This window comes from Coregonus lavaretus (genome assembly GCF_964263955.1).
Source record: "Coregonus lavaretus genome assembly, chromosome: 25".
In the NCBI taxonomy this organism is placed as follows: Eukaryota; Metazoa; Chordata; class Actinopteri; order Salmoniformes; family Salmonidae; genus Coregonus; species Coregonus lavaretus.
This window is the reverse complement of record NC_140012.1, coordinates 29933422-30055317: the sequence shown is the minus strand read 5'-3', so window position 1 is coordinate 30055317 and position 121896 is coordinate 29933422. Positions and strand designations below refer to the sequence as shown.

The 121896-nt window shown below is 44.4% G+C and overlaps 5 protein-coding genes across 6 annotated transcripts; 3 read left to right on the top strand and 2 right to left on the bottom strand.

Annotated features, from left to right (window-relative positions):
- Nucleotides 1–678: 678 nt before the first annotated feature.
- urb2 (URB2 ribosome biogenesis homolog) lies at nucleotides 679–31481 on the bottom strand. Its single transcript, XM_084142113.1, has 10 exons — nucleotides 31405–31481; nucleotides 30507–30646; nucleotides 30214–30390; nucleotides 26727–30066; nucleotides 24498–24658; nucleotides 24070–24180; nucleotides 22912–23154; nucleotides 5432–5528; nucleotides 2332–2471; nucleotides 679–1284 (listed from the first exon to the last, which is right to left on the bottom strand). Exons 2-10 carry the CDS (start codon nucleotides 30630–30632, stop codon nucleotides 1087–1089), a joined length of 4593 nt encoding a protein of 1530 aa, XP_083998239.1. The 5' UTR covers nucleotides 30633–30646; nucleotides 31405–31481; the 3' UTR covers nucleotides 679–1086.
- Nucleotides 31482–31896: 415 nt separating this feature from the next.
- Nucleotides 31897–39214, top strand: abcb10 (ATP-binding cassette, sub-family B (MDR/TAP), member 10). Its single transcript, XM_084142038.1, has 13 exons — nucleotides 31897–32852; nucleotides 33086–33286; nucleotides 33438–33640; nucleotides 34166–34300; nucleotides 34472–34618; nucleotides 34849–34984; nucleotides 35148–35243; nucleotides 35396–35605; nucleotides 35716–35795; nucleotides 35908–36088; nucleotides 36300–36343; nucleotides 36431–36465; nucleotides 36634–39214. The coding sequence occupies exons 1-13, from the start codon at nucleotides 32408–32410 to the stop codon at nucleotides 36884–36886; spliced, it is 2166 nt and encodes a 721-aa protein (XP_083998164.1). The 5' UTR covers nucleotides 31897–32407; the 3' UTR covers nucleotides 36887–39214.
- Nucleotides 39215–53732: 14518 nt separating this feature from the next.
- Nucleotides 53733–55721, top strand: acta1b (actin alpha 1, skeletal muscle b). The gene is made up of 6 exons (XM_084141880.1): nucleotides 53733–53863; nucleotides 54026–54350; nucleotides 54435–54596; nucleotides 54733–54924; nucleotides 55023–55204; nucleotides 55353–55721. The coding sequence occupies exons 1-6, from the start codon at nucleotides 53735–53737 to the stop codon at nucleotides 55494–55496; spliced, it is 1134 nt and encodes a 377-aa protein (XP_083998006.1). The 5' UTR covers nucleotides 53733–53734; the 3' UTR covers nucleotides 55497–55721.
- A 1316-nt stretch (nucleotides 55722–57037) lies between these two features.
- On the top strand, nucleotides 57038–62438 carry ccsapb (centriole, cilia and spindle-associated protein b; the record flags this gene model as incomplete). The annotated part of the gene is given in 4 exon segments (XM_084142007.1): nucleotides 57038–57103; nucleotides 57107–57227; nucleotides 59455–59811; nucleotides 61934–62438. Coding segments are annotated over 4 exon segments (837 nt in total). The 3' UTR covers nucleotides 62227–62438.
- A 4520-nt stretch (nucleotides 62439–66958) lies between these two features.
- rab4a (RAB4a, member RAS oncogene family) lies at nucleotides 66959–73986 on the bottom strand. 2 transcript variants are annotated; one of them, XM_084141679.1, is made up of 8 exons: nucleotides 73941–73986; nucleotides 72835–72915; nucleotides 72263–72377; nucleotides 71736–71798; nucleotides 71233–71387; nucleotides 70522–70617; nucleotides 70197–70341; nucleotides 66959–69041 (listed from the first exon to the last, which is right to left on the bottom strand). In XM_084141679.1, exons 1-7 carry the CDS (start codon nucleotides 73969–73971, stop codon nucleotides 70226–70228), a joined length of 657 nt encoding a protein of 218 aa, XP_083997805.1. In that variant the 5' UTR covers nucleotides 73972–73986; the 3' UTR covers nucleotides 66959–69041; nucleotides 70197–70225. The 2 variants fall into 2 exon arrangements, with proteins under 2 accessions (XP_083997805.1, XP_083997806.1); XM_084141680.1 differs by lacking the exon at nucleotides 73941–73986 and adding an exon at nucleotides 73399–73503 and having other exon boundaries at nucleotides 66960–69041.
- Between the last annotated feature and the right edge of the window lie 47910 nt (nucleotides 73987–121896).

Genomic DNA, 121896 nt, shown 5'->3' with positions numbered 1-121896 from the left:
ATCATTATTTGGGGATGCTTTTCTGCAAAGGGGACAGGACGACTGCACCGTATTGAGGGGAGGATGGATGGGGCCATGTATCGCGAGATCTTGGCCAACAACCTCCTTCCCTCAGTAAGAGCATTGAAGATGGGTCGTGGCTGGGTCTTCCAGCATGACAACGACCCGAAACACACAGCCAGGGCAACTAAGGAGTGGCTCCGTAACAAGCATCTCAAGGTCCTGGAGTGGCCTAGCCAATCTCCAGACCTGAACCCAATAGAACATCTTTGGAGGGAGCTGAAAGTCCGTATTTCCCAGCGACAGCCCCGAAACCTGAAGGATCTGGAGAAGGTCTGTATGGAGGAGTGGGCCAAAATCCCTGCTGCAGTGTGTGCAAACCTGGTCAAGACCTACAGGAAACGTACGATCTCTGTAATTGCAAACAAAGGTTTCTGTACCAAATATTAAGTTCTGCTTTTCTGATGTATCAAATACTTATGTCATGCAATAAAATGCAAATTAATTACTTAAAAATCATACAATGTGATTTTCTGGATTTTTGTTTTAGATTCCATCTCTCACAGTTTATGTGTACATATGATAAAAATTACAGACCTCTACGTGCTTTGTAAGTAGGAAAACCTGCAAAATCGGCAGTGTATCAAATACTTGTTCTCCCCACTGTATGTAAATTACATATCTGCATTTCATTTTTACGAAATTTGAATTATTTTCAAAAAAAACATGTTTTCACTTTGTCATTATGGGGTATTGTGTGTAGATGGGTGAAAAAAATAATCATTTTAATCAATTTTGAATTGAGGCTGTAACAATTTTTAATAAGTCAAGGGGTATGAATACTTTAAGGCACTGTTAATCAAATCTCGAAAATTGGACAGTCTAAAGTTACAGTACATTAGCCATCAATACAAGAAAGACCAAACAAGGTATTCAAATAAACACACTTGAGACATGATTTGTTGTCAATTACTTTTTTTCCCCCCTTCTCACTACTAAACAAACATACAAACATAATTTACATGTTTAAACAGTTGTTTTGTAAAGAAAAGGTATTTCTGGAAAGCAAGCTGGTAGAGGAGTGTGTCAGGCAGTGTATTTCTCCTCTCCTTGCCGCTGGGTTTTATGGTAATGAGTATAACTGCCATGGAGCTCGTTGAACACCTCTCTGACACCCATCTGGAGGGTGGTGTTCAAAAACTTCACGTCCTGCTCAACACAGAGGTCCAGGATCCTGTAAACTCCCTCTGTCAGGTGTGTCTTGATGTCTGGTTGTAGAGTAACCTTGAGGGCGTGGAAAGGAGAAGAAGGGAGGCGAGGGTTTCAATTTGACTGAGAGTGAGGCTGGGCAAGGGGTATTAAAATGGACTCAGAAACGTCATATTGTTGGTGTGAGGAGTGAGATGGCTGATCAGTGTTTTGCCTCTTTCTTACACCTTTATTTGTGAACGCAGCTGCGGCAGTTCTGAAAGCCTGGTAGGAACATAATGTACTGCCAGCTGGAAACTAGACAGTGCCTCAACAAAACCTCTCAGAGAGATGCCAAGGCACATACTGAGGTGTGTTTCTTGGCTTAGTTTACCTGGAAAGAACCATGGTAGTGTTGAACTATTGCTTTAACCAATCCTTTGTTTAATCCTTACTAAAAGAGTTTCCCATGGACTCTTACATTACAAATCAATCCTCATGCATCTTAGAGTTTGCTAAATGACATGTTAGTCATTTAGCAGACGCTCTTATCCAGAGCGACTTACAGTAGTGAGGGCATACATTTTCTTCCCTTTCTCTGCCTGTTCCATGGAAAATGCTGACACATGAGTCATTTAACGTGAATGCAGTCTCGTAGACCCTAGGAACAAATGTGGGTTTGAGACAGTACCAGATATGCTCAGGCGGCATCACATAATGAGACAGACAGAAAAAGAGTCTACAGTAAGTACAGTCCTTTAGAGGACAAGTTGGCGCAGGGAGGGACACAAGATTATGGCGGAAATGAAATGTTGACTTCTCTTTCCTTCAAATCTGAGAAGTCCAGAGGACTTGCCTTAGCAGCTCTAAATGCAATACCAAGCATGGTGTAACTCCACAATAACAAACAGCAATGGATCAAATTAAAATCCTGGTATTCAATTTGCAGATAGGGAATTTCCTTCAGATGTAAGGGCTTGTGAGGGATGAGAAAGGAGAGAAGGGAGATTTGGAGGCCATTTAAGTGAAACATTATGTTTTCAACCTGCAAAAGAATAATAAAATAGCCTAATCGCCTTTTAAAACTGTGAGCGAAAGTCGCGGCCATCTTCCTTGATGATGAGAAAAAAACAGAGTTCTTACCTTCTGTAGCTCGCTGACGTACTGTGCTACCATGAAGGAGGAGAGGATAGTGAAGCCCTCGGCTGTGGTGGCGATGTGGGAGTACATGCGTTCCACTAGACGAGCACACTTCAAAAGCACCTCCGCATCGGTCTCAGGGGCTGGGGAATAGAAGAGGAAAGCTTTTTGAAAACTAGACCATGCCAAACGCTGAGGGCTAAACATTTATTTCAGCCAGAACTCCAGAAGTGGGACAACTTCAAAAAATTGTGACTTTTGAGTGATGCAACACAGTGTGTGTTCAGAGTGCACTGTTCAGAGTGCACTGAAACAGACGTGGGCTGGTTATTGCTGATGAAAGCACAGCATTTGAATCAAATCCCAAGGGTGCGGCTGAGAATGAATATATTGTGAATGCATTGTGACAGAGCAGTACAATAAGAATAGGGTTTTGTATAAGCTGAGACTTCCATCATGATAGCTAAGAGCAGAATATGAAGCAACAAAAGCCATTTAACCATTCTAATTGTGTATAGACTAATGTTTATGCTCACAGTCTGCATAAAACAAACAGTTTAGCCCATTAGAGAACACAAAGGCAGTCTTATGTTGTTCCTTTTATAAACAGGAAAACATAATGTATCACTGAATATGCTGATCACATAGCTGAATACAGCTCCTCAACACTGATTCAACTCATGAGGGATGCATTTAGCAGTACATGATTTTAAAAGGTGTCCATCCACGAGCTTGGCTGGGACTCCAGCTGTGCACTGTGCTTTTCATGTCTCCTTCGAAAGTTCTGTCATCCTCAATGGGAATTTTTGATTTCCCTCATGTTGTTTTTGATCCAGTCCACAGGGACAGCAGGGCATACAACCAGCAACAGAAATGTAACATTACTGAAGGAGAAAGCATTCTTCTTCTTTCTCTCTTTCCACTGGGTGAGCTCCATTGATTAAAATAGGCCCAGTTTCATGTGGAGTCTCCTTGGGAATGTGGAGCGGGCACGACCACCTTTTACATAGTATAACATGATACGACTCACCTATAACATACTTCAATGCCCTGAAATACTCTTGCCCGATTAACAGGACTGGTTAGCCTGGTGACAGCATGCTGGAGTCGTTTGACACTGACAGCACATACAGTGGGGGAAAAAAGTATTTAGTCAGCCACCAATTGTGCAAGTTCTCCCACTTAAAAAGATGAGAGAGGCCTGTAATTTTCATCATAGGTACACGTCAACTATGACAGACAAAATGAGAAAAAAAAATCCAGAAAATCACATTGTAGGACTTTTAATGAATTTATTTGCAAATTATGGTGGAAAATAAGTATTTGGTCAATAACAAAAGTTTCTCAATACTTTGTTATATACCCTTTGTTGGCAATGACACAGGTCAAACGTTTTCACAAGGTTTTCACACACTGTTGCTGGTATTTTGGCCCATTCCTCCATGCAGATCTCCTCTAGAGCAGTGATGTTTTGGGGCTGTCGCTGGGGAACACAGACTTTCAACTCCCTCCAAAGATTTTCTATGGGGTTGAGATCTGGAGACTGGCTAGGCCACTCCAGGACCTTGAAATGCTTCTTACGAAGCCACTCCTTCGTTGCCCGGGCGGTGTGTTTGGGATCATTGTCATGCTGAAAGACCCAGACACGTTTCATCTTCAATGCCCTTGCTGATGGAAGGAGGTTTTCACTCAAAATCTCACGATACATGGCCCCATTCATTCTTTCCTTTACACGGATCAGTCGTCCTGGTCCCTTTGCAGAAAAACAGCCCCAAAGCATGATGTTTCCACCCCCATGCTTCACAGTAGGTATAGTGTTCTTTGGATGCAACTCAGCATTCTTTGTCCTCCAAACACGACGAGTTGAGTTTGTACCAAAAAGTTATATTTTGGTTTCATCTGACCATATGACATTCTCCCAATCCTCTTCTGGATCATCCAAATGCACTCTAGCAAACTTCAGATGGGCCTGGACATGTACTGGCTTAAGCAGGGGGACACATCTGGCACTGCAGGATTTGAGTCCCTGGCGGCATAGTGTGTTACTGATGGTAGGCTTTGTTACTTTGGTCCCAGCTCTCTGTAGGTCATTCACTAGGTCCCCCCGTGTGGTTCTGGAATTTTTCTCACCGTTCTTGTGTTCATTTTGACTCCACGGGGTGAGATCTTGCGTGGAGCCCCAGATCGAGGGAGATTATCAGTGGTCTTGTATGTCTTCCATTTCCTAATAATTGCTCCCACAGTTGATTTCTTCAAACCAAGCTGCTTACCTATTGCAGATTCAGTCTTCCCAGCCTGGTGCAGGTCTACAATTTTGTTTCTGGTGTCCTTTGACAGCTCTTTGGTCTTGGCCATAGTGGAGTTTGGAGTGTGACTGTTTGAGGTTGTGGACAGGTGTCTTTTATACTGATAACAAGTTCAAACAGGTGCCATTAATACAGGTAACGAGTGGAGGACAGAGGAGCCTACAATGTGATTTTCTGGATTTGTTTTTCTCAATTTGTCTGTCATAGTTGACGTGTACCTATGATGAAAATTACAGGCCTCTCTCATCTTTTTAAGTGGGAGAACTTGCACAATTGGTGGCTGACTAAATACTTTCTTTCCCCACTGTATATACAGAGGACTCCCTTGGGAGGACCCCAGGCTAAATATCATGTCAACTTCTAAAACAACAGGCAGTGTCAAATGTCAAGGAGTGTGATGATTAAATGCTGGAAAATACATTTAGTACACATGACGATGGGTGGTTGCTCTTTAAATGGGAACCAGCAGGAAAATAGAAACTGCTGAATAACTTTTTCGAAGCACACTTCCTGTAAATGCCAAAAGAGCGTTGTACTAGTAACCGAAAGGTCGCTGGTTCTAATCCCCGAGCCGACTAGGTGAAAAATCTGTCGATGTGCCCTTGAGCAAGGCACTTAACCCTAATTGCTCCTGTAAGTCGCTCTGGATAAGAGCGTCTGCTAAATGACCAATTTATTTTTATTTATTATTCCTATCACTTGAGGTTATGAGTTAATGGGTGAATACTTACCCATCCACCACTTCATACGGTAATGTGAGTGAATAAATGATTGAATGCATGAAATGATGGCCTTACCTCTCTCGGCCTCGCCCTTCTGTCTCCCCTCATGCATGATGGAGACCACCAGGCGGTAGAAACAGTTGAGGAAGGACGGCGCCGCTTTCAGCATCACCTGGGCACATACCAAAATAGGGCCACGTTACAAAAAGTTAAACTTTGACAACATTGCATTTGCGAGACATTTAGATTTGATTAGCCACGTGTCATCAGTCTCCAAACAAGAGAGAAAGAGAAAAAAAAACAGGCCCACAATTCTCAGGCTCGGGCGCTGCGATGTTCCTATGAGTCATCAGTCAGCGAGGTAATCGTTTCCATGCACCCTCCAGTGTTCACGCCAAAGACGTGCCCCTCTCCAGAGCACATCTGCCTCCACTTAAGCGCCCCTCTGGCACAGACCAACAGCCCTTTCCAGAAATTGATTCTGAAGTTTGTCTCTGAGAAGAGAAACTGCTTCATTGCCTACAGCGGGGGAAATAAACAGCTTCATTGCCTACAGCGGGAGGCAGTGGGATGTTTTCCCTGGTTACCACCCTCAAAATATGTTCAATGTCAGGTTGTAATGGGCTAACTTAGGTGCTGGCCTGGATCCAAGGTTGACTGAGCATAATAGTCAAGGCGAATTGGGAAGGGGTAAGCTAGTCACTCCCTTGGGTGCTTGTGTGAAAGTCTGAATCAAGCCAGGGAAATATTCTGGTTGTGTTCCTCTGCTCAGACGTTGCTGACGCATTCCAGATCTTACAACGTCTGGATAGGTATTTTATGTATCAGCTAACATATGTTATAGTAATCTGATGCATGCAACGTCTGAGCAGGGAAACACAACCTTCATATGAATCATATTAAGGTAAACCTGTGTGGTAGGTGTTGTTATGCAAGTATAAGACTTCCCCGGGAACACATTTACATTTACATTTTTGTCATTTAGCAGACGCTCTTGTCCAGAGCGATTTACAGTTTTGTGAATGCATATATTTTTCATACACCTACATATTGTGTCAAAAGCCTTCAGGAGACGCATAATTACAGGGAGAAGGGGAATTATTTTGAGGGGATTGACACTGAAAAACCATGCAGCATAGTTGTTGTCAAAGTACTTGTCACGGAATCAGCCGAGGCTGCCCCTCCTCCTTGCTCGGGCAGGCTTCGGCGTTCGTCGTCCCCGGAGTACTAGCTGCCACCGATCTATGTTTCGGTGTTTGTCTAGTTTGTCCTGATTGTTTTCACCTGTTTCCCATTATGTTACATTGTATTCCCTTTATAACCCCCTGTCTCTCATTGGTTATTGTGTGTGATTATTTTCCGTGATGTCGGCAGTGTTCGGGTGTATGCGTATTTTGTTCCTCCCTGTTTGGAGGTTTTGCTTGCATTTTGATTACTGTGCTAGTAAAGTTTGTCTGCCAGTAGCTCGGTGTCCTGCGCTTGACTTCGCTCACAGCATACACGTCGCCCTGACAGAATCACACACCACTCATGGAGTCAGCAGGAGCGGCGGTGCCAGCTGGATCAATGGAGGAACGCGTCGAACACCAAGCGGCCATGATCCAGGCTCTCGGCACCGCCATGGAACGGGTGGTGAGCACTATTGAGCGATGGGAAAGAGGGGGTCTGCCTACGCCTCCTCCAACGATACCACCACCATCGGCGATGCCCATCGCTTCACCTCCGGGGTCCAGTGGGATTCGACTCTCGCTCCCGAAGGGCTTATGATGGCACAGCGGCCGGGTGTCAGGGTTTCCTGCTCCAGGTTGAACTCTACCTAGCAACCATCCACCCGGTGCCCTCGGGATACGAGAGCGTGTCCGCCCTCATCTCCTGTCTGTCCGGCAAGGCGCTGGAGTGGGCCAACGCTGAGTGGGGGGGGAATAGACGCCGCTACTGTCAACTATGCGGAGGTCACCCGCCGCTTCAGGGCAGTATTCGATCATCCACCAGAGGGTAAAGCGGCGGGTGAGCGTCTATTCCACCTTAGACAGGGAAGGAGGAGCGCACAGGAGTTCGCACTGGACTTCCGGACGCTGGCTGCCAACGCGGGATGGAATGAGAGGGCCCTCATCGACCACTACAGATGTAGCCTGAGGGAGGATGTGCGTCGGGAATTGGCCTGCAGGGACACCAACCTCAGCTTCGACCAACTGGTGGACATGTCCATTCGCCTGGATACCCTGTTGGCTACCCGCGGACGTCCGGATTCAGGGCCGTCCATTCCATCCCCCAGCACTTCCGAGCCGACCCCTATGGAGCTCGGAGGTGCTGGTGCTAGGGAGACCAGGAGAGAGACCAGGAGGGAGGCCGTCCCCTGCACCTACTGTGGCCGCAGAGGACACACTGCTGGTCGGTGCTGGGGAGGGTCTCCTAGGAATCGAGGCAGTAGGCAGCGCACTGATGAGTCATTCCAGGTGAGTAGGCACCCAACTCACCCAGAGCTCTCTGTTGCGCATATGTGTATTAAAGTTGTGTTTCCCGAGGTTTCTCCTCACTCCCAGCATAAGGCGCTAGTAGATTCAGGCGCAGCTGGGAATGTTATTGATCGCTAATTCACCTATAAGTTAGGGATTCCTATTGTACCTGTTGATGTGCCCTTCCCCATCCATGCCCTAGATAGCCGCCCTTTGGGGTCAGGATTGATTAGGGAAGTCACAGCGCCTCTCAGGATGAAAACGCAGGAGGGCCATGAGGAGATACTACGTTTGTATTTGATTGATTCTCCTGCGTTTCCCGTGGTGTTGGGGCTTCCCTGGTTAACATCTCATGACCCCAACATTTCATGGCAACAGAGGGCTCTCAAGGGATGGTCTGATCAGTGTTTCGGGCGGTGTGTAGGTGTTTCCGTAGGGGCAACGACGGTGGAAAGCCCGAACCAAGTTCCCACCATGCACATTCCACCTGAGTATGCCGATTTGGCACTCGCCTTCTGTAAAAAGAAGGCGACTCAATTACCACCTCATCGACAGGGGGATTGTGCGATAGACCTCCAAGTAGGCGCTGCACTTCCGCGTAGTCATGTGTATCCTCTGTCTCAGGAGGAGACGGCGGCTATGGAGACATACGTCACCGAATCTCTGAGACAGGGATACATATGGCCGTCCACTTCCCCTGCGTCCTCAAGTTTCTTTTTTGTGAAGAAGGATGGGGGTTTACGTCCGTGTATTGATTACCGTGGTCTCAATCAGATCACAATCAAATACAGCTATCCTCTCCCTCTGATTGCTAGTATGACGGAGTCATTACACGGGGCGCGATTCTTCACAAAATTGGATCTCAGGAGCGCGTACAACCTGGTGCGCATTAGGGAGGGAGATGAGTGGAAGACAGCATTCAGTACCACCTCGGGTCTCTATGAGTACCTCGTCATGCCATACGGTTTAATGAATGCTCCTTCAGTCTTCCAATCATTTGTGGACGAGATTTTCCGGGACTTGCATGGACAGGGTGTAGTGGTGTATATTGATGACATTCTAATTTACTCCGCTACACGAGCCGAGCATGTGTCCCTGGTGCGTTGAGTGCTTGGTAGACTGTTAGAGCATGACCTGTATGCGAAGGCGGAGAAATGTCTGTTCTTCCAGGAGTCCATCTCCTTCCTGAGACATCGGTTGTCCGCGTCAGCGGTGGAGATGGAGATTGCCATTTACGCACGGCAGAAACGCGGTCAGACTCCCACCACGGTGAAGGAAGTGCAGCGGTTCTTGGGTTTTGCCAATTACTACCGGAGGTTTATCCAGGGCTTTGGACAGGTAGCAGCTCCCATTACCTCCCTGCTAAAGGGGGGTCCGGTGCGTCTGCAGTGGTCGGCTGAGGCGGACAGGGCGTTTAGACATCTGAAGGACCTGTTTACCTCGGTTCCGGTGCTGGCACATCCGGATCCCTCTTTGGCGTTCCAAGTTGAGGTGGATGCGTCCGAGGCTGGGATCGGTGCTGTGCCGTCTCAGCGCTCGGGTACGCCACCAAAACTCTGCCCCTGTGCTTTCTATTCTAAGAAGCTCAGTCCGGCGGAGCGCAATTATGACGTGGGGGACAGGGAGCTGTTGGCTGTGGTTCAAGCACTGAAGGTGTGGAGGCATTGGCTTGAGGGGGCTAAACACCCTTTTCTCATTCTGACTGACCATCGTAACCTGGAGTACTTCCGGGCAGCGAGGAGGCTGAACCCTCGCCAGGCGAGGTGGGCTATGTTTTTCTCCCGATTTGTATTTAAGCTCACCTATAGACCAGGGTCACAGAACGCTAAGGCAGAAGCCCTGTCCCGACTATATGACACAGAGGAGAGGTCCATTGAGCCCACTCCCATACTCCCGGAGTCTTGTCTGGTGGCGTGGGAGGTTGATGCGGACATCGAGCGGGCGTTACGTACCGATCCTACTCCCCACAGTGTCCAGAGGGTCGGAAGTACGTGCCGCTCGAGGTTCGCGATCGATTTATATATTGGGCTCACGTCACCCTCCTCTGGTCATCCTGGTATTGGTCGGACAGTGCACTGCCTTAGTGGGAAGTACTGGTGGCCCACTTTAGCTAAGGACGTGAGGGTTTATGTTTCCTCCTGCTCGGTGTGCGCCCAGTGTAAGGCGCCTAGACACCTGCCCAGAGGGAAGTTACAACCCCTACCCGTTCCACAACGGCCGTGGTCTCACCTAACGGTGGATTTTGTCACGGACCTTCCCCCCCTCCCAGGGGAACACGACGATCTTGGTCGTTGTGGATCGGTTTTCGAAGGCCTGCCGTCTCATTCCTATGCCAGGTCTCCCTACTGCCCTACAAACTGCTGACGCCCTGTTCACACACGTCTTCCGGCACTACGGGGTGCCTGAGGATATAGTGTCTGATCGGGGTCCCCAGTTCACCTCTAGAGTCTGGAGGGCGTTTATGGAACGTCTGGGGGTCTCGATTAGCCTTACCTCAGGTTTTCACCCCGAGAGTAATGGGCAGGTGGAGAGAGTGAACCAGGATGTGGGTAGGTTTCTGAGGTCCTATTGCCAGGACCGGCAGGAGGAGTGGTCAGGATATATTCCCTGGGCAGAGATAGCCCAAAACTCACTCCGCCACTCCTCCACTAACCTTACGCCTTTCCAGTGTGTGCTAGGTTATCAGCCGGTCCTGGCACCTTGGCATCAGAGCCAGATCGAAGCCCCTGCGGTGGACAAGTGGTTTCGGCGCTCAGAAGAAACCTGGAATGCTGTGCATGTCCATCTGCAGCGGGCTATCAGGCGGCAAAAGGCGAGCGCCGATCGCCACCGCAGTGAGGCTCCGGTGTATGCACTGGGAGATCGGGTCTGGCTCTCGACCCGAAACCTGCCCCTTCGCCTGCCCTGCCGGAAGCTGGGTCGGCAGTTTGTGGGGCCATTTAAAGTCCTGAGGAGATTGAACTAGGTATGCTATAGGTTACAACTGTCCATTAATTACAGCATTAACCCCTCGTTCCATGTGTCTCTCCTCAGGCCGGTGGTGGCTGGTCCACTCCAGGAGAGTAAGGTACGAGAGGCTCCTCCGCCCCCGTTGGACATCGAGGGGGCTCCGGTGTACTCAGTCCGTTCCATCTTGGATTTGAGGCGTCGGATGGGGGCCTGCAGTATCTCGTGGAGTGGGAGGGGTACGGTCCGGAGGAACGGTGCTGGGTCCCTAGGAGGGACATCCTAGATCCCTCCATGTTGAGGCACTTCCACCGGAGTCATCCGACTCGCCCTGCTCCGCATCCTCCTGGCCGTCCCCGACGCCGGGGTCGGCGCACGGCTGGTGCCGCGCGTCAAGGGGGGGGTACTGTCACGGAATCAGCCGAGACCGTCCCTGGAGTACTAGCTGCCACCGATCTATGTTTCGGTGTTTGTCCTGATTGTTTTCACCTGTTTCCCATTATGTTACATTGTATTCCCTTTATAACCCTCTGTCTCTCATTGGTTATTGTGTGTGATTGTTTTCTGTGAGGTCGGCAGTGTTCGGGTGTATGTGTATTTTGTTCCTCCCTGTTTGGAGGTTTTGCTTGCATTTTGATTACTGTGCTAGTAAAGTTTGTCTGCCAGTAGCTCGGTGTCCTGCGCTTGACTTCGCTCACAGCATACACGTCACCCTGACAGTATTGCAAATAGAATAATGTTATTGTGAATTTGGAGGTGAAATGTATGATTCAAATTCTGGTACATTTGCATTTTATTTTTTAACATTTTAGTCATTTAGCAGACGCTCTTATCCAGAGCGACTTACAGTTAGTGAGTGCATACATTTTTCATACTGGCTACAGGAGGCACAGCGAGAATTGTTATTATGAACCCGAGTTACCAGACTAAATCTTTCTACGGGTCAGTCCATAGATAGGTGGACACTGATATCACAATATGATTTCCTGGGTAAATGACAAAACACTAGCAACGGTCATCGAAATTGTTATAAACAATTCTAATAAATGTAACAGTTGGACAATGGGCAAAGATTTTTAAATTTTTTTTGTATAATCCATCAGATATTGACTGAACTATAGCACAGAACATTTTTTACTGGCATGGACAAATAATGGAGTTCAGGGATTTTTGTGGGAATTCAGGTATTATATTTATTGTAAAATGTAACATTTTTCGCTTAGAATGTACTCCTATATTTTCTTATTGTATCAGTTATTTTTTTTGTGTGTGTGTTAAAATAAAGACAATTATACAGTATGTGCCACATTTGCATAAATACACCAGGTGTATTTACATAAACTCAGCAAAAAAAGAAACGCCCTCTCACTGTCAACTGCGTTTATTTTCAGCAAACTTAACGTGTAAATATTTGTATGAACATAAGATTCAACAACTGAGACACAAACTGAACAACTTCCACAGACATGTGACTAACAGAAATTGAATAATGTGTCCCTGAACAAAGGGGGGTAAAAAAAAAAAAAAGTAACATTCAGTATCTGGTGTGGCAACCAGCTGCATTAAGTACTGCAGTGCATCTCCTCCTCATGGACTGCACCAGATTTGCCAGTTCTTGCTGTGAGATGTTACCCCACTCTTCCACCATGGCACCTGCAAGTTCCCAGACATTTCTGTGGGGAATGGCCCTAGCCCTCACCCTCCGATCCAACAGGTCCCAGACGTGCTCAATGGGATTGAGATCCGGGCTCTTCGCTGGCCATGGCAGAACACTGACATTCCTGTCTTGCAGGAAATCACACACAGAACGAGCAGTATGGCTGATGGCATTGTCATGCTGGAGGGTCATGTCAGGATGAGCCTGCAGGAAGGATACTACATGAGGGAGGAGGATGTCTTCCCTGTAACGCACAGCGTTGAGATTGCCTGCAATGACAACAAGCTCAGTCCGATGATGCTGTGACACACCGCCCCAGACCATGACGGACCCTCCACCTCCAAATCGATCCCGCTCCAGAGTACAGGCCTCAGTGTAACGCTCATTCCTTCGACGATAAACGCGAATCTGACCATCACCCCTGGTGAGACAAAACCACGACTCGTCAGTGAAGAGCACTTTTTGCCAGTCCTGTCTGGTCCAGCGATGGTGGGTTTGTGCCGATAGTCGACGTTGTTGCCGGTGATGTCTGGTGAGGACCTGCCTTACAACAGGCCTACAAGCCCTCAGTCCAGCCTCTCTCAGCCTATTGCGGACCGTCTGAGCACTGATGGAGGGATTGTGCGTTCCTGGTGTAACTCGGGCAGTTGTTGTTGCCATCCTGTACCTGTCCCGCAGGTGTGATGTTTGGATGTACCAATCCTGTGCAGGTGTTGTTACACGTGGTCTGCCACTGCGAGGACGATCAGCTGTCCGTCCTGTCTCCCTGTAGCGCTGTCTTAGGCGTCTCACAGTACAGACATTGCAAAGTATTGCCCTGGCCACATCTGCAGTCCTCATGCCTCCTTGCAGCATGCCTAAGGCACGTTCACGCAGATGAGCAGGGACCATGGGCATCTTTCTTTCGGTGTTTTTCAGAGTCAGTAGAAAGGCCTCTAGTGTCCTAAGTTTTTATAACTGCGACCTTAATTGCTGGTTAAGGTCGCAGTTATAAAATTACAGGTTCATGTTAATTTATTTTTTATTTTATTTTTCTCTGGGGGAATGGATCAGCTTAATATTGCAGATAGATTGTATCTTCTATCAATGTAATTGTCTGCATCACTTCCAATCCCCCATGTTTTTTTTATATATTTTTTTTATATATATACTCCCCTTTATTACTTTTCAACCCCACCATCCTTTCCCTACTTGGAGTAAATTAGTGAACAACAATGCCCAATTCTCATTGCTTCTACAGATTGTGAATTAAAAATAAACATTTTTGCTAAAAGTATTATTATATTATTGATTGATTGATTGACTATGACTTTTCAGATCACCCAGTAATGCCATCTGCAAGGTTAGTTCCAGGTAAATATTGCAATCCTTTAGCCATTCCTGGACCTGTGTCCAAAAACAAGCTACAAATGGACTTAATTGTTTATGGTTCATTGAACAAGCATGGGAAACAGTGTTTAAACCCTTTACAATGAAGATCTGTGAAGTTATTTGGATTTTTACAAATTATCTTTGAAAGACAGTGTCCTGAAAAAGGGACATTTCTTTTTTTGCTGAGTTTATATGATAAAATTAACATAAAACTGTGGAGCAGTGTTGTAACCACCAAACACTTGTCCGTCTACCCTACCTGTATTCACCTGTGCCGTCTAGACTACCTCATTAATTACTGTTGTCACATTCTCTTGCATAATTCAGCAAGAGTCAATAGCAGGATACCCTCGGATTGAAAATCAACACGGGGGGCCAGTGTATGCACTCACTAATTGTAAGTCGCTCTGGATAAGAGCGTCTGCTAAATGTAAATGTAGATTACAGCCATCTTTACAGGTACATTATTAATTTCAAATTCTATGTTCATACAACGTACCCATAGGCTGCCACTCAAAAGAAAAATAACAGTAAGAATAATACATTCCGTATAAAACAGGAAAAGAAAACAAACAAACGTCCTATCCCATTCCCCCAACCCCACGTCTCCATTCAGAGGGTGAATGTCCAAAACAAAAGAGTGCCTTGTGAACGGGGTATTGTAGTAGGTGCCAGGCGCACCGGTTTGATTGTGTCAAGAACTGCAACGCTGCTGGGTTTTTCACGCTCAACAGTTTCCTGTGTGTATCAAGAATGGTCCACCACCCAAAGGACATCCAGCCAACTTGACACAACTGTGGGAAGCATTGGAGTCCACATGGGCCAGCATCCCTGTGGACACCTTGTAGAGTCCATGCCCGAATTTAGGCTGTTCCGAGGGCAAAAGGGTTTATTAGGTACACCCATCTAGTACCAGGTTGGACCCCCCTTGGCCTCTAGAGCAGCATGAATTCTTCAGGGCATGGAAACATTGCTCAATTGGTATCAAGGGACCTAACATGTGCCAGGAAAACATTCCCCACACCACACCACCACCAGCCTGTACCGTTGACACCAGGCAGGATGGGGCCATGGATTCATGCTGCTTACGCTAAATCTTGACTTTGCCATCAGTATGATGCAACAGGAACCGGGATTTAGGCTGTTTTTCCACTCCCCAATTGTCCAGTGTTGGTGATCGCATGCCCAATGGAGCCGCTTCTCGTTTTTAGCTGATAGGAGTGGAGCCCAATGTGGTCGTCTGCTGCAATAGCCCATCCGTGACAAGGACAAACGGCGTTGTGCGTTCCAAGATGCCGTTCTGCACACCACTGTTGTACTGCGTCGTTATTTGTGTTGGGCTGTAGCTGAGATTATTCTTTACAGAGTCAAGTATATTTGTCCAGGCCTCAATTGTTCCTTGACTAGCACCAGTAATTCTCGCTGTCCATAATTCTAATGTTTTAACTTCTAATATTAACTGTATCCACTGGTGAATTGGGAGAGAGTGAGGTGATTGCCAACTAAGAGCCAACATCATCTTTTGCGGCAGTGCTGTCTGCCAGCAGTAATCATCTCTGATTGATTGAGAGATTCAAGGAGCTATCATCGTTAAGTAACATAATAGATGCAATGCATTGAATATTTACATTCATGCACTTCTAAATGAATTTTGTAACTTTGCCCCAGAAGCATTTAACTGCAAGGTACTCCCACATCATATGAAGGAATGTGCCTACCTGATTTAGGGGACACGTCAACAGTTGGGAGTTGGGGCCCAATTTCACCGTAAAACATTTCCTTGGTGTTAAATACAGTCTGTGAACAAACTTAAAATGTATCAATTGATGGTTCAGATTACGTGATGCCAAGGTCAATTTTTTTATTTATAAATCCAATCATTGGATGGTTCGGTAGTTGCGTTTCCCAAGCTACTCCATAAGCCAGCATTGCTGACAAATTGTAAATCTAGAAAAAAGGAGTTGCCTGGTAACATATACACACACACATATACAGTTGAAGTCGGAAGTTTACATACACTTAGGTTGGAGTCATTAAAACTTGTTTTTCAACCACTCCACAAATTTCTTGTTAACAAACTATAGTTTTGGCAAGTCGGTTAGGACATCTACTTTGTGCATGACAAGTAATTTTTCCAACACTTGTTTACAGACAGATTATTTCACTTATAATTCACTGTATCACAATTCCAGTGGATCAGAAGTTTACAAACACTAAGTTGACTGTGCCTTTAAACAGCTTGGAAAATTCCAGAAAAGTATGTCATGGCTTTAGAAGCTTCTGATAGGCTAATTGACATAATTTGTGTCAGTTGGAGGTGTATCTGTGGATGTATTTCAAGGCTGCAGGAGGGACTGGTGCACTTCATAAAATAGATGGCATCATGAGGAAGGAAAATTGTGTGGATATATTGAAGCAACATCTCAAGACATCAGTCAGGAGGTTAAAGCTTGGTCGCAAATGGGTCTTCCAAATGGACAATGACCCCAAGCATACTTCCAAAGTTGTGGCAAAATGGCTTAAGGACAACAAAGTCAAGGTATTGGAGTGGCCATCACAAAGCCCTGACCTCAATCCTATAGAACATTTGCGCGCAAGGAGGTCTACAAACCTGACTCAGTTACACCAGCTCTGTCAGGAGGAATGGGCCAAAATTCACCCAACTTATTGTGGAAGGCTACCCGGAACATTTGACCCAAATTAAACAATTTAAAGGCAATGCTACCAAATACTAATTGAGTGTATGTAAACGTCTGACCCACTGGGAATGTGATGAAAGAAATAACAGCTGAAATAAATTATTCTGACATTTCACATTCTTAAAATAAAGTGGTGATCCTAACTGACCTAAGACAGGGCATTTTTACTAGGATTAAATGTCAGAAATAGTGAAAAACTGAGTTTTAATGTATTTGGCTAAGGTGTATGTAAACTTCCAACTTCAACTGTACACACATCTTTCAAATCTTGGAATGTTCTCAAACCATTACTGTCCATGACATCAGCAAGGGTACAGATTCCACATTTGGACTGTTGGGGGGGAATGCAAAAGGCCGCCCTCCAGATCGCAAGGTATTATTGTGAGATATTGGAGTATGGCATGCCATTTTGATTCCCAGTTACATTGTTTTTCAATTTTGCACCAAATACAGTGCATTCGGAAAGTATTCAGACCCCTTTACTTTTTCCACATTTTGTTATGTTACAGCCTTATTCTAAAATGGATTAAATAGTTTTTTTCCTCCCCTCATCAATCTACACACAATACCCGATAATGACGAAGCAAAAAACGGTTTTTAGACATTTTTGCAGATCTAAAAAAAACAAAATAAATGAAATATCACAAAGGGTATTAAGACCCTTTACTCAGTACTTTGTTGAAGCCACTTACTTCGGGACAAGTCACTGAATGTCCTTGAGTTGCCCAGCCAGAGCCCAGACTTGAAAAATAGCTGTGCAGCAACGCTTCCCCATCCAACCTGACAGAGCTTGAGAGGATATGCGGAGAAGAATGGGAGAAACTCTCCAAATACAGGTGTGCCAACCTTGTAGCGTCATACCCAAGAAGACTCAAGGCTGTAATCGCTGCCAAAGGTGCTTCAACAAAGTACTGCGTAAAGGGTCTGAATACTTATGTAAATGTCATATTCGTTTATCTAAAAAACTGTTTTTGCTTTGTCATTATGAGGTATTGTGTGTAGATTGATGAGGGAAAAAAACAATTTTATCGATTTTAGAATAAGGCTGTAACATAACAAAATGTGGAAAAAGTCAAGGGTTCTGAATACTTTCCGAAGGCACTGTAGGTACAGACATTACAGAGATAGAGACTAAAAAAGATACCAGATAAGTATGAGGGGTGAGTTTAAGTACAATTCTTACAAGCTTGTTTGGATGGTAGCTTATTCTTTAGATGTTTGGGGCTGCTGGTGAACCATGATGTGCAGGCATAATCAAAGTGACACTCAGGTGTCAATTGCTAGGTTTCCATCCATTTGACGACAGATTTTCATGTCAATATTCTAACATGACAGGGAAGATTTTAATTTACTGGATATTTGAGAAATGTAATGGACATCCATATGCTTTCAGATCCAACCTGGCGCACCTAGCGCCATCAATAAATGAGGGATGTTGGCCAAATGAGCCACATTTACGTGTCCTTCAAAACAGCCTATAACAAATTACAAAAACACTACTCCTTGTGTTTCAATTGGTAACATAAGCAAAAGTATTGTTTAGGCTACTTTCCTAAAACAATAATTGTCCACCTCACAGTTCAGCTGTCAGAGATTTGACCATTAAATGTATCAGGGCATTGCATGCAAAGGCCTATAGGCTTAGGTGTCCAATGTATGACATTCATATTTTCTTTATAATAAATAAATAAATAAATATATAAAAGGAAGAGAAGCTTAAGCCTAACCCCAGAGAGATAGATATGCCGGTGGCATGCTACCACACCGACATGCATTTCTTTATGTCAGATGGCTACTGCGTCTGCTATACAGATAGACGTACAGATTTTCGATCTGAATATTTTGTATAAAGATAAGCATTATATTGTTAGATTATAGTTTTAACTCTGGTAGGCCTGAAAGTCTTCCTCACCTTAAGTTCAACTGTTGGAGTCAGTTGGAGCGCCGGGTCGCACTGCCTTCATATCATAGGCCTGCAGTAGCTAAAGCTTAATAATAGCCACACCACACCAAACCTTCACAAACGTTTCTAAACTTTATTAGGGTAATATCAAAATTAAGTCATTATTTTTAGGGAATATATGAGCAAAAGAGCAAATGTCAACCAGGGGAAAAACACAATACCCTCCCCTGTGCCCCCCCCAAAAAACACACAACCTTCGGCAAAGCAAAACAAAAGTTTGACAACCCTCCCCTATTTTGGACCACCCCTCCCCCCAGTAAATTAAGATATGTCCCTAATAAAATTACACCTATCTAAAACATACTTTACATTGTTTGCAAGTTCAAAACATAATATCATTATAATCCAAGTGTTCATTTTCGGAAGTTGCTTTCATTCCAGCGCATCTAATTTGTAAACATTTCAATTGTATTAAATTATAACTTTTTTCAATTCCACAAAAAATGAACACCCATCAAAATAAAGTTATCTTTCTTCTTTTTCTTGTGATGAAAGTGTTGAGATAGTACGTAAAATCCCAGACGAAGCTTTAGCGTTCTTATAGATTCAACGGAAAGACAACGTATTCCATTAAGACCATTTCAGCAATTACCGGAGTATGTTTGGCAGGTCACTACACACGTTTCCGCGGTTGTAACGTTAACGGGGAAGAAACGACAGGAACAAGCAAGAATATGAAAGTCGCAGGAGTAAAATTAAAGCAATCAATCAAACGCGATTTAAGTGACAAGTGGATTTTGCACTCCTCGAACACAGGAAATAGATGGCTGAAAAAGACAGATCCTCAGGTGGACGGGGCATGTGCGTTGCTAAAAACACTTGGCATGCCAAGTTGCCAAACTTTTCGCTTGCCAGGAGAGAAACTAATATTCCCATTGCTGCAGTGCACATCTGCACTAGCATACGACCGTGGGATCTATCTACATGTCTAAGCCTTGCATTCAAATAGTTTATGACACAATAAAGGAAGTGCTGTTTTATCCGACATGAACAGCAAATGAAACAAATCAGGCAGTCGGTGCATGGACATTTTAAAGTATTCAGGCTTTCGATTACCGAGAAGCCAGGCTTGAGTTTTTGGCATAGGGGAAGGAGGGAGATGGAGCAATCCCCAGCACTGACAATGATTCATACTCACACCCTGAGGGTGTCTGGATAAAAGGGAAAAATCACAAGGCCATATTTGTGAATATGAAACTAATCCACAACGAGAGATTACAAGAGCACAAAACAGGGCCACTTGTGTTGTACATGTGATGCAAACCCCAGGCAAAAGGAACCATCCGCAGTAATTTAAAGAACTTAAGTAAAAATACTTTAAAGTACTACTTAAGTAGCAGTGGAGGCTCCTCAGATGAAGGGGCGGACCATCCTCCTCAGTGAATTACATAAAAATAGTAAAACATTAAAAAAGTTATATTTTTTAGATAAAACTATACTAAATATGTTCACGTCACCAAATAATTGATTAAATCACACTGTTTTGCAATGAAGGACTACAGTAGCCTCAACAGCACTCTGTAGGGTAGCACCATGGTGTAGCCAGAGGACAGCAAGCTTCCGTCCTCCTCTGGGTACATTGACTTCAATACAAAACCTAGGAGGCTCATGGTTCTCACCCCCTTCCATAGACTTACACAGTAATTATGACAACTTCCAGAGGACGAACGGAAAAGGTGAGAGTAGGAGAGCGCTTAGATGCGAGAAGGAATACAACGTGGCTGCTATGAAAGTGAACTGTGTTTACGTGTGATCAGGGGTGTATTCATTCCGCTGATTCTGTTGAAAAGCGTTTCTTAAAATGGAAGCAAACTGAATGAAACGGGGTCACATACCTGAATTTACCCAATAGAAACTCTCGTTTGCAACGGTTGGACTGATGATTACACCCTAGATCAGCAAGATGCAGGCAAGAGTGTGCAAGGCGGTACTGAATGTGTCACTGTCTGTCCATGTGTCACTGTGTCACCTCAAAAGATTCTCGACCTGTGTGCACCTACGCTGTAAACTTTAATTCACAGGCTTGGTTGTAGCAACCTCATGATGGGTATAGGGAAAATTCGAGTACCATGTAGTAGCCTAAACCTATCGATGTTACATTGAACTGGGTGAATGGAATATGAATGACAGTCATCCAATATGCTGTAATAGAAATAAGGCCATGCTCATGAAAAATTAAATAAAATCGTCCTCCCTCATCTTAAAACGGCACTGACCACCACTGTTAAGTAGTTTTTTTGGGTATCTGTACTTTACCATTTATATTTTTGACAACTTTTACTTCACTACATATAGAAAATAATGTACTTTTTACTCCATACATAATCCCTGACACCCAAAAGTATGCTTAGCAGGACAGGAAAATGGTCCAATTCACACACCTATCAAGTGAACATTCCTGGTCATCCCTACTCCCTCTGATCTGGCGAACTCACTAAACACAAATGCTTCGTTTGTAAATTATGTCTGAGTGTTGGAGTGTGCTCCTGGCTATCTGTAAATAAAAAAAAACAGAAAACTCTGCCGTCCGGTTGGTTTAATATACAGTGGGGAGAACAAGTATTTGATACACTGCCGATTTTGCAGGTTGTCCTACTTAGAAAGCATGTAGAGGTCTGTAATTTTTATCATAGGTACACTTCAACTGTGAGAGACGGAATCTAAAACAAAAATCCAGAAAATCACATTGTATTATTTTTAAGTAAATAATTTGCATTTCATTGCATGACATAAGTATTTGATACATCAGAAAAGCAGAACTTAATATTTGGTACAGAAACCTTTGTTTGCAATTACAGAGATCATACGTTTCCTGTAGGTCTTGACCAGGTTTGCACACACTGCAGCAGGGATTTTGGCCCACTCCTCCATACAGACCTTCTCCAGATCCTTCAGGTTTCGGGGCTGTCGCTGGGCGATACGGACTTTCAGCTCCCTGCAAAGATTTTCTATTGGGTTCAGGTCTGGAGACTGGCTAGGCCACTCCAGGACCGTGAGATGCTTCTTACGGAGCCACTCCTTAGTTGCCCTGGCTGTGTGTTTCGGGTCGTTGTCATACTGGAAGACCCAGCCACGACCCATCTTCAATGCTCTTACTGAGGGAAGGAGGTTGTTGGCCAAGATCTCGCGATACATGGCCCCATCCATCCTCCCCTCAATACGGTGCAGTCGTCCTGTCCCCTTTGCAAAAAAGCATCCCCAAAGAATGATGTTTCCACCTCCATGCTTCACGGTTGGGATGGTGTTCTTGGTTGTACTCATCCTTCTTCTTCCTCCAAACACGGCGAGTGGAGTTTAGACCAAAAAGCTCTATTTTTGTCTCATCAGACCACATGACCTTCTCCCATTCCTCCTCTGGATCATCCAGATGGTCATTAGCAAACTTCAGACGGGCCTGGACATGCGCTGGCTTGAGCAGGGGGACCTTGCGTGCGCTGCAGGATTTTAATCCATGGCGGTGTAGTGTGTTACTAATGGTTTTCTTTGAGACTCTGGTCCCAGCTCTCTTCAGGTCATTGACCAGGTCCTGCCGTGTAGTTCTGGGCTGATCCCTCACCTTCCTCATGATCATTGATGCCCCACGAGGTGAGATCTTGCATTGAGCCCCAGACTGAGGGTGATTGACCATCATCTTGAACTTCTTCCATTTTCTAATAATTGCGCCAACAGTTGTTGCCTTCTCACCAAGCTGCTTGCCTATTGTCCTGTAGCCCATCCCAGCCTTGTGCAGGTCTACAATTTTATCCCTGATGTCCTTACACAGCTCTCTGGTCTTGGCCATTGTGGAGAGGTTGGAGTCTGTTTGATTGAGTGTGTGGACAGGTGTCTTTTATACAGTAACGAGTACAGTAACGAGTTCAAACAGGTGCAGTTAATACAGGTAATGAGTGGAGAACAGGAGGGCTTCTTAAAGAAAAACTAACAGGTCTGTGAGAGCCGGAATTCTTACTGGTTGGTATGTGATCAAATACTTATGTCATGCAATAAAATGCAAATTAATTACTTAAAAATCATACAATGTGATTTTCTGGATTTTTGTTTTAGATTCTGTCTCTCACAGTTGAAGTGTACCAATGATAAAAATTACAGACCTCTACATGCTTTGTAAGTAGGAAAACCTGCAAAATCGGCAGTGTATCAAATACTTGTTCTCCCCACTGTAAGTAATTTGAAATTATTTATACTTTTACTTTTGATCCTTAAGCATATTTTAGAAATTACATTTACAGTACTTTTGATACTTAAGTATATTTAAAACCAAATACTTTTAGACTTTTACTCAAGTAGTATTTTACTGGGTGACTTTCAATTTTACTTGAGTCGGTTTCTATTAATGTATCTTTACTTTTACCCAAGTATGACAATTGGGTACATTTTCCACCACTGACCATCCGTTTGCCCAAGGTTGAAGTAAAAACATAAAAGATGCATGAAGTGACATTTATCAAACACAGGCCACTAACCTGCGGGTGACACTGGATTACTGCAAACAGAGCCTCGTGAATGGCCTCAAAGGTAGCGTGGTAGACTTCCATGGTCAGGTGTTCAAGGGGGACAAACTGCAGGGCCCCCAGCACCATGGTCACATGGTGGGGGTTGGAGAGCATCCCCTCCCCCTGACGGAGCATGGCTGTCAGAGTGTCCAACACTGGCACAGTCAGAGCAGCGGTCAGGGTTGTCTCCTTGCCAGCCTCCTTCACTAGAAACTGAGAGAGAGCAGAGAGGACCATGGGAGTTGAACCAGAGATGAAGCTAATGAGGAATATGGATTTAAGATGAAGGACAGAAAGAGAGGATAGCAAGGAGAAAAGTACTACATCCTGTGTGGGTTCTCAAAATGTCATGTCTCAATGGTATACTTTGGTTGTTGAAAACAATAAATAAGTTAATGTGTCTAATAAGTGATGAAAGTTTATATTTAGATTTGGCGATAGGGCTAAGTAACCCAGAGAGAGAACAGAGAAAAAATGAAATACCGGTAGACCAATTGAGGTATGAGGCAACATTCCTGTTTGTAAGAACACAGTGAGGGATTGTAGTTGTGTGTTGTAACACCTAACGTTCTTTCTGCAGAGTTGCAATGAGGTGCGAGGGGGCCATATTGATAAATGAAACCAGATTCAGCTTTATTAAATGGGACAGGTAGTCACTCTTCCTGCTGCACACTATGACTGTGACAGCAACAGGGAGGGAGAGACACTTACCGCTGCAGGCCAAAATTGGCTTTCCCCAGCTAAACCAATACTTCCCCCCATATCAGATCCAAGACACAGGAGACAGTGCAGCGGAGGAGAAGCGTGACATGCTTTGTAACGGACAGCCAGACTGTGGTTCTAATTACAGTGCTCTCTGCAATGCCCAAAGGGGGTTTCTACGTTAGATAGGAAACACATTTACCCTTCAAGTCGATGTTAAGTCTATGCCAAAGCCAATCCAATGCTTTGCTTTGTCCCTCTTGACGCATGGATGCCAGTTTTAAGTGAAAAGGACACATTGTACCTTCACCATAACTGGATTTTGAGTGATTCTAGCTCAAATAATATTTTGTAGTGGCATCAATTGATTTGGATAAATGATCCTCAATAAAGTGCAGCACATCAAATGTCACAGTGAATACTTACTACTAAGGCAGAAATGATCTGAGGTGCAATGAGCCAGAATGCCTTTAAGCAGGTTTCTGGAAGCAGGCAGCTGGCAAGCAACTTCGTTATCGTCACAGTTGAAAGGACTTCCTGCAAAATACAGTGTGCTTTTTGTAGTGTGTCAACAAAAGCCCACAGAAACATTTTTTAGGGAAAATCTCTGTAGAGAACTGAGAAGAGGGAAAATTGAGGGAATCCTGTCCTGAAGTATTTATTAGGAAAAATATATGGCTAGGTTTTGAAGGTGGCGTTAACTAGTAGCCCATATAGGAAATGTTATCCAGACTTCAGTGTTTAAGTATTCAGGACACCAAATACAGTAGCTTCTAACTCAGATAGCATAATTTTATAGTAGCTAGTAATATCACAACTCTTACAGTAACACTTACATTAAATATAACACTTACCCTATGACAGCCGCTCCTGATCTTGGAGGTATCCAGTCCGTCTCTGAGCAGCAGCAGGAGAAGGTGGAACTGTTCTGGGGTACTCCTGACCAGCAGCTGGTCCAGAAGCTCCTTTACGGGCTCCTCCAGGGACCGCACCTCTGATACTGACAGCCATGGGGCTGACATATTAGAGTTATGGTTAACATTAAATAATAGCCATATACTTTTTATGAAGTACAGTGGCTTGCGAAAGTATTCACCCCCCTTGGCATTTTTTCTATTTTGTTGCCTTACAACCTGGAATTAAAATTGATTTTTGGGGGGTTTGTATCATTTGATTTACACAACATGCCTACCACTTTGAAGATCCAAATATTTTTTGGGTGAAACAAACAAGAAATAAGAAAAAATAAAAAAATAAAACTTGAGCGTGCATAACTATTCACCCCCCCAAAGTCAATACTTTGTAGAGCCACCTTCTGTAGCAATTACAGCTGCAAGTCTCTTGGGGTATGTCTCTATAAGCTTGGCACATCTAGCCACTGGGATTTTTGCCCATTCTTCATGGCAAAACTGCTCCAGCTCCTTCAAGTTGGATGGGTTCCACTGGTGTACAGCAATCTTTAAGTCATACAACAGATTCTCAATTGGATTGAGGTCTGGGCTTTGACTAGGCCATTCCAAGACATTTAAAATGTTTCCCCTTAAACAACTTGAGTGTTGCTTTAGCAGTATGCTTAGGGTCATTGTCCTGCTGGAAGGTGAACGTCTGTCTCAGTCTCAAACTCTGGAAGACTGAAACAGGTTTCCCTCAAGAATTTCCCTGTATTTAGCGCCATCCATCATTCCTTCAATTCTGACCAGTTTCCCAGTCCCTGCCGATGAAAAACATCCCCACAGCATGATGCTGCTACCACCATGCTTCACTATGGGGATGGTGTTCTCGGGGTGATGAAAGGTGTTGGGTTTGCACCAGACATAGCGTTTTCCTTGATGGCCAAAAAGCTCAATTTTAGTCTCATCTGACCAGAGTACCTTCTTCCATATGTTTGGGGAGTCTCCCACATGCCTTTTGGCGAACACCAAACGTGTTTGCTTATTTTTTTCTTTAAGCAATGGCTTTTTTCTGGCCACTCTTCCATAAAGCCCAGCTCTGTGGAGTGTACGGCTTAAAGTGGTCCTATGGACAGACACTCCAATCTCTGCTGTGGAGCTTTGCAGCTCCTTCAGGGTTATCTTTGGTCTCTTTGTTGCCTCTCTGATTAATGCCCTCCTTACCTGGTCCGTGAGTTTTGGTGGGCGGCCATCTCTTGGCAGGTTTGTTGTGGTGCCATATTCTTTCAATTTTTTAATAATGGATGTAATGGTGCTCCGTGGGATGTACAAAGTTTCGGATATGTTTTTATAACACAACCCTGATCTGTCTTTTTTCTCCACAACTTTGTCCATGACCTGTTTGGAGAGCTCCTTGGTCTTCATGGTGCCTCTTGCTTGGTGGTGCCCCTTGCTTAGTGGTGTTGCAGACTCTGGGGCCTTTCAGAACAGGTGTATATATACTGAGATCATGTGACAGATCATGTGACACTTAGATTGCACACAGGTGGACTTTATTTAACTAATTATGTGACTTCTGAAGGTAATTGGTTGCACCAGATCTTATTTAGGGGCTTCATAGCAAAGTGAGTGAATACATATGCTTTTCCATTATTATTATTTTTGAATTTTTTTTAAACAAAGTTATTTTTTTAATTTCACTTCACCAATTTGGACTATTTTGTGTATGTCCATTACATGAAATCCAAATAAAAATCCATTTAAATTACAGGTTGTAATGCAACAAAATAGGAAAAACGCCAAGGGAGATGAATACTTTTGCAAGGCACGGTATCTATCCATAAAGCTATCATTATAATTATCCATTACTGGGGAATTGCGATATTCTACGTTTTCTAAATGAACAATTATTTGTTATAATATTTTTTTATAATAATTTGTATTATTATTTTGTGTTCAAGAGAAATTCTGTGCAAATTCTTAATGTCTGTCTGTTTTAGTCATCCATGTCTGTCAGCGATGGTACAGACATTTACTTTGACATTTACTTGCGGGCTATTTTACAGATATTATGAGCAGCAGGAAATCACACAACGCACATACAGGTGAGCATCTCAGAATACACTGTAACAAGTCTGACAAAAAAATATGAAACAAACATGCATCGTTGTGAAATAAGAGAGCGCACTGTACCTGCAAGCAGTTTATGGACATTCTGCAGGATTGCCACAAAGAGCTCCTCCTGACCTGGTGCTTTGGTCATCTCTACAGCAGCGTAGTACGCTGAGAGGAAGTGGAGCGATGAGACAAGGAAGTCCATGGGGCGCTGGGATGGGCACAGCTCTCTGAGGATCTGCTGGCTGAAGCTCCTGTACATGCCCATGTGGCTTAGACTCTCCTGGGTGATGCCCTCGCTAGGCTCATCTTGTGGGCAAGCACAGGCCAGCTCGCTCCTCACCATCCCGGTCACCACATCCACAGAGAAGGCCTGGCCTAGGAGACTGCCTGTCTGAGCCCTCAGGCTGGCCTGGATGGCAGGGCCCATGACAGCAGTGGTCTTCCCCAGCAATTGACTCAGGGTCTCATCTAGCTGCTTGGTTTTCCTGAGGCTGGATGTCATGGCCTGGCACAGTGTGTTCATAGACGCAAGCAGAAGCTGTACGGAGAACAGGCCCCCTGTTTCAATGTTTCCTGGGAGAGAAGACAAAGCCATAACAGCCACCTCGCTATTGACCAAGTAGGTGGTGAATTTCTCCAGGTTAAGGCGGACACTGCTCTTTCTGTGGATTATCAATAGGATCAGGGACTGGATGAAATCCTGGACGGTTTTTAGGAAAGTCAGCCAAGCGGAGCTGTCCACAGTTTGAAAGAGGCCCTTATTGCTGTGTGAAAAGAGAGCTGTCAAAGCTGCCTCCAAGAGGCTACTCCCATGCACGATCTTTAAAACATGATGGGAATTATTCCCTGCCAGAAGCAACCCCATGAGACTGAAGAGCTGATTCAGCAGATGTATTGTTACTGCAGGCTTCACATCATTATGTAGCTGTGTGTCTGTGACCATGAGGAATATGAGCAAAAAGAGCCCTGAAAAGTCTTCAGAGGACATTCCATCTGGGTTAAGATCATTGGTGACTTGAAGTAAGCTTAAAAGGTTATCGGCTTGACTTTGAGATAGGGTTATAGAGGCTCCGGTCGTACTAGAGCTCAGTATGTGTTGGGCTATGGACTCCAGTCTCTTCAAAGCAGAAAGGGCTTCACTGACATCACCGTCTGACTGAGTTACTGCACTTCCTTTGTCTCCAGCTGTTGAAAAGCTTACTTCACCCAACTTAATGAGTGCTGGACAGACCGAGGCCATGTCTGGGGTGCTGCTGAGAATCCCCACAATCCTTTGAGTGACACATCTGACCACAGCAGAGTAAATAGTGGGTAATTCGACAAGAACAAGGCTCTCAAGCAGATGTTTGGAAATGAGAGAGACAGACAGCCTCTCAGTGGTGTCATCTGGTGTCTTCTGAAGTAGGGAGCTGAGGAGAAGGTCAGCTATATGACACACTTTTTCCTCAGTGAGGTATGGCGAGATCATTGGTAGGTTTGTGGTAACGAGGTACCAATGTGCCACTGGGTACGTGCTGCCATCCACACTACTGACCTGACGGTCCCATAGCTGGTCACTCTGCTGGCAGAGTTGAGGATCTTCTCTCCCCACAATGTACTGGGCTGCTCTGCGGAGGACATCTGAAGCTCTAGTCTGTGCCAAAAGCTCGTTGCTTAGGAGAACTTTCTTCATTTGTTGGAGAGTGAGCAGTTTTTGAAGGAGGTGGGTCATGTGGCTACAGTGCTGGCCGATGGGAGAGGCCTGATCTTCACCTGTCACCATCACACCAGAGAGGAGAATACCTATGTCGTCTAGTATGTTAGCGCTAGCTGGGTCCGCTGGAGATGTGTATTTCGTACAGTGAATCTGAAAGAGGGTGTCCACCTCCACCCAAGTGTACTTCAGCAGGAGGCCTGCATCTTGGACTTTCTGACACCCAGGGCATTCTGGGGCCTGGCCTTGAGCCAGCTGCAGCACTGGCTTCACCACCTGGAGCATCTTTTCCATCATAGCCTGGGTTTGCCTCACAACAGGAACTGGTGTGCTGTTGTCCAAAGTTTTCAGACTGAACAACACAGAGTATAAGAGCACACTCAGGGAGAACAGCTTCAGGGACATGTCTCTATTTCCCTCCAGATCCGGGAGTACATAGCTTGTTAAGTTCTCTAAAATGAGGCAGCATATTTCCAGACTCTGGCTGGTGGGGTTGTCCAGCAGGCATGTGCTGAGCGTTGTATGCACTGCCTCAGGGAGAACGGGCTGTCGGAGCTCATCCATTGCTGGGCGGCAGATGACAGCTAGAAGCTCCTCGAAGAGCCTTGGGAGCTGCCTCAGCTTGGCATAGATCTGGAGAACAGAGGAGATGAGGGCCTCGCGTGCCTTCCTAACCCGTGGCTCTGTGCAGTCAGAGTCAATCCATCCTGCCGACAGCAGCTCGTCCAGGTCTGGCTCTATGATCAGGTGGTTGAGACTGAGCAGGGCTTTTAGACAGCGGTACCATGCTGATATGCTGGGCTGGGCATTGTCGAACAACAGCCTCACCACCTTCCTGTAGAAAATCAACTGAACCTCCTCGTACTTTATCCTGTCAGCCGCAACATTGTAAATGTCTGCCGTCAAGCATAAATTCAAGAGGTTCTCCAAAGCCAGCAGAGCTAAGCTCCAGTTTTCACCATCAAACGGGTCTTTGAGAGTCACCTCGTTTGTGAAATCCAAGGCAGTGATTACCTTTGTCAACATGTGAAAGCAGAGTACTTTATTATCTCCTCCTTTACAGAAGGCGTCCAGAGAGAACTTGAAGAGCAGCGGGAGGGAACTCGACCTGACCGCATAATGGAGATCAGTGTCACAGTAACCTTGTGCACAAAGCTTTGTGAGTATCGAGTTGACTGGGGAGAGTAGGCTCTTCCCCGCTGCCCCTTTTTTCATCCCTGGCTCCTCCTTTGAGAGGAGCTCCTCCTTATAGGCCTGGAGGTGGTCTGGCAGGAAGAGGGCAGACTGCAGGATGGTGTCCACTTTACCACGGATGTCCCGACTCAGGTGCTGGCGGACACGGGGGTCATCCTCGGCCGTCCAGGCCCTGGAGGTCAGTAGGTGTCTCAGCAGGAGGAGGTGCTGGAGCAGGTGTGTTGTGACTTGGGCAAACACGCGGTTGGCGTTGGCCTGCTGCCTCTGGACCGTGAAGTAGCTACTCAGGGTAAGGAGAAGGACCTCGAACACCTGGGGTGTCAGGGGGTCTGCGGTTTGCTGCTGACTGAGCTTGAAGCAGGCCAGGGCACACAGCTTGGCCAGCAGCTCCACCAGTAGCTCGTACTTAGTGGTGAATGTGACAGAGAGGACTGAGGAGGAAAGGATGCCCTGACAGCAGCTCAACACGGTGGAGAGAGACACTGAGGAGGTCCCTGAGGCAAACTCCTGAATCCTTTCAATTATAACCTGGAAAGAAAAATGAACTGTCAGAAATCAATACATTCAATAAAACACGTACCATCAATGTCCTTATCTTGAAAAGCATCAAACTAACTTAAGCTGCTAAAAGTGTAGCGATTACATACTGATCATCGGCACTTATGACCCACTTACTTGCGCTACTGCCAAACGAAGGCTGATGGTTTTTCCTTGGCTGAACACATTGTGTAACTTTTTGCTGTGCAAAATATCATCAAGGTAGGTCCACAAGCCTTCCACCACCTCCTGTGGCAACTCCACTTTCTTACTGTAAAAGCCTGTCAATGCATGACTTGTCCAATCAAAGAGTACCTGTAAGGTGAGATAGGACACAGCACTTCAAATAAAACAAATAAGGTTTACAGAGAAATTAGGATAAACATGCTGGTATATTTCACCTAATATCTGATGACGGGCAGATGTGTTACCTGTTCTTTGTTAGGAAGTAAGCACTGTGATGAAATCCATGCAAAACGGGCAAGCTTCAGTTTGTCCACCCAGGTTGTCTTGGGGTTTTTGAGCTTCAAGTGAATCCCAGAGTACATGGCAGCCATATCTGAAGCCTGGCCTGTGGAGAGATTGACCTGAGTCAATACAGTTCTGAGACTGAAGGATTTATCTTATTTGGCCAGAAGAGGGTTAAAGTTAACCCTCTCCTTAAAGTTAAACTCTGACCGCTTAGAATAATGGAGCTAGCTAGTGAATGGACTTGAAATCGCAAGTATCCTCATGGTTGTGAAATAAAATAAAATAACATTGTATGTCACATGCGCCAAATACAACAGGTGTAGGTAGACCTTACCGTGAAATGCTAAATGTACTATGCCTGGAGTACACTGATCAAACAAACGTGTAATCAGATTTTGTTTTATAGCAAGTAGTTAATAGCATTGACATAGGCCTACTAACGTTACATGATGAACTAGTACTATACTAGTACAGATATACACATCTTTGGTACTAGCTTAAGTTAACTACTAGCTCGCTAAGGTTGTTTCTGCAATGCTGACATCTGTCAAAAATGACCTGTCGTCGAAAGAAGTAAATAAATACAAGTGAAAGTCATTCATATTTAGTGGATCATGAGGTAGTAACAAAATTGAAGGAAAGCTAGAAATAACAAACGAGAATCACATGAACGTACTCGATCAACCGCTAGCATGCAGGGATAAGCTAAATCAAGTTAAGCTAATCATGGGTCTTCCCGCTGTGCATTTAACTAAGAAAACATGAGGAAATGTCTGAACAACTCAAACGCTGCTCATTTTAATAAAATTCAAAATTATAAAACGATTTTGTTAGCAAATTGTGTTAGATGTTACTTACTGTTTTAACACCAACACGTGTGCCGGTGTGTTTTCACAGACAAACGTTAACCTTTACCCTATGAACTCCACTGTCTCCAGACAAAAACAATCGAGTGCTGATGATTGCACACAGTCTATGTTGCTCACGTACAGCAGACAGGAGAACATCTTTGCTTACAGAGTTGATACTGATCCAAGAAAACAAATTATTCCATTATGTCCATATACATTTGAGAAATTACCATATTTAAAGTCACTTAAAAGTGGGACATTCTGAGAAATATTTAATTTTCACATGCCAGTGCAAGGTTGAAAAAATAAAATAAAGAGGGAAATTATAGATAAATGAGTTTATATAATTTACATAAATAATTTGGTTACATTTTCCACTATTAATAATATATGTTTCTGTGGAAAATAGAAACACCTGCTTGATAAGATAATGACATCGATGAATCGAGTTCTCTTAGCCATGTCTTTCAAAGTTTTTATTATATCATCGGCCATTGATTTTTGTCGAGGACTTCAACAAGAAGCAGCTAGGTTGTTTGCCGGGGTCACCTTTTCCATTGAAGAGAGCTGTCTTTCTTTTCGTGGAGTTTTGTGTACTTCTGACAGTCGGTAACCGTTAGGCTGCCTTGTCGCCTGCAGATTGTGTAGACATGCCACTCCTATCGACAGACATATTGTTGTGACAGGGCGCTCCCAGCGCGATAAAGATAACTTCGCCTAAATGTGGCTGTCACGAACAGATAATGAAGAATAACCGCCAGGAACCCACAATGTAACAGCCATTATCCTTTGTCTGTAGTGTTGGCTGGACACGAAGCAGGACGTTGACCTTACTAAATGTGTTCTCATGTTGAATTTCGCTGGCCTCCTCGTATTTGAAATGTAGCATGCTCGTTCGCACTTTCTCACTATGTTTTTGTAATTTGGTAGTTAACTGGTTAGACAACGCACTTTAGTTTTCGTTTTTCTTGCTTTTATGTGTCTGAGTCGCTCGCTAGCTGTCTTGCATAATGGGACTGTTGCTGTTGCAATTGTCAAAATGTCCAGGCGTAAATATTTTGAAGCGCAAGGTTCACTCCCGTGTACATATACTATTTTGGTTAGAATGCCAGACGTCCAGGGGACAACGAAAGGGGCGAGAGGTGAGTGTGAGAAGGTTCGAACCTGTGGCACACTCTTCGCTTTTACGCCTGAGGAGATGCAACTCTCTCGTCCCCTGTGTTCCACTTAGACAGGGAACCATACCTCGCCATTTGTTGAGGAGCTCATCATGGACAACCACGGTAAACTTTGCCAACTACAGCTCCTCAACAGACTCAAAACAAGCAACACAACAAGAAGTTGCCAGCAAAGATCTGCAATCAACGGAAACAAAACAAAACCCAACTCGGTTACCCACTGAGGATGTCAAAAGGATATTACAACTTGCCCACCCTGAGCGCTTGCGACTGTCCGGTAGGCCATGTCATTTAAGGTCACCACAGGGACAACTTCGAAAATGACAAACATGACACTGAAATATCTGTGTAATCACTAACTTGTGCCAGTGTAGGGTTGAGTAAATTACATAGTTTATTCCTTACTTAGGCCCTATTCGTTGTCATGAAAGTTTCAATTTTTTAAACAATAATACAGTAACGTTACTTGTTTTGATTCTTATATTTTGTTATCTATGCCATCCTCCTCAGCGGCTGTGGGCTTCCTGATGGTCTCCAGTGCTGTCACCATGTCGGCGCCCTTCTTCCTGGGCCAGGTCATTGACACCATCTACACCAGCTCCTCAGAGGACTTCAGTGCCTCCCTCCGCTCTCTGTGTATCATGCTCTCAGGGGTATTCCTTTGTGGGGGCGCCGCCAATGCTGCCCGTGTCTACCTCATGCAAATCTCAGGTGAGCGTCACCGTTTGCTTTCAGTGCATGCAGAGTGGGTGTACATATTAAACAGATGGCCATCTCTGAATTTTTTTTGTGATGACTGTTGTGATTTCAATGCCATACAGAGGAACTAATAAAACATTTTAAACATCTGTGACTCTTGCAGGGCAACAGATTGTGAGAAATCTACGTGTATCCCTATTCTCCTCCATTCTGAGGCAGGAGGTGGGTTTCTTTGATAAGACCCGTACCGGGGAGCTCATTAACCGCCTATCTGCGGACACAGCGATCATCGGCCGCTCCGTCACAGACAACCTTTCAGATGGGCTCCGCGCTGTTGCCCAGGCAACAGCTGGGGTCAGCATGATGGTGAGAAACAGCCCTCTGCCCACATGTTTGTAAAGGGTGTGTTAGAGTGTTAAAGTCCATTCTACTCTGTACTGGGGTCAGTTCTAAGATTTTGAGTCACATGGGAATGCAAGTTAGTGTATTCAGAGGTGAAACTGGCTTGACTTGAGGAAGAAGATGTGATTTTTCATCCTTTCATGTATAGCTTTCCTTAGCTGTTCTGGTTCATTGTTCTGGTTTGACCAAAGTTCTTCCTGTTACAACAACGACATTTCGAATTTATCGAGTTTCCTCCTTGATTACTGTATATTCCTAGGATGTCATTTCTAAAACTGATGACGTGTAGCAAAATATCCATAACTCATTTATCATAGTAAATATGGTACAGTTGAATACATTCATGATAAATATGTTCACACCCTCTCCGGTCATTAGCGGCTTTACAGGTTCAAAAGCCCTTTATAAAAAGGTAATAGTGCAGGCTTAAAAGACTTGAGCTGAATTGCCTCTTCCCATTTTCTGGCTTCTCCCTCTCTCTGCCAACAGTTTTACGTGTCACCCAGTTTAGCAGCCTTTGTGCTGATGATCGTGCCTCCTATGGCTGGCCTGGCTGTCATATATGGGAGATACCTGCGCTCCATATCCAAACGCACACAGGACTCTCTGGCCGAGGCCACACAGGTAAGACAAGGCCCATTCTAACTGCACATCATTAGTCATTACTGAAGCAGTGTTTTTTTCGCCATAGATTATTCTCCAAGCAGAGTAAAAAGACCTCAGGTCTTTTAATCTTAAAATGTCAATTGAAACCAATTGATCAGACTGATACTCCGTTGTGTTGTCCTCTTGTAGTTGGCAGAAGAGCGTATCAGCAACATGAGGACAGTTCGGGCATTTGGTAAGGAGCTGACAGAGGTGGCCAAGTATATGGAGAAGGCCAACTATGTTCTCCACCTGGCCAAACAGGAAGCCGTTTTGCGGGCCGGGTTCTTTGGCGCGGTGAGCATTCAACAATTCAATGTTGCCCAATATTCCCTAAAGAGAAATGGCGTGGTTGGTTGACATTTTCTCAATCAACGTCAGTTGAATGTACTCAAGCCCTTTTGGTCTTTTGAAAGACTGGAACCACAGAGTTGTGCGATCTGTGGTGGAAGCTTCTGCTTTTATGACCTGTGTGTTTCTTCGGGGGTCATTGGGTTGTAACTGGTTTTGTATGAGTCTTTTTTTAGACTGGACTCAGTGGCAACATCATCATCCTGTCAGTGCTGTATAAGGGAGGGCTATTGATGGCCAGTGAACACATGACTGTGGGAGAGCTCTCTTCCTTCCTCATGTACGCCTTCTGGGTGGGCATTAGCATTGCAGGTAGGGTGTATGTAATTCTCATTGCCTATGCATTCTGAGGAAAACCCCCGCTCATTAATCAATGAACAAATCACACTGTTAGAATTTCAATTTTAATAAGAAACTGATTCTCTCTTCCCTAGTCTGGCTGAGCATCTGTTTAAATGTCTGTTTCGTTGAACAGGTATGAGCTCGTTCTACTCTGAACTGATGAAGGGCTTTGGAGCAGGGGCACGGCTTTGGGAGCTACTGGACAGGAAGCCCGAGTTCCCCCTCAATGGTCAGCATCATGCCCCTCCATTCTTGACCACACTGAGAAAGCATTGTGCAAAACACCTTAATTACAGCACACATCACACTTGTCTAGTAGTCCTCTGCATCTAAACTGACATGTAAACTTACATGTCCATGTTCCTCCTCATTTCTCTGTAGAGGGTATTGTGCTGAGGCCGGAGCAGCTGAAGGGTCAACTGGAGTTTCAGAATGTCTCCTTTGCCTACCCAACCCGCAAAGACGCCCCCATCTTCCAGGACCTGAGTCTGTCCGTGCCTGCTGGCACCGTCATGGCCGTGGTAGGCCCCAGCGGATCGGGCAAATCCACCCTGGTCTCCCTGCTGCTCAGGCTCTACGACCCAGATGCAGGTGAGGACTACAGCTCGGAGGTCATCTCTTACAGCAGCTTCATGTCACTGTTAATGAAATGGAAGAAACATACAGTCTTCTGATTTAGAGATCCCTTTTTTGCTGTATAGGTGTGATCACTATCGACGGGCATGATGTGAGAGATTTGAATCCTTATTGGCTGAGGAGTCACATTGGAACTGTTAGTCAGGTAATTGGTCACAATTACATTATTATTAGTTGGCCACATGTTCCCATTGTGGCTAAGCTTTGCTTTGACATGTGGTCTAACCCTGTACTATTCTCCTTCTGTGGGTCTGCAGGAGCCTGTGCTCTTCTCCTGTTCCATTGCTGAGAACATTGCCTATGGAGCGCCAGACTCTGGCACGGTCACAGTTCAGGAAATCCACCGGGCTGCACAGATCGCCAACGCTTATGAGTTTGTCCGAGGTTTCCCAAAAGGCTTTGACACTGTGGTGGGAGAGAAGGGTGTTCTACTGTCAGGTGAGACGAATGCATGCACATCAGGAATGTCCTTTGATTTTGTGATGTGATTACATAGTTGATAGGTGTTCATAAAAAAATTGTAATGGTGTTGGACTTCACTGGGCATTCTCAAACCTGAATGATCTGACTACAGAGTTATTTTTCATAACTAGAAACCAAGCTTCTTTAACAGCTGTAATGTCATTACTTATTTTGCTTTAACCAACAGGTGGTCAGAAACAGAGAATTGCTATTGCAAGGGCTCTGCTTAAGGTAATTTTAATTACACCCGATTACATGCATCAACAATTGTAAGTTTTAGTCATATGGGCAAATGTTATAATGTATGCTTTCCCTCAGAACCCCAAGATACTTCTACTTGATGAGGCTACAAGGTAAGACATTGTGCATGGTCTAATCACATTTTACATTAGTCACTCTTCCTCCATTTTAGACAGTTAAGCAAGGTCAATCAGCTGGGTGATGCAGGGTCAAACAACCCTATAACTCATGGACCTCTATTCACTTTCTTTCACCCTCTTCTCCATTCCCCTTTTCCTCAGTGCCCTGGATGCAGAGAATGAGTTCCTGGTCCAGGAGGCTCTAGAGCGGCTCATGGATGGGCGCACAGTGCTGATTATCGCCCACCGCCTCTCCACCATCCAGAACGCTGACGCCGTGGCGGTGCTGGACCAGCGGCGCGTGGTGGAGTGTGGTCAGCACGCACAGCTCCTGGGCAACCGCCAAGGCCTCTTCAGGAAGCTGATGGAGAAACAAGCCTTCCTTCAAGAGGGGCAAAAGCAAGCATTGCGTTGATAAGAGCGGTGGGGTGGGGTGGGGGGGGGCCTTAAATGTAAGGGAACTGCCTTTAGCTGTGTGGTGACGTGCTAATCACGCTGCGCTCTGCTACACTCCTCAGTCTGTCAGTGGTGTGTGTGAATCAGATTAAGCTATTTGGAAGGGAGCATTTGAATATCAACTGGAACATGACTGATTTGACGTGTTTAATTTTAATATTGCAGAGACATCTCGTAGCGCTGATGGGGATTCATTTTGAGATGGCCAGTAGGGTTGGATTTTCTTCTTTAGGACACCCAACGAGGATCCTTCTTAAAGCTGCAATATGTAACTTTTTGGGCAACCTGACCAAATTCACAGAAATGTGTTATAGGTCTGTCACTCATTGAAAGCAAGTCTAAGAAGCGGTAAATCTGTTCTATGTGTACTATTTCTATGCTTCCCGTTAAGTTTTGTTTATGCATCTTTTACTTTCGGTTTTGTACAACAGCTGAAAATCTGATATTTTTGGTTGTGAAAAATATATTTCACAGCGGTTTAGATGGTACAATGGTTCTCTAAACTGTACTTGCTAGTTTTGTTACAAACTGAAATTAGGCAAACTATTAGTTTCAGCAACCTGGAAATGGAGGAGGGATCTTTGCATAGTGCATCTTTAAGAGGTTAGTGTATGCTGAAAATATGGACACAAACTTTGAAGTACGGCCTGTCACGTAAATATGATAAATTAGTGTCACTATGCTTTTTCAAGAAAGCAAAAGCTGTCTTTTATATAGAGGCATTCAGTTAATGTTCGATTGAACGTTAGAATGGGTAAAACGACTTGGAGCGTTGGTTCCAGTATCTCAGAAATTGCCGGCCTCCTGGGCTTTTCACGCACAACAGTGTCTAGGGTTTACAGAGAATGGTGAGACAAACAAAAACATCCAGTCAGCGGCAGTCCTGTGGGCGAAAACAGCTCGTTGATGAGAGGTCGAAGGAGAATGGCAAGAATCGTGCAAACTAACAGGCGGGCCACAAACAGGCAAATAACAGCGCCGTACAATAGTTTTGTCCAGAACGGCATCTGTGAACGCACAACTCATCGGTCCTTGTCACGGGTGGGCTATTGCAGCAGACGACCAAACCGGGTTCCACTCCTATCAGCTTAAAACAAAAGCAGCTCCAGTGGTCATGTGTTCACCAACACTGGACAATTGAGTGAAAAAACATTGCCTGGTCCAACGAATCCCGGTTCCTGTTGCATCATGGCAGAGTCAGGATTTAGCGTAAGCAGCGTGAGTCCATGGCCCCATCCTGCCTGGTGTCAACGGTAGAGGATGATGGCGGTGGTTTGGGAAATGTTAGGTCACTTGATATCAATTGTGAAAAGTTTCCATGCCCTGAAGAATTCAGACTGTTCTGGAGGCAAAGGGGTGTACCTAAAAAAACTTGCAACAGTGCATTTATTTGTTACAAGTTATCCAAAATGTGAAGCTAGCATTGTCAATTACGTAGGCTTATTTCAAAGACATTGGCAAGCATACAGAGCATTGATATACAAGCTACATTGACAAATGTGGACGATAATCAAATATCTTACATTCCAGTTGATAAAGCAAACAAACCACCACTGATCGGTTATGAAAATTATGTGCATATCCATGCAAATGTTCTGCTATTTCACCTGTTTGACCATTGGCTATTGTTTCATTGATGGAATGTATGCTGGATATTTGATTTACATAAGATGCAATCACAGAATTAATCTTCAAAGGTGCTTTTGGGTCTTCCTTTGGTACCAATATGGGGTACATTTCTAAACAATCTAACATTCAGTAGGTAGAATTTGACCAAATCTATGTAAACTTGACAGTATGACTGAAAGAAAGACCTAGCTTGCAGACTTTTTAGTATTTGGAGTTCAGCACAATCAGCAGTCCTTTATACTAATGGGATATGTAGATATTTAAGTGTGTGGCACAGTATCAAATAATGTTTATTTTATTATCTGATTAATTTCTCGCTTACCTTTGACACTGGATGGACTGTGCCTGGATTGTACTGCAAAGAAACATTAACTTCATGCTGTTTCGTGCCATTTTTCTCCTCACATTTGAATCTTGGATTCAGTAGTCACCCTTGTGCAATAGAAAGGCAAGAACAAGAATGGTAGGGAGATTTGAATTAACATTGAGCTTCAACCAATGCCATTCTGATGTTTTTGTTTGTAAGTCCTATATAAATGTTCTCTACCGAAGGCTCCTGGGTAAAATCAGTATGTTGTAATAATGTATTCAAATATATTTTAATGATTTTGTCTGCTAAATTATTAGGACTTTGTGAAAAATAAAAATCTTATTGATATTCTGTGATTTCTTTTTCAAATATAAACCTACTAATACAGAGCCTTACTATACAGGAGAAGTTACATTACATGTAAAATGTTGTGTTCTATATTATCTCATACTCAGTCATATTTTCTCAGAAAATATTTATTCTAACCTAATCTCTCGTGGACAGATGAAACGGCCAGAAAAAAGAGGAAATTACTAACTTTCACAAGAATTTTACTTCTGGGTAACCGAGATGACCTTTTAACAAAAGAGGGTGCTATTAACCTATTGCCTTTTTTTCTCTCTGTGTGTGTTTAGAAAAGTTATACAGTTGAAGTCGGAAGTTTACATACACTTAGGTTGGAGTCATTAAAAATCCACTCCACAAATGTCTTGTTAACAAACTATAGTTTTGGCAAGTCGGTTAGGACATCTACTTTGTGTATGACAAGTAATTTTTCCAACAATTGTTTACAGACAGATTATTTCACTTATAATTCACTGTATCACAATTCCAGTGGGTCAGAAGTTTACATACACTAAGTTGACTGTGCCTTTAAACAGCTTGGAAAATTCCAGAAAATGATGTCATGGCTTTAGAAGCTTCTGATAGGCTAATTGACATCATTTGAGTCAATTGGAGGTGTACCTGTGGATGTATTTCAGGGCCTACCTTCAAACTCAGTGCCTCTTTGCTTGACATCATGGGAAAATGAAAAGAAATCAGCCAAGACCTCAGAAAACAAAATTGTAGACCTCCACAAGTCTGGTTCATCCTTGGGAGCAATTTCAAAACGCCTGAAGGTACCACGTTCATCTGTACAAACAATAGTACGCAAGTATATATTTTTACTAGGATTAAATGTCAGGAATTGTGAAAAACTGAGTTTAAATGTATTTGGCTAAGGTTTATGTAAACTTTCGACTTCAACTGTATCCACTGAACACATTTCTAAATGTTCAAACCAGACAAATCTGGACCATCCAAATCAATTCCTTGGATTTTTGCCTCATCCATTCTATTCATACACCTCTTTCAGTGATCAAATAGATCAGCTCAGAGCCCATGACATGCACTGGCGTTGCGTACCGGACACCCTCGCAGCCCCCGCAAGGCGGTAACCCTTTTACATTTACATTTAAGTCATTTAGCAGACGCTCTTATCCAGAGCAACTTATAGGAGCAATTAGGGTTAAGTGCCTTGCTTAAGGGCACATCGACAGATTTTTCACCTAGTCGGCTCGGGGATTAGAACCAGCGACCTTTCAGTTACTGGCACAACGCTCTTACCCACTAAGCTACCTGCCGCCCCGGACCAAAGCAATTGGAACTTAAACTGTTACAGTGAATGTATGGAAGGATGTGGGTTTGAGAGTGAAAAGAAACACAGATTTGTTAAAAACAAATTATGAAAATAAAGAGTAAAGCGGAGTGGTTTGTAATATGGCAGATCATATGAAGAGGGTGGACTTGAAGGGAAAGGTTGAGAGAAGGGGGAAGTCCTTGAGCTTTTCATTTCAATATGTACAAGGAAACAAAGTATTTGTTTCTTGGGCTTCAATAATGTGACTGATCAAAGTGCCTCAGGCCCAGTGGCGACCCGTCCTACATATATTTGTTTTTGTTGCCTGTTTTGCATGTTATTTTGGCATTAATATATGTCATATCAGTTTGCAAACAACATTTAAAAAATAATCATTGAGTTAATAAAGCCGCATACAAACATGGTCTCTTTTTTTGCTTTCTTGAGTAAGGCAGCTCCAAAATGCAGGTGTCTCAGCCTAGCGCAGTGCTTTCTGTGGTGGTGGGGCAGCCAGCGGAAAATACAGAGCATAGGGGTTGGTAATGTTCTCTAGTTGCGCCGTGATTGGCTCGGTGTTCTGTCACTCATGGGGACACACTACATCGCCGCAAAATCTACAGGAGAGCTCGAAAATTCAAGTCCCTTGGGTGCTGCCATAGAGTTACATTAGAAGTGCCCATCCAAGAAGGCTCAAGGTCATTGGCCACAGATAAAATGATGTCAAATCACGTTATATCTACCGTAGCTTTGATTGGACTGATCATGTCAACATCATACTTTCATGATCTTAGCTAACAAGCTAGACAAGCAGTCATCATCATGAATCAAGTCGACAATCTACTGGCAAATTATTTTCAATCCTTGTCATATGAAGAGAAATTATAGATAAAACGTATGGGTGCTCATCGGCCATTGGACATAAAGTTACACAAGTTGGAAATCGCAAATTCAACAATGAGTGGTTTGGAAGGAATCAGTGGCTAACTGCAAGGGTTGCAAAGCAATCACTAGCCTGCTATTCAGTGGAGAGAGTGTGTGGTCCAATTCTGGGTTTAAGTGTCTCTTTTCCAAGTTTAAAAGGATAAACATTCACATGCAACACCATGGGACAGAAAAGGTTGAGTACATTGGCCATGCTGTCAATTCAGCGTGACGTCTGCCGCGTTCAAAACAACTGGAAACTCAGAACTGGGAAATCTCAGACGTCAGTGAGTTCAAGACAACTGGGAACTCTGAGAAAAAAAAGTTTTGAACGGTCATCCAACTCGGAATTCCAAGTCGGTGAACTCAGGCCTCTTTCTAGAGCTCCGACCTGAAGATCACGGATGTCATGAGTCGACCTTGTTTTTTTTTTTCCTCCAGAGTTCCCAGTTGTCTTGAAAGCAGCATAAATCCAGAGAATGCCAGACTTTGATGACAAAGTTTGCCCACAAGAAGGACCGCCGCACCACCTTCCTGTTCAAGTGAGCACAACAAGGTTAGTCCAAAAATGTATTGTATGCTGCTACATAAATGATGTAATATGCCAGGGAGATACAGATACTGTAGCTAAGAAAGTAATACTAAGTGTATGTTGTGTAGTACGCTGTTAGTAGCCCATGTGCCTCACCCCAATAATTTGGTCCCTTTCCCCCCTCATAACTTAGCCTACTGTTCTGACTTAGTGGTGCACATGTAGCCTATAGCCTGTTTTAGAGAAATTTAATCTTCAAATATTTTAAGAGCTTTCATTGTCTGCTTATATGCCCCATTTATTTATCCTGCGGTTCTGACTTGGTCTACAGGGAGAATACTGTAAGAACGGCCCATGTTCTGAATTCTATACATTTCAAAAGTGCTAAACAAATTGTATTGACTACGTACGTCCTAGCTCGCTCATTAATGTCTTAATCGAAATTACAGATTGCCTCTTATCCACTTGTCGTCCCCGTATGCCATAGTTTGTACATCTCAATTGTCAGTAGAAACCCCATTTGTTTAAGCAAGTCAGCCATGTTTTTTAAAAAGGCAGTAAATGAGGCTGAATTAACTTTTGCTGCCAGACAAGGCTCCGCTGATAGCCAGGTGTAGTGGTGGTAAGGATTCATGCCATGGTGCTGAAAAGACAGCTCTGCTGTTGGGACAGCTTTATGTAGGCCCTAACAGATTGTGGGCACCGTTATAGTGCAATTAATGTATTGTTTAGTGTTGTGGCATACATCTAAACAAAAACGAGTATGCCCCACCAAGATTTACATGCTAAAATCGCCACTGCTCAGGCCTTGAAAAATAAATAATTGAACTGATGGAAAGTAAGTGGATTTCGGTGAAGAAATGCCGTGGTCAAGGCTACGATGGCGCCAGTGCAGAGTGGAGCAGACTCAGGTGTTCAAAAGCCTATAGGAAGCTCTGGGACAGGTTCATCGTAGATGCAAACAGATTGGCAGATGCGATCCCCCCTTTACTAGTGAAGCCCTCCCTTCACTAGTAAAGGTCTTTAAATCACCACATAGAAAAGGACTCAGGAAAATAGATGAGACAGACTACTCTTTTGAATTCATTAGATTTATTTGATATGGTTAATAACATTAATACGTATTATATTTATTGGCGGCTCCCCTCTTAGGATCTTCTTAAGTGCTGCTTGGTGTGTGTGCGCGCCACCTTGTGATTGAGGCTGCTGAGCTTTGCTGCCTGAGTGGTGATCTTCATCAAGTCTGTGGCCTGCAACCAATCAAGAGACCTGGAGAGTGAGGGGGCAGAAGGTACTTGACAGGTTAGAAACTGAGATAATTCCCTCCACTTTTGATATTTACCCATATATACAGTGCTATGAAAAAGTATTTGCCCCCTTTCTAATTCTCTCTACTTTTGCATATTTGTGATACTGAATGTTTTCAGATCGTCAACCAAAACCTAATATTAGATAAAGGGAACATAAGTGAACAAATAACACAACAATTACATATTTATTTCATAAACACCCAATTCTCCTGTGTGAAAAAGTAATTGCCCCCTTACTCAATAACTAGTTGTGCCACCTTTAGCTGCAATGACTCCAACCAAATGCTTCCTGTAGTTGTTGATCAGTCTCTCACGTCACTGTGGAGGAAATTTGGCCCACTCTTCCATGCAGAACTGCTTTAACTCAGTGACGTGTGGGTTTTCAAGCATGAACTGCTCGTTTCAAGTCCTGCCACAACATCTCAATTGGGATTAGGTCTGGACTTTGACTAGGCCATTCCAAAACTTCAAATGTGTTGCTTTTTAGCAATTTTCATGTAGACTTGATTGTGTGTTTTGGATCATTGTCTTGCTGCGCTTCAGCTTCAGCTCACAGACGGATGGTCTGACATTCTCCTGTAGAATTCTCTGATACAGAGCAGAATTCATGGTTCCTTCTATTAAGGAAAGTCGTTGCTTGACCATCACCATGCTTGACCTTTGGTATGACGTTCTTACTGTGGAATGCAGTGTTGGGTTTTCGCCAGGCATAATGGGACCCATCTCGTCCAAAGAGTTGACGCAAGTTTGCCAAAAAGCACCTGGATGATCATCAAGACTCTTGGGAGAACGTTCTATGGACAGATGATTCAAAAGTATAACTTTTTGGACAACATGGTTCCAGTAATGCCTGGCGAAAACCAAACTCTGCATTCCACAGTAAGAACATCATACCAAAGGTCAAGCATGGTGGTGGTGTGATAGTTTGGGGATGCTACATGAAAATTGCTAAAAAGCAACACATTTGAAGTTTTGGAATGGCCTAGTCAAAGTCCAGACCTAATCCCAATTGAGATGTTGTGGCAGGACTTGAAACGAGCGGTTCATGCTTGAAAACCCACACGTCACTGAGTTAAAGAAGTTCTGCATGGAAGAGTGGGCCAAAATTCCTCCACAGCGATGTGAGAGACTGATCAACAACTACAGGAAGCATTTGGTTGGAGTCATTGCAGCTAAAGGTGGCACAACCAGTTATTGAATGTAAGGGGGCAATTACATTTTCACACAGGGGAATTGGGTGTTGCATAACTTTGTTTATGAAATAAATATGTATTTGTTGTGTTATTTGTTCACTTATGTTCCCTTTATCTAATATTAGGTTTTGGTTGAAGATCTGATAACATTCAGTATCACAAATATGCAAAAGTAGAGAAAATGAATAAGGGGGCAAATACTTTTTCATAGCACTGTGTATATATATACACACACATTACACTTATTATCTTCCCTCGTAATAAAAAAAAAGATAGTTACTTTACTCTAAAGTTGTGAGATACAGAGCAAGATATACAGAGAGAGAGATACAGGGTGGCAGGTAGCCTAGCAGATAAGAGTGTTGGGCCAGTAACCGAAAGGTCCTTGGTTTAAATCCCTGAACCGATTAGGTGAAAAAAATGAAAATTAAGTGTTATTGGTCCTAAGTGTTGAGAAGAGAGGGGTAGAGGAGGAGGGAGACAACCATTTAAAGACAGGATAAGGTAGGATGAAGAAGTACTCACCTTGGTCAGTGAGCAGAGGCAGCAGGTCTGTGGAGTAGCTGAACTCTAGGAAGGCAGTGTGAGGGCCACCTTCACAGGCTGAAGGGTCATGGAGAGGTCCTGGACAAACTCAGCTGTCAGGCTCTCCTCCACCAGGGTCATGTTGGCAGTGACCTCATCAGGGAGGAACAAACATACTGACATCATCCTGCATCTGAACAATCTGCATGTAGAGAGTGAGGGAAAGAGAAAGAGGCAGGGAGAAAATAGAAGGGGAGAGATCAGATCAATTGGAAAATAAGTTGATGAACAATAAGAATAACTTTTTATACCAGGCTGTGTACTTACTGTGCAGCCCAGTTCTGAGTTGACACCCAATTTCACTGGTTAATGGTCCATCATGGCAATGTGGGTGAGCGCCTCCCCATCTGGCTGAAAGTCCTCCATCCCTCTCTTTGAACTGAGTTATCCATCTACACACACAAGCAAATAAGAGCTGATAGTCTAAAGGTGACAACTACAGGAGATGAAATAAGGACTTGAACCCCAGCCCTCTAGTCCCTTTGAAGTAGGCAACACCCAGAGCAACCAAGCCAGCACTTCTTCACAGACTTTGTCAGGATGGCGGTTTTCGATCTTTCCGCAAGGTGGAGCCAACTCTCCATGTTTTGTAAATGGTCATGTGCTTTCAAATTGGTCCTGATATTCTTCCACTAACGAAAACAGTCACTGCTCAAATGAGTCTCCTTTTCCAAAACCGCATCAGATATACTTGAATACACAAGCCATGTCCGTGTAATTTTTTCCCAGTTTTTCATAGTTGTCACTAAATCGGCGAGGGACTGGGTAACACTGATCTGTTATGGCCCTTTTTGACAGACTCTGGCCACAATTCTGCATCATCACTTAAACACACTCATGTTCTGTAGTAGGTACATGTACTGGTCTCTTTGTGACTCTGGAAGAGCAAGCATCATGAAGTGCTTTGAGAGGCTAGTTAAGGATCATATCACCTCTACCTGACACCCTAGACCCACTTCAATTTGCTTACCGCCCCAATAGATCCAGAGACGATGCAATCGCACTGCCCTATCCCATCTGGACAAGAGGAATACCTATGTAAGAATGCTGTTCATTGACTATAGCGCAGCATTCAACACCATAGTACCCGCCAAGCTCATCATTATGCTTGTGGCCCTGAACCCCGCCTTGTGCAACTGGGTCCTGGACTTCCTGACGGGCCGCCCCCCCAGGTGGTGAAGGTAGGAAACACCTCCACGGCGCTGCCGATCCTCAACACAGGGGCCCCACAAGGGTTCCGTGCACAGCCCCATCCTGTACTCCCTGTTTAACCATGACTGCGTGGCCATGCACGCCTCCAACTCAATCATCAAGTTTGCAGACGACAACAGTAGTAGGCCTGATTACCAACAATTATGAAACCCTGGGAGTTAGGTGCCATGAAAATAACCTCTCACTCAACAAAACAGCTGATCATGGACTTCAGGAAACAGCAGAGGGAGCATGCCCCTATTCACATCGACGGGACCATAGTGGAGAAGGTGGAAAGCTTCAAGTTCCTCTGTGTACACGTCACTGACGATCTCAAATGGTCCACCCACACAGATAGTGTGGAGAAGAAGGCGCAACAGAGCCTCTTCAACCAGGAGGCTGAAGAAATTTGGCTTGGCACCTAAAACCCTCAAACTTTTGCAGATGCACAGTTGAGAGCATCCTGTCGGGCTGTATCACCGCCTGGGACGGCAACTGCACCGCTCGCAACCGCAGGGCTCTCCAGATGGTGGTGCGGTCTGCCCAACGCATCACTGGGGGCAAACTACCAGCCCTCCAAGACACTTACAGCACCTGATGTCGCAGGAAGGCCAAAAAGATCAAGGACAACAACCACCTGAGCCACTGCCTGTTCACCCCGCTATCATCCAGAAGGCGAGATCAGTACAGGTGCATCAAAGCTGGGACCGAAAAACAGCTTCTATCTCAAGGCCATCATACTGTTAAATAGCCTTCACTAGCACATTAGAGGCTGCTGCCTATATACATAGATTAGTCACTTTAATAATGTTTACATATCTTGCATTACTCATCTCATGTATATACTGTATTTTAAAACTATTCTACTGTCTCTTATTCTATGCCGCTCAGATATTGCTCGTCCATATTATATTTTATTTATATATTCTTAATTCCATTGCTTTACTTAGATTTGGGTGTATTGGGTATATGTTGTGAAATTGTTGGATATTACTGCACTGTTGGAGCTAGAAACACAAGCATTTCGCTACACCCGCAATAACACAATAATACACGTGTATGTGACCAATAACATTTGATGTCTCACGTGAGCATTGCTCCGCACTTCTGCGCGCCTGAACCACTCATCCACCGCAGGAGCTTCAGTCTGGCCACGGAGCCAGGGCCGGCTGATAACCTAGGACACACTGGAAGGGAGTAAGCCCGGTGGAGGAGTGACATAATGAATTCAGTGGCTCCTCAGGAACCTCCCCAGCTCCTGGTTCATCCTCTCCACCTGCCCGTTGGACTGAAGCCGGTACCCTGAAGTGAGGCTGACCGTGACCCCCAGTTTCTCCATGAAAGCCTCCCATACCCGTGGCGTGAATTGGGGGACACGGTCGGAGACGATGTCCTCTGGAAGGCCATAGTGCCGGAAGACATTTACATTTTCGTAATTTACCTTATGATCGCCAGTGGGAACATTCATTGTTTTTTTGGGGGGGGTAAGGGGGGGGTAGAAGGATTACTTTATCCTATCCTGCTGGAACTGCCTCAGTGACCTGGAGAGCAGTAGGGAGACCAGAGAGAGGGATAAGACAGGTTTTAGAGAATCTATCCACAACCACCAAAATGGTGGTGAAACCGTCAGAGGGGACATCAGTGACAAAAATCAATGGATAGATGAGACCAGGGACGTTGAGGCACGGGAAGGTGTTTCCCTGCAGGTGCGTGCCGGGGGACTTAGTTTGGGCACACACAGACAGGAGTTGACGTGGCGAACAACGTCCTGCGCCAAAGTGGGCCACCAATACTTTTCGGAGAGAGATTGAATAGTACGGGTGATCCCAGGATGTCCAGCGATGACAGCTGTGTGTGCCCAGGTCAACAGCCGCTCCCTCATACCCGTGGGAACGTAGATGCGCTCAGGAGGACAGGTATTAGGTGAGGGTTCCCTGGCGAATGTCCACATTTACGTCCCAGACCACAGGGGATACGACTCGAGTGCAGGTCCTCCGGCATTCGGGTGACCAGTCCGTGATTATCATCCTCAACCATGAGATGGTGGGGTTATGGCGTTGGAGCCATGGGAGGCCGATGATGATATTGTGCGCTGGTGCACTAATGATGAAGGGAATGTTCTCCTGATGAATGGACTCCACGGTGAGGGTGAGTGGTGTGTTGATGTGTGTGATGGTTCCGGATCCTAGAGGCCGATTAGCCAAGGCTTGAACCGGAAACAGAGACGAGAGCGGGTATGAGGTGATGTTCAGAGAGGAGGCAAGGGTCTAGTCAGTAAAGTTCCCTGCGGCACCGGAATCCACTAGCGCTGTAGAAACGGTACATGAGGGACAGCCAGCTAGTGTGAGCGACACTAAAAAGGGTTTGACAGAAAATTATATAGAGGTGATACTCACACCTGCCCCAGGAGGTTTAGGATCACGTGACCGTCCCTCTGCTCTCGTGGATCCCGAGTCTGGACGTACCGGACACTGCTGAAGCCCCCCTTTACCACAATAGAGAGAGCCCCAGCGGTCTCCGTCTGTTGCGAAGAGGCGTGTGATCCCTACCTCCATAGGTTCAGGCTCTGATACAGAGTGTTCACTGAGGGAGGGAGAGAAGTGATGTGGGTACAGACACTCCCAAAGAATATTGTGGTGGGACGTAGTAGGTGTCCCTGTTCGTCGATCATCTGGGAGATGTCCTGATTTCCGGCTGCTTCCATTTGTTGAGGCAGTATTCCGTAACGAAGGTGCTGGGAGTCGGGAAGCAAGTGCAGTTGGTAAGTTTAATACAACAGAGAACATGGAACAATACAACAAAGGAGTGGCGTCTTGACATGAAACACAGAAACAATACTGCCTGGGGAATGAACCTACGGGAGTGCCAGATAAAGGGGAGGTAATAAGTGAGGTAACGGAGTCCAGGTGTGCCTCATGATGAAGTGCAGGTGCGTGTAATGATTGAAGCCAGGTGTGCGTAATGATGGTTGCCAGGACCGGTGGTTAGTAAACGGGCAACGTCGAACGCAGGAGGGGAGGAGCGGGAGTAAACGTGACACCAGCTATGTAACCTTTAACATTGATTTATCCTGCAATAGATGTCGTTCAATTGTTAACATACATTTTTGTCTTCTTCTAATGCCTCAAGGGGAAAGTAATCTAAAAGTAACTGAATGTAATCAGATTACATTACTGAGTTTGGGTAATCCAAAAGTTACGTTACTGATTACAATTTTGGACAGGTAACTAGTAACGGACTACATTAAGAAAGTAACCTACCCAATCCTGGACAGGTGTGTGCCTTTCCAAATCATGTCCAATCAATTGAATTTACCACAGGTGGACTCCAATCAAGTTGTAGAAACATCTCAAGGATGATCAATGGAAACAGAATGCACCTGAGCATTTTTATAAATTAGCAAACATTTCTAAAAACCTGTTTTAACTTTGTCATTATGGGGTATTGTGTGTAGATTGAGGCAGATGTTTTTTGGGGGGGATCAGTGATGGAGTGCTGCATCAGATGATCTGGCTTCCACAATCACCCGACCTCAACCCAATTGAGATGGTTTGGGATGAGTTGGACCACAGAGTGAAGGAAATGCAGCCAACAAGTGCTCAGCAGCCAACAAGTGCTCAGCACTCTGTGAAGCATTTATTTGGGGTGCAATCTGAGGTGCAGTTAATTGCCTATTTCTGAGGCTGGTAACTCTAATATCCTCTGCAGCAGAGGTAACTCTGGGTCTTCCTTTCCTGTGGCGGTCCTCATGAGAGCCAGTTTCATCATAGCGCTTGATGGTTTTTGCAACTGCACGAAGAAACTTGCAAAGTTCTTGACATTTTCCGGATTGACTGACCTTCATGTTTTAAAGTAATGATGGACTGTCGTTTCTCTTTGCTTATTTAAGCTGTTCTTGCCATAATATGGACTTGGTCTTTTACCAAATAGGGCTTTCTTCTGTATACCCCCCCTACCTTCTCACAACACAACTGATTGGCTCAAATGCATTAAGAAGGAAATAAATTCCATAAATTAACTTTTAAGAAGGCACACCTGTTAATTGAAATGCATTCCTCATGAAGCTGGTTGAGAGAATGCCAAGAGTGTGCAAAGCTGTCATCAAGGCAAAGGGTGGCTATTTGAAGAATCTCAAATATAAAATATATTTTGATTTGTTTAACATGTTTTTGGTTACTACATGATTCCATATGTGTTATTTCATAGTTTCGATGTCTTCACTATTATTCTACAATGTAGAAAATAGTAAAAATAAAGAAAAACCCATTGAATGAGTAGGTGTGTCTAAACTTTTGACTGGTACTGTATATGTCGGGAAATACATTTTTGATCTATTATGAATTATTATTTGATTGTATGTATTCATTAACTTTTTTTGAGGTCATTTTTTTTATCAACAGTGTGACCTCATTAACCTGGGCACAGTGCTCATGGCATGCAGGTTCCGGTAGGCTATACAGGACAGTTATAGTTTTTGTTAATAAACATTTATCCATCAGCTAAAGCAAAGCTATATGCTACATGCCCTGGCACCACACAAAGCCTATCATCGATTTGAGAGGCAGCTGCACAGACATGTCACAATTTCAGCACCATGGACACCAATCAGTGGTCTAAACTTGGTGAGTGGCTGTCTGGCTGACATATTCGATTTTGTTTTATTTTAGGGAGGGTGACTAGAAGAGGCCTCTGAACCTCATTAAAGCTAGAATCCTTAATTGAAACAATAACAAAGTGGGCAACCTGCCTCTGTTTTGGTAAAACTCTGAGGGATGGGCTTGGAGAAATGTAACCACTCAAATTCATAGACAGTGCTATGGATGCAAGGACTGACCATCCATGATATCAAAAGTATAGTTTTAACCATGTTTTGAGGCTGTTTGTTTACGTTTACATTGTTTACTAACATTGGAGTAAAACAAGCTTATATTTTGGGTTCTGATGGGGTACTCATGAGGTGATCGGATTGAATCCCAGCCCTAGTCTATCCTTGTCCTATTACACTCTTAGAAAAAAGGCTGTAAAAGGTATCTATTGCTTGCTTCATATATGCCACCCCTAAAGGTTCTAGGCTATTCAAGAAAAGGGTTAATTGGGGTTCTATATAGAACCTTTAAGCGTGCCATAATATATGATAATATATAACCAAAAAGGGTTCTAAGAGTGTAGGGTTCTCCAGCCCAGGCTGGAGTGGTCCTCTGAGCGGCTAAGCTGTATATTTTCCCTTGGTGACAGGGGGAGGCGTAGTGGCAGTTGTCCCTCTTACTGCCTCCCCTCCTACCAAACTGACACATGCCTGACAGTGGAGTGGCAGCAGCTGGGATCACAGACCCTTTCAAACCAAACGAGCCTCAGATGAAGACCTACTAAAATAAATGCTTTATGTACTGTATTTTGTACAACACAATACATTAGATCGAGCTCATGGAAGTACTGTGATTTACACTGAATTTCAATGGAAAAGATTGCTGTGCAGCTTTTCATTTTCATTGAACACAGCATTATAAGGTTGGATATGAGGTTCTTGGATAGCTTATTATGTCATATGTTCAGGATACACAGCTGAATGTTTGAGACATGGTCGTCATGCCAACACTGAGTTAACCCTGGGCTCCTGTGGTCTCTGTCAACAAATTATTTGTCTTGGGTGTTGCTGTGAGCAGATGACCTGGCCACTACGTCTTGAAATGTCTCAAGTATATGAGAAGTAGAAAGTCACATTCTCAATGTATTTGACCTACTGGAACTTTTTTTAACAACCCTAATTTTAGGTATAGCCTAAGTGACAATACCAACAATGAATAACCTACTAGGCTAGCTGTTATCAGCTGTTTCAGAGAATATGTCGGGTGCTGGCCATATGGTGATTGAAAAGAGGACAGGCTATGGCTGCACAATGATGTAGGCTAATAATAATAATGAAATCTTTATTTGGTCTCGTCACAAAATTAACGTTTCAAAATGTTAACTTAGCATGCAATTAGCAAATAGCACCATGTAAATAGTTGTGTTAAACGCAGCCTATGCAATGCCTGAATCAATGCGGCATCTGTTATTGTTTGGATAACCTACGGCTATTCCACAGTAGGTATGCACCGGGTTCTAGAGCTCTAAACTGAGCAAAACCCAAAGACCCAAGCAGCAACGATTACAGAGCACAATGGCATTACAGACCAACCCATTGTTAACACGGCTGTGCAATTGCAATTCCAAGCTCAAAGAAACATTACAATGTTTGTAATCAACCTGCAGTAGTATGACAGAACAATCATTTAAACTACCTTCTTTCCTTCGTGTTGTCATTCATATATGGCTATAAAGTTGCGGTCCTCGATAAGGGCTTTCCAACCGCGATCCTGTTTGCAGTTGTAGTTTGCTATGCCACGAGGGTGTCTTACAAATCACTGGCTCTCCATATACGGCCCTGGCGCCGTGGCTTGGAATCAGCACCACAGTCCCATACATGGAGAGCCCTGCTCACTTCGAAACCGGGGAGCCCTGTAGCCTGCCTGAAAAGTTCCCCCGTCACACCGAAGAACCTAATATGGATGACGGCTGGGAAAATGTCCAATGGAATACGTAGACATTCTCAATGGTGGGTAAGGGAAATAGGCCGCACGCGGTGAGTATATAAGGTTGGAAGTGCCACTATAGCTCGATCCAACAGCAGTTGCTTTCCGCGTTCTGAGCTTCATCTGAGACAGACACCACCAAAGGTAAGGAACATGGAATCAACCCAAACCTCAAAGACTGGATCTAATATTCATGGACTGATCTCAAAGGATATACCCTTATTTTTTATTTTACATTGCGGGGCCAATTAATATTACAAAATATACATATAGTGATGTCACAGGCTCTTCACCTGAAGGAATTGCGCATTCCAATTACGCATGGAATCATTGTATAGGCTACAGAAACAATTTTAAAATGGGGAAGGGTAGAACAAAGATAAAATACAAATTTTCCTTTCTGTCAGATTACTTGGTAAACCCTTGGCCTTGTTTGTAGACTTTATTGAAACAAACAACTGGCCAAATAGCCTAGGCTTGGTTACCTAATGATTTAACAGCCCATTGACATTGTGTTATTGAAATAAATTGGAGTGGTTTCATGGAGTTGAGAAACAATGCATCATAATTGGAGAGATCATTTCACTCATACAACAAATGAGTGTATAACGTGTATACGATGAGAACATTTCCAGTAGGCTATTCAGCAGGCGACAATATCAATGCGTAATTCTAACCAAATGTAGACACAACTCAAATGACTTGTGCCTAAACTCAATTCAACATAACACGTTTCTGAGCAAATGTAATGATTTTCTCACTCAACAAGGCCTGTGTCTTAAGCTGTCATCTGTGGCTTGTACAATATATAATTTGTTAGACAACGTTTAGGTGCGCATCGTGCGTTATGTTGTCCTGATGTGTTGCTCAGCTCCGGCGTGTGTGCATGCGCCCTGCAGAAATATGACAGTTATTTTTGTATGTGAATTATTAAGAACCCAAGATGTGTGACGACGACGAGACTACCGCTCTTGTGTGCGACAACGGCTCTGGCCTTGTGAAGGCTGGCTTCGCCGGTGATGACGCCCCCAGGGCTGTCTTCCCCTCCATCGTTGGTCGCCCTCGTCACCAGGTATGATCGGCTCTCCGAAGACGCCTGCAACAGGCCCATATTACGCAATTTGCCCCGTAAATTCTTTATTATCCATTATCTATCTATGCGTTCCCACGTAATGTTTTGACTGCAATTAGGCTATGCCACCATATAGGCCAAAGAGTCTCGTCTTTCTTCCAGGGTGTCATGGTCGGTATGGGTCAGAAGGACTCCTACGTAGGAGATGAAGCTCAGAGCAAGAGAGGAATCCTCACTCTTAAGTACCCCATCGAGCACGGTATCATCACTAACTGGGACGATATGGAGAAGATCTGGCACCACACCTTCTACAACGAGCTGCGTGTGGCCCCCGAGGAGCACCCCACCCTGCTCACTGAGGCCCCCCTGAACCCCAAGGCTAACCGTGAAAAGATGACCCAGATCATGTTTGAGACCTTCAATGTCCCCGCCATGTATGTTGCCATCCAGGCTGTGCTGTCCCTGTACGCCTCCGGTCGTACCACTGGTAAGGAATGTAGCGTGTGGCCTACAATGTGTCTATACAATGAGTTCAGTCAACTGAATATTGACGTTTTCGTTTGTGTTAAAGGTATCGTGCTGGACTCCGGTGATGGTGTGACCCACAACGTGCCCATCTATGAAGGTTATGCTCTTCCCCACGCCATCATGCGTCTGGATCTGGCTGGTCGCGATCTGACTGACTACCTCATGAAGATCCTCACTGAGCGTGGCTACTCTTTCGTCACAACTGGTGAGATTTCGTTTGCATTGTTTTACGCACCAGCAGAATGACATGCTTAATCTGTAAAAAGCGCTAAAACGCTCAAGATGTACGTAATTGCAATGATTTGATCCATGTTCTGAGCAAAAATACTTGTTCATTACAGCCGAGCGTGAGATCGTGCGTGACATCAAGGAGAAGCTGTGCTATGTGGCTCTGGACTTCGAGAACGAGATGGCCACCGCCGCCTCCTCCTCCTCCCTGGAGAAGAGCTATGAGCTTCCCGATGGTCAGGTCATCACCATCGGTAACGAGCGTTTCCGTTGCCCAGAGACCCTCTTCCAGCCTTCCTTCATTGGTATGTAATCATCATATAACGAGTAAGGCTAATTTATATGCCTATTATGTTGGTCAAAATAGAGACGTGCTGTTTCTAATACGGTATAATCTGAACAGGTATGGAGTCTGCCGGTATTCACGAGACCGCCTACAACAGCATCATGAAGTGCGACATTGACATCCGTAAGGACCTGTATGCCAACAATGTCCTGTCCGGTGGTACCACAATGTACCCTGGTATTGCTGACCGTATGCAAAAGGAGATCACCGCCCTGGCTCCCAGCACCATGAAAATCAAGGTAATTATATGACAACCCAATAACAATATTCTTATTTATACCTTCCAGTTTTTGTAAAAAAAAAAAAAAAAAAAAGAAACATTTAGATCTCAACAATTAAATAAAATATGTCATGGTTTTTACTCATAGTCAACTTCTTTCTCTATAGATCATTGCCCCACCTGAGCGTAAATACTCCGTCTGGATCGGTGGCTCCATCCTGGCTTCCCTGTCCACTTTCCAGGCCATGTGGATCAGCAAGCAGGAATACGATGAGGCAGGCCCCAGCATTGTCCACCGCAAGTGCTTCTAAATGTATCATCTCCTGCGTCTGTTTGCTCTGGATCCCCAAGAGGAACAACACAATGTTCTCACTGGACTGTTTTTGTAACAATTTTATTTTGTAACCGTGTGTTATCTGGAAAGAAAATCTGCAAATGTGAACCAGCATCAATAAGAACGAGACATTACATGTTATTATTCAACATGTGAATGTAAATGTACATAAATACTAAGTTATTAAAGTCCATTATTTTGTATTTTCATATGTCTGTTTTATAATCATCAAGCCGCAATATGTAGGCCTATGTAGTAAAGCACATAACATGATCATCACGCAATAAACCAATAGACCTAGTCCAATACTCGTGGACACTCGAATGCATGGTATGTTTAGGATTTCCATGCTGAATATGGTATGGCACTGTAGGATAATGTTAGAGATAATAGATAATGTTAGAGATAATGGGCTATAATAAATGCAAAGGAATTATCGATCAAAGTAGTCAAACATTGTCATCAAATTACACAAATGCAGGATTATAATAGGCTACTGCTATAGTGCAACCTGATTTGCTTCGAGTCTACTACAAGAGATTTGACCCTTGATTTGGCTTGGCGAGAGTGAAAGGTGACTGACTGTCAGGCATGACTTCGCTGGAATGTGCCATGCTTGCTCCTTCACGTCTACTTTAAACATCACAACAACACAGATTTGACTTTTGATACCAATCTCATATTCCAAGGACAGACTGTGGAAGCCTTGTTTAGAATGTATTGCATGGGCAAATAATTGACCACCACCTTAGTGCAAATCTCTCTCACACATTTCAACATCTCCAAAGCGCCTTCCCCATCCCTCTTGAAAAGATGGGTAGAACTACCCCCGATTTTGACCAAACATTCCCCTAGCTAGTCTAGCACACTGAGTCTAGGGTAATAGCAGCTGTTCACCAGGACCTTGTTAGAGCAGGGCTGGAGCATTCTTCTGACATCAATTTTAACAAACAGATTCCTGTATTCTAGCCATCTACACTGAGTGTACAAAACATTAGGAACACCTGCTCTTTCCATGACATAGACTGACCAGGTGAATCTAGGTGAAAGCTATAATCCCTTATTGATGTCATCTGTTAAATCCACTTCAATCAGTGTAGATGAAGGGGAGGAGACAGGTTAAAGAAGGATTTTTAAGCCTTGAGTTGAGATATGGGTTGTGTATGTGTGCCATTCAGAGTGTTAATGGCAAGACAGAATATTTAAGTGCCTCTGAACGGGGTATGGTAGTAGGTGCCAGGCTCACCGGTTTGAGTGCGTCAAGAACTGCAATGCTGATGGGTCCACCACCTAAAGGACATCCAGCCAACTTGACACAACTGTGGGAAGCATTGGAGTCAACATGGGCCAAGCATTGGAGTGAACATGGGCCAGCATCCCTGTGGAACGCTTTCGACACCTTGTAGCTTCCATGTTCTGAGGGCAAAAGGGGGTGCAACTCAATATTAGGAAGGAGTTCCTAATGTTTTGTACACAAAGTGTATTTAAAAGATGATCTAATCGGATTCATTTTGTACTATGTTTCATTTGGTCGGTGTATTCTCACCCTATTATCATCTATTCGAACACCTGTTGGAAGAAAATTGACTTTTAAATGCATCTCAACTACGGGCGGGCCTAAAACGTAGCCTGACTATGATTACTGCACACGAAACACCATCTGTTGTGTTTTGCTTCCGTAAAATCCGAGCCAGTAAATCTATATGCTGTAAATATAAGACTTTATAATTTTCAAACCTACGATTTGCAATACATTTTCAGACACACATTCTCTAGTTCTGTGCAGAATAAAATCGGATATAGGCTACACTGTGCATAATCTGGTTCTCTTGCACATTTTGCATTCGTTGCAGTAGACATTAGGTTACATAGTCGTTTGATTTTCTTACATAGTGTATTCTGACAATAGAATCTGGAGATTGATATGCTATCACTTAAATAGCAGGCCTATGCGCAGCTTAATCTTACAATAATATATAATATGTCATAACAGTTTAATAATCAACTAATAATCAATCGACACTACAAATCCAAGTATAACTTATCAAATAATGAAAGACAAGCATTGTAATTTAGAATTCCGTAAAGTGAGTGTGGAAAAAGTGAAACAAATATTGTTGTCTATCAACAATGACAAGCCACCGGGGTCTGACAACTTGAATGAAAAATTACTGAGGATAATAGCGGACGATTTTGCCACTCCTATTTGCCATATCTTCAATCTAAACCTACTAGAAAGTGTGTGCCCTCAGGCCTGGAGGGAAGCAAAAGTTATTCCACTACCCAGGAATAGTAAAGCCCCCTTCACTGGCTCAAATAGCCGACCAATCAGCCTGTTACCACCCCTTAGTAAACTTTAGGAAAAAACGGTGTTTGACCAGATACAATGCTATTTTAATGTAAACACGTTGACAACAGATCTTCAGCACGCTTATAGGGAAGGACATTGAACAAGCACAGCACTTACACAAATGACTGATGATTGGCTGAGAGAAATTGATGATAAAAAGATTGTGGGAGCTGTTTTGTTAGACTTCAGTGCTGCTTTCAACATTATCATCATAGTCTGTTGATGGAAAAACGTATGTGTTATGGCTTTACACCCCCTGCTATAATGTGGATAAATAGTTACCTGTCTAACAGAACACAGAGGATCTTCTTTAATGGAAGCCTCTCCAACATAATCCAGGTAGAATCAGGAATTCCCCAGGGCAACTGTCTAGCCCCCTTACTTTTTTTAATCTTTACTAATGTCATGCCACTGGCTTTGAGTAAAGCCAGTGTGTCTATATATGCGGATAACTCAACACTATACACGTCAGCTACTACAGCGAGTGAAATCACTGCAACACTGAGCTGCAGTTAGTTTCAGAATGGGTGGCAAGGAATAAGTTAGTCCTAAATATTTCTAAAACAAAAGCATTGTATTTGGGACAAATAATTCACTAAACCCTAAACCTCAACTAAAGCAAGTTAAGGTGACTAAACTGCTTGGAGTAACCCTGGATTGTAAACTGTCAGGGTCAAAACATGTTGATACAACAGTAGCTAAAATGGGGAGAAGTCTGTCCATAATAAAGCGCTGCTCTGCCTTTTTAACAACACTGTCAACAAGGCAGGTCCTACAGGCCCTAGCTTTGTCGCACCTGGACTACTGTTCATATGTGTGGTCAGGTGCCACAAAGAGAGACCTCGGAAAATTAAAATAGCCTCAGAACAGGGCAGCACGGCTGGCCCTTAAATGTACACGGAGAGCTAACATTAATAGTATGCATGTAAATCTCTCATGGCTCAAAGTGGAGGAGAGATTGACTTCGTCACTACTTGTTTTTGTAAGAAGTGTTGACATGCTGAATGCACTGGTGTCTGTTTAAACTACTAGCACACAGCTCGGACACCCATGCATACCCCTACAACATTATAATATGCCATTTAGCAGACGCTTTTATCCAAAGCGACTTACAGTCATGCGTGCATACATTTTTTTTTTGTGTACGGGTGGTCCCGGGGATCGAACCCACTACCTTGGCGTTACAAGCGCCGTGCTCTACCAGCTGAGCTACAGAGGAATAACTAAAGCAATTCAATTACAACGAGCGTTATTACTAATTGGCTATAGCTTCAAATAAGGATGAATGACAAAACCACAATTTTCTCCTACACTGAAAATATTACGGCATAGAAGAGTTGTTTGAAGAACGCCCTCTGTATGACGACGCATTAACCCGTGTGTCACCTATGCGACACACCCTCACAGCTGTTCAGCTATTAGTGTCTTTTCACTAGAGTTTGTACTACAGCCCCTATGTTTTGGTTTAAATGCCTGGCGCGGGATGAGTATAGGCTACTAAAGTATGGTATTGCTCGCTACTATGTAACAGTTTTACAATGTAACAGAGCAGAAATTGATTCAATCACATTTTCTTTTTGAAAAAGGTCTAACAAACTGAAATTAAGAATGTTTACAAAGAGGATGCGAACGGAGCATATGAAAAGATTCAAGGACACGAAATGGGAAACCTACGCCAAGTGTTATGAGGAGATGGTAAAGTTAAGACTGACGAGAAGGCTTTTGGAACAAACACATAATCCGTGGTTTTGGAACTGTGACAGTGACTCGGAATCCAGCAGGTCCACTTCTCAAAATAATAAAGTTGAGCCATTGGTACTAAAAGAAGTATCACAACTAGAACGTGAGAGAAAGATTCCACCTAAAGAACCATTGGAACAGAAGATCCCCATTTCAGAAGAACTGCACGAAGTTGCACCTCCAGAGACCTCTCCACCCATTGGGAAAGCAATTTTAAGGTAAATGTTTCATGTTTACAGTTTATTATCAATCAGTAAGAATATAAATATTAAAATGTTTGTTTCATTATGCATTTCTACTCACTAATTTTCTTACATTGTCTTACACAATTTCACCAATTTATTTTAGATGTTTAAAACAATGTTTATGCAGATAGTAATTATCTGTTAGCTAAATCTTGTATGACATCATTTCTCAAGAGTACTGAGACTCACAGCCGGCCCGCTCATTAGGCAGGATTAGGCGGCCGCCTATGGCGGCAGATTGAGGAGGGAGGCATTTTCTCAGCTAAACTGACCAAGAGGCACCTCCAACAACAACACATTAAACCTCACATAATTCTGCCCAAAAACAATGACAATTTCTTTCAACTAGTGGCATATGGGCTTTTTAGGTGAGCGCTGATGCCGCCCTTCAATAAGCAGTGCCCACTTTGTCAAATGCAGGGGGTGCAAAATATTTTTATTGTCTGTTCCCAGCATGCCCCTCCAGGGTGCTGTTGGAGAGACACATCTCTGCAGCACTCCACCAACATTCCATCAAAAAAAAAATCTTACAAAAATCCTGTAGCAGATATAGATGGTAGAAATACTATGTGGCCTTTTCTGTAGCCTACAGGCTAGAGATAATGACAATGTAATGAGACAAACCATTTTTACATCATGCAGGTTTCTCAGATCAAATAGCCTAACCTAAAAGGCGCACAAGCAAATAAAAAATGAGCTGTCATGTTAACAAACAACTTATCCTAAAAACAGGACAGGTCAAAGTAAAATGGACAATATGGAATGGACAATCACAACTGTTGTCCAGGAGTTTCACCCCATTGTCATGATCAGTGGTTTCAAGTTTGTATCCCTCCATTTTTGACAAGCTGATCATAGCGAAAAATAAAATAATTCTGTATTTCTGGCTGTGTAAAGTAAACACATTGCAAACAGGCTAACAATAACTCCTGATATAGTTGGGTAGCTGATATTCAGAGTTTAAATAGCCAAATTGATTAGTCACAGGAATCAGGACTAATAAAGCCAATACAATAGCCTGTTTTACAAAAGGTGGCCCTACCACATGGATGGCCATTCATAAAATTCCATTGTGGGCCGACATTGCAGGCTACACCCCAGTAAGCATGAGCCAATGTCTTTTGGAAGTCTTTTTCTGGTCCTGTACGGACTTGTTTTACAAACGGTAGGCTTACCACATAGAAGGGCATTCATAAAATTCCATTTCAGGCACCTCAGTAAGCACGGACCAACGCTGACGCCTTTAGGGCGTCTTTTTTTGGTGCAGTTCTGGACCAGCATTGATTTGGCCCAAACATAGACATCTATAAATGACTTATTTTCAACTTTCATTCAGAACCAAAAATGAGACTGATTTCAACATCTGTAAAATACATATTTTCAACATCTGTAAAATACTTATTTTGAAAATCAGGAAAATAAGTATTTTCAACTTTCAATCAGAACCGAAAATGAACCTGATTTCAATGTCCGGAAAATAAGTATTTTTCAACATCCGGAAAATTTGCCTTTTCAATGTCCTGGAAAAGATGTATTTTAAACATACGGAAAATACCTTTTCACCTTTCATTCAGAACCTAAATTGAACCAGACTTGTTTTCAGTCATTTTGCTTACTGGGACTATTCTAGGTTTGCAGGGGCAGCATTATTTGGTCGAGCCTATGGCGGCAGAACGGCAAGGACCGGCCCTGAGACTTATATTTTGCTGTACACTGTCCCTGGTCCAATAAAGTTAATAAAACAAATATTTATACTATAAAAAGGTTATTACATGATATAAATATTTTGTATCACTCCCACTGTCTCTTGGAACAAGCTCCCCCACGACGCCAGGACAGCGGAGTCACTGACCACCTTCCGGAGACACTTGAAACCCTACCTCTTTAAGGAATACCTGGAATAGTATAAAGTAATCTTTCTACCCCCCCCCCCTCCCCTCCCCCACCCCCCCATTTAGCGTCTGCTAAATTATGTAAATGTAAATGTCTTGACGGTTTCTACAACACTTGCACATATAAAAAGCATAAGGTATACTAATAAAATGATAGAACTCATAAGTGTTCCTCATCCCTTCCTAGATGTACAGGGTGCTGTGGACGGAGGCTGTGGAGAGACAGAGGAAGAGAAGCTGGGAAAAGGATTAACTGCTTCTGAGCCAGGGAAGAAGCCAGAGGCTCAAAATACAGCCAAACAGTCCAGAAAGCCCCCAAGGGCGAGGAGCCAGCTACAGAAGACCAAAGAAACCGACAAGGAAAACAGGCACCCATTTGCCATGTATGGAGGGGGTGATAGGCTAGCTGAGATGGCTAGCAAGAAGACCCACAATGTGGGTCCATCAATCAATCAATCAATCAATCACATTTATTTATAAAGCCCTTTTTACATCAGCAGATGTCACAAAGTGCTTATACAGAAACCAAGCCTAAAACCCCAACAGAAAGCAATGCAGATGTAGAAGCACGGTGGCTGGGAAAAACTCCCTAGAAAGGCAGGAACCTAGGAAGAAACCTAGAGAGGAACCAGGCTCTGAGCGGTGGCTAGTCCTCTTCTGGTTGTGCCGGGTGGAGATTTCAAGAGTACATGGCCATTAAGGCCAGATCGTTCTTCAAGATGTTGAAACGTTTATAGATGACCAGCAGGGTCAAATAATAATCACAGTGGTTGTAGAGGGTGCAACAGGTCAGCACCTAGGAGTAAATGTCAGTTGGCTTTTCATAGCCGAAACATTCAGAGGTCGAGACAGCAGGTGTGGGGGAGAGAGAGAGAGAGAGAGAGAGAGAGAGAGATCTCCAGTGGTGTGTATTCATGGGTGCCAAGGGAAGCCAGGCTTCCCCAAAACTTGACCAATAAAAAAATAATGTATCTTTTGTCTCTCTGTGTTTCATAATGTTCCTTCAATTTGCAAGAGGCTGAATGTATCTCACAGGAGAAAGCAAACGAGCGAGCGAAACAGCGCCCCTCTGTCTCTCTACGTGTAGGCCATGTATCTGATACTGTCCCAACGAGTATGACATTGTTGCCGCCCGTAGCATTGAAGGCAAGGGAAGCCAGTGACCATCTGGCCTCCCTTGATAAAAAAAGTATACAAATTAGCCAATCAGTGTTGAGCTAAACTGAGCGAGCTCAACTGTGAATGGTCCTGGCGCACCAAACAAAAGTGCCAAGGGAAGCCAGCTTGAATTTGGCGTCACTCCTATCAAATCCCATTGAGAGCATACATCATTGACCGGAAAACATTGTGTTGTTGTAGTCCTCTGCCAGCTAGCTAAAATTGTCCCTTTCCTAAATTAGCCATGGATGGAGATAGGGATTTGGACTTGTGGTTTTACTTAATTCTCCGTACTGGCCAAAGATTATAACGGCGATTCTGATCCAACCATTAATTCATACATTGTTGTGCCCCTGGCCTGAGAGGATGGAAGTTCAATATGTAGCTAGATGTAGAAGGCTAATGTTAACTAGTTAATGTTGCCCATGTATGGAAGTTAGGCTAGCGAACAAGCATTTTAACCAGGTAGCCTAAGACAACAAAAAATAAAAGCGTGTACTGTATGACAGAGTGATAGACTGTTTCGTCAACATGAAACTGTACACACGCACTGTTACATGTGTACAGTTGGGGCAAGTGACTCTGAACTTACAATGGCTAGCCCTAAGTCGTTATATATTTTTCTTGTGCTTTATGCTATTTGCCTCATGACTCCTGCGTGCTTTGTTGACTATGGACTTGCTTGTTTACCCAACCGTGGGACAGACTGTTTGTTCCCACACTCGGAACTCTGATTGGTTACACAGACTCTTGGCCTCCCATCCTATTCTAACCACCTCTCGCCGGCTTTGTATTCATGTTACCTGATGAAATTGATGTACAATATGATATTTTTGCAATCTAATGCACATTCAAATGTCATAAATCAACACTGCAGAGCTCTCCCTGTCCTCTGCCGTGCCCTGATTGTATTACTGCTGATGATATCTGGAAATGTGCATGTACACGCTGGCCCATCTACTGTTGCTAGCCCCAATTCTGATTGTGCTCTGATATCTGCTTCACTGATTTTTGCTCTCGTAAAAGCCTGGGTTTTCTGCACGTTAACACTAGAAGCTTTTTACCTAAAATTGATCAATTGAAAGTGTGGGTTCACAGCTCCAATCCAGATGTGTTGGTCATTACTGAGACGTGGTTAAGAAAGAGTGTTTTGAACACTGATGTTAACCTTTCTGGTTATAACCTTTTTCGGCAAGACAGATCTTCCAAAGGTGGTGGAGTGGCAATCTTTACCAAGGAACACATTCAGTGCTCGGTTGTCTCCACCAAGTCTGTCCCCAAACAATTTGATTTGCTGGTTTTAAGCATTAAACTTTCAAATAGCTCTTTGTTGACTGTTGCTGGGTGTTCTCGTCCACCATCAGCACCGGCCTGTACCCTAAGCTCTCTCCTGGCCCCTTACACTAAGTCTGAATTTGTCCTGCTAGGTGATCTAAACTGGGACATGCTTAAACCACTTGACCAAGTCCTAAATCTTTCTCAGATTATTACCAATCTCACAAGGTATGACTCCAAACACCCAGAAAGGCTACTCTCCTTGATGTTATCCTCACAAATAATCCTGATAGGTATCAGTCTGGTGTTTTCTGTAATGACCTTAGTGATCACTGTTTTACAGCCTGTGTTCGTAATGGCTGCTCAGTGAAACGACCTCTCCTGATTTGTCATAGACGCTTGCATTTTTTTATGAGCAAGCCTTCCTTCGTGACCTGGCCTCTGTAAATTGGTATAGAATCAGCTTGATCCCCTCTGTCAAAGATGCTTGGACCTTCTTTTTTGATATTTTCAGTGGTATTGTTAACAAACACGTCCCAATAAAGAAAATGAGCAGTTTAGAGGGAACATTGGCACTCACTATATTGTCCTGTTCTCAGCTTATTGCACTTTGTACCACCAGGCCCCAGCCAAGGGAAACTTTCTGGAGGAATAGGAACACATTTTTCCACAAGTGACTTCAACAGCACATTTGCCTATGTTCTGTATATACTGTACATTTTTAGGGTCTACATTTAGTTTAGTTGAGTTTAGTTTGGTTGAATTTTGTTGAGTTTTCAAGTATGTGTTATTTTGTCTTCTGTTGTCATCATATATTAATTTTATTTGTCAGTATTGTTTTAACAAGCACAAGTTTTATTTCCACCTATTTAAGACCATAAAACAACATTTAGTACATATTTTTATTAAATAATTAGCAATAAATAGATGTAATAAGTCGTAGATAACTTGTACTTAAGCCATTGTTGACAGTTTGTGCAATATTATGTTTCAAATAGCTGCAACCTGGCCAATGCTTTCAATTACAGTGATCATAGCCATGGGATGTGTGCATTAAATGTAATACGCTACCAGCTATGGATAACAATTGATTCACTGATATGTGAAAGTAAGCTGCTCGTACACAACATGTTAATGTTAAGTATGGCACAATACCAATTTTACTGCAGCAATAACATTAAGGTCTTTATTCATTAAAAGCTTTGGAAGATCTTCCTGTCAGTGTAATGGCTTGTCGGTGCTATAGTAAAGTATGTTAATGTAAAACTATACTGAACAAAAATAGAAAAGCAACATGCAACAATTTCAATGATTTTAATGAGTTACAGTTCATATAAGGAAATCAATCAATTGAAATACATTCATTAGGCCCTAATCTATGGATTTCACATGACTGGGCAGGGGCGCAGCCATGGGTGGGCCTGCGAGGGCATAGGCCCACCCACTTGGGAGCCAGGCCCACCCACTGGGGAGCCAGGCCCAGCCAATCAGAATTAGTTTTCCCCACAAAAGGGATTTATTACAGACAGAAATAATTCTCAGTTTCATCAGTTATCTGGGTGGCTGGTGTCAGACCATCCCGCAGGTGAAGAAGCAGGATGTGGAGGTCCTGGGCTGACGTGGTTACACATGGTCTGCGGTTGTGAGGCCAGTTGGACATACTGCCAAATTCTCTATGGTAGAGAAATTAACATTCAATTCTCTGGCAACAGCTCTGGTGGACATTCCTGCAGTCAGCATGACAATTGCATGCTCCCTCAAAACGAGACTTCCGTGGCAATGTGTTGTGTGACAAAACTGCACATTTTAGTGGCCTTTTATTGTCCCCAGCACAAGGTAGCACCTGTTTAATGATCATGCTGTTTAATCAGCTTCTTGATATGCCACACCAGTCAGGTGGATGGATTATCTTGGCAAAGGAGAAATGCTCACTAACAGGGATGTAAAATGTGTGCACAACATTTGAGAGAAATAAGATTTTTGTGCATATGGAACATTTCTGGGATCTTTTATTTCAGCTCATGAAACATGGGACCAACACTTTACATGTTGCATTTATATTTTTGTTCAGTATAAATTACTTGGAAAAAAGCCTGTAGGAGTTGAGTTGTGGATCACCGTCAACATGAATGGCACACTTGTATGGAGGGATTAAATGTCCAGCTCCAATTGATTAAAAATGTCACAACTATTTTGTTAAGGTGTTGTTATTTTGTATGATCAAACTTAAATATTTATTTTTTGACACTGTGTGCTAGCCTTAACAAAATGAATTAACTACTCTTTACTAAATCGTTTGACTTATTTGATTGATCTGCCTGTCGAAAAACATACACCAGTTAATATCTACTATAGTAATGAGATTGAAAGGCATATTCCTCAACACTACCACAGATATTCTTCAAAATAAAATCTGTTGGAGTGTCATTTAACAAAAATACAGACAATGCCATCCTGTACTATGCTCAAGTGTAACAAATGGGACAAGAGGGAAGAGGACATACAGTACCATAAAGGAGGACTGATGGGCATTTTTGGTACTGTAACTGGCAGAGCCTGGAGAAGTGTTTCGTCTCAGGAACCATATCAATATGATACAGCAATCGTGCTCCAGCAAACGGTCAATCTAAGCAGACAGACAATGACATTCTGGAGCCTTCCATTTCACACAGGCTGCATTTAGACAGGCAACCCAATTCTGATCCTTTTCCCACTAACTGGTCTTTTGACCAATCACATCAGATCTTTTCACATCATATCTTTTTCAGAGCTGATCTGATTGGTCAAAAGACCAATTAATAAAAATATATAAACATAGCCAGAGTGCACTGAAAAGCCCATGATCTGCATTAGGAAAATGGTCATTGAATTAAATGACTGTCGTCAATCATATTAACTTTGGTGCAAGGTGTCAAAAGGGAAGTAGCTCACCCTGCATTGGCTCCATCTGTGAGCCAGCTTATCCACCTGTGTAATAACAAAACCTGCACAACTCCATAACTATACTATTACATAGCTATGAATAATTATTAGAAAGTTACTATAGTAATTACATTTTATTTCACAGGTATAACAGCAATTTAACGTGAAGTGTTACCAAGTATTCTAAATGGATATTACAGACACACTTAAGTAATAAAGAGGAATCACCTTATAAAAATATACAAACATACATTTTTAATAGTTTATTTTAAAAAGAGCTTCTATATTATTGAGAATAAATTAAAAAGGCATGACATGACTCATAACAATTAGGGGGCAAAAAACAACTAATAATATCAACACAAAGAACAACCCAAATAATGGGTCAATGAAACCAGCAGGCGTGAGACAGTGCTGATTGATAATTCTCACCGTAACATGACATGTCATAATTGATAGATTATTCTTCAGCTAATAATGAAATACTGATATTCAGTCCATAAAATATGCTTTGAGGCAGTGGTTCCCAAACTTTCACTCAGGCCCCTCTTCCATCACTGGGGAACATCCGACGACCCCCCTGGCGCACCACGTCTATTTCTATGGGCACAAGCACCGTCCATGACACAAACAGTTCACAACCCTCGTTGGCAGAGACATTTCTGCAGTTCTAAAGCTAATTTCCTGCAATACCACACATTTTGCCATGTCTTGTGTGTTCATGTGATATCTGAGTGACTCAAACATTCCAACAAAATCAAAAACTTTAGCTGACACAGGCTAGTTTATCTGGACATTTTATAATTTGTTTTTACGTTTACCCCTTTTTCTCCCCAATTTTCGTGATATCCAATTGGTAGTTACAGGTCGAGAGCCATGCGTCCTCCGAAATACGACCCTGCCAAGCCGCAATGCTTCTTGACACACTGCTCGCTTAACCCGGAAGCCAGCCGCACCAATGTGTCGGAGGAAACACTGTCCAGCTGTCGACAGAAGTCAGCTTGCAGGCGCCCGGCCCGCCACAAGGAGTCGCTAGAACGCGATGGGACAAGGAAATCCTGGCTGGCCAAACCCTTCCCTAACATGGACAATGCTGGGCCAATTGTGCGCCGCCTCATGGGTCTCCTGGTCATGGCCGGCTGTGACACAGTCTGGGATCAAACCCGGGTCTGTAGAGATGCTTCAAGCACTGCGATGCAGTGCCTTAGACTGCTGCGCCACTCGGGAGGCCGATCTGGACATTTCTGACAAGTTATAAATAGCTCTAAGGTCTGCAATGACAAGAGGAAAACTGCTGATATACTACCAATTTAGAAACTGCACCCTGAGCATTCTGCTATTACAACTTTCAAGAGTAAGTTGAAAGCCTGACAGTTCCTTAAACAATAAATAAATAAATAAATAAATAAATAATTGGGCCTTCCGACGGGGGCGCGCCCCACAGTTTGGGAACCACTGCTTTGAGGGACTGTATGATGTGTTCTTTATACAGATAATACTGTACATAATGCAAGATGCAATGGGTAGGGTAGAAGTACAGGGGTGTAAGTAAGATGTCAGGTCCCATAATAATATAGCATCTCAGACTTAGTGTGCTGATCTAGGATTTGGTCTCCCTGTTATCTTGTTCATTATTATCTAAAAGGAAAAACTAATCATATCAGTACTCCTACTCTGAGACGCTTTATGAATACAGCCCAGATGATTGAAGGGCTTGAGGAGATGAAACAGGACTCTCTGCCTGTGTCTGAGGGGTCCAGGAACAAGCTCAGCGTTCCAGTGTGAGGCCAGGAATCCAGGATTCTCTGTGGGTCTCTCTGACGGAACATCCGGAAGTTGGGAAGTTAAAAGAAGGTCAGGGAAGAGTCGCTCCGCCATGATGAGCTCTGTATCATGTTCCCTACATCTGTCATCTTTCCTCAAAGTCTTCACCAACATGCCTGAAAACAAGGACAGAGAGAGGTTTGAATCCATACACACACGTGAGTGGGGATCTTGTAAATTAGCCCCTTTAGCTAAGAAACCTCTGTGTCAACGTGCAGTTAATAGTTACATTTTGTTACAATTGCGTGCTGGCAATATTTGGCAAGTACTCAACTCTACACTCTGTAATTGACAAGATAATTGAGCATTTATTTTTGTAGACATTGTACCCCTCTATTTATGCCAGGCATTTTTTGTGAAATACTACAATACCCAAATAAGGCATTTCAGAGACCCTTAATGCCTTGCCCCAACAGGAGTCAGCAGAACCTCGGGTTAAATATATCTGCCCAGAGAGAACACTGTATTGACAACAGTTGTGTGGAGCCACATCCAGACAGCTTCTGAGCAGGGTCATTCGATCATTTTCAAACGGTTGAGCCCCTTTAGCTTCCCCTCTCACAAAAGAGGTGGAGTCACCCAAGGGAGAGATACAGTATGATAGAATAAAACACTGGACTTAGGGAGTTACATTTGGGACACAACCATTAACATGACCCTGAAGTATGATGATACTGGTGAAAGTAGTGTCAGAGATCACCTTTTAGCAAGCCTCTTCAGGGAAACCATTTGAGAAGAACAAGGATCAATCAGCATTGTGATAATCCCCTTATGTATTTTATTGTTTGTTTGTTTTGACAGGACAGATGTAAGTACAGATAGAGAGGGGTACAGAAAGTAGTTAAGGGTACAGACAGTGGGCCGAGCCAGGGCTCGAACCCCCCGTTGCCGAGGGGGCAAGTGATGATCCTGACACCAATAATGCTGATAAAACTAGCCACGTTTCAGCATTTGGTTTCATTATGGCCCAATCTTTAAAGCTCACGGCGGTGCTCCTCAAAATGACAAATTAATGCTTTACCTGCTCCATGCAAAGCAACACAGACAACTGTAAAATGGAGAGGACTTTTGAATGGCCTCTTACATAACATGTGAATGTGAAAAGCACCATCTACGATTACAACTGTATTTGTGCGTGCTATTTTGAGAGGGAGTTGTTTGGATGTCACTAAACTGAGCTACTAATTGAGTTACTAGTGTGATAACACAAGGGCAAGTCCCAGAGCAGAATCCTTTGCAGTAGGCAGCTGTGAGGGGGAGGAGTCTCTCACCTTGGATCTGAGCACACTGAGCGTGTTCACTAACAGCCACAATCCTGGGCGCTCTCGGCCTGTCCCCTGCGAGGGGAGCGCAGCTGGCGCAGCGCCGCGTCTCCGTACTGGATCCCTGATCCCATCCGCTCCGGGTCCAACTCTCCTGGAAGAGAACAGAGAGAGAGAGAAAAGAGTGAGATGGAGAGTGAGAAAGAGAGTTGCGCAAGAGAGAGGGAGGGAGATAGAAATAAAGTCCCTGAGCTGAAACAGTAGAGTTCAGCTGGTAAACTACAATTTCATTGCTGTTGGTTAAGGTGAGAAGATACTGATTGCAGAGAGATACCTGACTCTATCTTGTTGAGGATTTTCCTGGCACACTGCACAAAGGCCTCCTCCACGTTCTCCCCTGTCAGAGCACTGGTCTCCAGAAACATAAGTTCTGAAACAGACAAGACAGCGGGACACAATATTAACATTGATTATCATCAATGTTGGTAACATTTGAACACCTAAGCCTAAGTCAGTCCCGTGTAGCTCAGTTGGTAGAGCATGGCGTTTGCAACGCCAGTGTTGTGGGTTTGATTCCCACGGGGGGGCAGTATGAAAATGTATGCACTCACTAACTAAGTCGCTCTGGATAAGAGCGTCTGCTAAATGACTAAAATGTAAATTTAGCTGTGGAGGACATGAATTGCAATGGTTCTGTGGGCACTAGTTCACACCAGTGAGTTGTCCTACAGTGACCTCTAGTGGAGTATTCGCAGTGCAAACAATCATAAATTAGGATTTTATGGTAATTGCTTCACCTTGGCTTCTGTGGAATTCCAAGACGTTCAGATCTACAGCAGAGGGTAGGGGCTAGATTTGGGTCTGTATGCATCAAGCTTCTCAGAGTAGGAGTGCTGATCTAGGATCAGTTTTGCCTTTTTTGAACAAAATTAATAAGACTACATAGAGGTTCTCCTCCAAGATCAGCACTCCCAGTCTGAGATGCTTGATACATACAGCCCTTGGAATTTAGCGTTAAAGGGATCATCAGTCATACTAAACACACCATTTTCCTGAGCAAAGCGAGACGCCTCCAGGAAGGTGACCTCCCGGTCTGCGTCCAAGTCCTTCTTGTTACCACACAGGATGATGACAATATTTTGGCTGGCCAGCATCCTGGCGTCCGTCAGCCAGTTGGTCAGGGCGTTGTAGGTTTCCCGGCTGAGGACGATCAGGTCAATGGAGCGAGAGGGAGAGCAGTGGAGACATACAAATCAGACTTGATGGTTCTGTTCACTTTAATCACATTCGACTTTAGGAAGGTTAGAGCAGTGTTTTCCAAAACAGTCGATCGGAAGCCACTGTGCTACCAATGAGTCATATATCTAGGTCCCATTGATACGTACTACATTCAATATTTGTATTTTTAGAAACAGTTGTGTTTTGTTTATTCACAAAAATGGACGACAGCTCCAAAACAGCATACCCGTTGAAGGTCCACCCATAATAAGGCAAGGATTATTTCTCCTCAACTCTCCTGATCACCTATGAGTAGGTCATTTAGCCTACCTGGTGATGTCATACACAAGCAGTGCTCCTGCAGCGCCTCTGTAGTAACTCCGTGTCACAGACCTGGGAGAGGAAAGCAACTAACATCAGTTGAAAATACATAACTGCATCAATTTGAAAATTTGACACATAATTACATTTATTAAATTAACATTCTCAAATTTGACATTCTCCATCTCCTACTATATCTATAGTTAGCTATACATAACATAATTTAGTGCTGTCCTCCAAAGCTGATCCGGTGCCATCCAAGCTGGATAAGGAGTTGGCCAATGTGCAAAACAAAATGCTCTATGGTGCTCAGTAGTAGTGCTTCAGAATTGTTGCTGCGCTCCGCATTATTATCTCCCCCACAACAGCTGGCCATGATTCATTTACTTGCTGTTCCAAGGATCTGGCACACGTTCTCTAATGATCAGCTGGAGATGGGCATGCATGAAACGGTCCAAGCTGGTTTGAGAAAAATGTCTAACGCCCTGCCACAGTAGGGGTAGGTCTGTGAAATGCTCTCACATACTGTACAGTACCTGAATCTCTCTTGTCCCGCAGTGTCCCAGATTTGGAGTTTGACATATTTGTTTACCACGTTGATTATCTTTGAGCCAAACTCCACTCCGATGGTGTGATTCGAATCGTCTTTGACTGTGATTTAAATGAAATCATTCCACGTTAATTTACATTTTAGTCATTTAGCAGACGCTCTTATCCAGAGCGACTTAGTTAGTGAGTGCATACATTTTCATACTGGCCCCGTGGGAATCAAACCCACAACCCTGGCGTTGCAAACGCCATGCTCTATCAACTGAGCTACATCCCTGCCGGCCATTCCCTCCCCTACCCTGGACGACGCTGGGCCAATTGTGCGCCGCCCATGAGTCTCCCGGTCGTGGCCGGCTGCAACAGAGCCTGGATTCGAACCAGGATCTCTAGTGGCACAGTTAGCACTGCGATGCAGTGCCTTAGACCACTGCGCCACTTAATATCACAACACATACCCACAACAATGCCTATTCATTTATTCAAAGTTAATTTAATCATAAATTGTAGCCTGTCCCTAAAATAAGCTACATGTCAATACAATCCATTGGACAGAACTTACATCTCTTCTCAATAAACTGGTGAAGAAGACATGATTTTCCAGTTCCTGCATTCCCAATCACTAGGAATTTGAACAGGAAATCTAGAAGAGGAGAAAAAAAACTAAGTTCATTTTATTTCATAATCATTCTCATCATTAGAGAATGCATATTCATTAGGCTAGTTGGATAGATAGCTAGCTAACGTTAGTTAAGTAACAGGCGCACACAACAGGCATCCAGAAGACGTTCATCAGCTTGCTAGCAGAACTGAAGCTATTTTTTGCTTCATGTATAACGTTACATTTGCGTCGACATTTAGCTAGCTAGCTAGTTGTCAAACATTCAGATGGCTATTTAGATAGCTAACTAAGAAACCAATTAATGATGCCATTTGACGGACATGCAAGCTATCTAGCGAAAGTAAAGTTAGCCAGCTAGCTAATGTTAGCTAGCTATACCCCCATCCACGAGTAAACATGAAAGCATAGCATGGGCTATTTGTTTAGATGGCATTGCAATACACCTGCTCCATCGCCTCTGGCTATCTATTGTGTAACGCGACCCGACTAGTCAAGATTTCTTACCGTATGTCTCAGACATGGCAAGGGTTGTGTTTTATTAGCTAGCAATGTCCTATTGTATTTCTTGAGGCACTGCAGCTTCGAAATTAATTGAAGGAAAATCCCTAATAGCCGTGAATCCTACTGGATTTTCCCTCTCACTTCCCGTAGGACGCTTTTTCAAAATAAAAGCTCCATCAATCAACATAAAAAAATCGAGTATCAATAATATAGTTAAATATAATTACATTATTATTGCATGTATAGTTATATTGAAAGATCATTTTTACTTAGCAAATAGACAAATCGGGTTACTTTTGCATTACTAAAATTTTCTGAAGAAAATGTGTGCGCTTGTTTTGTCAACATAAAATGGAATTACTAATTTCCAATGTGCGGCTTACTTGATCGAATATAAGTTTCGTACTGGTTAGGTTGTTACGAATGCACTGATATAAGTGAACGCACGTCGCCTTTCCGCAACTTTGTAAAAAACTACTTTGTATTGGAGTTGTGCCTATTGTTCACACGCGTATCTGCCTTCTCACTGTCTAGAATGGTCCCACCTGATCTCGCCTCCTCCCGCCTGCCTTCCATCTTTGAGGACACGTATTTCCATTGTTTGAGCGGTCACTGGACTATCTGGACTATCTTGTCAATGTAATAGATAATCTTTAGTATTGACACAGAGCTAGCCTGGTCTCAGATCTGTTTATGCTCTTAGCTCCATTGCTGTCATTGTCAAGCCGTACATGGTTGGCATGATGGCACAAACAGACTGGCACTCTGGCTTTCTACGATCTAGTCTTCTTCTTCTGCTATGATATAATGGCGGTCCGCAAACAAACATTTTACTAAATAAACTAAAGTTAAAAATAAATTATAAAAAAAGTAACAATAAAAGAACAATAATGAGGCTATATACAGGGGGTACCGGTACCGAGTCAATGTGCGGGGGTACAGGTTAGTCGAGGTAATTTGTACATGTAGGTAGGGGTAAAGTGACTATGCATTGATAATAAACAGTGAGGGGGGGGGGGTCAATGCAAATAGTCCGGGTGGCCATTTGATTAATAACAACACATGCTCCACTGTTTCATCGACCATACACTCCAGACACAAACCTTTCACATGCTTACCAACCAGATGTAATGACGCGTTCAATGTACAATGTCCTAGATGCAATCGAGCAAACACCACCTCTTCCTTCCTAATCTGACCTTTGAATCTTGGTCCACTGACCTTTCTTTGGAGGGCATATAAATGCTGGCCCTTGGGCTCAGAGTCCCATCTCTTCTGTCACACGTCTATCAAAATGGCTCTGATCTTACATTTGGCCTCACCTCTAGCCAGCGGCACATTAATATTCATTATATCTCGTTTTTAAAGCTCTTTTAGCTATCTGGTCTACAATTTCATTACCTTCCACACGCAAATGGGCTGGGACCCAGAAGAATCTCACTACTACACCAAGTCTCTCAATTCTCCATAATAACATTAATACCTCCAATAGTAGGTCACTCTTATTGGATTTGCCAGATGATAAACTATTCAATACAGACAGGGAATCTGAGCATACTATAATTCTGACAGGTTGATAGTCCTCCACCCACTGGAGGGCAACTACTATTGCCAACAGCTCAACTGAGTATACTGACAGTTCATCTGTTAGTTTCTACATATCTGCACATCAAATTCAGGAACGTAAACGCCTGCTCCTGTGCGCCCACTATATGGGTCCTTGGATCCATCTGTGAAAAGCGGTAAAAATGCATAAAAACTTACCAATGTAATTGTCAACCAGTTTCCCTATATCACTGACTTCTGACCAATGTTTTATTTTCTCTCCTGTTGTTGTTAGATCAACAACAGGATCTTGGAGTAACCACAGACGAACATCCCCTATCACCAAAGAAGGGCCAACCTCCAACTTCCTCAAACCACTCTCATCAGCAAGCTTTCCAACTGTCCAACCAAAACCACTGCCTTGTCTACTAGTATATTCCCCAGTCATCTAGAACAATAGCAGTGGGATGATCAACCTCACACCCTTTCAGCCTAACCCAATAAGCTAATGAAAATGTTTTACACCGTATATCCAAAGGCATTTCACCTGCCTAATGCACACATACAGATTATTGATTTAAATGCACCAATACATATCCTTAAAGTTATATACTGGATTCTGTCCAGCCTCTGAAGTCAAGTCTTTGCTACTGTTCCATAAACTATACACCCGTAATCAATTGTCGTCCTGATCAGAGCTCTATAAATATCCATCAACGATTGTCTGTCAGCACCCCATTTATAACCAGAGACCGAGCGCATAAGATTCACTACCTTCTTACACTTTGTTTAAACATTTATGACATGATCTTTCCATGTATATCGCTCATTGAATCATAGGCCCAGATATTTGTACTTAGAAACTCTCCCTATTGGCTGTCCATACAGAAACAACTGTATATTATCAGAACATACAGCAAGACTACGCCACTGACAATTTAAAACCCGGACGACGCTGGGCCAATTGTGCGTCGCCCTATGGGACTCCCCATCACGGGCGGTTGTGAAACAGCACGGGATCGAACCCGGGTGTGTAGTAACGCCTCTAGCACTGCGATGCAGTGCCTTAGACTGCTGCACCACTTGGGAGGCCCAATCGACCATCTTTCAACATCCACTATAGCTTGTTGAATAGATTTGGTTACGAGAGACATTCCTTCCCCTCTTCCAAATAGCTCCATCATCAGCATATAGGGAAGCCCCAATACCCCTACCTACATTCGAACCTTACTAGTGTCACGAACCGGCTCAAAGTTCGTAACAAAAAGGGAGACACTGTGGAGACAAGGAATACCAAAATATATATTTATTAACTAAAGTAGACTAAGTATAATTAACAATGGTGTGTGTAATCAGTAATCAGTAGTGTAAGTGAGTGTTTTGCATGCATAAATGTAATAATGCAAGGTGTTGAAAGGTGCCAAAGCAAACAACCAAAAACCACAAAACTACCACAACAAAAATCAATCAAGGTGTCTGCATGGAGAGAGTCTCCCCAATGAATGTAGAAGAGGTCCATTTATCCTGGTACACACCCGGGCCCAGGTGTTTCCCATGTAGCTGACGACCCTCCCAACTCCGCCCACCGGCATCCTAATAAGGAAACAAGAGCAAAGAGAGAGAATACGGCAGACAGAGTGGGAGGATCGTCACCCCCCTCCACATTCGAACCTTACTAGTGTCACGAACCGGCTCAAAGTTCGTAACAAAAAGGGAGACACTGTGGAGACAAGGAATACCAAAATATATATTTATTAACTAAAGTAGACTAAGTATAATTAACAATGGTGTGTGTAATCAGTAATCAGTAGTGTAAGTGAGTGTTTTGCATGCATAAATGTAATAATGCAAGGTGTTGAAAGGTGCCAAAGCAAACAACCAAAAACCACAAAACTACCGCAACAAAAATCAATCAAGGTGTCTGCATGGAGAGAGTCTCCCCAATGAATGTAGAAGAGGTCCATTTATCCTGGTACACACCCGGGCCCAGGTGTTTCCCATGTAGCTGACGACCCTCCCAACTCCGCCCACCGGCATCCTAATAAGGAAACAAGAGCAAAGAGAGAGAATACGGCAGACAGAGTGGGAGGATCGTCACCCCCCTCCACATTCGAACCTTACTAGAACATACAGCAAGACTACGCCACTGACAATTTAAAACCCGGACGACGCTGGGCCAATTGTGCGTCGCCCTATGGGACTCCCCATCACGGGCGGTTGTGAAACAGCACGGGATCGAACCCGGGTGTGTAGTAACGCCTCTAGCACTGCGATGCAGTGCCTTAGACTGCTGCACCACTTGGGAGGCCCAATCGACCATCTTTCAACATCCACTATAGCTTGTTGAATAGATTTGGTTACGGGAGACATTCCTTCCCCTCTTCCAAATAGCTCCATCATCAGCATATAGGGAAGCCCCAATACCCCTACCTACATTCGAACCTTACTAGTGTCACGAACCGGCTCAAAGTTCGTAACAAAAAGGGAGACACTGTGGAGACAAGGAATACCAAAATATATATTTATTAACTAAAGTAGACTAAGTATAATTAACAATGGTGTGTGTAATCAGTAATCAGTAGTGTAAGTGAGTGTTTTGCATGCATAAATGTAATAATGCAAGGTGTTGAAAGGTGCCAAAGCAAACAACCAAAAACCACAAAACTACCACAACAAAAATCAATCAAGGTGTCTGCATGGAGAGAGTCTCCCCAATGAATGTAGAAGAGGTCCATTTATCCTGGTACACACCCGGGCCCAGGTGTTTCCCATGTAGCTGACGACCCTCCCAACTCCGCCCACCGGCATCCTAATAAGGAAACAAGAGCAAAGAGAGAGAATACGGCAGACAGAGTGGGAGGATCGTCACCCCCCTCCACATTCGAACCTTACTAGTGTCACGAACCGGCTCAAAGTTCGTAACAAAAAGGGAGACACTGTGGAGACAAGGAATACCAAAATATATATTTATTAACTAAAGTAGACTAAGTATAATTAACAATGGTGTGTGTAATCAGTAATCAGTAGTGTAAGTGAGTGTTTTGCATGCATAAATGTAATAATGCAAGGTGTTGAAAGGTGCCAAAGCAAACAACCAAAAACCACAAAACTACCGCAACAAAAATCAATCAAGGTGTCTGCATGGAGAGAGTCTCCCCAATGAATGTAGAAGAGGTCCATTTATCCTGGTACACACCCGGGCCCAGGTGTTTCCCATGTAGCTGACGACCCTCCCAACTCCGCCCACCGGCATCCTAATAAGGAAACAAGAGCAAAGAGAGAGAATACGGCAGACAGAGTGGGAGGATCGTCACCCCCCCCCCCACCCCCACCCCAATAAAACCGGGGACCAACAAGGACCCCGGAACAACGTACCAGCCTCTGCATCCCAAATTGACAAATTGTTACATGTTAATAACAGTAGGGAGGCTATATATACAGGGGGGTACCGGTGCAGAGTCAATGTGCAGGGGGCACCGGCTAGTTAAGGTAGTTGAAGTAATATGTACATGTGGGTAGAGTTAAAGTGACTATGCATAAATAATTAACAGAGTAGCAGCAGCGTAAAAAGATGGGGTGGGGGGTGGGGGTGGGAGGGCAGTGCAAATAGTCAGAGTAGCCATGATTAGCTATTCAGGAGTCATATGGCTTGGGGGTAGAAGCTGTTGAGAAGTCTTTTGGACCTAGACTTGGCACTCCGGTACCGCTTGCCGTGCGGTAGCAGAGAGAACAGTCTATGACTAGGGTGGCTGGAGTCTTTGACAATTTTGAGGACCTTCCTCTGACACCGCCTGGTATAGAGGTCCTGGATGGCAGGAAGCTTGGCCCCAGTGACGTACTGGGCCGTACGCACTACCCTCCGTAGTGCCTTGCAGTCGGAGGCCAAGCAGTTGCCATACCAGGCGGTGATGCAACCAGTCAGGATGCTCTCGATGGTGCAGCTGTAGAATTTTTGGAGGATCTGATTACAAATGCCAAATCTTTTCAGTCTCCTGAGGGGGAATAGGCTTTGTCGTGCACTCTTCACGACTATCTTGGTGTGTTTGGACCATGATAGTTCGTTGGTGATGTGGACACCAAGGAACTTGAAGCTCTCAACCTGTTCCACTACAGCCCTGTCGATGAGAATGGGGGCGTGCTCAGTCCTCTTTTTTTTCCTGTAGTCCACAATCATCTCCTTTGTCTTGGTCACGTTGAGGGAGAGGTTGTTATCCTGGCACCACACGGCCAGGTCTCTGACCTCCTCCCTATAGGCTGTCTCATCATTGTCAGTGATCAGGCCTACCACTGTTGTGTCGTCGGCAAACTTAATGATGGTGTTGGAGTCGTGCCTGGCCATGCAGTCATGGGAGTACAGGAGGGGAATGAGCATGCACCCCTGAGGGGCCCCCGTGTTGAGGATCAGTGTGGCAGATGTGTTGTTACCTACCCTTACCACCTGGGGGCGGCCCGTCAGGAAGTCCAGGATCCAGTTGCAGAGGGATGTGTTTAGTCCCAGGATCCTTAGCTTAGTGATGAGCTTTGAGGGCACTATGGTGTTGAATGCTGAGCTGTAGTCAATGAATAGCATTCTCACGTAGGTGTTCCTCTTGTCCAGGTGGGAAAGGGCAGTGTGGAGTGCAATAGAGATTGCATCATCTGTGGATCTGTTGGGGCGGTATGTACATTGGAGTGGGTCTATGGTTTCTGGGATAATGGTGTTGATGTGAGCCATGACCAGCCTTTCAAAGCACTTTATGGCTACAGACGTCAGTGCTACGGGTCGGTAGTCATTTAGGCAGGTTATCTTAGTGTCCTTGGGCACGGGGACTATGGTGGTCTGCTTGAAGACACTTGCCAGTTGGTCAGCACATGCTCGGAGTACACGTCCTGGTAATCCGTCTGGCCCTGCGGCCTTGTAAATGTTGACCTGCTTAAAAGTCTTACTCACATCGGCTACGGAGAGCGTGATCACATAGTCATCCGGAACAGCTGGTGCTCTCATGCATGCTTCAGTGTTGCTTGCCTCGAAGCGAGCATAGAAGTGGTTTAGCTCGTCTGGAAGTCTTGTGTCACGGCCGGTGTAGTACGATTCAATCTTAGTCCTGTATTGACTCTTTGCCTGTTTGATGGTTCGTCGGAGGGCATAGCGGGATTTCTTATAAGCGTCCGGGTTAGAGTCCCGCTCCTTGAAAGCGGCTGCTCTACCCTTTAGCTCAGTGCGGATGTTTCCTGTAATCCATGGCTTCTGGTTGGGGTATGTAAGTACGGTCACTGTGGGGACGACATCATCGATGCACTTATTGATGAAGCCAGTGACTGATGTGGTGTACTCCTCAATGCTATCTGAAGAATCCCGGAACATGTTCCAGTCTGTGTTAGCAAAACAGTCCTGTAGCTTAGCATCTGTGTCATCTGACCACTTTTTTATTAACCGAGTCACTGGTGATTCCTGCTTTAGTTTTTGCTTATAAGCAGGAATCAGGAGGATAGAGTTATGGTCAGATTTGCCAAATGGAGGGCGAGGGAGAGCTTTGTATGCGTCTCTGTGTGTGGAGTAAAGGTGGTCTAGAGTTTTTTTTCCTCTGGTTGCACATTTAACATGCTGGTAGAAATTAGGTAGAACGGATTTAAGTTTCCCTGCATTAAAGTCCCCGTCCACTAGGAGCGCTGCCTCTGGATGAGCGTTTTCCTGTTGACTTATGGCCTTATACAGCTCATTCAGTGCAATCTTAATGCCAGCAATGGTCTGTGGTGGTAAATAGACAGCTATGAAAAATATAGATGAAAACTCTCTTGGTAAATAGTGTGGTCTACAGCTTATCATACCTATCATCACCTTTCCAAGGTATGTAACAGTCGCCTGAGTAAACTCACATTTAGCCAAATTTATCGTGAGGTGACCCGCAGCCAGACGTTCAAACAAGGCTTGAATACGGGACAGATGTTCCTCCCAAGTATCTGCATATATCACTACATCGTCCAGATAAACAGCGCACCCGGCCAGACCAGAGACAACTCTGTTCATTAGTCGCTGAAAAGTGGCAGGTGCATTACAGGCCGAAACTCATAACCGAATACGAGTACAGACCAAAAGGTGTAATAAAGGCAGAGATTTCACGTGCCCTACTCGTCAGTGGCACCTGCCAATAGTCCTTTAACAGGTCAAATTTGCTCACAAACTTAGCTGCGCCGACTTGATCAACGCAGTCCTCCATCCGAGGAAGAGGAAATGAATCCGGCTTAGTGACAACGTTTACCCTACGGTAGTCCGTACAAAATCTGTTTGTTCCATCCGATTTACTGACAAAGATACAGGGAGAAGCCCAACTGGAGAAAGAAGGCTCTGCTATTTTACTCTCCAGCATGTACCTGACCTCAGCATCCAGACAACGCAGTTTCTCTGAAGAAACTCTATAGAACCGTTGACGAATGGGGTCAGCATCTCCAATGTCAATATCATGTTCTATTAAGTTTGTACGTGTAGGTGAATCAGAAAACAAACCTGGAAATCTCAGAATCAAACCAACCATCTCTTTCCGCCCATCAACAGGTAGATGAGTAAGAAGGCTATCTAAAATCTCCAGTGTCTCTGAATTTTTCAATCTACCCTGCAGTATGCAATCGTCGGGACCAGAAACATCTTCCTCCTCCTGCACAGACCTAGCATGACCAAAACCCAGGGAAATAACAGTATCAGCCAAAATAACAGTTTTACCATCCTCTGTAGACTCCCACTGTTCAGTCTCAGAGGAACGTGCATAATAGGGTTTTAACAAATTTACATGGCACAGTTGGTGTGCTTTCCTCCGTTCTGGAGTGGCAACCAGGTAATTTTGCTCAGTGTACTGGCGCACCACTGTATATGGACCTTGAAACTTGGCTTGAAAATGAGAACCGGCGATCAAATATGCTCTTCATCCTGTCCTGTGAAGATGATAGCTTCTCTTTAGCCATTTCACCAGCGGCATACAAGCGTCGCCGAAAATCACACACATATGATAACAGGGACTGAGGAGGCTCGGGAGACTTCCAGTCATCCTGGAGAACAGATAAAAGCCCACACACCCTATGTCCAAACACAAGGTAATTTGGGCTAAAACCCGTGCTCTCCTGTGAAACCTCCCTAGCGCTTAACATTAACCAAGGCAACCCCTCCTCCCAATCCTTATCCATCTCAGTACAATAAGCTCTCAACAAAGACTTAAGTGTTTGATGGAAACGTTCCAGTGCTCCTTGACTTTGCGCATAATAGGCGCTAGACAAGTTGTGTTTAATATGGAGCTGTTGGAGAACCTGACCAAAGAGATTAGAGGTGAAATTAGATCCTTGATCACTTTGAATGACCTTAGGGATTCCAAACAGTGAGAGAAAATGAGTCAAAGCTTTTAACACAGACTTAGTCGTGATAGACCGGAGAGGATAGGCAGCAGGAAACCTAATAATTACTACCCTTTTTAGAACGAGGCAGAGGACCAACACAGTCAATAATCAGATATTCAAAAGGTTTACTGAGTACAGGAATAGGAAACAGTGGTACCGGCTTAATAGCTTGATTAGGTTTACCAGTTAATTGACAGGTGTGACAAGTTTTGATGAAATCAGAAACATCCCTCTTTAATCTTGGCCAAAAGAAATGTCTTAATATGCGATTGTAGGTTTTCCTCACACCCATATGTCCAGCAACGTCGTTGTGAGAAGTTGTCAACACCAACTCACAAAGCTTAACTGGTCCCACAACCTGACTAATCGCCTCCCCCAGAAAACAACTACCATGAGACATCCACTTTCTCATCAGGACCTCCTCTTGGAGAAAATAGCCCTGTGCGACATCGCCCAACTGTTCCACAGGCACAATTTGGTCCCGTAACTCTTCTAATGTGGGGTCAGTCCGTTGCGCCTCGATTAAATCGGAGTGGGATACAGATAACGGGATAACAGGGAAAACAGTAACAGACTTCTTTGTGGTATTCTCGTTAGCCAGTTCCGTGACCAGGTCATCATGGATCATAGAATGCGTCACTGCACACGCAGAGAACACCTCTGGGAAATTCTGTGCACTCTCATCAGGAATCCCTACCATTGAAGGCTTAGTGGAAACCACTAAAGATGGAAACACGATAGGCCACACACGCTCACCAGCCAAGTTATTTCCAAGGATCACGTCAAAACCCTCAATAGACAATGAAGGACGCACCCCCACAACAACCTCACCTTTCACCAGTCCTCAATCCAACATCGGTTTATGCAATGGAACTGACAGAGTGTTCAAACCTATTCCCCTAATCAGTCTCCGCAGAGAAGGGTAACACAGATTCCAACACAAACGATTCAGAGGCACCTGTGTCTCTTAGGATCTTCACTGGCACTAGGTTCTTACTTCCTAACATAGACACAAAACCCTTCATAATGAAAGGTCAATATGGCCTTCCACATGGCCCTGTGCATGAGACAAGTTTCAGGAGTGAACTGATGTGGAACAGGCGCAGCTAACGCCATAGGCTTAGATTTAACATAAGCACCTGTACTGAATTTACCCCTAGACCTAAGAACCAGACATTCATTTTTCCAATGACCTAAGTCTTTACAGTAGTGACACTCTTGACCAAAGTCAGTTTTACCACGGGAATCGGGCTCAACCCTATTTGAATGAAACTCTACCCGTGAACCGAAGTATCTCGGCGAGCGAGGCCCAAATTTCTGCGAATGCCCCTACTGACTCCGAATACGGGGTTCTGCAAAAACATTTTTGTGAGTCAACACATATTAATCTGCCAAAACCGCAGCTTCAGCGACAGTCTTTATTTTTTGTTCGTTAACGTACGTCGCTATACGATCAGGGATTGTCTCCTTAAATTGCTCTAACATAATCAGATCACACAGACACACCCTTGGAAAGTCATAACTGCAGAGGCGGAACACCAGCGATTAAACTGTGAAGATAATTTTCGCGCAAACTCAACATGAGTCTGCTGATCATCCCTTTTTAAAGTTCTAAATCGTTGGCGGTAAGCCTCAGGGACCAATTCGTAACTCTGTAACACAGCCGTTTTAACCTTATCATAACTGACATTGTCGGCTACACTAAGAGCTGAATATGCTTCTTGCGCTTTACCAGTCAGCACACACTGCAACATCAAAGTGCGGTCAGAATCAGGCCAACTCCTAGCGTCAGCAACACGCTCAAACAACGAAAAGAATGTCTCAGGGTCCTTTTCATTAAACTGAGGCAACAACCATAAGTTTCCAACAATATCAAATGTGTCTGGGTTACGACCAAAAGAGGAACGACCCCTAGGTAACTCTGGGTCACCTTCCCAGAGCAAACTCTCCCTTGAGAGCTTTCCTTCCCTAACCAACTCTAATCACTCTTGTTGCAGCTTGATTTTAGCATGTTTAAATTCCAATTCCCTTTCATATTTTACATGATCATGCCCCATTTTAGCTTGTTCATGCTCTAGCTGTAACAGAAGCAGTTCCTTCTGCTGTTCAAAAAGAAGACTACTATGACTAACCAATGGAGCGGCCACTGTAACATATCGGGGAGACGACGAGTCCTCAGCAGAGGCTGCCCCAGTGTTAACTTCAAGAATACCACTCTCCATCAAATTGGCCTTCAATTTTAACCTAATATAATGTTTTAGACGTTTATCACTAATTTCAACCTTGTAGTGTTCAGCAACCTTCAAGCTGTTCTTTAGTACATAATTCTAACAGTTCCTCTGATGGAAAGCGAATAAACTCGTCTACATTAGACGCCATAATCAAGAGAGAAAATAATATATATATTATAATAATCTCGCTCAACCCCTCTGCTGAGCACACCAGACACCACACGAGAAATGACAATCACACCGAGCACCACAGAAGAGAGATGGGATATGGAGGTTCCCCTAAACCTTCAATAACTCAACCCTTCGTGCGGTAATTACGCACTGTAGCCCGCTGGCAAGGAATTAAACCCCCCAGCACGCTGGTAGATTCCACCAAGCCATGGATGTGCCCCCGAGACAACTGCTCAGTCCACAGACACCACACAAAAATAACAAACATTTAACCATGCCCAACGTATTCCAAAACATAACACGTCACTAAGCCTATCAAGGGAAAAGGCTATAGCTCCGGGTAGCAAATGTCACTACCCTATCCAAATCTCCCACTGAGGTACACAGCCGATTGTACTCACCTCCTCAGACCGTTGTCCCAACAGTGAGTAGAGAAAGAGTTTCCAGGCTGGGCAGGGCCTGGAAACTAACCAATGTCTCTCTCCAACGCAGTACACAACCCAAAAAACCAAAGGCAACCAATACTGGGCCTATCAAACTCAAACAAACTAACAAAATATACAAACAAAGCCCCTACAGAATTTAACATTAACTCCACATTTTCTCCCAAACACAACACGTTCAAGATCCCGGACGAGCCCCCACTTGTCAAGAACCGGCTCAAAGTTCGTAACAAAAAGGGAGACACCGTGGAGACAAGGAATACCAAAATACACTGCTCAAAAAAATAAAGGGAACACTAAAATAACACATCCTAGATCTGAATGAATGAAATAATCTTATTAAATACTTTTTTCTTTACATAGTTGAATGTGCTGACAACAAAATTACACAAAAATGATCAATGGAAATCAAATTTATCAACCCATGGAGGTCTGGATTTGGAGTCTCCCTCAAAATTAAAGTGGAAAACCACACTACAGGCTGATCCAACTTTGATGTAATGTCCTTAAAACAAGTCAAAATGAGGCTCAGTAGTGTGTGTAGCCTCCACGTGCCTGTATGACCTCCCTACAATGCCTGGGCATGCTCCTGATGAGGTGGCGGATGGTCTCCTGAGGGATGTCCTCCCAGACCTGGACTAAAGCATCCGCCAACTCCTGGACAGTCTGTGGTGCAAAGTGGCGTTGGTGGATGGAGCGAGACATGATGTCCCAGATGTGCTGAATTGGATTCAGGTCTGGGGAACGGGCGGGCCAGTCCATAGCATCAATGCCTTCCTCTTGTAGGAACTGCTGACACACTCCAGCTACATGAGGTCTAGCATTGTCTTGCATTAGGAGGAACCCAGGGCCAACCGCACCAGCATATGGTCTCACAAGGGGTCTGAGGATCTCATCTCGGTACCTAATGGCAGTCAGGCTACCTCTGGCGAGCACATGGAGGGCTGTGCGGCCCCCCAAAGAAATGCCACCCCACACCATGACTAACCCACCGCCAAACCGGTCATGCTGGAGGATGTTGCAGGCAGCAGAACGTTCTCCACGGCATCTCCAGACTCTGTCACGTCTGTCACATGTGCTCAGTGTGAACCTGCTTTCATCTGTGAAGAGCACAGGGCGCCAGTGGCAAATTTGCCAATCTTGGTGTTCTCTGGCAAATGCCAAATGTCCTGCACGGTGTTGGGCTGTAAGCACAAACCCCACCTGTGGACGTCGGGCCCTCATACCACCCTCATGGAGTCTGTTTCTGACCGTTTGAGCAGACACATGCACATTTGTGGCCTGCTGGAGGACATTTTGCAGGGCTCTGGCAGTGCTCCTCCTGCTCCTCCTTGCACAAAGGCGGAGGTAGCAGTCCTGCTGCTGGGTTGTTGTCCTCCTACGGCCTCCTCCACGTCTCCTGATGTACTGGCCTGTCTCCTGGTAGCGCCTCCATGCTCTGGACACTACGCTGACAGACACAGCAAACCTTCTTGCCACAGCTCGCATTGATGTGCCATCCTGGATGAACTGCACTACCTGAGCCACTAGTGTGGGTTGTAGACTCCGTCTCATGCTACCACCAGAGTGAAAGCACTGCCAGCATTCAAAAGTGACCAAAACATCAGCCAGGAAGCATAGGAACTGAGAAGTGGTCTGTGGTCACCACCTGCAAAACCAGTCCTTTATTGGGGGTGTCTTGCTAATTGCCTATAATTTCCACCTGTTGTATATTCCATTTGCACAACAGCATGTTAAATTTATTGTCAATCAGTGTTGCTTCCTAAGTGGACAGTTTGATTTCACAGAGGTGTGATTGACTTGGAGTTACATTGTGTTGTTTAAGTGTTCCCTTTATTTTTTTGAGCAGTGTATATATTTATTAACTAAAGTAAACTAAGTATAATTAACAATGGTGTGTGTAATCAGTAATCAGTAGTGTAAGTGAGTGTTTTGCATGTTGAAAGGTGCCAAAGCAAACAACCAAAAACCACAAAACTACCACAACAAAAATCAATCAAGGTGTCTGCATGGAGAGAGTCTACCCAATGAATGTAGAAGAGGTCCATTTATCCTGGTACACACCCGGGCCCAGGTGTTTCCCATGTAGCTGACGACCCTCCCAACTCCGCCCACCGGCATCCTAATAAGGAAACAAGAGCAAAGAGAGAGAATACGGCAGACAGAGTGGGAGGATCGTCACCCCCCTCCACATTCGAACCTTACTAGTGTCACGAACCGGCTCAAAGTTCGTAACAAAAAGGGAGACACTGTGGAGACAAGGAATACCAAAATATATATTTATTAACTAAAGTAGACTAAGTATAATTAACAATGGTGTGTGTAATCAGTAATCAGTAGTGTAAGTGAGTGTTTTGCATGCATAAATGTAATAATGCAAGGTGTTGAAAGGTGCCAAAGCAAACAACCAAAAACCACAAAACTACCGCAACAAAAATCAATCAAGGTGTCTGCATGGAGAGAGTCTCCCCAATGAATGTAGAAGAGGTCCATTTATCCTGGTACACACCCGGGCCCAGGTGTTTCCCATGTAGCTGACGACCCTCCCAACTCCGCCCACCGGCATCCTAATAAGGAAACAAGAGCAAAGAGAGAGAATACGGCAGACAGAGTGGGAGGATCGTCACCCCCCCCCCACCCCCCCCCCACCCCCACCCCAATAAAACCGGGGACCAACAAGGACCCCGGAACAACGTACCAGCCTCTGCGTCCCAAATTGACAAATTGTTACATGTTAATAACAGTAGGGAGGCTATATATACAGGGGGGTACCGGTGCAGAGTCAATGTGCAGGGGGCACCGGCTAGTTAAGGTAGTTGAAGTAATATGTACATGTGGGTAGAGTTAAAGTGACTATGCATAAATAATTAACAGAGTAGCAGCAGCGTAAAAAGATGGGGTGGGGGGTGGGGGTGGGAGGGCAGTGCAAATAGTCAGAGTAGCCATGATTAGCTATTCAGGAGTCATATGGCTTGGGGGTAGAAGCTGTTGAGAAGTCTTTTGGACCTAGACTTGGCACTCCGGTACCGCTTGCCGTGCGGTAGCAGAGAGAACAGTCTATGACTAGGGTGGCTGGAGTCTTTGACAATTTTGAGGACCTTCCTCTGACACCGCCTGGTATAGAGGTCCTGGATGGCAGGAAGCTTGTTTCACCTGAGTTCTGAGCACACCTTATATCCTACTCTAATTACTGACAGGTGTGCTCAGAACTCAGGTGAAACAGATCGAGTCTGATGACTCCCCCTCTCAGTAGATCGGGGAAGTGTCAGATTCTGTCTAGATCCAGCCAAACCCCGATCCCTTATAGTATCCCCCTCCCCAGGGCCGGCTCCTGACGGCCTTCTTATCAACCCGGGCAACGAGTGTGGCTGTCTACCCAGGACCTGCGGTTCCGACGGAGCTGTAAGAAGCTCCAACCCAGGTACATCGGGCCTTTCAAGATACTGAGACGTATTAACCCTGTCACCTACCGTCTGTTACTTCCTCGACACTACAGGATAACCCCTACGTTCCACGTCTCGCTGTTGAAACCTGTCCACTGTAGCCCGATGTACCCCCCAATCGCTCAACAACCTACTACACCACCTCTGGAGGATGAACAGGACACCACCTATACAGTCCACGAGATACTGGAGTCAAGACGGAGACGAGGGGGCATCGAATATCTCGTGGACTGGGAGGGATATGGACCTGAGGAACGGTCCTGGATCCCTGCGAAGGACATACTGGATCCCGCTCTCAAGGCCACTTTCCACGCTGAACACCCAGATCATCCAGGACCCCGACCCAGAGGAAGACCACCCGGTAGAGGTAGAAGGCCGTCAGGAGCCGGCCCTGGGGAGGGGGATACTATAAGGGATCGGGGTTTGGCTGGATCTAGACAGAGTCTGACACTTCCCCGATCTACTGAGAGGGGGAGTCATCAGACTCGATCTGTTTCACCTGAGTTCTGAGCACACATACACCTGTCAGTAATTAGAGTAGGATATAAGGTGTGCTCAGAAGTTCAGTCGGTGCGAGGTATTGTTCCTTTGTGACTTGCTAAGCGTTTTGTTCAGAGAGAGAGTGAGAGAGTTTGTTTTTGATTACCAGTGTCCCCGACCTGTGCTTCGTTGTTTGACTCCCCGAATTGCTTAATCCTCTGCTTTTCTATCCCAGTGATTACCGTATTCTGAACCTGTGCCCGTGCCCTCGACTACGACTACGCCCGCTCCCTTGGTACCTCTGCCTGACTCTGCCTTGCCCGGTTTTGACCACAGCTCGCCAGACCACGATTAAGCTATTCCCTTGTCTGTACTCTAATAAAGCATCGCAATTCTGCGATTGGATCTTACCACTCTGTCCGAGTATTCATTACACTACCCACCACTGTGACCTGTACACTCTTGTTGGCTGGTCCTCACTACATATTCATCGCCAAACCCACTGGCTCCAGGCCATCTATAAATCACTGCTAGGCAAATCTCCGCCTTATCTTAGCTCATTGGTCACCATAGCAACACCCACCCGTAGTATGCGCTCCAACAGGTATATCTCACTGGTCATCCCCAAAGCCACACCTCCTTTGGCCGCCATTCCTTCCAGTTCTCTGCTGCCAATGACTGGAACGAACTGCAAAAATCTCTGAAGCTGGAGACTCTCATCTCCCTCACTAACTTTAAGCATCAGTTGTCAGAGCACCTTACCGATCACTGCACCTGTACACAGCCCTTCTGAAATTAGCCCACTCAACTACCTTATCCCCATATTGTTATTTATTTTGCTCATTTGCACCCCAGTATCTCTATTTGCACATAATCTCTTGCACATCTATCATTACAGTGTTAAAACTAATTGTAATTATGTTGCACTATGGCTTATTTATTGCCTTACCTCCATAACTTGCTACATTTGCACACACTGTATATATATTTTCTGTGGTATTTTTGACTTTATGTTTTGTTTTACCCCATATGTAACTCTGTGTTGTTGTTTTTATCGCACTGCTTTGCTTCATCTTGGCCAGGTCGCAGTTGTAAATGAGAACTTGTTCTCAACTGGCTTACCTGGTTAAATAAAAGTTAAATAAAAAAATAGCATGATGCTGCCGCCACCACACTTCACCGTAGGGACGGTATTGGCCAGGAGATGAGCGGTGCCTGGTTTCCTCCAGACGTGACACTTGGCATTCAGGCCAAAGAGTTCAATCTTGGTTTCATCAGACTAGAGAATCTTGTTTCTCATGGTCTGAGAGTCCTTTTGGTGCCTTTTGGCAAACTCTAAGTGGGCTGTCATGTGCCTTTTACTGAGGAGTGGCTTCCGTCTGGTCACTCTACCATAAAGGCCTGATTGGTGGAGTGCTGTAGAGATGGTTGTCCTTCTGGAAGGACCTCCCTGACCAAGGCCCTTCTCCCCCGATCGCTCAGTTTGGCCGGGCGGCCAGCTCTAGGAAGAGTCTTGGTGGTGCCAAACTTCTTCCATTTAAGAATGATGGAGGCCACTGTGTTCTTGGGGACCTTCAATGCTGCAGAAATGTTTTGGTACCCTTCCCCAGATCTGTGCCTCGACACAATCCTGTCTCGGAGATCTACGGACAATTCCTTTGACCTCATGGCTTGGTTTTTGCTCTGACATGCATTGTCAACTGTGGGATCTTATATAGACAGGTGTGTGTCTTTCCAAATCCTTCCCAATCAATTGAATTTACCACAGGTGGACTCCAATCAAGTTGTAGAAACATCTCAAGGATGACGAATGGAAACAGGATGCACCTGAGCTCAATTTCGAGTCTCATAGCAGGGTCTGAATACTTATGTAAATAAGGTATGTAAATAAGGTATTCTGAATACTTTCCGAATGCACTGTGTATGACCTCATCAGGTATATGCTTAAACATTGCGTAGCACAACTGATCATGACCTGGGGCTGTATATTCACAGCCTATTAAGGCTGAACGCATCTCATGTATGGTAAAATCATCATCCAAAGAAGAGTCAACAGTATCCCTTTTATTATATACATTAACATGAGCATTTAAAATCTCACACCTGCGTTGCTTATATACTTCTTCCAAAGTAACTCCAGCCTCAATTCGTCAGGGTGTAGACTCTACAAAGTGTTGAAAGCGTTCTACAGGGCTGTAGGCCCAGGTTGAATCCAATGCCACCCACAGTTGTGTCAAGTTGGCTGGATGTCCTTTGGGTGGTGGACCATTTTTGATACACACAGGAAAACCCAGCAGTGTTGCAGTTCTTGACACAAACTGGTGCACCTGGCACCTACTACCATACCCCTTTCAAAGGCACTTAAATCTTTTGTCTTGCCCATCACCCTCTGAATGGCACACATACACAATCCATGTCTCAATTGTCTCAAGGCTTGCTCAAAATCCTTCTTTAACCTGTCTCCTCCCCTTCATCTACACTGATTGAAGTGGATTTAACAAGTGACAACAATAAGGGATCATAGCTTTCACCTGGATTCACCTGGTCAGTCTGTCATGGAAAGAGCAGGTGTCCATAACTTTTTGTACACTCAGTGTACATATCATGCACAATGTTGTGCTGTTTTTTATACTAAGATGGACCAAGATATGTGTTGCTTTTTCACATATTTGTTCATTGGTTTTGCAAGAGTTGGTTGATTGGTTGTTTTTCCAATATGTTGATGCAATTGATTAAAAGAGTAAGAATAGGATGCAATGCCCAACCCAAAATATAAGCTTGTTTTTGTACTCCAATATTTGTAAACAATATAATTGTACAAATACATTATAAATGATATACAAAAGTATGTGGACACCCCTTCAAATTAGTGGATTAGGCTATTTCAGCCACACCCGTTGCTGACAGGTGTATAAACTCGAGCACACAGCCATGCAATCTCCATAGACAAACATTGGCAGTAGAATGGCCTTAATGAAGAGCTCAGTGACTTTCAACGTGGCACCATCATAGGATGCCACCTTTCCAACAAGTCAAATGTCTGCCCTGCTAGAGCTGCCCCGGTCAACTGTAAGTGCTGGCGAAGTGGTAGGCCACACAAGCTCACAGAACTGGACCGCCGAGTGCTGAAGCGCATAGCACGTAAAAATCATCTGTCCTCGGTTGCAACACTCACTACCGAGTTCCAAACTGCCTCTGGAAGCAACGTCTGCACAATAACTGTTAGTCGGGAGCTTCATGAAATGGGTTTCCACTGCCGAGCAGCCACACACAAGCCTAAGATCACCATGCGCAATGCCAAGCGTCGGCTGGAGTGGTGTAAAGCTCGCCGCCATTGGATTCTGGAGCAGTGGAAACGCGTTCTCTGGAGTGATGTCACCATCTGCCAGTCCGACGGACGAATCTGGGTTTGGCGGATGCCAAGAGAACGCTACCTGCCCCAATGATTACTAAATGTTACATGAAATGTAAATATGAAATATCAAAACCGAATGGAAACCCCTTTCTTAATATGTATTGGCAATAATTCACTTAATGGTGAGGCATGGAATAATAAAAACATATTTTGTCACGCTGGAATATGAGTAGGTGATTTGAGTCATGCTTCTTCAGTAGTGGAATAAAGACAACTAGCACTTGAATGTTCTAAATAAATACTATGTGTAAATACTGGAGTGATGTATGATTGTTAATACAATTATTCATAGACCAATTTTTTATACTGTGTCCATGTGTATGCAAATAAGTTTAAATGACGTTGTTTTCAAATCATTGAAACAACAACCTGAAAAATACGTCTTTTCAACTTTCACTTTCAACCAAAACAGAACGTAGATTGGACATCGGGCATAGTCGTATTTTCAATGTCTTTTTAACCACATTTTGTTAGGTGGGAGGCATTTGTGAAAATTCTGTAGCAACATAGATTGGGAAAGTGGCCGCGCATTTGGACAATTAATAGACACTGCAGTAAATAAAACCTAATAAAAACATCTGTCTTGTCCAGGACTGGAGTCTTCACAGACCTGTAAGCCATGCCATTGCCAATCAGAGCTACACTAGGCCTATATGCAAATAAGCCATTTGCCACACGGGCCTGTCATCATTCCCTTTGAACTGGACTGTGTGTTTACAGGCAGTAGCAACCACACGACTTTAGATCATTAGAACACATTCACCAAAAGCCACAAAATCGATCTGAATGGATTTCTGCAAATATGTAAATACCACAGGAAAGGTAGGCTATCTCTCCCTCAATTGCATATGCAGATTTACATTTTACATTTTAGTCATTTAGCAGACGCTCTTATCCAGAGCGACTTACAGTTAGTGAGTGCATACATTTTCATACTGGCCCCCCGTGGGAAACGAACCCACAACCCTGGCGTTGTAAGCGCCATGCTCTACCAACTGAGCTACAGGGAACAATATCAACAACAACTAAGGCTAGCCAGAGCGAGATAAGCTAAAATCTAACATGGTAACGTTAGATAAACCCTCTCAAACCATCTAAGTAAGTTGGCCGTCAAAATTGCACTGAAACGATAGGGAATAGTAGGCTGCTCGTATTTCTGCAGCTTGCCTGCCAATGCATGCTTGTCCCAACCTACATTTTGACAACTGAATGGGAACCTGCCTGCCTGCTATTTTGATCGATGCCAAATACATTTAATTGACAACTAAGAGATATGCTAACTGTGGATACAAGTTGTTCAAGTTCAACATAGCTAGCTAGCTAGCAAAGCAATTCACATTTCTTGCTAGCTAACCAAATGACACCTGCATCTCTAGCTGTAGCCACCGGAAAACGATATGAAGGGAAAAAGTTGGTCACTCACCCACTCCTCCAATGACATGACATTCCTCCTAGAAGCTAGCTAGCTAGCTAATGTTAGGCTCTGTGTTTTAGCTAGCTAAATAAATAGATACGCTAGCCCAGGGGTGTCAAACTCAATCAGCGCATGGGCCATATTGATAAAACACAACGAATTCGCGGGTCAGACATAGCCTATTTGATTTTAGCAAAAAACTTGCAACTGCGATGCAAACTGGCCATTGTTTTATTACAAAAAAATATGGAATTGTTTTAAGAAGGTCATACCAAGGATCATTTAGCTATTTGATTTTGAAATAATTTAAGACCCTTTGGAAGTATAAAAACATGTATTTAAATGTTTTATGATGTAATGAAAAAAAATGTTGGCCCTTACTGCTATTAGCCCATACAAATGCATTTAATAACAGATTCACTACATGGAACAACACATAGTCCCCCCAAAAATCTAAAGGAAGTTTGTTCTGAAGTGTCTGTCCTATATCTGAGAGAAATAAGAAAGATCAGAAAAATATATATGTTTGTTTTTACATGTATTTAACCCCTTATTTTTTGGCACTAAACAGTCTAAGCCCTGTCATTTGCCCATACAAATGCATTGAATAACATATTCACTACATTGAACAACAGATAGTCCCCCAAAATATATAAGAAAGATCAGGAAACATATTTCTTACATGTATTTAACCCCTTATTTTTGGCACTAAACAGTGTCCATATATACACTACCAGTCAAAAGTGTGGACACACCTACTCATTCAAGGGTTTGTCTTTATTTTTTACTATTTGGTTATATTGTAGAATAATAGTGAAGACATCAAAACTATGAAATAACACATAAGGAATCATGTAGTAACCAAAACAGTGTTAAACAAATCAAAATATATTTTATATTTGAGATTCTTCATATTGCCACCCTTTGCCTTGATGACAGCTTTGCACACTCTTGGCATTCTCTCAACCAGCTTCATGAGGTAGTCACCTGGAATGCATTTCAATTAACAGGTGTGCCTTCTTAAAAGTTAATTTGTGGAGTTTCTTTCCTTCTTAATGCGTTCAATATGGACTTGCCAATCAGTTGTGTTGTGACAAGGTATACAGACGATAGCCCTATTTGGTAAAAGACCAAGTCCATATTATGGCAAGAACAGCTCAAATACGCAAAGAGAACTTTACTTTAGACGAGTCCCAAGACGCTTGTAGGGGTTGTAGAGGAAAACGGAACACCATCGTGTTCATGAGAGTCTCATCTTTCCATAGAGGGGCTACAGTTTGTAGGCCAAACGATACATATGATTTTGTGAGAAGACCGATTTTCTGGATGTCTCATGGTCTGACAAACATTACTCTAGCTCTGTCACCTTTCACCGCAGATGTGGAAGTGCGATGCAGTGAATTGAGATGCAATGCAAAAAAACTGATATCTCTAGTTTAAACTGACAGATTTTTATGGGGATTTTTTTATTGTGCTAATTAGGTTTACCGCGGGGGCGCGGACATTCACCTTAGGGGGGTTTAATAGCTCTAAATAACAAAAACGTAGCTATATGTTTGTTGTAACATTTCAACTTAAAACATGTTTAAAAACAATTTGAACAGCATGGATCACCAGTGCGGTTGAATGCAGCATTGCTGTATGGTGCACTCAAAATGTATTGTAGTTCAGTAGCCAGCCTAGGCTACTGCTCAAATGTTGCTGTAATAGGCCTACATGTTTCTCCTTTGCATGGTGTTTTGTTGCCGGTTTTGGTTTTTCATTATTCATTGGCAAGCTTTAAAAACTGAAGCCAGACTGCAACATTTTAGTAGCCTAGCTAGGACTGTGGTATGTGTCTGTACACTTTCCCTCTGCTGCACACTGTAAACGGGACACATGAAAGCAGCAATTGAAGTTGCTGTAAACAGGACACAGGAAATCAGCAGCGCAACTGAAGTTGAATTCACCATGCAAGCGTATCAGGCTATAATTTCATACAGCAGATGACTCAACTGTTGACTCATTTATACTTGCTTGTGTGTCCTATTCAGCCCATGGGCCTTGTGTTTGACATATGTGTGCTAGCCTATTAGCCATGTTATGACTGACTTGTGATCATTGCCCTTGCTAGTTTGATTGTATTGACATTCGCAGCCTTAGTTACAGTCGTCCGTTTTTGTTCAAAATATTTAGTCATTAAAACTGAAACAGTGCACCCGGAATAGGTGGAGGCAGCAAACAATGTATCAGGCCAGCTGTGATTTATAAACTGATAGCAATATTTTTTGGACTACCAAGAAATATATTGGTGAATTATATTAATCATGCATTGAACAGCATACATATATTCTGCCAACAATGCATGGAATTTTTAGTAAAATATAACCTATTTTTAAAACATCTTATAAAGTTGGTTTTGAAGCATAAACTGTGAATTTTATATTTTTGGCTGATATTATTATTATCTGTTTGTTTCATATCTGCAAAGTAGTCCATTCCACTTTAAGTCTAGTTGGTCTAGATCAATAGTCTAGGTCAGGGGTGTCAAACATACGGCCCGCGGGCCGGATCAGGCCCGCAAACGGGTTTAATCCGGCCCGCGAGATGATTTAGAAGAAAGAAAAAAAAGAATTATTATTAAAAATGCGCTGCAATTTTTCAATAAAATAAACTGCTGTTCCAATTGAGTCCACTGGATGGCGCAATAGCAATTGTGTTAAGCAAGCAAACTGTTTATACCGGGGCAGAGCAAGTAGGTCAAGCACGTGCAGCCAATGAGCTACTTTGTTTTGCCCGCGATATTTATTACGGCTTCTACTTTTAACATTATGTGCTTTGGCACCCTCATTGCCCCAATATGTCTCTGTCAAAAAAGAGAAAAGTGGACGCAGAGTGCAGAGTGTTCCAAGAAAAATGGTCATCCTATTTAATCACGGAATTGAATGGGAAAGCTGTATGTTTGGTGTGTTCAGAGCATGTTGCAGTGCTGAAAGAATATAACCTTCGTCGCCACTATGTGAGTCTTCATGCCGACAAATATGACAACTTTCAAGGACAGCGGAGATGAGAGAAGGTGAATGAACTGTTGGCGGGTCTGAAGAAACAGCAGTCTGTGTTTACTCACAGCCGAGACATCAGTGACGCTGCAGTGAAAGCTAGCTACCTCATTGCTAATGAAATCGCAGTGGCTTCAAAACCATTTAGTGAGGGTGAATTTGTAAAAACATGCATGATGAAGGCAGCGGAGATTGTGTGCCCTGAAAAGCGGCAGGCTTTTGCAAATATCAGCCTGACAAGAAACACAGTTGCAGACAGGATTTCCGATCTTTCAGTGGATTTGGACAGCCAGTTGAAGCAAAAAGTAAAGTCATTTATTGCGTTTTCGGTTGCAATTGATGAAAGCACAGACATTACAGATGTTGCACAACTGGCCATTTTTTCATCCGCGGAGTTGATGACACATTGACCGTCACCGAGGAGTTCGTGCAGTTGGTGCCGATGACAGATACAACGACAGCAGCTGATATTTTTACCGCACTCATCGGCGCGCTGGACAGGGTCGGAGTGGACTGGTCCCGCGCTGTCAGCCTGGCTACAGATGGTGCGCCCTCAATGATCGGGAAAAAAGCAGGCGTTGTGACAAAGTTCAGAGAGAAAGTGCAATCTGCAAATGGAGGACGTGATTTTTTTACTTTTCACTGTATTTTGCACCAGGAGGCTTTGTGTTGCAAGTCATTAAAGATGGATAACGTCATGAAGGTGGTCATCCAAACTGTTAATTTCATCCGATCCAGAAGCCTGAATCACCGTCAGTTTGACAGCCTTCTCAGAGAGAAAGACCACATCTATGGCCTGCCATACCACACTGAGGTAAGATGGTTAAGCCGAGGTGCTGTGCTGAGGCGTTTCTTTGATTTACGAGAAGAAATTGAACAGTTCATGGAAGAAAAGGGCAAACCAGTGTTAGAATTTCATTCCGCAGAATGGATGCCGGACCTTGCATTTATGGTGGATGTTACAGAGTACCTGAATAACTTGAACAAACAGCTGGTTGTCACGCAGTATTATGACAGCATACGTTCTTTCAAGTTGAAGCTGTCATTGTGGGAGACGCAACTTGCCGGTGGTGATGCAGCTCACTTCCCCTGTCTGAAAAATGTGTGCGCGACCCAACATGTGGCAGACATGAAGCGGTTCAAAGATAAAATAACTGGACTGTTACGGGAGTTTGAGCAACGCTTTCAGATTTATGTTTATATGTTTTTATGTTGATGTGCTATTGTTTTTAATTTATTTTATTTTATTTGTATATTTAACCTATTCTTGACTCTGTGGTTCTTGCACTTGTTTGGGGAACAGGATTTCATTATTTGTATCTACATTTCTGCCTGAGAAATGACACCCTGATATAGTTCTGTGATCTGTGAAACAGTTCTGTTAATCACTGAGGCATTGTGTGTTTGTGTGTTCTTTTTCTTTAGAATTTTCAAATAAACTTGACGTGTTTTATGATTAATAGTGATGTTGTGCTCGTACTATTTTGGACACACTGTCCTCAGGCTCCAGCTTTATGTTGTATGTTGATCGTATTAAAACAAAGAAAACAATCTGAAGTTGTTGTTTTTAAGTTATATATACCATGATTTTTCCAGTCCGGCCCACTTGGGAATAGATTTTCCTCCATGTGGCCCCTGAGCTAAAATGAGTTTGACACCCCTGGTCTAGGTAGAGGTCAAGTAAATTGGTCTAGGTCTATATATTGTACTTCTAAAAACGGCCAGTTCATAATCTCCTATTCACAAATCCCAACCCTTTGAGTTTTCTCATTTCTCATTGGTTAAGGCCACGTCAATCATGATTTATTAGCCAATCAGCAGACTTTATTCCCGGGACCTATAGTGTAGGACCCCACCAGGCAGGGCCTCAGTTAGTCAATAGTTTTCCATCCTGATGTCCAACTATTTTGCCCTCCTGCTCATTCTACCTCCTGAGGAAAAAAAACTTTTATTTTCTGGTGTTTTATTGTGCGTTGGTTTTGGAGCTAAGTATTGCCTGTTGTATTTGGATTTATGTTGAGCTTGTTAGCTAGCTCGCGCTCCCGCTAGCATTAGCATTTACATTATGAATGCATTACTATGTTAGCATACCTTGTAGCAATTAGCCGTTTGTTAGCATTTATCATTTGTGGTGCTAGGCAATTTCCTTTGTTGTAAATGTAGATTGCTTAGGGCTGAACTCCATTAGTCGACTGGTCGATTGTTTGGTCGATAGGCAGTTGGTCAACTGAGATTTTTTTTGTCCAGCAGTAGCAAATGTATATATATGTTAGGGCTGTCCCCGACTAAAAAAAATCTTGGTCAACCGAAAGTCGTCTGTTGTTTCAACCAATCGATTGGTCAACATTTTTAAATGTGTATTTTTCCATATATAGACACAACCTATGTGTTTTAATCAAATCAACTATAAGCATTACGTTTGTCTGATGCTTAAAGCCTACGGTTTGATGAAATAAGACAAATGCCTAAAGAGGGCGCCAGAGATCTAGATAACCAGAAGAAAAAATACTTAACCTGACCCAACTATTCTCCTCCCGCTCCTGCTGGTTTTCGCAAATTCTGCCATTACTCTCCTGAAGTTGCCGGTAATAAGCTACACGAGGAGTCGGCAACCTTTCTCATGTGGAATACGAATTTATCTTACCATTTCTACCGATCTGCGTGCGTGCCTGTTATGGTTTTCAAATGCACATTTTCGTGAAACAGTTTCATTTAATTTATAATAACGTCTTCATATCTCAAAATCATTGTCATGTGGTTAATCAAAATTCTATCTAAATGAAAATGATACAAACCTAAAAAGTAAATTATATTGCCATTGCTAACTACAGTGAATTCAGAAAGTATTCAGACCCCTTCCCTTTTCCCACATTTTGTTACGTTACAGCCTTATTCTAAAATTGATTTTAAAAAATGTTTTCCTCATCGAGGTTTTTAGAAATTTTTGCAACTTTATTAAAAATAAAAAACAGATACCTTTGCTATGAGACTCGAAATTGAGCTAAGGTGCATCCTATTTCCATTGATCATCCTTGAGATTAGACATGATATGGAAAGGCACACACCTGTCTATATGAGGTCCCACAGTTGGCAGTGCATGTCAGAGCAAAAACCAAGCCATGAGGTCGAAGGAATTGTCTGTAGAGTTCCGAGACAGGATTGGGTCGAGGCACAGATCTGGGGAAGGGTACCAAAACATTTCTGCAGCATTGAAGGTCCACGAGAACACAGTGGCCTCCATCATTCTTAAATGGAAGAAGTTTGGAACCACCAAGACTCTTCCTAGAGCTGGCTGCACGGCCAAACTGAGCAATCGGGGGAGAAGGGCCTTGGTCAGGGAGGTGACCAAGAAGCCGATAGTCACTCTGACAGAGCTCCAGAGTTCCTCTGTGCAGATGGGAGAATCTTCCAGAAGGACAACCATCTCTGTAGCACTCCACCAATCAGGCCTGCATGATAGAGTGGCCAGACGGAAGCCACTCCTTAGTTAAGGCACATGACAGCCTGCTTGGAGTTTGCTAAAAAGGCACCAAAAGAACTCTTAGACCATGAGAAACAAGATTCTCTGGTCTGATGAAACCAAGATTGAACTCTTTGGCCTGAATGCCAAGCGTCACATCTGGAGGAAACCTGGCACCATCCCTACGGTGAAGCATGGTGGTTCCAGCATCATGCTGTGGGGATGTTTTTCAGGGGCAGGGACTGGGAAACTAGTCAGGATCGAGGGAAAGATGAACGGAGCAAAGTACAGAGAGATCCTTGATGAAAACCTGCTCCAGAGCGCACAGGACCTCAGACTGGGGCGAAAGTTCACCTTCCAACAGGACAACGACCCTAAGCATACAGCCAAGACAACGCAGGAGTGGCTTCGGGACAAGTCTCTGAATGTCCTTGAGTGGCCCAGCCAGAGCCCGGACTTGAACCTGATCGAACATCTCTGGAGAGACTTGAAAATAGCTGTGCGGCGATGCTGCCCATCCAACCTGACAGAGCTTGACAGGATCTGCAGAGAAGAATGGGAGAAACTCCCCAAATACAGGTGTACCAAGCTTGTAGCGTCATTTTTGCTTTGTCATTATGGGGTAATGTGTGTAGATTGATGAGTTGATTTCATTAAAACACATAGGGTCTGTCTATATATGGAAAAATATACAAAAAAGAACAGACGACTTTCCATCTACCAAAATGTATTTTGTCGGGGACATCCCTAAGATCGCTCATGCTCATTGTTTTTAATAATATGTAGATAATTTTACATTGCTGTATTGTTTATTTGTGCATCTAGCATCAATAGCGGTGCGTAGGTAAAATAACTGGGGAAGCCAAGCCAGGAAAAAATAGCCATATTACAACCTATGTGTTGTGATAATTGCGTTGTTTGCTCTATAACCTGTTAGTTCATATGCCTTGCCACCGTTATTAACACCTCATTTCATGTGTCTCTCCTCAGGCCGGTGGTAGCTGGTCCGCTCCAGGAGGCTGAGGTGCGGGAGGTCCCTCCTCCTCCTCTGGACATCGAGGGGGCCCCGGCATACTCTGTCCGTTCCATCCTGGATTCGAGGTGTCGGGTGGAGGGCCTTCAGTACCTCGTGGAGTGGGAGGGGTACGGTCCGGAGGAACGGTGCTGGATTCCGGTGAGGGATATCCTCGATCCCTCCATGTATTTCCACCGTCGCCATCCGTCTCGCCCTGCTCCGTGTCCTCCTGGCCGTTCCCGAGGCCGGGGTCGGTGCACTGCTGGAGCCGCGCGTCAAGGGGGTGGGTACTGTCACGACTTCCGCCGAGGCTGCCTCCCCTCCTTGTTCGGGCAGGTTTCGGCATTCGGCGTCACCGGCTTACTAGCTACTGCCAATCCATTTATCATCACTCCCATTTGTCTTGTCTTCAATCACACACACCTGGTCCTTATTTCCCTCATTAGTGTTCCCTCTGCTTCCCTGTCTGTGTGGGTGATTGTTTGTTGTGGAGGTTTGTGTAGCTCGGTCGAGCTCGTGTATTGTGTATCGACGGGAGTATTTTTCCCGTGTGCCTTGTATTTTCCAGTGCCCCTGTTTTGTGCCCTGGAGTGTGTTTGACGCATTTCTGCGTAAACCTGTATTTTGCGGATTAAAGCCTGTTATTCTGTGATTTACCCTCCTGCGCCTGACTTCTTCAACACCACCTCATCACAACAGCATCAGATAAATGGGCTCCACATACAGAGGGGCGCTGTTTCACTCGCTCGGATGCTTTCTCCGGTGACATACATTCAGCCTCTTGCGAATTGAAGGAAAATTATGAAACAGAGAGACGAAAGATACATTATTTTATGGGTTTTTTTTCTTTTCTTTTTTGGTAAATGTTTTGGGGAAGCCTGGCTTCCCTGGGCACCCATGAATACACACCAATCTGTGTCAGTTTCAAGAATGGTCAGACGTGTGTGGATCCTTTCTGTCCATTAAAAACCCTTTAACTGGAGTAAACTATAAAATTGGACGTTACAAGGTCGCTGAGTGGCGTTTCAAAATATTGCATGCTTCTGCAATATGGATATTGCACATGCCAATATTATATAGAATTAATAAATACTGATAATTTGTGAGGTAGTGGAAATGTGGTCATAATTCGTGCTCAAGGGGAAATCCTACAGATTCCCATCTTTCAATGAGAATCTCATTTTAAGTTGATCAGATAGGTGTGTTGTAACTGTTGTAAAAGAATGGCATTAACATATTTTGCTAAGAATGTGAGAGTAAGGTGACTGCCCTAGTAGGTCTCGAACCCAGGCCACCAGCACCAATGACGAACACCCTAACCACTGTCCCAATAAAGGATATTTCTAGAACATTTGCTTATTGGGCCAGTATAGTTACTCCCTGATCTGTCCAGAAGAAACCCTACCCCCTCCTCTCTAGGCACTTGTGTAAAATAAATAAATAACATTATTTAGCAGACGCTCTTATCCAGAGCGACTTACATGAGCAATTAGGGTTAAGTGTCTTGCTCAAGGGCACATCGACAGATTTTTCACCTAATCGGCTCGGGGATTAGAACCAGCAACCTTTCGGTTACTAGATCTGAAACAACTTGATAGGTGTAAGGCTGTAAGCAATAGGGTGAATGCACTTTGAAGTAAATCTCAGCTCTGTTAAAAGTACAATCAAGAAAAACTTATATTGATCATAGTGATTCTGGAGTATCATTAAAACAGGTTAACTTGCCCCACCAACATTAGACAACTATACTGAAAGCTGAAATAATTAGGCCTAAATCAAATAATTGATGAGAATAGTCAAATTAACCGATACATGACACGGACATGGTGGCCTAGCAGGAAGATCGGAGTACCGTGAACCAAGATGTTGTGAGTTCAAATTCCAGGTTGAATAAAAATTACTGTATAAATGAACACGCGCAATGTAATCATGACCATCAAAGTGTGTCAAATATGTAAGTTGAAAAAACAATGTTTAAAGCCCTGTGTATGTGTGGTCCTCTGTAGTTCAGCTGGTAGAGCACAGCGCTTGTAACGCCAAGGTAGTGGGTTCGGTCCCCGGGACCACCCATACACAAAAAAAAAAAAATTATGCACGCATGACTGTAAGTCACTTTGGATGAAAGCGTCTGCTAAATGGCATATTAATTTAATTATCCCTAACCTTGTCAACAGAGAGAGCTATGAATGGATCAGTGGTTCACCAATCAGGGTCTTGATTGGCTCGGCAACAGTAACAAGGCGTGATGTGTAATGAAAAATAATTGGGGATGGGGGGCAGAATGTTTCTTTGGGACCATCAGGAGACTTCCTGACAACTGATACACAGAAATGTTCATGCAATGTTGCCATGAAATATCTTATGTACTGAGAACATGGTAACCACGTTCTGGGTATGTTCCGTTTGACATTAAGGGAATGTTCTCCTAACTCTTAACGCCAAAGCATGCAAAAAAAGTTTTTTGAAGGTTTTTGCTAATATAGATAGAATGTTCCCCTAACTAACGGAAAACTGGACACTTTGAAACAAATGTATACACCTCACACACATGGTTATGGTCCTAAAAAAAAGAAAACACCTGTACCATGTCAGATATAGATTTGAACTTTATTACATTTTGAGTTTGCATCCCAATATTACACTTTATATACATCACATAAAACAAAATTGTTTGACATAGAAACACCAGATTTTCGGCATAAAAAAAAAGTTAATTATGAAATTATGAGAAATATTAATAACATTCCACCCATGAGGCCACTAGAGGGCGATTTGGTCATTTGACTGCAGGAAAGGGGTGGACAGCCCCAACATCAAGAGTGGGGACACCAAGGCATTCCGAAGATTCGCTCTGAGGGTGCACGTCTTGGTTGGCATGTTGGATCAGCTAGGGAGCAATGGATGGACGGAACTGAGGTGTGGTTCAAATCAAATCAAATCAAATTTCATTTGTCACATGAGCCGACTACAACAGGTGTAGACCTTACTCTGAAATGCTTACTTATAAGCCCTTAACCGTCAATGCAGTTCAAGAAATAGAGTTAAGAAAATATTTAAGTAAAAAATAAAATAGAAAGTGACACAATAAAATAACAATAGTGAGGATATATATAGGGGGTACCGGTACCGAGTCAATGTGCGGGGGTACAGGTTAGTCGAGGTAATTTGTACATGTAGTTAGGGGTAAAGTGACTATGCATAGATAATAAACAGTGAGTAGCAGCAGTGTAAAAACAAGGGGGGGGGGGGGGGGGTGTCAATGTAAATAGACTGAGTGGCCATTTGATTAATTGTTCAGCAGTCTTATGGCTTGGGGGTAGAAGCTGTTAAGGAGCCTTTTGGACCTAGACTTGGCGCTCCGGTACCGCTTGCTGTGCAGTAGCAGATAGAACAGGCTATGACTTGGATGACTGTAGTCTTTGACCATTTTTTGGGCCTTCCTCTGTACAGTACCAGTCTCCGGAGGAAAGGTCAGTGCCACTCCGCCATTGCATGTCCTAATATTTATATATTTCTTAATTCCATTCTTTTACTTTTAGATTTGTGTTTATTGTTGTGAATTGTTAGATACTACTGCACTGTTGGAGCTAGGAACACAAGCATTTCGCTACACCCTCAATAACATCTGCTAAATATGTATATGTGACCAATACAATTTGATTTGATTTGAAAATAAGTACTGCAGTACTGGCTCATCTGAGAGGGACAGAGAAGTGCCTGTCCGAGGATCCAGAGAAAGCAGCAGTCTACAAGTTGGTGAAGTCTGGCCACGTCAAGAAGGTACCCCCAGCAGCAGTCAAAGAGTACCAAGGTTGGTACATTCCCCACAGGGCCGAACCAGGGTTTGAGTTTTAGTGATGTCCGGAATGTGTTTGTATGTGTCGCCAGGATATATATTTTTTAAAATTTGAAGCACATTTACATTTCTATAAAATTAGCAAACTTTAAAATGCTATTTGGAGAACAGCAAAAACAAGCAAAGATGACCCCAGCCATTATCACCTTGGCTGCTGTAAGTTCACCTAAGTTGATCTACAAACACATAGCCTATTAGCTATACAATTGTAAAGTTATACCCCTGGAAGGGGGGAAATATGACAAATTATTCACACTGACACTTAGCATCAGCGACGAAACAAAAACATATTACATTTTTAGAACTGTATTGTTTGCATTTTGATAGCATTTTAATGTACCTATAGGGAAGATGGGCCATGTGGAGATGTTAATATTGAAACATATCTTCTTCTTTTTTTTAAGTTCCTAACTTGTTTGATAAGATTAGTACACATTTTCTAAGGAGACCCCACATTGGTCCCCGACCCAAAGTTTGGGAACCACTGTATGAATCTCTCTCTGCTTGCTTCCTCTCTCTCTTTCTCTCCTATGCTTCCTCCTGCATGAATTGTAGCCTGGCTCAGCCTCACCACTGAGAGCCACGTCACTGTCTATCTCAGACTCTCAGTAGCCTACTCTCTTTAAGGAAAGTTATTATGAGAACTTAGTAGCGTATTCTTTGCTCCTGCTGAGGTAGGCTCCTTTTAACGTTAGCTTCTTACTTCTTACTTCATTTGTTATTATAATTTTTTTGTCCTCATATGTAGTTACGGCCATGATTCCCCATCATATGGTCCACCACAGTGGGAAGAACAGAGTCGTTTTCAACTGTTCCTTCAATTACAGAGGCAAGAGCTTGAACAAACAACTCCTTCCTGGACCAACCTTGGGAGCTACTCTTCTAGGAGTCCTTCTCCGCTTCCGGGAACACTCTGTGGCCATCAGGAGCGACATAAAAGGGATGTTCCATCAAGTCCGCCTGCTACCCGAAGACCAGCATCTGTGGTTAGACCTGAACCACAATGATCACCCTGATGTCTACCGAGTGGCAGGTGCTTCCCTTTGGGACAGCATCTAGTCCCTGCTGCGCCACATTCACCCTTCAGACACATGTGTTCGACCACAGTGAGCCCGAAGAAGATGTGTGCTTCTCTGTAGAACGTGGTTTCTATGTAGACAACTGTCTACAAAGCCTCCCCTCTGCAGATGAAGCCAAGAAACTGGTGAACAAGATGAAGCACCTCCTTGCTGAGGGCGGATTCGATCTACGCCAGTGGGCCAGCAACCTTCCAGCAGTCATCGGACACCTACCTCAAGAGTCCAGGTCGGAGAGCCGTAAGCTCTGGTTCACCCAGGATGGTGTGTATATCGGATCCTTGCCAGCCAGTACAATCCACTCGGCTTCATTGTCCCATACACCACACGGGCCAAGGTTGTGGTCCAGAGGCTCTGGGACAAGAAAAGAGGGTGGGATGACCCAGACCTACCTGAAGATCTTCTCCAAGCGTGGCTTACTTGGGAGAACAAACTTCCACAGCTGCCTTAGGTCACACTGCCAAGGTGTTACATCAGCACCAACATGGACCTCCCAGCCAGCACAAGAAGTGTCCATTTCTTCAGTGATTCCTCAGAGTGTGCGTAAGGTGCTGTCGCGTTCCTCCGCACTGAAGATGCCAATGGACAAATCCAGGTGGCATTCCTTTTAGCAAGATCCAAAACGGCAAGAGCCGATGCCAAGACTCAAGCTCTGCGCTGCACTCACCCGTGCCCAGCTGGCCGTGGTCCTCAGAAGAGAACTCACCCTGGAGATCCAAGACGTCACATACTGGTCGGATTCTATAACAGTCTTAACCTGGCTCCAGTCAGGTACAAAACATTTGTAGGCACAAGAGTCGCAGAAATACAGGAGTTCACGGATCCCCAGGCCTGGTGTTAAGTGGACACCGAGAGCAATCCAGCTGACAATATCACACGCGGCAAGACACTGTCTCAGCTCTCAGAATGCAATCGTTGGAGTCAAGGTCCTCCATTTCTGTGGTAGGCCCAGTGATCCTGGCTGAGAAGACCTGACGAAGCAAAATAGCTGCTGAAGCCTACTTTCTGTGGACTCCTGTCAGCGAACACTAAGTAGTCTCTCCATGATGTTGCCCAGTCCAACACTTTTCAGGAGCTGGCGGAAGCAACAGTGCAGTCGCTACGGGTGGCAAGTAGTCCCTCATCCGACGACTTCAAGCAAGCCGAACTTAAAGTTCTCAGACATGTCCAGTCTGCGAGCTTCCTAGAAGACCTCTCCCTACTGTTATCAAGATTTGCCGAATAAATGAAAAGAGATGGAGCATCATCTTTAAGTGCATGACCACCCGGGCAGTACACGTGGATCTACTGATGAACATGGATACGGATTCGTTACTGATAGCGTAGAGATGCTTCATCGCTCGCAGAGGAAAGTTATTTGAGATCTTGTCCGATCAAGGAACAAATATCAAGGGAAGAGAGCGAGAGCTACAGGAGGCCTTCACGGCTCTCCACCCACACTTCGCCTTCAACCCACCAAGTGAGCCACACTTTGGAGGATGCTGGGGGAGGGAGATTACATCCATCAAGACTGCCCTGCAAACCCCCTCGGCGCGCAGACAGACTCCAAAGAAGTGCTGAGGACTGTCCTAATCGAAATAGAACGGATCTTGAACTCCAAGCCCTGGCGATATCTGTCCCCCGACATCGCAGATCCAGATCCAATCGCTCCTAACTCTCTTCTCATGGGGCGGCCAGACTCGTCACTACACTTTTAGAAAATAAGGTGCCATCTAGAACCTAAAAGGGTTATTCTGCTGTCCCCATAGGATAACCCTTTGAAGAACCCTTTTTGGTTCCAGGTAGAAACATTTTGGTTCTAGGTAGAACCATATTGGGTTCCATGTAGAACCCTTTCCCCAGAGTGTTCTACATGGAACCCAAAATAGTTCTACTTGGAACCAAAATGGGTTCTCCTATGGGGACAGCCGAAGAACCCTTTTGGAACCCTTTTTTTCTAAGAGTGTACCACATGTGGTTTACCCTGAGTCCGAACTGCTCAGTCGAAGAAAATGGAGACACAGACAGATTTTAGCCGACCATTTCTGGCACTCCTTCACATGGATCTACTTACCTGCACTTCAAGCCCGTCAGAAGTGGCACAAGGATAAGGAGGACCTTGCAGTCGGGATTGTTGTGATGATCGTGGATGATCAGTCTCCTAGGGCGCTCTGGCAAATTGGAACTGTCAAGTCAGTTATCCCTGGAACAGACGGGAAAGTGAGAACAGTGGTGATCCAAGTCAAGGACAGAACCTACGTCAGGCCTGTTGCTCGGCTTATCCAGCTGCCTGCCCTTCCTCAAGAAGCTACCGATCATTAGCTGGCCTAACAGTTTAAGCAAATCCGTTCAACACATTTGGGGGCAGCTGTAAAAACGGCCAGCTCACAAGACCCAACTGCTTTTAGTTTTCTCATTGGTTAAGGCCACGCCAATCATTATTTATTAGCCATTCAACAGCCTTTATTCCCAGGACTTAGCGTAGGACCCCACCAGGCAGGGCCTCAGTCAGTCAGTAGTTTTCTATCCTGATGACCAACCGTTTTCCCTCCTGCTCGTTCTACCTCCTGACCTCCTTTCACTAAAATAGTTTCTCATTGCAACAGAAAATAGTTTGACGGGATCAATTTCTAGTGGAAAAATGTATCATGTTGACTCCTACTTCATGCTGCAGTTCGGCCATATTGCAACCAGCATGTTGTAACATTAAACTACTTACTTTCTGCCGTACTGTGGCAACAGTGAACAGCCTATGAAGAAGGCCTACTGTAGATTCAGAAAATCAAATCGGAGGCCTTCCCTTTTACAACTTGTAAGCTGGTTTAACGCCATGGAACGTGCTCCTCCCTGAGGACCAATGGCATCACTAGAAAACAATAGAAACCAGGAAGAGGGGAAATGAACTGTCCTTGGATTCTAAAAATGTCATCACACACTCAGAGCCAGGATGTTGTTCCAAAATGTGGGATTTTTTTTCTTCTGCGAATCAGTGATTAGAGAGGCTAGCATCTGTGTCAGGTCAGACCCTGGGGTAGAGCACACAGAAAAACTAAGGTCTGGGTAGACAATGGTAATGACTGGGCGGTGGACAATGTCTATGCTCCTATTTGTCACATCTATTTCTGGTCTAATATCTAAATTGGGATATGATAATACATTCCAGCTACGGAGAAAGAGCAACAGAGAAAGGGGATGGAGGTGTAAATGATGTTTCTTTACCTGTGTGGGCCGATTTATGTAACTATATACTGAACAAAAATATAAACCAACATGTAAAGTGTTGATCCCATGTTTCATGAGCTGAAAAAAAAGATCCTCTAAATTTTCCATACACGCAAAAAGCTAGTTTCTCTCAAATTTTGTGCACAAATTTGTTTACATCTCTGTTAGTGAGCATTTCTCCTTTGCCAAGATAATCCATCCACCTGACAGGTGTGGCATATCAAAAAGCTGATTAAACAGCATGATCATTACATAGGTCCACCTTGTGCTGGGGACAATAAAAGGCCACTCTAAAATGTGCAGTTTTGTCACACAACACAATGCCACAGATGTTGAGGGAGTGTGCAGATGGCATGCTGACTGTAGGAATGTCCACAACAGCTGTTGCCAGAGAATTGAATGTTAGTTTCTCTACCATAAGCCACCTCCAACGTCGTTATAGAGAATTTGACAGTACGTCCAACCAGCCTCACAACCGCAGACCATGCCAGCCCTCTACATCCGGCTTCTTCACTTGCGGGATCGTCTGAGACCAGCCACCCGGACAGCTGATGAAACTGAGGAGTATTTCTGTCTGTAATAAAGCCCTTTTGTGTGGAAAAACTCATATTGATTGGCTGGGCCTGGCTCCCCAGTGGGTGGGCCTGGCTCCCACGTGGGTGGGCCTATGCCCTCTCAGGCCCACCCATGGCTGCGCCCCTGCCAAGTCATGTGAAATCCATAGATTAGGGCCTGGCCTAATGACTGATTTCCTTCTATGAACTGTAACTCAGTAAAATTGTTGAAATTGTTGCAAGTTGCATTTATATTTTTGTTCAGTATATATAACTAATATAACTAACTAATATAATTTATTCTTCAGATGATATGTTAGTATGTTTGATACTTTCTCTTATTCACCACACAGACTTGGGTACTGTAAGCCATCCGTAGTTAAGGTTACTGTAGAAATGTTTTTGAAATAATTGTGTGACAATAAACAAATAGCCCCTCCAAAACAACCAGCTCTCAACAACAGATGGCCACAAGGGACCAGACCGTCAACAATACAGTATCAGCATTGTGACAGACATTCCAAACAACCAAACTAACTAAAGAATGATTGTTGTTTGGCGATGTTTAAGAGTTGAGACTGATTTGAGGAAAGACACCATCCATACAAGATAGATGACTCATGGTCATTCGATACTACATTGAACAAAACAGTACTTGTTACTTAAACTGGTGGAGACCTTGAGACTCCTGGCAGTATATTAACAATGATGGCTCTCAGTTGAGCTGCCTGCAGAAATGGCTGACCCCTTCTGGGATATACTGGGCCACTGTGTTTCCCACAGGCAAACTGGCCAACTCTAATGGTATTTACCCATATTTACCCTACAGAAGAATGACTCCTGTGGAACCGATGGGGAGCTGAGGCCTAGCACAGTTTGTAATGCCTGGACATTAATAATGTTACAATGACTTGAAATGGTTTGGTGTCAAGATCACTCTAAACCAGTAGTTTGTCGTTTTGTTTAAACCTACTTGGATAACAAGTTTGTCAGGGAAGTACATCCCCTCTCAAGCCCAGAACAGTCCAGATTTAGAGAGAATTATGACTGAAATGCTTTCCTCAAGGCCACTCAGCTAGAAGGTAAGAGTCTGCTGAATATGCTCAAGACAAATAAAAGCAAATAAGACTTGATGTGCATAGTCACTGCAATGTGTGGACCCCCCATTAAAATACACTATCTGCTTCATAGACCTTATGAGATGTGTGATATTTTGTATTATGTAATATAAATAAACACTCGGATTAGATGTGCTATGATGACCAGTAGATTTGTAGCTTAGAGGTTCATTCGGGCAAACTGCGAGTACACTACGTTTTGGCATTTATGCATGTACTGTACAGTACATAGCCATTTTAATCAATTCCTACAATATGTCCATTAAATTGGCACAGAGTTACATTACCAGAAAGAAAATGAAGAGACAAAGAAACATTCCCTCCTACTGCTCTGTAAGCCCCAAGTTGAATGCCTTCTTTCAGGCGGCGATGCCCCCATAGTCCTTCATGGTACACAGAGTTTGCCATTGTTCCCCCTCACATCAATATTGGGGGACGGACAGCCTGGGAGGCAGTGGACAGAGAGCAGCGAGAGACTAACCCATGGAGGAGGAGGGCAATGGGGTGGGACTTAGCTCTTTTTGATCGCTTCAGCGTTCACTAAACACACACAAAGAGAGCTAAGAATCACTTGGCATGTCTGCTGTGGGTCACAGGGAGCATTCTAGGCCCTGATGGGAACCCTGACACTGCTAATCCTAAGAGGTCGGACAGGAAACAGGAAGTTGTCATGTGAGCTGTTTTGTAAACCGCCAGCCGGGGTAGATTTCCATCCTGTCACTGTCATGTCACACCCTGTGTTTGAAGGGGCAGGGGGACGGAATATCTAGTTTGTGTGTCATCATTATCAGCAAGACCGAGCCCGTTACAAAGTCCAGCTGAGGGTTCCACAATAACAGGAATGGCCTCTCCGTTCTCTGTCTACCACACCAACCCCTCACCTCTCACCCCCCCTTCTTCCACCCTCTCTAGTTCATTGTTTGAGCAGAGGGCAGTGGCTTTGAGCTGGGTGACACTGGCTGGTAAATGTTTGATGGTTGGGGCACTGAGGACCAAGGACACCATGATAAATTGCACCCTGCAATGGACAATGTGTATTAAGTTGAACCCCGGTCACTGCGCAAAAAAAGGTGACCAAGCAAGGGCTGCCTGATCTGAGATGTGAATACGAAATGGGGCAGCTGCAGCTGTCAGCCTACTGATCTACAAGTCAATTGTTGCACTGGTGTCCCTATTGAGACCCTTTTTTAGAATGGGAGATCTGCAGTGTGAAAAGGGCCTGACTTACGTAGAGGCAGCCTGGTCTCATAGACTAGACGTAACATAGTAAATGTAAATCCGGGACTCTCAAATTAGTATGATATGTTTACATTTGGTATGGTTACATAAGACAGATGGTTACTTCAGAGTGGATCAGTGTCTGTTTAACGCTAATGTCTAACAACCCAAAGGTTGCGAGTTCAAATCTTATCACGGACAACTTTAGCATTTTAGCAACTTTTCAACTACTTACTACTTTTTAGCTACTTTACAATCCCTTAGCATGTTAGCTAACCCGTCCCCGTCCCCTAACCTTAACCCTTTTCGCTAACCCTTCCCCTAACCCTTTTAGTTAACCCTAACCTTAACTATTTAACCTAACTCCTAAACGTAACCTTAAACCCTAACCCCTAGCCTAGCTAACATTAGCCACCTAGCACCTAGCTAGAATTCGTAACATATCCTACGTTTTGCAAATTCATTACAGATTGTAGGTTTTGCAAATTCGTAACATATAATATGAATTGTAATTCGTAACATATCATGCGAAATAGGTGATGGACATCCACAAATTAATACATACCAAACTAATACATACCAATACATACGAAATGTAACATACACTATATATACAAAAGTATGTGGATACCCCTTAAAATTAGTGGATTTGGCTATTTCAGCCACACCCGTTGCTGACAGGTGTATAAAATTGAGCACACAGCCATGCAATCTTCATAGACAAACATTGGCAGTAGAATGGCCTTACTGAAGTTCTCAGTGACTTTCAACGTGGCACAGTCACAGAATGGATGCCACCTTTCCAACAAGTCAATTCGTAAAATTTCTGCCCTGCTAGAGCTGCCCCAGCCAACTGTAAGTGCTGTTATTGTGAAGTGGAAACGTCTAGGAGCAACAATGGCTCAGCCGCGAATTGGTAGGCCACACAAGCGCACACAACGGGACTGCAGTGTGCTGAAGCGCGTAGCTTGTAAAAATTGTCGGTCCTCGGTTTCAACACTCACTACCGAGTTCCAAACTGCCTCTGGAAGCAACGTCAGCACAAGTAGTGTTCGCCGGGAGCTTCATGAAATGGGTTTCCAAGGCTGAGCAGCCGCACACAAGCCTAAGATCACCATGCGCAATGCCAAGCGTCGGCTGGAGTGGTGTAAAGCTCGCTGCCATTGGACTCTGGAGCAGTGGAAACGCGTTCTCTGGAGTGATGAATCACGTTTCACCATCTGGCAGTCCGACGGACGAATCTGGGTTTGGAGGATGCCAGGAGAACGCTACCTGCTCCAACGCATAGTACCAACTGTAAAGTTTGGTGGAGGAGGAATAATGGTCTGGGGCTGTTTTTCATTGTTCGGGCTAAGCCCCTTAGTTCCAGAGAAGGGAAATCTTAACGCTACAGCATACAATACATTTCTAGATGATTCTGTGCTTCCAACTTTGTGGCAACAGTTTGGAGAAGGCCCTTTCCTGTTTCAGCATGACAATGCCCCCGTACACAAAGTGAGGTCCATACAGAAATGGTTTGTCGAGATCAGTGTGGAAGAACTTGCCATCGAACACCTTTGGGATGAATTGGAATGCCGACTGCAAGCCAGGCCTAGTCGCCCAACATCAGTGCCCAACCTCACTAATGCTCTTGTGGCTGAATGGAAGCAAGTCCCTGCAGCAATGTTCCAACATCTAGTGGAAAGCCTTTCAAGAAGAGTGGAGGCTGTTATAGCAGCAAAGGGGGGACCAACTCCATATTAATGCCCATGATGTTTGACGAGCAGGTGTCCACATACTTTGGTCATGTAGTGTATCATACTAAATGGAGTGTCTTGGATTTTTCGTACAGAATAATACTACATTCTCTGAGACCAGGTTGGTAGTAGAGAGTGGGGTAATTTGAGCCAAAGTGTCACGGTTCAGACAGACGACCAGAGGACCACAATTGCGTCACACCAGAAAGTTTATTAAAACTTAAGGGAAAAGGGAAGTAGGGAGTGAATGAAGGCTCCAGGGGTAACAGGGATCCCGTCCAATGTGCTGGGTCTGTGCCCCCCCCAGTGGCAGCGATGCGTCCTAAGAAGCCGGTGGTGGGTGGTCCAGAAGTCCTGGGGGGGGGGAGACACAGACACAACAGGGCGGAATGAAACAAGGCAGCAGTACAGTTCAAGGGAAATCCAAAATACGTAGTAGCAAGGCAGAAGGCTGGTCAGAGTTACCGGGATTGAAGAGTAGTCAGGAGTCGTTATGGCAGAAGCAGGTCTGGATCTCCTGGGGCAGAAGAGTATCCAAAAATCAGGCAGGTCCGGGGTCACAAAACCAGGGTGAGCCAGAAGCGCGAGCAAACAGGTTCCGGGTGTGAGCTTTGCAGACGATCTGACACCGGAGAGCTGAAAGACAGGGCCTTAAATACTGGGAGAGGTAGTGGGTAATGCAGCGCAGCTGGCAGAGTAATTAGAGCAGAGCAGAGCAGGGACAGGTGGAGCTAGTTAGGCTGAGTAGAGAGAGTGGTGAGCAGAGTGGAAGAAAATTAAGGTGGTAACCCGGTGGAGTGAGAGGCTCATGACAGAACCCCCCCCCCCAAGGGACGGCCCCAGAAGTCCCAAGAGCAACACCACGCCGGGCGGGAGGAGGGGAGCCGGAGGAGGGCTAGAACTCCTCCGAACGGTCCGAGTGAACGTCCTCATCCTCGGAGGAAGCCGGAGGGCCGTGGTCGGGAGATGGGACAGGTCCCGAGACAGGATCAGGCACAGGACAGGAAGCCGAGCGGGCAGGACGGTTAGGGACCCCTCTGGGGCGGCCCCTACGGATTGCAGGTTGATCAGGATGCCGTTGGTGGAAAGCGGTGATGAGAGTCCTATCCACAATCCGACTAGCTGGCACCCAGGTCCTTTCCTCAGGTCCATAGCCCTCCCAGTCAATGAGGTACTGGAGACCCCTACCCCTCCGTCTGGACCGAAGCAGGCGGCGGACGGTGTAAACCAGACCACCATCGACGAGCCGTGGAGGAGGAGGACAAGGCGCAGCAGGGACCAGCGGACTCTCATGGATGGGCTTAATCTTAGACACATGGAAAGTGGGGTGCACCCTCAGGGAATTAGGCAGTTGGAGCCGGACAGCAGTTGGGCTAATCACTCTTATGATAGGGAATGGGCCAATGAACCGAGGTGCCAGCTTCTGCGACTCCACCCTGAGTGGCAGGTTCTTCGATGACAACCACACCCTTTGACCAACATGGTAGGTGGGAGCAGGAATTCTCCGACGGTTGGCCCCGGTAGTGTAGCTGGCAACGGATCTGAGGAGTGTGGCTCGGGCTTGTGACCAGGTGCGGCGACATCGACGGGCAAAAGCAAGTGCAGATGGGCAAGTAACCTCCTCTTCCTGGCTGGCAAATAGAGGAGGCTGGTATCCATAAACACATTGGAAAGGGGACATACCGATGGCAGAGCAGGTCAGAGAATTGTGTGCGTACTCCACCCATGTCAATTGCTGCGACCAGGAGTGGGGGTTGCGTGAAGTCATGCATCGCAGTGCCTTCTCGAGCTCCTGATTAGCCCGCTCTGACTGCCCATTGGATTGGGGATGGAATCCGGAAGTCAGACTGACTGTGGCTCCCAGCAGGTGACAGAACTCCTTCCAAAAAGCGGAGGAGAATTGTGGACCACGGTCAGAAACTACATCCTTTGGCAGTCCGTGGATCCGGAAGACGTGTTCCAGGACCACCTGGGCGGTCTCCTTGGCGGTTGGGAGCTTGGGGAGGGGAATGAAGTGTGCCATCTTGCTGAAACGGTCAACTATGGTGAGAATGACGGTCATGCCACTTGAAGGGGGCAGCCCCGTGACAAAGTCAAGGGCGATGTGAGACCAGGGACGTCTGGGCACAGGCAGGGGCTGCAGCAATCCGGCTGGGGGCTGGCAGGACGACTTGTGTTGGTTGCAGATGGGGCAGGCTTGGACGAATTCCCGTACATCCTTTCTCAGAGAGGGCCACCAGAACCTCTGGGCGAGCAGGTTGTAAGTGCGGGTGGAACCAGGGTGACAAGCTAGGCGGGAGTCATGTCCCCACTGAACGACCTGGGACCTCAGGTCTTCGGGGACAAAAAGGCGGTCAGCTGGGCAAGTGCTGGGACCTGGCTGGATACGAAGAGCCTCCAGCACCTGTTCCTCAACAGCCCAGGTCAGAGCTGCAACGATGCAGGGACTTGGCAGAATCGACACAGGGTCCTTGGAGGGGGTGTCATCCTTCTGGAATTGACGGGAGAGGGCGTCTGGCTTGGTGTTGCGTGATCCAGGCCGGTATGACAGAGTGAAATTAAACCTGGTGAAGAACAGGGCCCAGCGGGACTGCCTGGAGTTCAACCGTTTGGCCGTGCGGATGTACTCCAAGTTCTTATGATCGGTCCAAACGAGAAATGGAATGGTGGACCCCTCCAGCCAGTGACGCCACTCCTCCAAGGCAAGCTTCACAGCCAGCAGCTCACGGTTCCCTATGTCGTAATTGCACTCAGAGGGGGACAACCGACGTGAGAAAAAGGCACAGGGATGGAGCTTCCTATCCTCCGCAGCCCACTGAGAAATCACAGCACCAACTCCCACATCCGAGGCGTCCACCTCCACAATGAATTGCCGGTCCACATCAGGCATCTGGAGGATGGGAGCGGAGGTGAACCTCACCTTGAGGGTACTGAAGGCTTTGTCGGCTGCTGGGGTCCAGGTGAAGGGTTGCTTGGTGCTGGTTAGAGCAGTGAGAGGGGCAGCAACGGTACTGTAGTTCCGGATAAACTTTCTATAGAAGTTAGCAAACCCCAGAAACTGTTGCAGCTTCTTTCTGTTCTCCGGAACTGGCCATGAAGTGACTGCTGATACTTTGGCAGGATCCATTTGGATACTTCCCTCTGCCACTATGTACCCCAGGAAGGCCACTGTCTTGACGTGAAACTCACATTTCTCTGCCTTGGCGTAGAGGGAATTCTCCAGAAGACGATGAAGGACTTGCTGGACATGGCGGGTGTGTTCAGACAGGTTTCTGGAGTAGATTAAGATGTCATCCAGGTAAACGAAGACAAACTTGTTTAACATGTCCCGCAGTACATCATTCACTAGAGCCTGGAACACAGCAGGAGCATTGGTGAGGCCAAAAGGCATAACCAGATACTCGTAGTGGCCTGTTGGTGTATTGAATGCGGTTTTCCATTCATCTCCCTCCCGGATCCGCACTAGGTGGTAAGCGTTTCTGAGATCCAACTTGGTAAAAACAGTGGCTCCCTGGAGCAACTCAAAAGCAGAGGTGAGCAGAGGCAGAGGGTAACGGTTTTTCACTGTGATGTCGTTGAGTCCCCTGTAGTCGATGCAGGGGCGAAGAGATCCGTCCTTCTTCCCCACAAAGAAGAAGCCAGCACCAGCAGGAGATGAAGATGAACGGATTAATCCTGCGGACAGAGAGCCATTGATGTAGTCCTCCATGGACTTTCTTTCAGGAGCAGACAACGAATAAAGACGACCCTTTGGAGGGGCTGTTCCAGGGAGGAGGTCGATGGCACAGTCGTACGGTCGGTGAGGGGGCAGAGATGTGGCTCTTGCTTTGTTAAACACCTCTCTGAGACCATGGTAGCATTCTGGGACATTGGAGAGGTCAGGAGCGGAGTTAGTAGGTACTGGCCGAGGGGGTAGTGCGGCAGCAAGCAGGCAGGTTCGGTGGCAGTCCTCTCCCCACTCCCTGATCACCCCGGTCACCCAGTCGAGCTGAGGGTTGTGCCGGCGGAGCCATGGGTAACCCAGGATGAGGGGTTGGCCTGGAGAGGGGAGCAGGTGAAACTGGATAGTTTCTTGATGGTTACCGGACAGACCCATCGAGACCGGGGCCGTGACATGAGTGACTGATCCGAGTAAGTGTCCGTCCAGTGCCCGGGCAGGAATAGGAGGTGTCAAACGGAGGTTCTCCAGTCCCAGTTGGCGTGCCAGCTTGATGTCCATTATGTTGGCTTCGGCGCCAGAATCCACCAGAGCAGCCAGGGTGTGAGTTGAGTCAGAGAGGCGGAGGTGAACTTGCAGCAGGGGTTTGCGGTCGGAGGACTGGATGGTCATTGAACTCAACCGGACTCCCCCTATGCCCGGTGAGCTTCGGCCCTTTAAAGGGCAGGTTACCACACGATGTCCATCACCTCCACAATAGAGGCAGAGGTTTGAGGTGAAGCGGCGCTGGCGCTCTGCAGGAGTGAGAGAGGCTCGCCCAATCTCCATAGGCTCAGACTGATCAAGCTGACCTGGGTGAGTGGCAGTAGATGACAGGAGCCCAGTCGGATCTCTCCGAATGCCGGTAGTAGGTGGACCTTGGCGCCCCCTCTCACGACGACGGGTCTGTATCCTTCTGTCGATCCTGACAGTCAGTGCGATGGCTTCATCAAGAGTGGAAGGCAGTTCATGGGAGACCAACTCGTCCTTGATATAGTCAGCCAAACTATGGAAGAACGCGTCCACCAACGATGGTGTGTTCCAAGAACTTCGTCTAGCCAGGGTTCGGAAGTCGATGGAATGGTCTGCGACTGTACGTCTGCCTTGTCGAATACTGAACAGTTCACGAGACGCCTCTGCGGTTGGTGAATCCAGGTCAAACACCTTCAGCATCTCCTCAGCAAACAGGTCGAAGGTTGCACATGCGGGGGTTTGACGTTCGAACTCTGCTGTTCCCCAGAGTCGAGCTCGGCCCGTCAGGTGAGTGATGGCATACCCAACTTTAGCCCCCTCCGTGGCGAAGGTCCTTGGCTGCAAGGAGAACTGAAGTCGGCAGCTAGTCAGGAATGGCCGGACCTGGGTTGAATCGCCGTTGAACCGCTCGGGGTTTCCAATCTTGGGTTCCGGAGCAGCGGCTGCAATGACCGGGGCAGGTAACTCGGGGGCAGGGCTGGTGGGCAGACTGGCTGGGGTAAGGTTGGTGAGGAGTTGAATGATCATGGCGAGTTGTTGTTGCTGCTGCTGGAACTGCTGCTCATGCTCATCGGTTTCCATGTCGGGGAAAGTGTGCGCTGAGTCCATAATGGTCAGATCGTACTGTCACGGTTCAGACAGACGACCAGAGGACCACAATTGCGTCACACCAGAAAGTTTATTAAAACTTAAGGGAAAAGGGAAGTAGGGAGTGAATGAAGGCTCCAGGGGTAACAGGGATCCCGTCCAATGTGCTGGGTCTGTGCCCCCCCCAGTGGCAGCGATGCGTCCTAAGAAGCCGGTGGTGGGTGGTCCAGAAGTCCTGGGGGGGGGGAGACACAGACACAACAGGGCGGAATGAAACAAGGCAGCAGTACAGTTCAAGGGAAATCCAAAATACGTAGTAGCAAGGCAGAAGGCTGGTCAGAGTTACCGGGATTGAAGAGTAGTCAGGAGTCGTTATGGCAGAAGCAGGTCTGGATCTCCTGGGGCAGAAGAGTATCCAAAAATCAGGCAGGTCCGGGGTCACAAAACCAGGGTGAGCCAGAAGCGCGAGCAAACAGGTTCCGGGTGTGAGCTTTGCAGACGATCTGACACCGGAGAGCTGAAAGACAGGGCCTTAAATACTGGGAGAGGTAGTGGGTAATGCAGCGCAGCTGGCAGAGTAATTAGAGCAGAGCAGAGCAGGGACAGGTGGAGCTAGTTAGGCTGAGTAGAGAGAGTGGTGAGCAGAGTGGAAGAAAATTAAGGTGGTAACCCGGTGGAGTGAGAGGCTCATGACACAAAGGGGTAAGTTGAGCCACCCTTGTTTCTAGGAAACCACACACAAAATTAATCATTTTACAAAATATTTAGGAAGAGTGTGAAAGAAGAAACCACATGGTAAAAGTGGTAAGCAAGTTGGGTCCCAAAAAACTGATTTTCACCAAGTCAAATGAATTTGTGTTAGATGCTGGTATCTAATCCAAAGTAGATCATTTAAAGATTGCTCTATACATCAGTTGCGGTCTTTATAAGCTTCAATATGAGGTCCTAAACCTAGCATGAAAGTGCATTGTTGTAGCTGTGTGGGCTAATATAGTCAAAATGTTTGCCTTGGGGTAAGTTGAGCCAATGGCAAATTGAGCAAATTAAAGTGTTTTCTTCCCAGGCATAATGAAAGGCATTATCGCTGGGATATGAGGTAACAACAGGGCCTGGCCTATGTTAAAAGTGTTTTTAAATGATTAAATGACAAAAAAAGCAATTGTGATTGTGTTGAATTGTGTTTGGGAAATAAAGATAGACTTGGTTTTAAAAAGGTAGTGGTAATATTTCATTCAGTACAGAAATGTGTAGACGGCTTAACTTACCCTGTCCCACGGCTCAATTTACCCCATACCCCATGCCAAGAGAGCCCTTTTTTTGGACAAGCAATTTTTTCACAACTGTAATGTTTACATTAATTCTGATTATTTCCAGGGATACACAACATCCTGAAATATAGGTAGATATCTTTGTTAGAAAGAATACTATATTTCCCTTGACGGAGTGATGCTAAATGTAAAAAGTTGCTCAACTTACCCCACTCTCCCCTACTGTGGACAAGTATGTGCTATCAGTGGGGTAGGATAGTCAATGGAAATAGTTTCCCCATGAGGACTCTCTTCAAATTGATTTATTAAAAGGTAATGAATAACTCAGCGATAGCCAGATTAAAGATGTATAAGTGCTGTATTAGTGAGCTGGCTTCAAACAGGCAAAATGTGCTTGGAAAAACAATACAACCAGTAATTCTCTCTTCATCATCAGATGTGCTGATTTCAATGAGAAGAAGCTTTGAATTCTTGTTTACTAAATCAATGAGAGTCCTCTTTAGGAGTCGCCCTCGCTGAGATTAACCCCCCCCCCCCCAACCCACCCACACACTTCCATGGGAAACATTAAAGACCTGATCGTAAGAGAGTTGACCACCTGATGACCAAAACAATTTATCATTCCTCAAAGCTTCTGTCTGAGCAGGCCACAGTTACCAGTTACCTCCCATCCAAAAGAGAACTTCACTGTAACATTTCCCTTTATTTGGTAGTACAGATCCTCAACATTTCGTGTAACATCTAGTATAACAGTGTAACTGCCGCTTGGTCTGCTTGAGGAGGTTCTCAAAGCATTCCTGTAGAGCAGTGGTATTCAAACTTTTTCAGTGGAGACCCCTTTTTTTTTTGCAAGAATGTCTCGCGACCCCACCCCACCCCGAATCTAATGACACAACCTTAAAATCGATCAATTTAGATTTTTACATCAACAAATAACCTTTAATTCATTACATTTTCAAAATGAAAAGAAACCAATAAATACATTTACTCAATAAAATTGTATTTTTCAAATGATATTTCTCAAAAACGTTTGTATATTGTCCTATACAATAATATGTACTCTTATTTATTTTTTGGAGTGTCCCCACTGCAGTTCCGACCCAGACTTTGAATACCACTGTATTATTAGTAATAGTGATAGAAGTAATTATTAATTAATTTACGTACATTAGAGATGTTCACCAATACAACACCAGAGCC

Coding starts and splice junctions, on each gene's coding strand:
- urb2 (XM_084142113.1), bottom strand. CDS start 30,632: ATGGCTGCCATGTACTCTGGGATTCACTTGAAGCTCAAAAACCCCAAG. Junction 30,391..30,506: donor TACTTCCTAACAAAGAACAG/GTAACACATCTG, acceptor CTCACCTTACAG/GTACTCTTTGATTGGACAAG. Junction 23,155..24,069: donor AGATCATTTCTGCCTTAGTA/GTAAGTATTCAC, acceptor GCTCTCTCTCAG/TTTCTAGTGAAGGAGGCTGG.
- abcb10 (XM_084142038.1), top strand. CDS start 32,408: ATGGGACTGTTGCTGTTGCAATTGTCAAAATGTCCAGGCGTAAATATT. Junction 34,301..34,471: donor CTCTGGCCGAGGCCACACAG/GTAAGACAAGGC, acceptor GTCCTCTTGTAG/TTGGCAGAAGAGCGTATCAG. Junction 35,244..35,395: donor GCCCGAGTTCCCCCTCAATG/GTCAGCATCATG, acceptor ATTTCTCTGTAG/AGGGTATTGTGCTGAGGCCG.
- rab4a (XM_084141679.1), bottom strand. CDS start 73,971: ATGGAAGGCAGGCGGGAGGAGGCGAGATCAG. Junction 72,916..73,940: donor GCGGGAGGAGGCGAGATCAG/GTGGGACCATTC, acceptor CTCCTCTTCTAG/ATTTCCTGTTCAAATTCCTA. Junction 72,378..72,834: donor CCAGTTTATTGAGAAGAGAT/GTAAGTTCTGTC, acceptor TTTAAATCACAG/TCAAAGACGATTCGAATCAC.
- acta1b (XM_084141880.1), top strand. CDS start 53,735: ATGTGTGACGACGACGAGACTACCGCTCTTGTGTGCGACAACGGCTCT. Junction 54,351..54,434: donor CGCCTCCGGTCGTACCACTG/GTAAGGAATGTA, acceptor TTTGTGTTAAAG/GTATCGTGCTGGACTCCGGT. Junction 54,597..54,732: donor CTACTCTTTCGTCACAACTG/GTGAGATTTCGT, acceptor TGTTCATTACAG/CCGAGCGTGAGATCGTGCGT.